General features: G+C 38.1%; 6 protein-coding genes across 7 annotated transcripts; 1 reads left to right on the top strand and 5 right to left on the bottom strand.

The window, feature by feature from the left end:
• Positions 1–17243: 17243 nt before the first annotated feature.
• LOC149812365 (transcription repressor KAN1-like) lies at positions 17244–23847 on the top strand. The gene is made up of 8 exons (XM_089993037.1): positions 17244–18138; positions 18286–18362; positions 18831–18876; positions 19031–19208; positions 21960–22047; positions 22220–22280; positions 22371–22423; positions 23680–23847. The coding sequence occupies exons 1-8, from the start codon at positions 17244–17246 to the stop codon at positions 23845–23847; spliced, it is 1566 nt and encodes a 521-aa protein (XP_089849163.1).
• Positions 23848–48368: 24521 nt separating this feature from the next.
• On the bottom strand, positions 48369–66705 carry LOC149812364 (RNA demethylase ALKBH10B-like). 2 transcript variants are annotated; one of them, XM_089993180.1, is made up of 8 exons: positions 64983–66705; positions 64550–64669; positions 63780–63901; positions 63543–63660; positions 50406–50525; positions 50221–50333; positions 49997–50151; positions 48369–49383 (listed from the first exon to the last, which is right to left on the bottom strand). In XM_089993180.1, the coding sequence occupies exons 1-8, from the start codon at positions 65692–65694 to the stop codon at positions 48633–48635; spliced, it is 2211 nt and encodes a 736-aa protein (XP_089849306.1). In that variant the 5' UTR covers positions 65695–66705; the 3' UTR covers positions 48369–48632. The 2 variants fall into 2 exon arrangements, with proteins under 2 accessions (XP_089849306.1, XP_089849307.1); XM_089993181.1 differs by lacking the exon at positions 64550–64669.
• An 11080-nt stretch (positions 66706–77785) lies between these two features.
• On the bottom strand, positions 77786–84337 carry LOC149812363 (putative xyloglucan endotransglucosylase/hydrolase protein 27). The gene is made up of 5 exons (XM_089993415.1): positions 84264–84337; positions 84080–84180; positions 83754–83962; positions 82505–83051; positions 77786–77992 (listed from the first exon to the last, which is right to left on the bottom strand). The coding sequence occupies exons 1-4, from the start codon at positions 84313–84315 to the stop codon at positions 82547–82549; spliced, it is 867 nt and encodes a 288-aa protein (XP_089849541.1). The 5' UTR covers positions 84316–84337; the 3' UTR covers positions 77786–77992; positions 82505–82546.
• Positions 84338–90196: 5859 nt separating this feature from the next.
• LOC149812362 (UV-B-induced protein At3g17800, chloroplastic-like) lies at positions 90197–93799 on the bottom strand. The gene is made up of 5 exons (XM_089993117.1): positions 93513–93799; positions 93061–93218; positions 92245–92534; positions 91313–92134; positions 90197–90514 (listed from the first exon to the last, which is right to left on the bottom strand). Exons 2-5 carry the CDS (start codon positions 93211–93213, stop codon positions 90439–90441), a joined length of 1341 nt encoding a protein of 446 aa, XP_089849243.1. The 5' UTR covers positions 93214–93218; positions 93513–93799; the 3' UTR covers positions 90197–90438.
• Positions 93800–106670: 12871 nt separating this feature from the next.
• LOC149812361 (protein OBERON 3-like) lies at positions 106671–114318 on the bottom strand. Its single transcript, XM_089993147.1, has 2 exons — positions 112050–114318; positions 106671–107360 (listed from the first exon to the last, which is right to left on the bottom strand). The coding sequence occupies exons 1-2, from the start codon at positions 114097–114099 to the stop codon at positions 106804–106806; spliced, it is 2607 nt and encodes an 868-aa protein (XP_089849273.1). The 5' UTR covers positions 114100–114318; the 3' UTR covers positions 106671–106803.
• Positions 114319–122441: 8123 nt separating this feature from the next.
• LOC149812360 (zinc finger protein 7-like) lies at positions 122442–127937 on the bottom strand. Its single transcript, XM_089993036.1, has 2 exons — positions 127911–127937; positions 122442–123313 (listed from the first exon to the last, which is right to left on the bottom strand). Exon 2 carries the CDS (start codon positions 123255–123257, stop codon positions 122442–122444), a length of 816 nt encoding a protein of 271 aa, XP_089849162.1. The 5' UTR covers positions 123258–123313; positions 127911–127937.
• Between the last annotated feature and the right edge of the window lie 16242 nt (positions 127938–144179).

The following is a 144179-nucleotide window of genomic DNA, read 5'->3' as shown; positions in this document are numbered from 1 at the left end:
AATCCTGTGTTCCATAGCTCACTTTCGAATTGAACTGAGTCTGTCATGAAACAAAACAATATAAGACACTACATTAAGTTTCACAAGAAATGCAAACATCCTCCCAACATTGATTACATACCAAAAGACTTGTAAAACTGAAGCTATCATTTCAGAACAACTGGTCTGGAGGATTGAAGGTTCCAACATTGTAGTGCATGTCTGTAGGGTATTATTGTATGTTGGAAATTACACAAGTTAGATATTGATAAGCTGCACATAATGCAATTTACATGGAAAGCAATATAATGTATTACATACATGTTCATGTGAAGGGCTTGGTTGTTTTTGCTTAGAGATTGGTTGTTTCTTAGACCTTTTCTTGCCAACCAATTCTAGTGCATCATTTGTCCTCCAACGACTACGATCAGAGGTAGGTTTCCTTTTGATACCCTTTGTTAGGTGATTTTTCCATCATAATCTATAATGTTGACTCCTGACTTGTTGAAGATGATGTTTACGCTTCGACATAACTTCTCATGTGGGTCAAGGGAAGCATGATTTTTACCTCTGTTGTTCGCTCCCATTTTCTTAGACTGATCTTCATAAGCTGCAACAGACTGATGGTGAATTAACTGCACATTTTCAAGTAACTCTCTTGACACTTTTCTCATGCATATATAGGCTACACAGTCTTCAAGGTCGTACATCTGAATCATTTCCTCCCAATCAGACATAAAGGTGACCTCATCTACGCTCTCAAGTACATACCTTGTAAACTTTTTGTCAAACCCTGTCTTCTGATTAAATATGCGTCCTATGTTCTTTGCTGTATTTTGAAAGATATGCCAAAAACATATGCGATGATGTGCATCTAGCCATACATGAGACACTGCATCCACAATTGTGTGATCACCATCTGTAAGTATAACTTCAAATTGCTGCCTATTCATTGCTTATATAAATACTTTGAACAACCACTCAAAGCTTTCCTTGGTCTGGTCATACAAAAAAGCGCCGCCTAATATACAACTATGTGAGTGATGGTTCACTCTGACAAGCTGCACAAATGACCATTGTTCAATATTAATCTTCACTGTCGTATAAAAAATAAGCACATCATTGAAGCATTCATAATCTACTATTGACTTTGAATCTTCCCAAAATATATTCACAACATATCCATCTTCATCCAGTTGCATTGCACTAAAGAAACCAGGGTCAATGCTTGATTTCTTCTATAAGTAATCAACCAAAGAACATATTTCTCTATTCTTCATGTTATATGTCATCTTCCTTCTCAAGTGGTTTCTTAGATTCATAGGTGTGAATGACACATTTTTGCGACCACCATCTATGTGCATACACAAATTGTATGTCTTCCTTGATGCAATGCTGGTGCTATAAGCTATTTCAGCAATTGCAGCATGCGCTTCAGTTACTTTATGATGTGACCTTAACATAGGAGTCATAAATAAAACTGTTAATTCATGGTTATGATCACTGATTAAAGTACAAACTACATATTTTTCATTCAAAAGTCTTCTTAACACCATTCTCTCTTGACATCCACATCTTGAATCTAACTTGCTCCTTGTTGAATTTTCACTTGACTTCTTCCAACCTTCCTTAGAATAAACATATGTCTTTCTCACCATGACACCATGTGCATTTTTTGACCAAGAATACCTTTTAACACTGAAGCCAAGTTTTAAGGCATAATCATTATAAAATTTATATGTAGCTTCCTCATTATTAAACTGCATTTCTTCTACAAGAATAGAGTCAAGTGTACTATCATGTATATTCTCAGTGCCTGCACCTTTATCAAGTGTATTGTCATGATCGTTTATCTCATTATCAAATTATATTTCTTATGCTGGAATATTCAAGTCAAGAGTGAATCCAATGCCAGCACCCTTCTTATCATGTACATCATTAGTGCACATGTTCACTTCTTCAGGTGCGTCATTAGTACAAATGTTCACTTCTCCATAACTTTCCAATGATTGAGATAAATCATCTTCACTGCAATCAGATGATAAGCTCACCACTGTCATAAGCAAGATATCAATTTGCGTTAGCCAGAGCATACATTTACTATATATGATTTATTCAAGATGCATATAACAATAGATACTGATAAGGTTATGCAAGTCAAATAAATGATTGAATGAATCACAGTATAAAAGCAATAATGATTTGTTATTTACTTATACTATGTATCGAGTTGTTATTTACCATGCCAATAAAAGAAATATTTTATCGTATATATGTGTTGATGATAGCGATTCACGTGACAACAATTTAATTATATCTACGACACTGTGAAGCGATTTCAATAGAAATCTCTAAATGAGCAGCGATTTGAATACAAAAATTTCCACTACAAGTGCGCAACAATGTATTTTTGCACACACATGTTTTAAAATTCTTTCTACAAATATCTTACAAATTGATACTAGAAAACACATAATATCTTACAAATCGATATACATATCACATAATATATTATAAATCAATAAGGCAATTCAACATAATATCTTACAAATTGACACTACAAAACACATAATATCTTATAAATCGATATACATATCACATAATATATCACAAATCGATACAAAAATTCAGTATAATAACTTACAAATTGATATTAACAAACAAAACAATACCTCACAAATCGATAGTATGTTACTACAACTGCGATTTGCGTTATATTGCATATACTGAGTGAATGGACGATACCAGATGGGGTAAAGGCCCTTCCTCGCATTTGTAAATAAGCATTTTTGTCAATAGGTCCCAGCGTCTTACAAGTATCTTTAATTTTCCAACCGTCGAAAAGACAATATCCACCTGCAATAACAAAACAATGCCTTAATGGAACTCATGATGACATACGTTCTTTAACAATAGCATGATGACATGGAAAGATACTCACAATGCCTTAATGACACTTGTTGGAATGTTTGTGCGTCATTGCTTTTTTTTATACTGCCTAATGAAAATGAAGAAGAAGAGAAGACTATAAAAAGAGATGGCTGACAAATGCCCCTATGACGCCCACCAATGATCAAACTAGTCGATCAATTTATAGTTATCTCTATGAGATAGGAACAAGCCCGAGAATGTTTTGTAACACAAGGCAAAAACGAGAAGGTGGCAATGTGTTATAACACAAGCTAAAAACCAAGGCAAGAACCTAGACTCGAGACGATGACAAAGGGTGTTTCGATGACAACAGACGACGATAAAGGGTGCATCGTCAAAGGGAGCTCCTGTTATAGCAGATGATGCATCGTCAAAGGGTGATCCACTGGTAGCATAGGAGTTTACTACTTAGGGTGAAAACAAAACGTTTGGACTTTTTGAAGAGTTAAGATCATCCTCCCTTTTCTGGATGGAGGACATTTTTATCCTTTTCTCGAACCCTCGTTTCATGGCGAGAATGGCGGGAAAGGGTACTTAAGTCTTTGCAACTGCATTGGACTCCGATACTAAGTGATGCCGACACACACGGGGATATGAGCCCCACGTGCTTATATATGTGGTGCTCATTCAAACCCCCAAACATGCAATGTAGCAAACTCTCCGTCTTCGGGGGAGAACACGCAACACCCTCCCATCAAATGGTGGTGAATTATATGCACGAAAGACACCATGGTAACCAAGTGTCTCAAAGAGAAATATGGTATACAGGGATGACCATGGCAATGGGTCCAAGATTCAAAATGAAAGAATGGATCAAGATTTTGGAAGAACATCTTGTTTTTTTGGAGTTCATCAAGGTAGAGTTGAGTGATGGATGCTTTCCACACTTATTTCTTGTAGCTGGTACTAATTTAGTTGTTTGTGGCTACCATGTGGTAGGATATAGAAGGTTGGTGTTTTGATTTTCATTTATCACCCCAATTGAGGCAATATGTGAACATTATTCCTCTCTCTCTCTCAATCCCCCTTTTAGGGATCAAGAAGATATTCTCTCTTGGTGGCTTTCTTTCAATGGGAGGTTCTCGGTGAGGTCTTGTTATCGAGTTTCATCTCCACCTACAGTTTGTTATTTCTCACAGAGAACCCTTTGGGGTGGGGGCCTTTTAGTGGGAAGGCGCACAATATAAGTGGTTCGACTGGTTGCAGCCTATGTCCACTGAAGAGCTTGACTTACTTTTTGTTATTTTCCTTTTTGAGTACAGGGGGAAATATATAAAGCTTTTACAATAATAGTTGTATCCTTCCTAAACAGAAGGATACATATATGGATAGACAATAGTAAAAGAAAAAGAGGTAAAAAACGTCTTTGGCAACTGATCTTCCCACGATTTATGCACAACGTCTTGTGCTCATCCATATCTGTTAACACTCCCCCTCAAGTTGGAGAACAAATATCAGTTTGTCCCAACTTGTTAGTCATGTGACAATGTCTAACCCGGCTTAGAGCTTTTGTAAATACGTCAGCTAATTGTTCTTTACTTTTGACATATTTGGTCTGGATTTCTTCTGAGTTGATTTTTTCTCGAACAAAATGGCAATCAAACTCAATGTGTTTGGTCCTTTCGTGGAACACTAGATTTGGCCCTATATGAATGGCGGCTTTGTTGTCGCAATTAAGGATCATTGGGCTTCCGACCTGAATTCCTATATCTATCAATAACGCCTTTATCCATATTAATTCACATGTTCCATGTGCCATAGCTCTGTATTTGGCTTCAACACTGGATCTAGTCACCATGTTTTATTTTTTGCTTCGCCAGGTGACTAAATTTCCTCCAACAAATGTACAAAAACCAGTTGTAGTTCTCCTATCATCTAAGTCTCATGCCCAACTAGCATCAGTATATCCCATGACTTCTAGACTGCTGTTTCTTCTCATAATGATGCCCCTTCCTGGAGTGCCTTTGATATAGAGAAGGACTCTATGTGCAGCTCTTAGATATGGCTCATGAGGCTGATGCATGAACTAACTTAGCACATTTACAACGTAGGTAATATTTGGCCTTGTGATAGTTAGATAGATCAATCACCCTACTAGTCTTTGAAAAGCACTAATGTCTATCAGAGGTTGTCCTTCTGTTTTGTTCAGCCGATGGTTAGCTTCAAGAGGGGTGCCTACTGGTTTTTCTCTCAATAAACTTTTCTCCTTTAAAAGATCAAGAGAATACTTTCGCTGACAAATAAAAATTCCTTCTTTAGAATAAGCTACTTTAAGGCCAAGAAAGTACCTTAATTTACCTAGATCCTTTATTTCAAATTTATCATGTAAAATTTGTTTGGTTCGAGCTATGGCCTCCACGTCATTTCCAGTGATGATAATATCATCCACATATATTAGAACCATCACAATTCATGTTTCTTGAATATGGGTGAATAGAGTGTGGTCTGCCTTGCTTTGATTAAATTTTTGAGCTAATAAAACTTCTCGTAATTTGAGAAATCAAGCTCTCGGAGATTGTTTTAATCCGTAGAGAGCCTTTTTTAATTTACACACCATTCCCTTTTTTGGAAGAGTAACTTCTGGCGGGGGTTGCATATAAACTTTCTCATTGAGGTCTCCATAAAAGAAAGCATTCTTAACATCCATTTGATATATTTTTCAATGTAGATTTGCCGCAACAGACAATAGTATCCGAACGGAATTCATCTTTGCTATAGGAGCAAAGGTCTCATTGTAGTCAATACCTTCTACTTGTTTGTAGCCCTTGGCAACGAGTCTTGCCTTATATCTCTCTATACTGCCATTACTCCTGTATTTGATTTTATAAACTTATCTACAACCCACAAATTTTTTTCCTTCAGGAAGATCAATAAGCTCCCATGTGTTGTTTTTTTCCAAGGCCCTTAGTTCCTCATTCATAGCTCCTCTCCATTTGGAATCCTCACTAGCTTTGAGAAAGGTTTTGGGTTTCGAGTGAGTATAAACTTGTGAAACAAAGGCATAATATGAGGGTTTTAGTTTATCAAGCTCCACATAGTTTTCTATCAGATAAGCGGTTCTATCTGACTTAAAAACAAGATAAGTGAAATAATCATGGAGTCTAGCATGGGCTTGTGAGACACATGTCAATTTTCTAAGGTAAACAGGAGCCGAGGTACTTGGGTGAGTAGGAGAGGTGTCTAATATAGGCTGAGTGTTTGATACCTCATCTTGGGTGAGTTGATTGTTTGGTACCACATCTTGGTTGTCATTATTACCAACGACACGAGGGTTAATGTTTTCTTTCACTTGGAGGTTGGGAAAGATGATTTCGGTATCATGACTAAAGTTCTTCCCCTCACATTTATCGTCAAATAACGATGTGATAGGTGTGGAGAAGTATGGTTTTTTTTCAAAGAAATGAACATTTCGTAAGGTGTACCATGTACCAATAGATGGTTCATAACACCTGAAACCCTTTCTCACAGAGTAACCAAGGAAGATGCACTTAACTGCTCTAGGTGATAGTTTGTCCCGGTCTTTGGATTGTATGTGCACAAAACATTTGCAACCAAAAACCCGAACGTGAGCAAGAGATACCTGTTTGTTTTTTCTCTATGGGAAGCCTATGGTTGGCCAGGGAACCATACTAGTACATTAACTAGCAGGAGAATCAAAGATCACTTTAAGATGGAATATATCCTGTGTAGGGGACTTATCTTTCATATTTGATCAAGTGTTAACTGTTTAAGAACAACAACCATATGCTACTACTACATTATATTTGCATTTAACTACTTGTATTTGATTTATAAAATGACAAACAAAATAGCATCCTTCAAACTAAAGGACTAGTCTATCATATGAATTTGGGAATGCTGATTTTTTTTGGATGTAATCAATATCTACATATGAATGTGTTTTTGCATGAAAATCGATCTTAATTTATATTTGGAAGGTTGTAGCTTCACCATAAAAATATCATATAAATAAAATGAGATGTAGGCTCTAATCTTTAGATCTTTTGCTGCCAATAAGAAAAGTAACTTTGCACTTTTCAAGAGAAAGACTATAGAATTTGCTAAATATGTAGCTAAAAATAAACATAAAAATTTCACTTGAATTTGTGGATTTTATTTATTTTGGGCTTTTTATTATAAAAATAGAAAGCTTTCCTTATTAACTTGTGCATTATTGTTCTCTATGGTAGTGAATGAGTCAAGCTATAAATGTTGTAAGCTCATAAGGAAAGGAGAAAGTTTGGCCTTGACTTGCTTCTTTACATTTTTTTCTTAAATTGTGTTTATTGCCTTATTTATTTCTTTTCTAAACTTGCGTTACTTGTTTAAAACATAGAACTTTTACATGCATTTACATGTGGAAGACTTATACGTGAATCATACATCGCAAGAGTCACTACAAGAAAATTGTTAATTAGCGACGGAAATTAGCGACGGATTTTTCCCGTTGCTACTTAGCGACAGATTAGCTAGAGATAGAATCTGTCGCTAATTTGCGACGGATTAGCGAGGAAACGACTTTTATCGCTAATCTGTCGCTACTTAGCGACGGATTAGCGACTGCATGTTTTTGTCGCTACTTTTGATTACAAGAACACCATTTTAGCGACGGATTTAGAGAGGGAACTCTGTCGTCGCTACTCCGTCGCTAATTAGCGACGGAGTAGCGACATAATATATTCCGTCACTTTTTTGGTATTTGGGTTTCGCGACGGCTTCGCGACGGAATTTTTCCGTCGCTAAGCCGTCGCTAAATGTCGCGTAAATCCCTAATCCCATCCCTCTTTCTCTTTTCCCTGTTTCGCTGTATTGCTCCCTCCCGCCGCCCGTCGGCTCTCGCCACCGTCCGGCCACCGCCGCTCGCCAGCCGCCGCTCCCCGTCCACCGCTCGCCAGCCGGCGCTCGCCAGCTGCCGCTCCCCGTCAACCTCCCGCCACCGTCCGGCGAAGCGCAGGTAATATTCTTCTTCTTCTTCTTCTTCTTCTTCTTCTTCTTCTAAACGCAGGGGGTACGCCCCTTCCCTGCCGGAAACGGAGGGGGTTTAACCCCCTGCCGTGCTTTCCGGCAGGGGGGGTCGACCCCCTGCGTTTCCGGCAAGGGGGGTCGACCCCCTGTCGGAAAGGCATGGGGGGTCGACCCCCTGCCGGAAACGCATGGGGGGTCGACCCCCCTGCCGTAAAGGCACGGCAGGGGGTCAACCCCCCATGCCGGAACAGCCTTTCCGGCAGGGGGTTTAACCCCCTTCCCTGTTTTGAAAAGAATTTTTGTCGGCTGGGCCGGCTGGGCCGGCTATGGCCCTGTCATAGGCTCGCCTAGCACCCAGCCGACTGGGTGCTGGGCCTGGCGCACCTGCCAGCATGCTGGCAGTCAGCCGAGTGCTACTCGGCTGGCTGCCAGCCAGCCAACAGCCACCAACGTGAATAAAAAGATTTTTTTTTTGAAATAAAGGGATCATACCCAGCCGATCACTCGGCTGGGCCAACAATGAGGGTTCACGGCTTGACTTCGGCTGGTCTGTCAGCCGACACCCATACCACATCGATCGTGCCATGGATTTCTTTTTGAAAAAAAAAATGAAAAACAAGGAAAAATATCAATATAACATAGTGGATTCGTAGATCCACTGATTCGCCATGGATTTCCATCAAAACATGCATGGAAATCCTACCTCTACCCGATTTCTCAAACGTTTCACATAAGAAAATACCCGTACCTTGAGAGAAAAACGCGAAAAGGGGCTGTGGAAGGGAGCTTGGCTGAGCACAAGGCCTCCAACCTTCTTAGTCTATCTCTTTCTCTTCCACTCGGCTGGGTTTAACAAAAATTTGTTATGAGATACCTACGTTGCCTATGTGATCTGTTTTGAAAAGAATTTTTGTTATGGATACCTATGCTGCCCATGTGATCTCTTTTTTAAAAAAAAAAAAGTTATTATGTGATCCCTATGTTGTCCATGTGATTAGCTTGAAAAAAAAATTGTAATATGTGTATATAAGATGTCCATATGGTTTTAAGTGTAGTTTGCATATATGTTGTCCATATGGATTTTAAGTTGAATTTTTTTTTGTAATGTATATATACAAGTTGTCCATGTTGTTCAATTTGTTAGTTTGTTAATGTCTACTGGTAGTTAGTTTTACTTCAATTTGTTTTCTTGAAATCTGGTTAGTTAGAGTATTTCAATCTATTGGTCTTTTATAATTGTATTTTTCTTAGATAGATTGGTATTTAATGTTCTCACAATCAGTTAGTTAGATTAGGGCTATTTGAATTCTTTATGATAGTGGTGGTTAAACGGAGTTCACATCTTTTCTAGTAAACTAATTGATTGATTTACTATTCCTTTGCTAAGTAGTTCAGATTAGAAATTGTCTATGACTTTATGTTAGTCGACTGGTTCAACATGTTATAGCTGGTTTGTTAAATTAGCATCTTCTAGTTAGATTTGGCTTAACATATATACTATTTTTCTTTTCTCTTCTTTCAATTAGTTAGAGTTGTTTTAATTTGTTTTAATTTTTTTAGTTAGTGTTTCATCTTGTTTCATGATTAGTTAGTTTGTTACTTAATTTGTTTTGTTTTTGTGCAGATTTTTCAACGGAACCAACTCGTGCTCGGCCACCTGTGGTAAGTAAATGACAAAAACAATGCAAATCGGGTAAATACCCGTGGTGAGTAAGTGATGCAAACGTATCACATGTTATTTAATTTATTAAATGCAGCACTTTATTGTTCACACACTCACTTAGTTGTTGATATCTAGGACTGCTTTGTTGGAGTTCGGAGATCATGCTGAGCATGATTTTAATGTAGAAATATGGAAGTGTTCTTATTTTTGGAGTACGGAGTCCATGCTAAGCATGGTAGTAGTTAGTGAGATATTGAAGTGTGTTTGCTGCAGGTACATGTTTGCCATTTATTTGATATGAATGATTATGATGTATTGCAATGTTTGATGTAATTGTATCCATGCTTGCATGTAGTTACTTTCAATTTGATTTTGACTTCCATGTGAAATTTTATAATAAAAGCATGCTTCAAATGATTGTATCATGTCATTAATAGTTTGCACATGAAAATATTAAGTTATCAATGCATGCATCAAAATTCTTGTTATTGTTTGACATAGTATATTGCATGATAAATTTGATATTTTCTTCATCGTCGCATTCTGATTGTTTTTTTCTTAATTCGTTAGGATACTATTCGTAACATCATACGACAGAATGACTGCAAACCGTGAATGGATGTACCGTAGGATAGTGGACAATGAGTTATCGCATGAATATATGGATGGTGTCGATAGTTTTATTGAATTTGCAACGGCGAGTGTCAGTACGGTAGATCCCACAGGTCGGATTAGGTGTCCCTGCAAGATTTGTAAGAATAATCGATTTGTAGAACCTCATGGCGTTAGACATCACCTATACAGGAAGGGTTTTGTGAGTGATTATCAGAATTGGGCGTTTCATGGAGAAGAATTTAGAAACGATTTTGATGCACGGGTGAATGTGGTGCACAATAATCCATATACGAATTTGATATTTGATGCTGCAGGAACAGAACTGGGTTCTGCTATGAGTTCTAGTGATGTAAGAACTGTCGTAGATGAAGAATCACCAAACGATGCAGCTAGTAGATTTTATGATTTACTTAAAGATGCTGATGAGCCACTTTGGAACGGTTGTGAGAGTCACACTATCTTGTCTGCAGTTCTTCAACTAATGAATTTGAAGTCCGAGTATAATTTGAGTCAATCATGTTTTGACCGTTTGTGCATGATTGTAATACTTGATACGAATGATTCGAATGCATTGTAATTTATCTGAATGTATTATAATTTATGCAATTAACGAATGATTTGAATTAGTGCAATACTTGATGTCAATGATTTGAATTATTTGAATGCATTGCAATGCTTGATGTGAATGACTTGAATGCATTGTAATACTTGATGTGAATTATTTGAATGTATTGTATGACATATGTTATTTGTTAGAATATGGTTCGTGGAGGTTATAGTGGTCGCTCATCCAGTAGTAGCCAGGCTCAACCTTCATCTTCACGGGCTCCTGTGATAGGTATATCATATAACTAATTAGATGCTTGATTAGTTCAAATGCACATTCTGAGAACTTGGTGTGTATTTTTTTACAGATGATGTTGCGCCTGTACACGACCCACCTACACCAGTTGATCGCACAAGTCAACAGCCAACACAGGAAACAGGGTCTTCACAGGCTGGCACAAGAAGACTCATTCGAATAGTGTATATCGATAATCGACCGTAAGTATTTTGTTTTCAATTATTGCATATCTTTTAAATATTTTATATTGATATTTACTGTGTAACAATTCATGTGCAGCACGAGGTTTGAGCCACAAGAAGTAGTACGGGAGATTAGGAATTCACTTCTTCAACATCTACCAGGACCAGTTGCTCAATGGAAAGAGTACCCAAAGGAGGTATTAGACAGATTGTGGTCCTCATTCATGGTATACAGTTGTTCCTCATAGTTAATGTGTTTCATATTTAATTTATTTAAGCAATGTCTACTAACTTTCTGAAAATATTTGTAGGCTTCGAATCGCTTTGCAACTACGGTGGAAGAAAATGATGCAAGGAAGGTGTGGCAGAAGGTGGCTGCCAATCGATTTGCAGACATGCTGCACACTATGAAGACTGCAGCAAAAAAAGCATCTGGCGTAGTAGATGATCTATTACTGTGAAAGGGCCATGGTCCTATTACTATCAGGAGAGATTACTGGGATGAAATGTGCGATATGTGGGCGGGAGATGCATTTAAAAATCGCTCTGCGAAGGCTTCACAAAATCGATCGAAGATGCCCGAAGCCCATCTACACACAGGTGGATCTAAGACATTTCGGAGCCACCTAAAGAAAATGGTAACTCATCAATATATAATATTAATTTTATAAGTATAGTTGCAAATTTGTGTACTAAATCTTTTGTCATTTAACTTCGCAGGAAGCAGAAAAAGGAGGCAGTGTACCATATAAGGATGTGTTTGTAGAAACACATAAACGGAAGACCACGGGAGTCTTCGTATCAGATAAGGCGAGAACGACAACGGTATGTATTAATTCTATTAATAATCATTGCAATATATATGCAAGTCATCATAATGTTATCATTAATTATTAATGAATACTTTAAACATTATTTTGTAGGAGGCATATAAGCAACAAATGGTAGAGCGATATGGTGAAGACGCTACTCAGCATCCATCATTTGATCCTACAACATGGGTGACTGCAGCAGGTGAACCCAAAAAAGGTCGCGTGTTCGGGTTTGGGAGTAATATGAACACTTCACCAGTTATTGGTTCTTCCAGTTACGGCTCACCAACTTCTTGCGCCGACATAAGCTCCAAGCAGCCGACTATTCTTTCCGGTGATGATGTACGCGAGATCATTAATGAATCACTGAATAACTACTTCCAATACACCGTCGCCCCCTTTCTCCGAAATGAGATCAAGGCCGCTGTTCAGGATAGGGGATCTTCGATTCCAGGTCCCTCTCAGGTATAATCACATATATAGTTTTTTTGACTATCTTAAAGCACATCTGAGCATGGTAGAATCACATATAGAGTTTTTCTAGATGCCTTAGAACACATATGAACATGCTATAATCACATATTCAATTTTTTTACTGCCTTAGCACACATATGAGCATGATAGAATCACATATATATATATATTTAACTTTTTGTCTGTCTTAGAGCACATATGAGCATGATAGAATCACATATAAAGTTTTTTTGATTGCATTAGAACACATAAGCATGCTATAATCACATATTCAGTTTTTTTACTGCCTAAGAACACATATGAGCATATTATAATCACATATTCTGTTTTTTGACTGCCTTAGCACACATATGAGCATATTATAATCACATATTCTGTTTTTTGACTGCCTTAGCACACATATGAACATGCTATAATAACATATAGAGTTTTTTAACTGCCTTAGAACACATATGAACATGTTATATATCATTTATGATAGAATCACATATAAAATTTTTGGCTTTGCCTGCCTTAGAGCACATATGAGCATGCTATATTCACATATTCAATTTTTTTACTGCCTTAGCACACATACGAGCATGATCGAATCACATATATAGTTTTTTGCCTGCCTTAAAGCACATCTGAGCATGGTAGAATCACATATAGAGTTTTTTTATATGCCTTAGAACACATATGAACATGCTATAATCACATATTCAATTTTTTGACTGCCTTAGCACACATATGAGCATGATAGAATCACATATAGAGTTTTTTTATTGCCTTAGATCACACATGAGCACATGATAGAATCACATATAGTGTGTAATTTATTTCATTATATTTTGTTTATCAATACTGACTGTTCTTTTCTTGTGTAGGCTGCTAGCGATAATCAGGGTAGTGGAGCTGAAGGGACAGATAAAGACAATGAACAAGAAGACGCACAAAATCTTGGCGATGATTAGAGGACTGTGTTGAAGAAGTTCTATTTTTTTTATTTTTCCTAATTGTAATTGTTGAATTGTAAATAATTAAACTTCTTAGTTTTAAGGTGAAACGATTAATTATTATAGATACTTGTTATATGAATTTTTTTGTGTGGTTTGTTTTTTATTTACAGGAAATATAAATTGTACAGGAAATATAAATTGTACAGTTCTCCGTAATTAATTTTTAAATAAAATTTTTTTGATTTTTTTTCGTTTTTGCGACAGATTAGCGACGGATGATTCCGTCGCTATTCATATTAATCTAGCGACGGCTTAGCGACGGAATTAAATCCGTCGCCACGCCGTGGTCGCCGTTTAGTACCGGCGGATTGGCGACGGAATATAGCGCTCGTTATTCCGTCGCAATTAGCGACGGACTTGGCGACAGAATTATTCCGTCGCCAGTTAGCGTCGAAATATTCGCGACGTAAGCATACTGTCGCCGCGTTGTCGCTAATCCGTCGCTAACATGGTTAGCGACGGATTAGCGACGGAAGGTGGTCGTCGCTAATCTACTGCTCTGTTGTAGTGAGTACTCATAAGAAGAATTTTTCATTTTCATAAACAAAGAAGTCACCTAATTTACAATACCATCATACCCACTCTAAAAAAGGCAACTACAACTATGGATGAGCTAAATCTCGAAAAGAGGTATAAAACTCTGCTAATCCATAAATTTGAATAAGATTTCTTTAATAGCCTTGTCAATAGTTTTTGAACGCCCCACCCAGGGTTTTCCTCGCTTCGGCAAGGGTTTCTCATCATAAAAAAAAGATTGAAGCTAATATATATATATATATATATATATATATATATATACACTCACACACTTTTTTTTTCAAATCCAGCAAAGCAGATGTGTTTGGCATAGTGAATTTGCTAGGGATTGGCTGTGGGATAGTGCATTTTCAATAAAAAAATGATTTTTGGATGCTTCAATATTTATAAAGATTTTGAGCCATTTATTTTAAAGCCTTAAAAAGTCATATGCATATATTCAGACGATTCATGAGCTGGTCCCTATAAAACCAAACATTAGTATGGTTAGATTTAAGAGAAAAGAACAAAACCCCATGAAAATCACAGTTCACACTGTAGTTCCAGTATTCTAGTGACCCTCTATGTGTGTGCGCGCATGTGTGATTTCATTTTATGAAAGCAACCATACATAGTTGTGATGCAAAATGGAACACCTCATGTACGGTTTGGAGTAGGTGGTCCATTAGCATCTCTAAGGCTCCAACTCTACTCAAAATCATGCTTTATAATCTAAGGTACATTTCTATTTCTATTGGACCATGTATCTCATTGATGCATCTTACATAAAAAGGTTCCTGTTTGTTTTTACAAGAGTTTATTTTTGCAAGAGATCTTATAGTAAAGCATAAAGTTCCTAGTGACAACGCTTACCCAAAATCTTAATTTTCATAGAACTTATTCTTTGTGTGCCTAAACTAAAATATTCCTAAGAAATCAAAGCATTTTTATTTGCAAAGAAGGTTGTGGATGAGTCGACTCCTGATCATTTGTACAAAAATGCAATTTTGAGTAAAAATAGGTCACATGGATGCAGTGAAATATGTATTCTTATATTTGTGCTTAATGGATTTGAGTTCCAACTTAAATAAAGAGTAACACCACCTTTGAGAATTATTATTATTATTATTATTATTATTATTATTATTATTATTATTGGATAGCCCAAGGAAAACACCCTACCACTGAAATCACCGACCGTACATTGGCTGCCTGTGGTTGGTAAAACCCTTGAGGTCCCCCCTGCCCACCAGGAAGCATACCCAGCTCTGACCTTGCAGCAAGGTATTCCGCCCATGGGTTTTGAACTTGTATTGATTACTAGATTTACCATGTATAGAATTGACTTAACAAATTTCATGTCTAACATGTTCATATTTTGCTTCGTAAAGTTCTAGCCTAGAAATGCATAATTTACATGATATTCTACTATCTTTAGACTGCAATATGTTGGAGTGTTTCCGATATTTGTATTTCCTATGTGTAAATGTAAATATTCTTAGAACCTATATATTTATGATCTCATATTAAAAAGTGCCATTATCATCTCCATTTCACAATAGACCTAAATTTAGTTTTCAAATTCTACAAAATGCCTTTTAAACCAATATCATATTCGATAATAACCTTCACTAATCGTAAACATTAGGCAAACCAAACATCCTTAGATGATTTAAAAGGTTCACCATATCTGTGTCATGTAAAAGCAAGTTGGTCATTTACTTGTGATTCATTAATATTCTAATTGTACATGTGCTAAATACTACGAGCTGAAGTAACTATACTCAGACACAAACTTAAAAATAATATTATTTATTAATCCTCTTTTATTGAAATATGAATTTGAGGTGGTGGACTGCTACAACCAATTAATGCTATGCAGAGAGGACATGTGACAAGAAGTCTTTAAAAAACCAAGAAGTTTCAAAACGCTTTAAGCTTTGAGAAGTGAGCTTGGTTTTGTATTTCTTTGTAGCTAGGCATTAGGGTTTTTCATTTTTTGAGTGATAGTGGCATCGTCAATCATCCAAGGATGTAGCCATCCAAGGGAATCATCGAGTCACCAACTGTATTTATCTATATAGTAATCAAGTCATCGAAGCTAGAGCAGTTTGGATTAAAATACTTGTGTTACTGTAATGTGATCTAACCTAGGAGTTAGAAATATGGATGAGTAGGAGTCAACTCAGTACATTGGGGGTGGATGCTCATGTGGGTATGACATAATCAATCTAATTATATACTAGACAAGCGTGTAGAGTTTATAGAAGGGAATATTTGGGAGGATGAGAAGGAATTAGAAGATGGTAATGTGGACCTAAGTTTTATATTACAAAATACCATATTCAATGTTAGTCAATATGTGGCATAGAGATCTCTCTTTTCATCTCCAACCTTGGTTACCTTTCCCCTCACTTCCCTTTCACAATTTTTTTAAGAAATGATGTCTCTACTGGGGAACCCAGAAATATTAAATCCAGGCATTTCCTTAGAGTTAAAAGGAGCATAGGAAAACCCTTGTAGCTATCAAGGGTGGGGGTGAAAAAAAGAAGCATAGAACCCAAGGGGGATGAAAAGGACTCACCAGACCTTCTTTTCCTTTTTCTTTTTTTCTTTTCCTATTATTTAATTCTTATTTATGTGTCTTTTTTAACCCGAGTTATACGGGAAAGCCACCCGTAGTCTGATGTTGTTGTTTAAGTTTTGACTACTACCACTCCCTTCTACTGCTAAAGGTGTGATGGTCGAGTGTCATTGTCCTTTGATACATTCAGAGAAGGATAGCAGAATTGGCTTCTTTTCCATGTATTTCTCCCTTTGCGTAACAAATCAACCTTTCCTCTCTCTCTCTCTCTCATATTCTTATCTTTTTTTTCTCTCTTCCTCTCTCACACTCCGTGCCGACTAATGCAGCATGTCTGTACAGGGAAGGGAGCCCTTGTTTACATTCCCAATCTCTGGTTATTTTAAACCCCATCTTTGATCTCCTCCTCCTCCTCTCTCTAAGATTCGTGAGCACCCAAATTTCTTCTTTATAGGCAGCCTTCCTCCCTCCTCCTCTTCTTGTTTTCTACCGTAAACAACTCCCACCACCAACGTCACTATCTTCAGCAATCTTGGTCCTTTCCTAAACAAAGAGTGTAGGGACCAAGAGAGAGAGAGAGAGAGAGAGAGAGAGAGAGAGAGAGAGAGAGAGAGAGATCGGTTCTACAGTAGCAAAGGTTTAAGATCTGTGTTTTCCATAACTGCATCTTGTAGGAGAGGATGCCCCATCAAGGGGTTTTCATGGAGACTTCTGCAGTGCCTGATTTATCGCTGCACATCAGCCCACCAGATAGGACTCCGGCGGCAGCTCGTGGCTGCGCCGATCATGACACCGGCTTCGAGCTTTGGCGCCGGACGCTTAAGTCAAACATCGATGGCTCTGTCCCCGGAAAGCCCGGTCACCAGGCCTACAGTGAGCTTTCCTTGGCCAACCCAGGCTGCAGCTTCCTAGTGAGGAGTGAGGATCAAGCTCAGAGCAACGGGTTCCGGAAAAGTGGCCATTATCCTCAGTGCTATCAATACAGCAGCCTCCACCATGATCTGAATGGAGTGAACAGGATAAACCACATCAACGAAGGGGTGTCATTGTTGGATGTATCGAACGGCCTCCGGCCGATCAAAGGGATTCCGGTTTATCAGAACCGTATGTTCCCGTTCATCGCCGGCGACCGTCCAGCAATTCAGGGCAGATGCTTCAGTGAAAAAGACCCTAAGACGGGTCTCTACCATTTTGCCTACCCAACATCCACTGCTGCTGTTTCTTCAGCAACTTGTTCAGCTTCCACTCCTATTCTAGGGGGCGGCCGCCTAGACCAGATAACAAATTTACAGTCTAGCCCCACTTCCAATTCATCACCCGCCGGGGCCGAGGCAGCCGCGTACCAATTTGCGGCCACTGCAAGGTTCAACGGCGCATTTGCTTCATCTGAATTACTGAAATCACATCAGCAGCACTTTGGTGGGTTATCTGATGCTTCTCATGGTGTGATGATGAGATCAAGATTCATGTCAAAGCTTCCCACAAAGAGGAGCATGAGGGCACCAAGAATGCGTTGGACAAGCACCCTTCATGCTCGATTTGTTCATGCTGTAGAACTCCTTGGTGGACATGAAAGTAGGCCAATACTTCCATTCTCCCTTCTCATTTATCTATTATTATTATTATTATTATTATCAATGTTGTTATTATTATTGTAATTATTATTGGATTTTTGGTGGTTTCCAGCTTGCTTTAATCTATGTTTTTGTTTTGTAAATGAAGGGGCTACTCCAAAATCTGTTCTTGAGCTCATGGATGTCAAAGATCTGACCCTTGCTCATGTAAAGAGCCATCTACAGGTAAGCCAACAAAGTTCTTATTTCCACACAAGTCAAAGAAACAAGAAATATATGGGAAAAGATAAAAACTATATACATAATCTTTTCTTTGTTGGGCACGCTTCATTTTCCTCTCTCTGGCACAGTTATCGGTGGATGGGATTGTGATGAATGAATGAATCCATCAGTCTGGTTTTCTGAGACAAGAGACAGCTCCGTGAGAGAGAGAGGGGGGGTTATGATCTAGGGATGATAAAAAAGAAGCCATCATTTCACAATAATACATTCATTACTAATCCTACCAAACATCAACACACAGCTGGTCAATGACAACCCGGCTTCCTCGCGGAACACAAAGGAACCTCCAAACGAGAAAAAAGGATTTGAACTATGCTTTTTTCCCAGTTCTTTCCCTTTTCCTTGGCTCTTTCTCACTCTTTATCACTTACCCTCTAACCCCTCTCTCTCTCTTACCTCTTTCTCTTGCAGATGTATCGAACTGTTAAGACTACTGACAAGCCTGCAGCTTCCTCAGGTATTTCGCATTCCCATCCCCTCAGCCTTTCTGCAGCTTTAAACTCATTTCCATTTTACCCATCTCTCTCTCCCCCCCTAAAAATACGCTTAGCTAGTGTTTGTTAGTGAGAACTGCGCTGAAGCTGAACCAACACGGGTGGTTTCACTTTCAGGCCAGTCAGATGGATTCGACAGTGGGTCGGCCGGAGAAGATGAGCTCCTTCCGGGAAATGATGTGAATTTTCGACGTTTCGCCAATAATCTCAGATCGGACGGGTCAACTCAGAACAACAGATTGCACTCCCAGCAAGAGATTGATTGCTCACCTACATTGTGGACTAACTCTTCAAGGTAAGCAACGCCACACTGAAGCTATAGAAAGAGAAATCAAAACCACCCTTGTTGGCTCTTTTTTTTCTTCCTAAACCACAGCCGCACGTGCCACATTTTTCTTTTTTTTTCTCATCACCACCTTTTTTTCTCTTTTCCTGAATCTGCTTTTATGCATGGGGAAGTTTACATTTAGAGAACCCCAACCACGTCCTCTTTGTCATGCTTTTAGCTTTTGCCTTTTGTTTAGTTAACTATTCGCTTGGCTTTAAGAAGTGATTACTCTTTAGATTAAAAGCATAGACTTGGAAACCATAAACTAATCCCATCAGTGACTTTTTCTTTCAGTTGTTTGTTTGCTACAATAGAAGATTAATATTCAATAGAAAGAGAGGAAATTTTTATTTATTTATTTTTTCAAACTAATCCCATCAGTGACTTTGGCATTGGTTCATTTGTTAATTTCCTTTTGTTTATCTCCAAACTGATTTATTTCTTCTTTTTGATATATGTTTTTATTTCACATTCCACTCGAGAAAAAGAAAGGTATACAGTATCCAAACTAGGGTTGTTTAGTTGCACCAAGAGCCTTAAATACTAGATAACGAGTCCTCTAGAACTAGTTTTTTTTAATAACTTGGTAATTGTTGCATACATTTTGGTTTGCATGCACACTGGTGAAGACTTTCGAACACTTTGCCTTTTCTTGTGCATTGTTACAGTTTGGTCTTGTTGTTTTCTCTCTGCTGGGGGTTTTTGGAGCTATTCTTGAAGGAGTTGCCTGTGCAGGACTACGCTAGTTAGCCTTATACCTGTATGCCATATTAGTTGCACATTGATTGATAGAAGCATCTGCTAAACATTTTGCAAATGAGGATTACTTAATCCTAGAACACTAGAATGCCAGTTATTGACATGGAATTGTTTAAGGCGGGCGTACAGAATATGCTGCAGTCCTTTTGGTCCATTTAAGAAGAATTTTATTGACTTAGATGGTAGGGCACAGATTAGCTAGATGAGTATTGTACAAAGAAAAACTGTTTTTTTTTTTTTACTTTTTAAAATTTTTATTTGGTGCTAACCTTTCTTTCAAAAAACAAAGGTACAAAGGGAACTGTTATAAACGCTTTTCTTTATCTGCCCATGTCTGTATATTGAGAATTGTAGCTGGGACCACAATATAAAGTTCAAATATGGTTAGTGAACAGAGACACTTAGGATAGTTTGAGAGCATGGGATAGGATTTGCAAGGCTAATTTACCATACATTTTCATATGGAAGCATACTATGTTGACAGTATTCTAGATTTCATATCATTTTTCTTGTCCTTTTGAATGACATAAAAATAATAAATGTTTTACCGGAGAATGTATGCCATGTGCACAGAAATTGGAAAGCATGAGGTGAAATTGTACAACTTGGTTCTGGAAGATTCTGATTCGCTGCATAACTGGAGGAGTTAGGATAGAGACTCTAAAATTTACCATTAAAGTGCTTTTATGTGACCTGTAGCGTCGGTGTGTGTCTATACATATATATAGTTATGCGAACATGCTAAATGTGGTTTTCAGGCTTTTTTATTTTTAAATTCTAACAATACACATGTTATCTACATACTTGATTTTATTAGGATCAGCTCTTGAAGCATTAGATTCCAATACATGGGTGGATTTTTATAAGGTTCAAAAAATCAACGGTTCAAAAACTTTATAAATTTTTTAAGCTTCAAATATCTTTTTTTTTTACTGAAAACACATGATTCAGGTGTGTTTCCTAATAAATCGAACATGCCTAACACATCTATGGAGTCAGAACCGCAAAAAAAACAATGAAAACATCGAAAAAGTCCATTTAGCATGTTTGCATCATTGTCTCTCTCTCTCTCTCTCTATATATATATATATCTCACTTTTTCTATCTATCTATCTATCTATCTATCTATCTATATATATATATATATATATATATATATATATATATATATATATATATATATATATATATATATATATATATATATATATATATATATATATATAGAGAGAGAGAGAGAGAGAGAGAGAGAGAGAGAGAGAGAGAGAGGAAAGAAAAACACCATTTCTAACCACCGACCAACCACTGTGTCGACTGATGCCTAAGCCAACATCAACTCACCTGGCCTTCACCATTACAAACCAAGCCACCGAAACATAACTAATCATCCCAAGAGCTTGAGCCTGTGCTAGTTTAAGCCAAAGGGCTGTTGTCTTCTTAGATCCGGCACCACACCGCCCACCAAGGGCGCAAAATAGATCCTTTGGTCAACCAACTTTCTGTGAAAGAGCCAATGCCCAAAGAGGATTGGAAAATCACTGTGGTTGTAAAGCCCCACATGGCATAGAGTGCTGAAGAAAAGACAAAACAAGAAGAATAAGAAGTCTTATAACCGAATTAATAGGTATCAAAGAGAAAAGTAGCAATCAAAAATCAGTTTTAGCAACGAGAGTTTTTGTTTGTATTCAAAATGAATCTCTCTCTCTCTCTCTCTCTCTCTCTCTCTCTCTCTCTCTCTCTCTCTCTCTCTCTCTCTCTCTCTCTCTCTCTTCGCATGCGTGCACACACACACACAAAAACACTTTTTAGTTGAACTTTTACTATTGGAAAAAAAAAACTAGTCTTTTGTTTATACCCTTTTGAGCTGATTTGGCTTCATATGTTTTTCAAGAACATCTAGTGTAAATTTAGGTTTAGATTTCAAACTGACCATTTTGTTTTCATGATCAACCTTTTCAGTGGAGTATCATGGTTACAAAACAATTCAAGGGATGCAGAAGAACCTAATAGTGTGCCATCTCAAGAAGGATCTGGGCACGCACTCGAGGTAACCAAAATTTTCCCTCCATCTTACCTTTATTTATCATATGGTTTTCATTATCCAATGGGCCAAATCATATTGTTAGTGTGATGAATGATTGTCAACCAGCGTGTGTGTGTGTGTGTGTGTGATTATTTAAAGTCATGGTTAATTGACACATTGCATTGGTTTATTTCAGGAAAGCAGTGATATGCAACTAAAAGACTCACCTGCACCACTTTTGAACCTTAAGAACCCAAGTTTGGAGTTTACCCTAGGAAGACCCGGTTGGCAAGGCAACAGTGATGATTGACTTAATTGGTAAATCATATCCCATTGATTTTGAGTAGCTCACCATACACCAGCCATGCCAAACTTCAAAGCAAACATGGGAATTGAGCAGGTAGACATATATACAAAATATGTCATGTTGTATCACGGGGATGTTATGATAAGTTCATTGATGTAACTATTAGGCATTTCCACATGGAGGCTGGGGTACAATGTGGATACAAGCCATGGAACCACAACTATGTAACTGTTGGAAAGTAAATAATGACTTAGGATTTTGGCAGGAGCTGTTTGCATTCATTTGGAAATCATGGGAGAAAGCAGAAAAGTGGAGCCAAAGCCCTCACGAACTTATGCTTATCAGGTCTAGTTTCAAGTTCTGCTCATTGTCGCTTGCCAAACGAATCATGATTATCAGCTGTTTTTTCATCTTTTTCTTCTTTCTACTTTGTAAGCATTCATGAAGTTGGGAAATATATTCATGACTAATTTATGATCTTTGCACCCCCAAAATTATTACATGGCTTCAAATTGTAGGATTATTTGTGAGTTTCAAAAATTGATCATCATGGAGTCAGATACACATGCTAGTCCACACAAATACACAATATGAGAGTTTTTTGGATGGTTGATTCTTCAAGATAAATTCTTAACAGATCATGTTCTCAAAAAGAGAGGGTTCAGCCTACTTAGCCAATGCCTATTATGTAAGAAGGATGAAAAAACCTCTACTCACTTATTGTGGGACAGCGCTTTTACTAAGGAAAGCTTCACTCATGTTTGGCATCAGTCTCATCATCGATTATGGGGATTGGTTGCCGGTCTTCGAGAGGTGTCGATTGCTAAGTTTTTGCCTAGAAAGGACAGGAAAATTATACTCTTGGCGCAGCTTTGTCTTGATTCTTTGGCGTTTATTACGGATGCAGCAAAATGATAGAGGGCACATGGAAAATGACCTGCCCAGTTTGATATTGGCTAACAAGGCATTGCGTGAGCTAAGGCACAAAATCCGTTTCAAGTGGCCGCTTATGTCTGAGCCATTTATTCTTGATTTTAATATCGCAGTGTAATGGTATGATGGAGTGACATCTGGTCATTCCTATTGTACTGTTTTCATCTTACTGGATGCTAATCTAATATATTTTTCTTTCAGAGAGAGAGAGAGAGAGAGAGAGAGATTCAAAAAAAAAAAAAAACTCTACTCACCATTTTTTTTTTGAAAGAGATAAGATTTTATTCATAGCATATATTTGAAATATGGCTACAGCAACAAATGATGAGATATCACCTGCTAATAACGAAAGATGAAAAAAAAAAAAAGATCAGATACCTGTGAATCCAACTTTAGCAGAAGTAAGACATCTGTAGACAAATGGAACATGGAGTATTTTGCATTATGATGAACCCGCTCCACCACCATCCCCCACCTCCGCTCTCCATCTTCCCGGGCCTCTAACTGCTGCAAATTGCGCTACCCACTCCCAATACTACACCACCACCACGGTTCCACCCAAGCCTGTACGCAAGGAGCAATGATGCTGCGTGGAAAAGAAAGAGACAGTGAGAACGGCACGGGGCGAGTACGTGACTGTGCGAGAGAAGGAACAACCAGGGGCAACGAGTCTGAGCTTCCACAACTCAACCGGCGGGTGCGACTCGAACATGGACAAATCACGATTTATCTGTCTGTGGGCACACAGAAGAACCAAGTTTCTGGTGATGGTTCTTATCGAAGCTTCGCCGATGCTACCAAGGAGGGCGTGGGAACAACACTTCCTGCAACTGTGCATGACATCCCTGGGTTAGAAGGCGAAAGCAACGTATGGTGGAACCGATCTGCAGGAAGGAGGGTCCGGTTGTGGCTCTTCAAGCACGAGACCACCGAAGATCTTGAGGGCACAGTGGGGGCACTCCATTGGCGCCAATCAAGGTGCGTCAACCTAGTATCCATCCGCTCCCTCAACGACCGCTTATTGAAGATGGAATCCAAGGCTTTCAAAGAGGCGTGGCTGCCTAAATTGGTACGCTGTGTACAAACCGGGGGACTCCAGTGGCAGGACCCTCCTGGACCTCGACCAAAGCAAGGTTCTCTCATGGAAGTCTGCTGGGCATCGACCTGTTGAAGAATTCCCCACCACGCGGAATGATGCTATTCTAACACTGATGCAGGCTGGCAAGTTACACTCACGCTCGCCGGGCTGGTGGTGCCCGAATTGCGCAACCTCAACGACATCTCCATGCTGCCAAGTGTTGAGATATGGTATTATCTCTATTCATGTAAAGTTTCCATGTTGAAAGGCTAGATGATTGTGCTTATCATGAGATGAATAGATGGTGCTTGGAGTTGTGGTGTATGGCAACTGGTTGCAGCCATTTTTAGAAACTGGTTTAGTGTTTCTTGTTGTGTTATTTGTTTGTAAAGTGTTTGTATTGCTGTGTATTTAAAGGCTTGTCGTGCTATTGAATTAAAATAGAAAAGAACGTTATATATCTCTCTCAGTTTTCTTATGCTATCAAAGCAGGTTACCTAAGATCATCTATTTTTTGCTCGGGAAGTTTTTTTTAATCTCGTTGGGCCAGAGGATTACCCCATATCCTTCATTCTGTCAAAGATCTTCTTGATGCTTGTGAGGATATTTTTATCCTGCAGAAGAGGACGTTGTTGCTCTTCACCCTATGCTCATGAGTGATCCACACTGCTCCATCAAAGAGCGTCTGCTGGTTCTCTTTCTGGACTGCATCGACAAGAGTCATTGTTGCTTTGTTTTGATGCACATGAGAGACCATCATCTGCTTTGTTCGGAGTCACTGTAGGCTCTGCACCTTTTGTCTTGCACCATCGACAGTCACTGATGGCCCTTTTGCAAGTTATGCTTTGCTGAATCATTGTAATTAAGCCATCTACACATCTGCGGGATTTCTTGTTTGCCGACTAATCTTGTCATGGTTGAGAAAGACAACTAGAAAGGGATGTCTGAATCAACCAAGTTAGAGAATGATTGTTCAAATCCTCTGTTTCTATGTCATTCAGACAATCTAGGTGCGGTGCTTATTTCCCAACTCTTAAATAAAGATAATTATTTCATATAGAGTAGAGTCATGACTATGGCTCTAAGTGCAAAAAACAAGCTTGAGTTCATAAACGAAAGTCTCCCCCTTGGCACGCTAGTCCGTTTACCAAATGAAAACTGAATTCAAGGGTCTCATGTAGGATCTATTCATCTAAGTCCTAACCTCCAACTTGATCATGTTTTGTGTATTCCCCAATTTGAATTTAATCTTCTCTCAGTCAATCAATTAACCAAGTCCTTAAACTGCTCAATAACATCCTATCCTAATGATTATGTCTTACAGGATCTTGCATTGTAGACGAGGATTAGAGTGGGTGAAGAGAGAAAGTGATTGTACTACCTCACAGCTACTCAACCCATGGTTTTTGCTGCATGATCGACTTTTGATTTATGGCATAGTAGATTAGGTCATGCTTCAATTTCTCATATAAAACTTTTGAATAAATATGGTTTATACATGAATATTGATGATGATGAATGTCGATGTGATGCATGTCATAGAGCCAAACAAACCCATCTTACCTTTGGTTTAAGTGAAATTTCAACTAAATTTCTCTTTAAGTTAATACATTGTGATATATGGGGACCATACTCACAACAATCTTTAACTGAGGCCCACTATTTTCTTAGCATTGTTGATGATTATTCAAAAAGTATGCAGATTTTTCTCATGAGGCATAAGCATGAAACAAACGATTTTATCAAGAATTTCTTCATAGTTAAAAATTATTTTGATACTAATATCAAAAATATTAGATCCGACAATGGATCTGAGTTTTTCTTTCATGAAATGAATAAATTCTTAGATGAGTTGAGAGTTATTCACCAACATAGTTGTGTAGCTACTTCCCAACGGAATGAGATAGTTGAGCGTAAACACAAACATTTGTTGGAAGTAGCTCGTGTTATTCTCTTTCATGCTAACCTTCCACTTAAGTTTTAGGGAGAGAGTGTTCTAACCGCAACTTATATTATAAACTGGTTACCTTTACCAAAACTTCAAAACAAAACTCTTTTTGAAAGACTTCTGAACAAAAAGCCTTTCTTTGATCATTTGAAAGGGTTTGAGTGCCTTTGTTATGCCACTGTTGTGGAATACAAATCTAAATTTGACTCTAGATCAAAATATTGCATGTTTTTAGGCTATTCGTATGGTCAAAAAGCATATAGGGTCTATGATTTGGATACCAACAACATCATCATTAATAGAGATGTGAGATTCCATGAGAATAAATTTCTGTCCAATATGCCACAATTAGATGACATTAAGCATCAATCCCATTTAAATCCTGTTTCACAAAATCAAGAAACCAACCTACCTCAAGTAACTGAATCCCCAAATAAGCCTTCAACTGAACCCACATCTCATGAGCCCACTTTGGATCCAAACCCAATTGAACATTCTACTGAATGGAACCAAATTGAATCATTGTCACCCATTGAACCATCTCAAATTCTAGTTCGTCGATCCACCAGAACTCCCAAACCATCAACATGGCTAGAGGAGTACTATTGCTCTCTCTCGACTTCACCTAGTCCAAATCTCCATGTGATGCAAGGTAAGGTAACTGGTACAAGGTTTTCAATTACAAATTCAGTTTCTTTTGGTAAGTTCTCTAACTACCATCATGATTATCTTTTATCTATCTCTGCCAATATTGAACCCATTACCTTTTCACAAGCCATTAGAGATGATAAATGGAGAGAAGCAATGGACTAAAAAATGTGTGCTCTAAAGAAAAACAACACTTAGACCATTACTACCTTGTCAAAAGGAGCTAAGCCTATAGGATACAAGTGGGTTTATAAAATTAAGTACAAGTCTGATGGTTCTGTAGAAAGGTATAAGACTCATTTAGTTGCAGAAGGATATTCTCAATGGGAAGTGATTGATTACAATGAAACCTTTGTCCCTGTCACCAAATTGGTTTTAGTTCAATGTTTACTTGCAATTGCCAGTGCAAACAATTGGATTGTTTGTCAGATGGATGTTCACAATATTTTTTTTCATAGAGATCTCCATGAGGAGGTATATATGAGTATGCCACTCGGTTATGAAGTTTAAGGGGGATCACTTGTTTGTAAATTGAATAAATCTTTATATGGGTTGAAACAAGCGCCTTGAAATTGGTTTTCTAAATTCTCGTGCATTAGAAAAATATGGGTTTATTCAATCTATGGTAGATTGCTCCCACTTTACCCTGACTGGAGAGGATGTCTACATTGTAGTTTGGTTTATGTGGATGACCTTATACTTACTAGAAATAGTCCTCTTGCTATATCACAAGTCAAAGATTTTCTAAATCAAAACTTTTATATGAAAGATTTGAGAAAGTTGAAATACTTCTTGGGAATAGAGGTGAGTCGATCCAAAGTTGGAATTGCTTTGTCACAGAAAAAATATACTCTTGAAATTTTGAATGAAATGGTTCTTTAGAGATCTAAGCCTGTCAACTTTCCTATGGAGCAAAGACATGGTCTAGCATCAGAGACAGGAGACCTTATCAAAGATCCAAGTGTGTATCAATGTTTGGTTGGGAGATTGATATATTTAACTATCACAAGACTCGATATTGTCTACTCTGTTCACATTCTTAGCAGGTTCATGCAGGCCCCTCACTTACCACATATGGCAGCTACTGTTCGTGTCTTAAGATACATCAAGCTTAACCCTAGTCAAGGTATTATGCTTTATTCTAACTCTTCACTTACTTTACATGGATATTGTGATTCAGATTGAGCAGCTTACCCTGAATCAAAAGGTCAATTATTGGTTATTGTAAGTTTTTGGTATTGTCTCTCATATCTTAAAAAACTAAGAGACAAAGTGTTGTTTCGATATCTTCGACAGAATCATAATATCGAGCTATGGCAAATGTGGTATGTAAAATAGTTTAGCTTAAGACTCTTCTCCACAATCTTCATGTGCATCAGTATACTCCTGTGGATTTATTCTATGACAATCAAGATACCATGCACATTGCGGCTAATTCTGTATATCATGAGCATACCAAACATATAGATTTGAATTGCCATATTGTGCACGAGAAAGTATCTTAAGGATTGATTAAAACACGTTATGTGCATACTAAAGGTAGCAGACTTATTCACTAAGGCATTGGGCAAGAATGTGTTTAACTATCTATTAACCAAACTGGGAGTATCATATTTATACTCACTAGTTTAAGGAGAAATGTTGAGATATGGTATCATCTCTATTCATGTAAAGTTTTCATGTTGAAATGATAGACGCTTGCACTTATCATGAGATGAATATAAGGTGGTTGGAGTTGCAGTGTAAGGCACCGTGTGTCACTGTTTTTGGTAACTAGTTGCAGCCCTTTTAAAAACTAGTTTAGTGTTTCTTGTTGTGTTATTTGTTTGTAAAGTGTTTGTATTGTTGTGTGTTTAAAAGCTTATCATGCTATTGAATTGAAATAGAAAAAAAACGTTATCAAGCTCTCTCTCTCTCTTTCTCTCTTTTTTTTCTCACTATGCCTTAGGTGTGGTTGTGATCGCAACCATTGCCACCCCTATCTCTTCACTACCATAAGAGCCACCGTCGAGAATGGAGCAACACCAGACATGGAAGGTTGGATTGTGTTCAAGTCCAAGAAGACGTAGCGATTGGAGAAGAAGAAAATGAGTGCTCCTACCGCCAAGCAATCCCGCAGGGACTGGATATGTAGTTCCTGCAAATATTAGAATTTTCGAAGACGTCGGCACTCTCTCCGTTGTGTTGATCGATGCATGGGCGACGCTTCCCATACCATGCCCCTCGCACATGTTGGTTCACCAATTTCAGATCTTCGCTGGACGGGGAGTGTCGAGGCTTTGAGGCAGCCTTATGAAAACGTTGGTTCCAACAGGGATTGTTAGGTGTAAGAAGGGAGGGGAGAGAGAATTCATAAGAAGAAACATAGGTTGTTTTTCCTTTTTGGAAAAAGTTTGGTTTTGATTATGTGGAATAGTCCCATATTGACGGTCTTTGAGTTCGTTGTAGGCTTTATAACCTACATGTAAACTCTTACACTTGTTCCTAAGAACAAGAGGTTGGGATGACTACCACACACACGCACGTGCGGGTGCCCGCCCGTCGTGTCGTGTCGAGCTGAGCCGAGCCGAGCCGAGCTCGGGTTCCGGTAATTGGCCCTTTAGGGCCATATCAAATCAAGACCAAAGTATCCTTTTTCTCAAAGTTTCTGTGAATATTTGGATTCTTTAATAGGTATGATAAATGATAATGGGTCACGACTCCTCGTAGTCCATGTCCATTAAAGAGTCTTGTCTCTTCAGATTCCGTAACAGATCTCGACTTTTCGAAGTTCGTTAACGGGCCTCGACGCCTCAGATTCCGTAACGGGCTCCTTCTACGTTTCATAACCGTTCGTGGGTTATAAAAGCGTGGTTAGGGCTGAGGTTAATCAGATCCTAGACGCACAGAATTCTGAAGAAAGGCTCTGCGTTTTCTCTTTCCTTGTTGCTCTCACACACACTCTCTCTCTCTCTCCTGAGTTTTCCCTGAAGGGGTTATCTGCAACATCGGTTCATAGAGGTTGTTTTCGAAGGACGATCTGTCGGAGTGCACCGGTTTTGATCGTCGAGGCTATTGTATCCTGGGGGAAGAACGTCAGACTCTGTTTGCACTGTATGTGGGGGCGAATCTTCTCTAAGGAGAGTATTTTAGTACGCCTTAGCCTTTTACACAGTATTAACATGCTTTTGTTGTTCTTATTGTGTTCTATGCATCTGGTTGTTCGTGTGTTGTTGTCTGGATTTTGGTGTTATGTGGAAACCGATATGCTTGCTCCCTGTTATTGTTTCGATCATCTGTTAATTCAATACTGTTATATTTCCTGATTTATATCATGTTTTATATCATGATGATGATTGTGAAGTTGCGTGATCTGAAAAACGATCCAACATGGATGTCGTCTTGGTTGGTCAAATCGGCTGCAGCACCAGCCTGGACCCAACCACATCCAACATCTCCACGGCGCAGCCTCAGAACATCTGACACCCCTCCATGGCTGGGCCTCATGGATCTTGCCCAGAACACCCGACTACAGCCACAGCCATGATGGTAGATCTGCGTGTTTCTGGCTCCACCATCGTCCTCCCCTCAACGGCCGGATTCTCAGGTTACTACTGGCCGGATCCTAGCTCCGGCGGTCAGTCCGGCCAGGGAAGGGCCTACACAGGGGACGTCTCAAACGATGCACCATCATGGAGCGGGGCAGCTCTACCCTCCCAACACTCAGCCATTGTCCAAAACCATCTTGAAAGGTGGGGATATCATTATAAACCCTTGGGTTTCTAAGCCCATATCATAAACCGCCCGGGAAGGCCAACCAGTAAACTTCTTTTGAAAGGTCCCACTTGCCAGCTTCTCCACCTCAGAAATGGTCGTGCGTTTAAACGGCTTCAGATCTGATAGCAGGTGGGCCGGAACTGGCTGCTTCGAATCCCACTAACCCGGATCCAGGAACCTCGAAAGCAACTGGTTCGAGACTCTTGGAGCGAATGTGATCCGACCCAGTGTCTTGACCTGGTTAACTGGTGCAGCCCATTCTTACCATCGATGAATGACCTTCATCCGGTTGTGTCAAAATGCTGATGTTGTAACTGGCCCGGAGCATATGGACGTTGATGAAGTTACGCTCTCATACCTATTGACGACCTGGGTGGGATGTTGCGGATGCTGAACAGACACAACTGGGTGTTGTGGACTCTAACTCGGTTCAACGGGCTGCTCATCGGGTCTGGAGGGATGCTGTTGACGTTGTGCCCACCCAACTCGACATTGCAGACCCGGCTCAGTCGTCTTGGCTAGCGGGCCTAGCTAAGCTCAGTGCGGGTCCTGCTGATCTGGTTGAACTGGACGCCCGCCTGGATGCAGTAGATGTGGGACCCCTCGACCTAGAAGATGAATCGGCTGAGCTGGATGTCGATTCTGTCATGACTCTGTCTCAGAGGGGCGCTGACTTCTTTATGGGTCTCTGGGCTGAACATGCTCCTGGTTACCGACTCGACCTAAGCTGCGACAGTGGTCCAGACCAAGCCAGTTGCCACCCTCATCTCGGCATTATGGGTGGATCTGGGCCACCTCGTATGCCTGGATCCGGACCAGATCGCCTTGGACCAGACTGCCAACATCCACGCTGATCCAGATTTGTCTGTCCCGGTCAATAACGCTCCTGTCTTTCTTGCCCCTGACCTAACCCCCCTCCCCCATCCTGCCATGATTTCCCCGGCTGGGACCTCACCCTTCTTGAACCTGTCCGCCGCTCATCAGTCTGCCCTGGAACCTATTGATCCCAAGGTTGATAAATGCGATGAGGCGAAGCGAGGCATTGAGCCTGCGCTTCGCCTCTGAGGCGTATGCCTCTCACAACATGAGATGATTTCAATATTTTTAATATATGTTTATTTTTTACACTTCTTCGTTTTTTTTTTCCTCGTAGGGTATGGGCCGATAAAATATTGAAGCGTACGCCTACCTGATTTCAATATTTTTAATATATGTTTATTTTTTACACAGTACCTGATTTCAATATTTACCTTAGGCACATCACTGCAACGCCTCAGTACCTTCAGCGTGCGCTTCGCCTCTGAAGCGTGCACTTCAGGTACTGAGGCGTACACCTCTCACAACACTGATTGATCCTGTCTAGGCTGCATGACATGCCCGTCCCTGACCAGGTCCACCTCTATCTTCTACTCACAGATCAACCTTTCCTTGTACCGGATCCAACGCCCAAGCTCCCTATGTGTCCGCCTTCGGATGTTGTTGTCCAGGGCACCGACGTGCCCCCGACCATGAACACTAGTCCTCACCCTTCTTCCTTGCGGTCACCAATGACCCTTTAGGCAGGGGGCTGGCTGTATTGGGGCTTCTCGGGGTGCCCATACCTGCTAGGATGTCAACACCAACCGGACCTGTTGCTCTGCTGAGCCTAGGCTGACTCCCATGTCAATTTCTGATTTTGAAAAGGCTTTTGATTCTTTGAAATTGTATGGATTCTTTAGGCTTGGTTGGCAAGTGGCACTAATGGATTGAGGGTCTTCTCGATGCCTCTTCTATTGCGGTGTCTATAGGACCCTTTCTCACCCCTATTATTTGTGTTGGCTTTGTAAGCTCTTTCAGTGTTGATCTTTTCATGGTAGCAAATGAAAAATTTATAGGCTGCATGGTCTTGGAAAGTGTTTTAATTTTTCATGGTAGCAAATGATCTATTGGTGTTTAGTGAAGCTTCCAAATAATTTTTTTGGGTTCTTTGGATTATCCTCTAAAGTTTTGCTCCCATATCCGGTTTGAGGATGAATGATGCCAAAAGTCAAATATTGGTTTTCAATGACTCGTCGATCAAATTGCAAAGGATGGCTACCTCTATCTTTGAGTGTAAATTGAGGCTCTTGCCCATGAAGTATCTTGGCCCCTCTCTCCACCTTGGTGTCTTGAGAGAACTTTATTGGTCACAACTTAAGGACAGAATCTCCAAGAAGGTTCAAAATTGTGCATTCCGTTTGCTTTCTAAGATTGAGCACATTTTCTTGATTAAAATTAATATCACCCCCCCCCCATGCTCCTACACTACATGAAGATTTTTAAAATTTCACGCAAGGTAAAAAAAGTGGTTTATTAGACTTTTCTAAAGATTCATTTTGTCCCAAAAAACTGAGGGCTCTTTTAACTCTTTGGTAAGTTGGCAAATAATCTCAAAACCACTATATCTTGATGGCTTGGAAATTGATAGTTTGCAACAGTTCAACAAAGCACTTTTGGCAAAATGGCTATGGGTGATATGTCTAAAAGAAGGTACACTAGCCATTATTTTCATTGAGAAATATGCTATGAAGGGTTAGCCACCTAGTTGGTCTGAAAATCAAGATTGGAATAAGGGATCCGGAATTTGAAAAGGGTGGTCGCGGGCCTTAATGATTTTTGTTTTGGAATTCAGATTGTGGTTGAGAACGGTAACTCTACTCTCTTTTGGCATGACAATTGGTGACATCTCGAGCAGCTTAGAGACGTATTCCCTTACCTATATGCAGCCTCTAGACGAAAATATGCTCAAGTTGCAAAAGTTTGGTTTACGCCTCAAGCATCATGGGATTTAACCCTTCACCGAAGCCCATCGAAAGCAGGTTTTGCTCAATGGACTATTCTTACCACTCAAGTTACTCACATTAGTTCTTGACAAGGAAGGTGCACCTCTAATGGGCTCTCTCAAGCAATGGATCTTTCACCACAAGCTCTTTCTATACAATCCTTTTTGGTCAGCATGCACCTTGGCTACCTAGAAAGGCACTATGGAGGGGTGGTCTACCACTACAGCCCTCCTTCATGCCTTGCAGCTTGGTAGAGTTAACACTGACTCTAGGCTCCAACACGGTGTGTTTCTTGCTAGCCAGTGTGATCTTTGTAGGAATGAGGTGGAAAGTATACCCCACTTATTTTGGGAATGTGTTTTTTTCAGGACTTGGTTAAATTCAGTTTGGGGGAATTTTAATTTTTGTTGGCACAAGATCAACTTCTCTAGAGACGTTATTTCCCCACAACTTGATGGGCACGGCAACAAATGAAATTACATTTGGAGGATGTGGACATACTATGCTTGGTACCTTATCTGAAATGAGAGGAACCATGGACGATTCTGACAGGTTGCCACTGATCACAGTGCGATCCACGAACAGCTGAGATGGGAGGTCTACTCAAGGACCCGTCAGAAGTGGCCTGAGAAGGAGTTGGACTGGATAGGGGAAAATAGAACAATGCTGTAACTCGTGCTTTGTTTCCATTTTTTCGGTAGCTGCCCTATCTGTTTTTGCCAAGTCTTTTACTGTTGTTGTTTTTCTTCCTGCTACTGTTAAATGTATTCCCTGTTGGGTGTTCTTGCATTGTGTGGCCCTCCAATCAATATCTCATCGTATGGTCTGCAACTGTTATGGCTCCTTCTAATTAATTAATGAATTCCTTCTTTCAAAAAGAGATGTCTGCAGACAATTGGATGCACAAACACCTTCCTGCAGGGAAGAGGAAAAATTCCTGCTGTCATGAGATACCGTAGCCTGGAATGCGGATCTTGACAGAGATGAAACGAACATAATCAGATCTGCTGATGAGAAGACCGAAGAAAACCAAAGAGAGGGTGCGATGAAGGTATCTGAGGGACGGGAACCGAGCTGCCAAAACCTTAGGACCTCTGGAAATGAAAGGGCTCATTCCCTTCCTCGGGATGCAACTGCGAGCTGCAAACCATTAATCAGGTGCCTAATTCTTCCTACAATAACAATCTTCCATCACTCATGATGAGTCCATAGACAGGAATGAATAGGAATCTATTCGCCAAACCATTAACGTGAAACAAAGATTATGAGGGCATTCTGTTCATATATATTTGCAATATCATATTGTACATGTTAGCCAAGAAGAAAGGACGTTTGATCACACAAACATAAACAGACTGCAATATACAGCCATTACAAAACTCACCCATAAATGCAATTAATTTAGAGGATTATCCAAAAAAAAAAAAGTTAATTTATTGAGTAGACAAAAAAAGCTTTCACTAGTGAATAGATTTGTGTGTGTATGCATGCTTGCATCCTCTGATATATATTGTAAAGTAGGCCTCTTAAGTTCATAACTACTTCAATAAGTACTGTCATTGCCACAAAACTATTTATTAATCACGAAGCTTTTTAGTTGATTCAAAGAGACGAATCCACAACATGCATAGAGTTCAACACTAAGGTGAAGAAGCATGAATGCATCACCCTCACACGTACGTTCAAATGTCAATGAGGAGGGAGGTCAAAACCTAGCCTCTGGACACCTGATTTAGGCAAGGTTTTAGTGGGCTCACAAGTGAAATTTTCCTGCAACATAAAACAATCTAAAGAACATTGCCCTCAAGGTTGGATTCTTATGGGCGTCGCCCCTCTGCGCAAGCCAATGCTTAGCATAGGCCCCAGGGCAGGAGAGGTCCTAGCCTCAGAATTTTATGCAGCCAGCACGATGACCCCAGGTATAGCAGGCTGAGCCCGTATGACCAGGTCTTCGTAGTGGGTGCAGTTTCTTCAGGTTATAAATTCAAAAAACAAAACAAAACTAAAGAACATAACGGTAAGCTGAACCTTCAAGGGCAATAATAAATTTTGTTCACAAGTTAGCTAGTCTAGGCTTGTGTGGCCGGGAAAAGTAGGAGCCATATTACTGTAATTTCTGTTAATGACTACCTTTCTTATCTTGTGTGTCATAAATGAGTTAAGAGGGCTATATGGGTAACCCTAATTTTAACCAAGCAAAAAAGAAACTTTTAGGTCCTATTGGAATTTACTGGAGACTCTTTTAATAGTGTGTATAAAGATGAGAAAACAATGCATGACTCTCCTATACTGGTTAATTAGAGTTACGGGTGTAACTTGATCGGGTATATCCAATCTGAACCCATGTTCAGAATCGATCAGATCCAACCTGACCCGATCTTGATAAAGCTGCGAGTTCGATTCGGATCTGAAATCTAGACTTTGTTTTAGAAACCAGACGGTTTTTGTGTAAGAAAAATATAAACTCAAACCCCTATGTAACCAATTGAACTTGTTATACTGTGACCCGAACCATTCTATGCAATTTGTATCCAAACCGACCTGATCACTTGAACCCGATTTATACCCAAACCCATTTTATACCCGACCCGAACCTAAACCAACCCAACCCCAAACTGACTCATCACCTGATTAATTCAAATAAAGTTCTTTTTTATCTCTAAACTTTGGTATATATAAAAATAGTGAATTTTATAGGCTTTTCAATTTACATTTATAGTAGAATTTGTTAATATATAATCCTTTTAAAGAATAATATTCAACCCGATTTTAAAATAAGTTTATTTAAGTCCCCATTTATACTTATGCCCAAACTCATTAACCCACATGGTCAGAAATTTCACTCAAACTTGGACCAGAATCCAAATAAAATTGCTTCAAGTTGAATCCAATTTTCAGACCCGCTTAAAACTGGGTCTATTTAGGAACTGACCCCTTGATAACGAACGAGGATCAGGTGCATTGCAATTGCACACTTTAGTGTGCTACTGAACCTAATCACCCACCATCTTTGAGATACGGCCTGTCAACATCAGATGGTGGGTGATCAGGTGTAGCAGCACATCAAAAGTGTGCAATCACATTGCACGTGATCCTTCCTCTTTACAACTGATCGACCTGATTTACACCCAAACCAGTAACCCGATAATTTAAGCCAAACCTGAACCAATTTGGGCAGTACTGGGTCTAATTTTTAGACCCGTTTTAAAAACGAGTCTAAAAAAATTTCATGTTTTTAAGAGCCTTTTTTTTAACTAAATTTCATATATCTGTTGCTTAAAGTCTATCAGATATTCGTCTCTCAGCTCTGAGAGGAATTCATCTTATGCAAAATGAAATAGTAACCCAAAAGATTTATGTGATTATTGAAAATCTGATGGCTTTAAACCTATTGCAAAAACAGATGCTTGAGGGTCTTGATGAAACAAGTAGCACAAAATATTAAAAAAAAATAAAAAGAAACAAAAGAAACCTAAGAGCGTGTTCTAATAACAGAACATGGCGTCCACGAGAAGGATCAGGTGCAATGTGATTGCACACTTAGAGTGTGCTAATGCACCTGATTATAGTGACAAAAGTTTAAAACGACAATTTTTTGGTTGTGGATTTCTCATAAATGTTTCAACTTGCTGAATATTTCTTGAGCTTTTTGGCAAAAACTCAGAAAAAATATAAAAAAAAACTTGAAAAATCTAAATAAATAAAATAAAATAAAATTAATTACACAATTAATTTTACATGAAAAAATATATAAAATCTATTTTCGATTTCAATAACTATATCTAAAAAGTATCAAACATCAAATAATAATCATCACATCAAATATATAACAAATATCAACTAAACCAACAAACATTATATATGTAAGTATCAACTAAACCAACAAACATTATATATCCAAGTATCAACTAAAGCATAAAAAATTAAACACGTAAGAAGTATCAACTAAAGCATCAAAAATTAAATATGTAAGAAGTATCAACTAAACCATCAAACATTAAATATGTAAGAAGCATCAACTAAACCATCAAATATTATATATAAATAATCAAATATGAAAAACAAAAAGAAGATGATGACAAGTTCATAAAAAAACAAACATTATAAAGTTTCAAATTTTTACAAAAAAACCATTCACTTGGTACTAGCTAAGAAATCAAAAGTGTCTTCATCAATTCCTTGGCCTTCAATATTTTTATTATCCTCCTGATCTTCTATTTCTTTTTTTTTATTCCTTTCTTCAATTGAGCTATATGCAAATGCTTCAATGTCTTCATACACAATAGGGCAAGAATCTTTTGCCTTTTTTCAACTGAAGTCATTGGCATATGCATGTTCATACACATACACTAAATCAGTAAGAGTTGTTGGCTCAAGACAATTCCTTTTTCTGATATGTGCTGCTTTAAATGCACTCCAATTTCTTTTACATGACTAAATATTTTGATTGCTAAATTTTTCAAAATGGGGACTTTTGCTCCACTCATTTTCCACCATATCTCTAATGAAAAAAAAAGCAAATAATGATAAATTGAGAATACAAAGGAGAGAAGGCAGTTACAACCTCTAAGAGGTGGCAGTCACCGGTTCCAGTTTTCAGTGAAAACACAAAGGAGAGACTCACCTCCTTTCTCATTTCCATAAACTACCTTCTCAGCATCATTCTCCTAAACCACCACCACCACCACCACCACCACCATAGTAGCTTGACCAAGTTTAAAGCCAAATCATCTAACTCCCATCTCACCCACCAGCTCCTGAACAGGGTGTCTGAACAGAGCCTAAACACATCAGTAGTAACAATCAAAACTGTAACTTTACAGTAACTTGAACAGTGTCTGAACTACAATGTAACAATCAAAACTGTAGCAGTGCAGCCAGCATTATAATGGAAAAGTTCATGAACTCGAATACAATAACTTTACATACTCGGTCAAGTTTCAGTGCATGCATAAAGAAGAGAACAGATTTACCTAGCTACTTCTCTGGCATTCAAGGGGCAGAGGCCAGCAAGCTTCTGCTATTTGTAGGTCGTCTGCTCTTGTTGTTAGCAATTACAGCTGGGATTTTCGCTCTTGGTTTGTCATCTCATCATGTTCATGTCTTAGGCGAGGAAGACAGCCTCTTCTCACCCTTGCATCCTTCTCCATTCGCAGGTGAAGCGCCATGTATGGCCCTGCTTCCACATTCTTTCTGCAAGCCTGTTTCCCAGCTCCCATATTGGTGTCGAGAACCTCAAAGCAGGAAAGGCCGCCTTCAAAACAGACATTCAAAATTAAGCAAAACTTATGGTCTTCGTAGATTAAGTTTTGTGCTCATCAGAGAAATAACATGAAGATATATGGTCATTGATGCAACAGGACCTCTACATATATGTCAAATGCAAAACAAAGATAATTTGCTCAAGACAGGATTCTCTGAATGAGAACAATGCAGAGAAAGCAACACTAAAGCAAAATGCTATTTAACATACAGAGATCTCATGGATTGATTTGAGCACATTCAACATGCTTTAGCAGCTTTTGCTTGACAAATACATGGAATATCATTGGGTAATCAAATATGGATACAAACTATGACCAAGTTATCACCAGAACTGCTGTAAACAAAAAGCTGTAAGTCCCGGTTATAGATATCTAGCCATACCTTATAAATCTCCTATATAAGAGTTCAGATATCATGTAAACTCATTATTTCCTATCTATAGAAGCTAAAACCTGTCTCGACTCAAAATCCTGCATATGTTTAATCACAACCTTAACTTCTTCATTAAACTACCTTGCTTTCTAATTCTTGCAGCCCTTATCGCCTCAATTTCTTCCAAATCAGTGCCAAGATAGGCCTCCATGTTATGTTCAAAGTATTTTAATTGACAGTTTTTTTTTCTATTGGCCATATTCTTAAATGTCTTCCAATGCATTCAACCATAAACTTGGTAGGTTATATGACCTAACTGATCTGTGATCGTCCTTAGGTTGATGGTTTGAAATTGCCAAGCCAAACTGTCTTCAAACATAAAAATTCAACTTCGGTATTTATCACTTCTTTTGCTTTACAGACATTTTAGAAAAAAAATCATATGTAAAAAGAACTGATCACAAATTCAATAAAAAAAAAGGAATATGTTTGTCATCCACAAACCTGCAAAACCACTTTTCCGACACTTGGACAAATAATCCTTATCCTTATTTTGAGCACTTGCCTGCAAAAGAGAATTACATATTTTACATAACACCAATCAATTAGAAAACAAGGTGCCATTAAAAGCAATTACTTTCTCTAAACTTGGAAAAACAGTTTCCCCTCCGACTTTCACATCAAATAAATACATGAGAACTGTAGCCATTCGATGACCTCCACGAGCTACATTGTGCTTCTCGTTGAAATAGTCAAAGTGGGATTCATACTTTTGACCAGGACCATAGTGTAGAACATGTATGGACTCACCATTTTCTGATTTAACATAAAGATTCAGGTTTTTTCTATGTATGGGTTGCTTGACATGTGACGTGGGCTTTTTCCTCCACTCTCATGGAAGCAGTTGGACTCCTTGATTGCCCTGCATGAGACCAAAACAGTCACACATATATGGTGTCAGTGATGCTTTCATTAGCAAGAGGTAAAAAAAACAAAAAAAGTATTGACTAGGGGTAATAAAATAAACATAAAACTGAAATAAAGGTGAGAAGAAAGAGATTGAAGGAAAAGAAAAAGAACAGATGGTGCAAGGTTGCTTTTCATAGTTGTCTACCTGTTATGCAGAGGATTAGAACCAGAGGGCACAGTCCTCTTCTCATCACCCAGAAGACCATCTCCATCATTTCCTCTATCTGATCCATCACCACTAACAGCTGAAGCTGGACCAAAGAAGAATCACAGGGCATTGCAAGCATGAGAACATTTCCAGGATAATGCAATCTCTTGAATTAACAGTTAAGAATCTAACATTGTAGTCAATGTGTCAAAAACAAGATTCTAAAATTTCCAGGATTTCAAGTACACATTATCAATAGTATCCAAGAGACAGATTGTTTTCAAATTCAAAGATGATCATGATAAGTGTGTCCCGCTTCCTGACTAAGATGTCATCCCTCTTATTTCTTTAGGCACAACAAATGAGTGAACCATGATGCAGAATGAGGCCATACTTAACATTGAATGCAATGAAAAATACAAACCAGCATTTTCTACCCAAAAAAAGGACCTTATTCCAAAAGAAAAAAAGGTTCTTCGTACATATTTGTCAAAATAATGGTACATTTATGCACTTTACATCAATTATCATCTAACAGTGAACTTCATGCCAAAAAAATGACATATTCAAAGAATATTTTAGCAAAATTTTCCCCATAATGATGTATTCCACCTATATTCCTTCCCAAAATAAAGCTCACTGTGCGCCTAAATCCAATGCACGACCAGAAAATCAACATGCAAACACTTATATAGCAAGATGTGAAGATGAAAACCACCTCAAAGCTAACAGATACAAACAGGATTCAGTCGACCACGAATCAAGACAACATTAAGCCCTAATCCTGAGGAAGCTACGGAGTTCAGGAGACGGAGCACCTGGAAGAGATTCGCGATCGTCTCGATCGTGGCCGTCTTGTTGACGCCGACCTCGTAGCAGCAGACAATGAAGCTCTCCTTGTAAGAGAGGTCGTCCTCAGCCAAGCTCCCGAGGCGGAGCCTATCGGCAAGGCTCTCGGAGGCACGAAGGGGCACTAACCGCTCAGAAACTGCCAGATCTATGTCTCCTGGAGAGAGGGACGATGACGCCCGGAGATTCCGCCGGATTAGGGGACGCAGGGCGATCTTCTGCTGTTGAAGCGAGGGTTGGAGGATCGTTGTCCGGGAGAAATCGGAGACGGTGCATCTCCGCAGCATTTGTGATGCAGAGAAGAAGCAAAAAAAGAGGAAGATGATGAAGAAGATATCCAGCGGGATCACCGACGACCCCCGCACTGCTCCTACGCCGATCACCCTTCTGATCGTCCTCATCGTTCCTATCGATCAGGAGGACAGAGTTGGGGTTGGAGTTTGGGGGAAAAAATAAAAAATGAAAAACCGAGAGGGAGAAAAACTATTTTGGGATTTAATGGCGCACTCAAACGGTGCGAGAGAAACTCTATTTTTACTGGCGGAGGATAAAGCTGCGCCAGAAAAAAACATGTTTTTACTAGTAAAATTTTAGTTTGCGCCAGCGAAAACTATTTTCACTGGCTAGCTTTGTAATTTCTGCGCCAAACAAAACTTTTTCTATGGCACAATTCTGCACTGCACCGGTAAAAGCAGCTTTACTCTGGTGCTATCGCTCGAATGTGCTAGGAAAATAAAGATTTCTTGTAGCCTAAATTTAAAAAAAAAATTACAAAATGCAAATCAAAATTGAAACTTAGATGAACATGCTGTACAGGGAAAAAATATTGTGATTTAATTAAAGATTTTTGAATCTTTTAAATGATAACAAGTTCGTTGCAAAATTATTTTTTTTCTCAAGTATCTTTTTCATCGTTATCTTCAATTCTTTAATGATTTAGTTGTTCATGAAAAAATTATGAATTTAAATATCTAACAACATATAAGTCACTTTTCAAGTTGATCTTCCATCTACAATCAATGATGTCTCATAATCATGAATATTTATCTACTTACCTTTATAAAAACTTTTGATTATTTTTTATCACGAATTATACCTTCGTAAAGTAACTGATTGTAGAACCATCACCATCTATCATCCTTATAAGTTTTACAAGAAATTCTAATATTGCTATTATTTTTTTTCAATTTTCTAAAAACTCATATCGTTGTATAATATTAGTCACATCTTTTTCTTCTCCTTAACCTTTTCTAAATTTCTCCATTATGAAAAAGCAATAAAAAACCTCAACTAGTTTTTCATTTTCAATACATATTGTAAATATAAAAATTAGTAGAAAAATGAGTAACCGTAGGCATTTATATCTCTCTATCCTTTGTATATTTTTTCATAAACTGCAAATTTGATTGTGATTTGTACATAACATTTGTAATTTTTTTTGCATCCAATAATATACGAGAGAAATTATATAATTTATCACAATCTTCAAGCATTAGATCAATATAATATGCAATACAAGATATATAAAAACATGATAGTATCTTACTTCAACTACAGTTTTTGCTTTCACATAATTTGACCTATTATTTATCACAAACTGAACTACTTTGTCTGATCTAATTTCTTCAATAATACATGATATATAATCTTAAGTATATCCAGTAGTTTTTTTAGGCATGCGACTAAAATATTTATGTGTAAATAAATTTTTTTGTCGGTTCATATATCAGACATTAAAATGCATTCTGATATAGACCAAGACTTTTTCACTTTATCAACAAATTTTATAATTTATCCTTTTAAGTTATGAAGTCATTTTGTTCTAATTGTTTCACTACTAAGAGATATATAACCAAGTTCATAATTTTCAATGATATTAATCATTTCTTTAAATGCAGCATCTCTAATTAACCTAAAAGATAAATTATTTATGATAATACATTTTTTCTCTCTTTTATTAAAGCATTTATAGTATGTTATTAATCTAATGAATTGAAACTTGACAGATGTACCATACCTAGATTTGAAGAAGTAAAAGTCTTTATAAAAGTAGAATCTAAGCCACTTCTAATAGGAAACAAATAACTTGTAAGTTTTGATTTCTTTCTTAATGGCTTGGACTCCAATTCATGAGTTGAAGCTAATGTTAGATGCTTCACATTTGACTTTACGTGCTCTACATGCAACATCTTTATTTGGTATGCTCGCAAGATGATACTTAAATCATGTTATTCTACCTTAAAATTCAGTGTTACAATAGTGGCAACTTAATCAACCATATGATAGTAGTGTGCATGGCTTCATAATACATCTTTAGGTTTCTCCATCTTTTTTTTTTTTTACATAAAATGGCATATGAATAAATATCAAAAAAGAAATAAAGAAAACTTTCAATACTAATAAATCATAGACAAAAACCATAATAACACAATAACATAGACAAAACAGGTATGAAGAAAGAATTCAAATATCCATCGCAGGTACAAAGAAAGAATATCAGAAAAAAGAAATTAAAAACATCTATGATAGGTATCGTAAGAAAAAACTAATTCAAAGGAAAAATAAAACTAATTCCTAAATCCAGCTCCATTGACCACAAAATTATAGAAATGCCAAGTTTAGAAACCACAATCAGCTATATATGTCAATTCCACGTAATTCAAATGTCCTTCAGGGTCTCATTGTCAATACCACATGAGTGAAAAAATAATAATAAGTCTCTATGTCAATTTCTTGTATTTATTTACTCAATTCCAAACCATATATACCAAAATCGTGTCAGCAAAAGAACACCGGAAGTAGCCAAGAACAAAAATTGAATATTATGTTCCCATAATCGACAAGCTAACTTGACCAATCTAGAAGTCCCATAACCTGTCAATGTTTTAGAGAAATACCAATCACACAATCAATCGAGCCTACTTCTTATATACCAAACTTCATCTGTCTCTCTACCAAATCCACAAATTTATTTATTCAATGGCAAACCATATAAATCCCAGAATAATGTCCGCATACTACACCAAAACACAAGAAAAAAATGGGATTTTTTGAACACAACATAAGATGAAAATCTTCATCACCTTAAAAAACTCACTCACCATCCATCATCATGGTTTCAATCTGACCATGAGGATGCAGAACTCCAGCCAACATGAGGCCCTTTTCTGCTGGATGCAGAAAAATAATCGGAAAAGGGCTTTAATGTGGACCTTTCCCGGCCAAACCAAATAGATAACCGAAAAGGGCCCTAGCACAGCTAGTCGACCAAAAAAAAGGGCACAGCCTGAGGCCCTTTTCCTGCTGATGCACAAAACAGGATACAGCAGAAGCATAAGAAACCTCTAGTCAGCAGTCACTGATTGGGTTGGTTAAAAAACCCTTTTAGTTCCACCCTGCCCACTGGGAAGTACACTTAGCTTCCACCTTGTGACGGACGCGCTATGGTTTGGAACTCGCTGACATCCCATGCTGTGGTTTGGCCCTCTATGGTTTGGAACAGGCGACATCCCATCAACTTGGTAACATTCAAAAGTCATCCCTACCAGATAAGTGGAGCGCTTGTGAGCTAATAGAACCCCATCTTATGATCTTGACATTCTACTGATGGCACCAACATCATGATGAAATGCCTGTATACCTGATCTTAACAGGTCAACATCCTAGCCATCATATACACAAATAAATGACAAAAAGGTATGATATCTATGGTATATCATAAAATATGCCCCATGTGGATCGTGAAAAGCCTGTCAGCTGTGTTAGAGTTTTTGTTTTTGCATGGTTGTAATGGGGTCGTCGGCATCATACTCTTGTATAAATAGTATAGTTGGCACCATGCTTTGCAAGCTAAAACTTAATATTCAATGCACCCCTTCCTACCTTAAGCATGCAAGACTATCTATTGGGTTCCCCTTTCTTTGTTAGAACTTCCACTCACCTCCATTTTCCTTATCATAACTCTTCTCTCTCTATATATATATAGATTTTGACAAACTGTGTCAAACAATAGTTATTTAACTAGTCATCACAATTGGGATACAAAAACAGCCCACGTCCCTACATGACTAATTCCAATGAGAGTCCCCACCTCCATTCCCATGCCCTAGTCCTTTCCATCGTTTCTGCCTGGGCCTGTCAGTTGGGGTGTGCTATCCCCATAAGGCCCACATCCGGGCATAAGCGCCCTCTTGCTACCCATATGCGAGGCACCGACTTAGCTTGCTTTCCCTGACCAGGATCGCTCCCACAACTGTAGTGTTTGTGATCGGCCTCCTCAACTATGTATCGATCGAAAGGATGTCAAGTGTGGCTTTCGGAACGTCGAATCCACATGACAATGTTGTAGGCGAGTTCTTCCTCACCTCTCCTGTCAAGGGCCAGTCGAACGCTAGAAAAAAAAAAAAAGATGTTTTGTCTAAGAATATGAACCTTCTGTTTATTATCATCCTCCACCGAAAGCAGATCAGGTCATGCTGAACATGAGTTTTTTTGCTCATGCCTATATCGTGGCCATCCGATTTGCATTTTAAAAAGCTCAAAAGTCAACAAAATTCATCCAAAATGCAAACAGACGGCCACGATGTGGGCATGAGCAAAAACGCTCATGTTCAGCATGACCTGATCTGCTTCCTCCACCTGCTAACAAAACCCTGTCAACCAGATAGATGATAAGTCCATACGGATACGGATAGGTTCGGTCAGCCCAATTAGGCCCCGTGGGCTCCATTAGTCTCTGTAAGGTAAATACCTAAATCATTACACTTGGATTTTCAGAATTAGGCCTAGAGCCTAGGTCATGTTTAACTTGATGGCTCTATTAATTAGATTGGTTTTGGTGCGGTGGACCCTCTTAATTATTTCAATGTTCATGCAGATGTACTTGGACTAAAGGTAGACCTACGGCTGCATATTAAATCTCTATGACAAAGAAGTGACCTTTGATGAGGAATCCTCCCAGTCAGAGTTCTGGTGTAGATGCTAGATAGGTATTTGATTGATTTGCACTATTCAGTATCCCAACTTATACCTGTTATAGATAAAATAGCAGGTTTTCACTGCCTTTGCTAAGCAGCCAATTATCAAATGTCCTATTTAACCCAATCACGTTTCACCACGCACTTTTTCCCCAAAAAAGAGTACCGTTGCACCTTTTCCCACTTGCATCAATTAAGGAACTTGGGAACATAACTCACAGGAATCATCCTGTTGTTCTACAACAAGTTCACCAACGGGAGCTCAGCTTGTCTGGTAGGAGCAGTTAGTGCACGTCACTTTTGGGACGTTGCAGGTTCAAAACCCAATGGTATAGTTGTATAACTGGTAGGGGTCTACCCAACTTGCCTTTCAAAAAAAGTTCACCAACTGGGGCTCCACTTGTCTGGTAGGAGCAGCTAGTTTACGGCACTTTGTGTTGGGACATTGCAGGTTCAAAACCCAATGGTATACTTGTATAACTGGTAGGGGTCTGCCTAACCCCAGCTTGCCTTTAAAAAAAAAAAGTTCACCTACTGGGGCTCCGCTTGTTTGGTAGGAGCTGTTAGTTTATGGCACTTTGTGTTGGGACATTGCAGGTTCAAAACCCAATGGTATAGTTGTATAACTGGTAGGGGTCTACCCAGCTTGCCTTTAAAAAAAGTTTACCAACGGGGGCTCCACTTGTCTGGTAGGAGCCGCTAGTGTACGTCACCTTGTGTTGGAACGTTGCAGGTTCAAAACCCAATGGTATACTTGTATAACTGGTAGGGGTCTGCCAAACCCCAGTTTGCCTTTAAAAAAAAAAGTTCACCAACTGGGCTCCGCTTGTTTGGTAGGAGCTGTTAGTTTATGGCACTTTGTGTTGGGATATTGCAAGTTCAAATCTTAATGGTATGATGTATAACTGGTGGGGGTCTGCCTAACCCCAGCTTGCCTATAAAAAAAAGAAAGAAAGTATCACAGGGTGAAAGAAAAAAAAAATATCAAGACTAGGCTGCCAATCTTCATAAGGGCGACATTTTACTTAAAAACTCCTATATTTCACTTTGTTTAGATTGTCCAACGTAGCAAGCATAGCTGGAAACAAGCGGAGCTGCTCGTGGCTCAGCTTATAAAGAGCTTGTTCAAACTTGTAAAATAGGCTCGACAATCTGAATATAAACAGTAGGTATTGGTGGGAGCAACCAACCCGTGCTGCAGGAATCCGAGGATGGAGTGGAAGTGAAGTGGGAGTAAGGGAAGTGCAGGCTGGCCCTGTGCTTGTTGCAACTGCAAGATACGGCCAGGTCACCAGAATCTCCACCATTTTTCTTTAACCTATCTTTTCCAGCTCTAAAACAATGTTTTTTATTAACAAGTCAATTCAAACTCAGCTTGATTAACTTGGGCTGACTATAAGCTCAAATTTAGCTTGGCTTGCCACAAGAATGGGTCAAGCTTGAACACTTCAAGCCCGACTCGTTCAGCTCGTTTTACCAGCCCTAATCGCATCAATGACCAGTCAAGAAGTCTTTCACTTATTGATTAGAGTTCAGGAAATCTAGAGTGGTGTTGAACGTTACAAAATGTAAAGTGCAAACATTATAGAATAATAAATGCATCAAGGCTCATGAAAGCTCTGGTCATCTAATAGGAGCAACTCTTGAATGTCACCAAGTTGACCAGACATCACGAGTTCAAAACCCATGAACGTGCTCCTTTTTTGCAAGGCCAAAGATGGGTGGTATTCTCGGTAGGCAAGGGGGACTTGGGGTTTATTATACCAATGAACTGACGTGGTTTTCCCTCAATTATCCAGGAAAAAAAAACCTCTACTTAAGGCCCAAACTCTGGTCCACCGGTCCGGTCCACTCACTGGATCATGTCTCACATCTCTGGCTAAAGGGTAACAATGGACGGAGAAATAGTGATCAGGAAGTAGAGTAGCAGGGTGCTGAACTTTTTTTTTGAAAGGCAAGCTGGGGTTAGGCAGACCCCTACCAGTTGTACAACCATACCATTGGGATTTCAACTTGCAACGTCCCAACACAAGGTGACGTGCACTACCTGCTCCTATCAGACGAGGAGCCCCCGATGGTGGGCGATGAACTTTCTTATTTAAAGGAAGCATAAGCCCCAGAGGCAGGGGTCCTAGCCTTGAAGTTTTACGCTCCCGGTACGATGATGATAGGTATGGCAGGCTGAGGCAGAGTCACCAGGTCATCATGCCTGTGCGGTTTCTTCAGGTTATAAATTCAAAAAAAGGAAAAAGAAACCATATAATTATACTCCAAAGAGCAGCCCAAAAGGAAGAAAAAGTCAAAATTGGAAGCTTCATTCATCCTCTAAATAAAACTAAAAGTTAGGAGTCCTAGTTCCCTCCCTCCGTGTAGGAAAATGAATATCAAAACAGAGGCAAGAGTCGCATAATTGAGAAAGAGAGAGAGAGACGAAACCTCAAGCATATCATCCACTCCGCCGCTCTTTACATCTTTTTTCCTCCGCCAACTCAGCAGATTGCAGTGTTCTGCAAGCACTTGTTAGAAAGCAAAAGAATGTTTTATGAACGTGTTGCCACTCTACTTAGCTGCCCCACTTATCTTGCTACTCTGCTTCTTCTTACCAACATTCATCTCCTCTTTACCCTCTGCCTTGTTAGCACCATTCGCAGTTTCATCACTCTCCTGCTTCATCCCTTTCCCCCAAGTCGATCCCTCACTTTTAGGCTCCATATTATCGCCAATGTTTGGGTACAGTTTGCCATCTTTTTGTGATGTTTGCCCGTCTGTCGGTGAGTTCTCTGGGAGACCTACAGACTCTACCAGAGAGCTTGTTTCGCCTGAAACTACACCACCTTGCTGTTGAGATGGTGGGTGGCCAGTGCCAGCAGGAGGAAGGAAAACTCCAGTTCCAGGAACTAGCATTCGAGGTGGTGTGGGCCTTGTGACCGAGGACCACCCGCCTGTGGCCACAGGTACTGGCACTGGAGGTGGTGGATAAGGCACTGCTGGTGCCACAGGCGCACCTAGGAAGATTGGCTGGATGTCATTTGCAGGCAGATGCTGTGGACGGGCCTGTGGCACAGGAAGGACACCAGTCGATTGGACAGGAGTATAGTGCTTGGGACCTGGATGACGAACCATGTTGGGGAGCCGCGGAGGCGGTAGCCATGGCACAGGTGGTGCAGGTGACTGAATGCGCATCCCATCAGTAAAGTGCAGTTTCTTTGTCTGAGACTTCGTGAAAGTGATAATTATACGCTGCTTCCGAATAGAAGGGATCGCATGCTTGGCAAAGTCTGCACTCTTCCCTTTCATAACTAGTAGAGACCTGCAAAAGGGGATCTTAATGTTAGCATGGCAGAAGTTCCCATTGGACACACACACACACACAGGACATTGTCTGTTCTCCATCCACCTGAATTATGAAAACTAAGCCTGCGCAGTATTCTCTATCCAGCTTAATTGAAAACTGAAATTTTCTCAGGATAATCAAGGTTTCACGAACAAGGGATGCAAGATCAGGCAGAAGATTTGACATGATCCGGTTTTAATCAAAGGAGCGTTACACAACTCAATCAAGCCACTGTCAAATTTGGTTTCAGAGATTAATGGACTTTCACGGGCTCTAATACAGAGAGTAGGTTCCAGCATCTGAGCTCTTTTCTAGAATATCTCATGGACCTTTGAATAGTGGACAAGTTTGTTTCTGGAGCAATGAAGGCTTCAAGCTTAAAATGCAGAACTTCAGGAGTATTTGTGATTTTTCTTCTTTTTCTTTTGAAGTTGCGACTTTGATATTTCAGTGTTGGAAGTTGGATTGGAACTAATATCTAATAAGAAGGCCCTCTTTCAAATTTCTTTTATTGTCACTCAAACACACCAGCAAGGTACACAAAATCAAATAGTAACACTTACAAAAAGTAGCAATGACAACTACTTACCCTGCTGCTAGAGTAAGCTTAAGAGGACCCCTGTAATCACCAGGATGATCTAAAGTTATCACCCTGCCAAAAACCATGCTGCATTTTGTGAGGAACAGAGTGCAGAATGGTCTTCCAAACCAAGGTGGGCACATGTGCGGCTGGGAATGGTCCCCCTACACATCAATTATCTAGGGTTATAAAACTTTCATATATATTCATTAACGGGCAGTAAGAAGTAATACCTCATTGAAGAAGTCGATGATGCAAGAGTCTGGTTTTATACTCAACACTTGCAATTGGACTAACCGATCAATAATGCCTTGCAGTGTGCTAGGGATGGGCTCTACCTTACGATCTGCAATAGCCAACTAGATTCAGAAAGAAAATTTATTTTACAAGAATTAATTTATGATGAAAAAGAGCTTGCCTCTAGATGCCCCAGTTCCGTTATTATCTTCTGGAGGTCCATCGATAATGGGAATACCCCACTGCAGGATTTCTCTTCCCCGACCTTTCATGGGCCTCTTCGAAGGCACAAATGTCTGCCCTGCTTATTGCCATACCCCAGCTTTTGTTATTAAGCATATACTGCCAAAACTTACTTTAAGATGGAAGTTTACAGAGAGAGAGAGAGAGAGAGAGAGAGAGAGAGAGAGAGAGAGAGAGAGAGAGAGAGAGAGAGAGAGAGAGAGAGAGAGAGAGATTCACTATAGCAAGTTTGAAGTTGAAGAAAAATGCAAAGAGAAAATAAAGAATATTTTCTTGATGCCATATTTATAGAATCTAAAATAAACTTACTACAGAAACCGAAGTCTCTATTAGGAAGTGGTCAACAAGTACATATTAAACTTATGATGGATGGCAACAGGATGAGTGAAAGCTTCTAAAAAGGCACTCGGTAGTTGGTTCTACTGATTGTTGTAGCCAATACTTGGTTCTATTAATTGTTGAAGCAAAGACGATCAACGTTCTATGTTTTCCTTATTTAATACAGGCATTATTACTTGTAAGCTTCATAAAAGTGTGATTTCAGCTGCCACATACAATAGTTCAACACAGGGAATCAAGATTCAAGATAAGGTCAAGAAACTAACTTCAAACATCACAAATCATTTGCTTGCAAGAAAAATTGAACATCAGGAACACTAAAGAAATCAGCCTTATCCACCTGACAAAAACCAGGAGAAATAGACTAATTATATTGTTAACTTGACAAAAAAAATCATCCTCATCAACATCTCCAATATTATGACATACAAAAAGAAGGTAATCATTTTCCTCAAAAGATTACCATATCAAAGCATCTTGTCAACATACAAAACAAAATGAAACTAAAGATACAATGGAACAAATCAGAGTACCTGACCAGCAATCCAAGACAACACTTTACCTCTGCCTGGAAATACTGCAAGGTCAACTCATGTATCCTAATTAATGTAAGCCAAATGCTCTGCATTCCTGAGACTGAAGGTGAAGAATTGTTGGTAAACTTTTGGCATCTGTGTTGAGGGTCTCCAGTTCAAACCCCAAAACAGCCATTTTCCCATCTTGAAGAAACAAAAAGCTAAAAGGTCCTCCAAATTTTCATAAAAGCATCATTATAAAGAAGATGACAATGAAGAAAAGAGTGAAATAAACTCATTTTCATTGAATGAATGAATTATATATAAATCCAGTACCATGACACTAACATGACCAAAACCCCCCAATAAATGACATCAACAAACACAGAGTATATATGCATCATAGTCATAGATGTAGTCGATGTTTTGAAAATATTGTGATAATCTAGCTGTAAATTCATAAAACGATAGTAAAGGCAAAATCTTGAGATATTTTGAAAATATCAGAAATTTATGTGTCGTGATAATATCACAATATCATCAGTTACTTTTACTTTTTTAATACTTCTTTTCTATATCTTAAATATGTTTTTCGCTTTTCTTTTCTTTTTTTACTTATTTCTTTATTATATCTGAATTTTATTATCTAAACATAATATTTTCTTACTTATTTCTGATATTTTTATATTTTAAATTTTTTTAAGTGCTGAATTTTTTTCTGAGATTTTCCCATGATTTATAAACTAATATCATTGCAAGAAATTGCCTTGCCAAGATATAGTCGAAACCAATATTTGTGACTATGATATACATAAATATCACATGGCATTATATTGGAAAACACAATTAATAAATCATCCATTATTCCTCAAACAAGTTCATGAGTGTTAAGAAAAAATAATTGAGATTTTAGACAGGCAGTCTCAAAACCAGCAATTGTCCAAGATTTGTCAGGCAATTGACAACCTTGCCATGATAAGTTTGTTAAGAGAAAAGCCAAAACCCTAGAAGTTCAACAACATTTAAAAACTTCAATAGTTAAATGTGTCATGTCAGGATAAGAGAGAATCACCAAAAAACGCATGGAAACCAATAGTAATCACATTGGCAGCATAAGCCATTGGCCTCCTTGTAAGTTATGCTATATTTGGGAATATGATTTTGCCTCCATAATGGGATTTTCCTTGACCAACAGAACATTCAAGGAGCACATGTTCAAGGCAGAGAACCCCTAATGATGGACCACTTCTAGCAAGGATAAGAGGTGGCAACTTCATCTCATGATCAGAGTAGTCATAAATAAGATTTTGTGCTAAGAAACAAACAAGTTCAGAGGAATAAAAAGGCAAGAGGGATAGGACTATATTAGCAACATAAAGTATTATATTAATCTGGCATAGGAAGAGGTGAATCATGAAACTGGACACTGACTGCAGAATACCTGCCTAGAGCAGTCACAGCCACAATGTCACAAATACAGGAGGAGAACAGCCAAACTAGAATAGCTTGCAAAGGGATAGATCAAACAAAGAAGAATTGTCGAAAAGGCACAGGATATAGAATCCAAAAAGAAAGACGTAGAAATTAAGAAGTTATGAGTAGCAACGGTTCGGGTACTCGACATGTCAGGGTATACCTGAACCCGCCCAAATAACAAATTGCTGGGTTTGGGTTTTATCAGCTCACGAAAATGGGATCCCGAACTCAGACTCGATAATTTTAGAAATTTCTTTTTATTAAAAATAAATATAAAATACCTGGGTCGGGTTGGGTACCAGGCAAAAAAAACAGGTCGGGTCAGATGCCTGGAAAAATCATGACCTAATCCCAGCCCGCATATTGCTCAGGTTGGGTTCGGGTCAACCTGAATGATATTCAGGTCGGCACTTTACATGCCATACCTGGGAATTTGGGTTCAGGTTGGGTCGGGTACCCGATACAAACCAGACCCACTGACAGCACTAATTATGAGTCACAAGCAATAAGGTCTAAAAGGAAAAAATAGAAACACAAAATGTACAAAACACATGTTTGCATAAACTCCAGCATTTTCTGGCATTATTCCAAGCAATAGATAACCCATTTTTAATGAAAAGCAATGAAAATAAGACATCTTAGATAAAACTTGAAGTATTTGTGTAAAAAAATCTATAGCCAAAATGTGACTGATTTAATTGATATACAATAAAGAATAATTTTGGTTTTGTAGTCAATAAAAATCCCTTCTTTGATTGGCTGAGTAGAATGCTTGAACAAAATCAAGTGAAGTTGGAGATTAGTACAAAGGAAGGAACTTTGGCTATTTTCCAGATTTTTTTACTTTTGGGAAAGAAAAGCAAACATAGATAATAGATAATGTCTTAGAAAAGATATTGAAACCAAGGAGAGAACCAAATGGGAGGATACCACCTCACTAAATAAACACATTTAGAATGGTTCAGCTAAGTGAAGCAGGAAAAAAAGAGTGAACACTAGATTTAACCAAGAAAAAATTAGGGTTATTTACGAAAACATACCTAGTTTTCTTCGGTAATTCAGATTCATACCCCAAAAAATTAGTAATTCAAATACATGCTTTATTTATTTGATGGTTAACCTGTTAAAATGTAAAACTGTACATATATATATAATAATATTATATTATTATATATATATATAAATACATTTTTCATTTCTTTCTTTTCTGTAAATTTTTTCCTTTATTTTTATTTTGTCTTTATGTCATCTAGTTCAGTTTGAACTAGAATGACTGTTGCTAGTCAAGTCCTGTACAGACTTGACTAGCAATAGAGCTGTTGGACTGTGTCCAACAGCTCTATTGAGTCATCTTTCAGAAGTGTATATAAAGGGGTGCAGCCCCTCTTGTATTTAATTTCAATGCTTCTTAAGCAATTGGTTTTTCATATCAATAAAGAATACATTTTTATTTTTATTTTGTTTTCAGCTATACCCTTTTTAAGGGTTATGCTTTAGTGTCATTCTTGACACTTGCCCTTGTGAATCTAAGCTCGTGTTTCGAAGATCCCCATTTCATTTCATTGTATCAGAGCCGCGAAAGTACTAAATCTTGAAGAAAAGCTGCCTCGGTTTCCGTGCCATTTGCAAAAGTGTTCGTCACTTGAAGAGAAGTGTTTTATCACTTCATTGGGGAAGATTTCACATCTTGTTGTATTGTTTTTTCTTCTTTCTTTTTCATTTTCCTTCTTGTTTCTCTTCTATCCCTATTCTTTCTCTCCTTGTAATCGATGGATGACAATGATAAAGTCATCATCATGCCTATGAAACTAAGTGATACGAACTATGTAACATGGGCTTCAATCATGAAGCACCATATATGGGAAAAAAGCCTATGGGGGATTGTGGATGGTTCCGATTCGGAACCTAAGCTATCTCTTACTAAAAAGGAGGGAGATAAAGAGGTCCTTCAATCAGAAGAAGAGAAAATCAAGGCTATTGCCTCATACGAGAAGAAATTGAAAGAATGAAGAATATCTCATGCGAAGATAATGTCATGGATTATCAATAGCGTTGAAATTAAAAAATGCTCAAGTCTTGCCAAATTTGATCATGCCGATAAGGCATGGGAATACCTTAAGAATATGTATTCTCTTAAAGATATTGCACACGTATGCAACCTCCAAGAAAAAGTTTGAATGATGACACAAGGAGACAAAACTATTCGTGAATATTACAATGGGTTGTCCGAACTTTGGGAAGAACTTTCCCTTTTAGAACCAAAGTGGCATTGTGCCGAAGACATCGAGCTTCGTCAGAAACAACTCGATGCTGAACATTTTTACCAGTTTATCACTGGATTAAGGCCGGAATTTGAAACCACTAAATCGACCCTACTTCACAGGAGAAAAATTACTTCTATTGTTGAAACTATTAAAGAGTTAACAATGGAAGAAAATCGTCTCCGGAAAGGTTCTTTAAAGATTGAAGATGATTTCATTTTAGCCGTGTCTAGACCAGGGAATCATGTTCGATCATATAAGTCTCCTCACTTTAACCGACAAAATGATGACTATGATAAGAAGAAAGTTATTTGTCATCACTGTCATGAACCGGGACACTACAAGCCACAATGTCCCAAACTTAAGGAGCTGAGAGAAAAAAGAGCTGCAATTGCTGGATCAAAGCCTAAAGATCAGGATGCACCAGTTTCCCTGGCCCAACTAATGGAGATTTTTCAGCCTTTCATCAAAGGTGCCTCTTCCTCATCTGAAGCTTCAACTGGCGCAACAACCTCAACTTTTTCTGATCTAGGTAAAATTTCTTGGCTCCTTGACTATGGTGCATCTTTTCATATGACCCCAAATAATTAAAGTCTATCCAAATGTGTTAAAAATAAAACAAGTGTGTCAAAGGTCTTTACTGCTGATGGGACTTCTCTTGAAATAGAAGGAATAGGAAATTTTGAAAAAATTTATAAAACAAAGAAATTTTCTATTCCAGAAATTAGACATGTTCCCAAATTAAATTTAAATCCTTTATTTGTATCTCAAATTTCTGATTATGGGTGTAATAATTCTTTTTCTTCTCATGGTTGTTGGGTACAGGATCGCCAGTCAGGCAAGCTGATTGGGAAGGCCATAGAGAAGGAGGACTCTATTACATGGATTTTTTGGAAATGCCGAAGAAAGCTTTTTGTTATAATATTCAAAAAATAGAGTTGGAACTGTGGCATAAGAGACTTGGTCACCCACATATAGCCAAAATCCAACATTTTCCAAATCTAGGAAAATTTTGTAACTCTGAATCATTTGATTATAAAGATTGTATTCTCGGCAAAATTAAAAGATTACCATTTCAGAACAGAACCTTTTTCTCTTCAAGACAACTTGAATTAATACACTCGGATGTTTGGGGTCCTGCACCAGTAATTTCTAAAGGAGGATTTGTTTACTATGTTATTTTTGTCGATGATTTCTCCCGACATACGTGGATGTACTTTCTTAAACATAAGTCTGAAACATTTTCATACTTTCAAACTTTTCATAATATTGTTAAAAACAAGTTTCAAAATGATATTACTATTTTTCGCATAGATTCATGGGGAGAGTTTTTATCCACAGATTTTCAAAATTATCTTAAATTGCATGGCATTACACATCAAAGATCTTGTCCTTATACACCTCAACAAAATGGACTGACAGAACGAAAACATCGCGATATTATAGAAACTACTAGGACTTTATTAATAGCAAATCAAGTCCCGAAAGACTTTTGGGCAGAAGCTGCCTTAACTGCCACCTATCTCATTAATAGGATGCCATCTTCTTCGTTACAAAATATCACTCCCATTGAAAAACTTATGAACATTTCTCCAGACTACTTTAGACTAAGAATATTTGGGTGCAAATGTTTCATATTTACTGAAAAAAATGATAAACTTTCCCCTCGTGCGATTCCCTGTGCCTTTTTAGGATATGCTGAAAACCAGAAAAGTTATAGATGTTTTGACTTCAAAAGTAATAAACTATATGTGTCTAGAAATGTTTCCTTTCTTGAAAATGAGAGCTTCTTTGATTTTAGAAAATTAAAAGACGTCACTGAGTACTCCTTTTTACTAGATCTAACATCAACATCTGATGAATATGACCTTGACTGTAACTTTGATGATGATCAAAGAATTATTGATCTTAATGTTGAAAATGAAGAAGTTCATAGAGATACTAGTATTCAATATTCCAGGCGACAAGAGTCTAATCCTCCATGTGCACTTGAAAAATATTCTAACATTCCAACTAGACAATCATCCCGAGTCTCGAGGCCTCCAGGAAAGTTTGTATCATACGAGTCTTTCTCACCCACATATAGGGCAGTTATTGCATTAATTCACTCATATGAAGAACCATCCACATATTTTTAAGCAAAAAATGATATCAAATGGATAGAAGCCATGAAAGCTGAATTAGATGCACTTGAAAAGGCTTCTACATGGAATATTCAAGATCTTCCTACAGGGAAGAAAACTATAGGATGTCGATGGGTTTATAAAATTAAAACCAAGAGTGATGGTACTCTTGAAAGATATAAAGCTTGTTTAGTAGCCAAAGGTTATGTCCAAGAATATGGGATTGATTATGAAGAAACCTTTGCTCCGGTGGCTCGTATGACAATTGTCCGAACCTTAATTGTCTTAGCTTCTATAAAAAATGGTTTATTTTTCAAATGAATGTCAAAAATGCCTTTTTAAATGAAAAGCTAGTTGAAGAAGTATACATGGAACCCCCTCCTAGTCTAAGTATTTCTAAGGGTAAAGTCTTTCGCTTAGAAAAAACTCTTTATGGACTTAAACAAGCACCAAAAGCTTGATATGATAGGTTTAGTCGTGTTATGATTGATATTGGTTTTCAATTCTGTTTAACTGACATTGCTTTGTTTATTAAGAATTCTAATGCAGGGATCATTGTGCTTCTTCTCTATGTGGATGATATGATCATCACCGGAAGCGATAAACAGGGAGTTGAAACAATCAAAACACTTCTTAAATCTCATTTTGAAATGACTGATTTGGGCTTGTTGAGATATTTTTTAGGCATTGAAGTTGCTTATTCTCCTAAAGGATATTTATTATCTCAGACTAAATTTGCTTTTGATATTGTTTTCAGGTCTGGTATTACTGATGATAAGACAATTGACACTCCAGAAGTTGTTAATGTTAAAATGAAGATTGGTGATGGAGAACTTCTTGCAGACCCTACTCCTTACAGACAGCTTGTCGGGGCACTTTCCTATCTATCCATTACCAGACCATATATAGCATATGTTGTTCACGCAGCAAGTCAATTTCAACATGCTCTTACTTTTGTTTATATGGGAGCAGTCATGCGTATTATCAGACACATCAAGTCCTCTCTTTCACGAGGACTTTTCTTATCTTCCTCCTCTTCTCTTGATTTAATTGCATATATTAATGCTGATTGTGGAGGTGATTCCAATAACACACACTCAACCACTGGCTTTTGTATTTTTTTAGGGGAATCATTGATCTCGTGGAGGTGTAAAAAGCAGCAGAAGGTATCGCTCTCATCCACCGAAGCTGAATACAGAGCCATGGCAACCACGACCATGGAAGTAATTTGGCTCCGACGACGGCTTGCTGACATGGGAGCTGAAGCAACAAATGCTTCACAAATGTGTTGTGACAACAAAAGTGCGATCTACATTGCCAGTAACAGAACATTCAACGAACGCACCAAACACATCGAAATGGACACTACGTCAGAGAGGAATATCTACACGGGATAATTGATCTGCCATATGTCACTTCAGAATATCAGTTAGCAGACTTCTTTACAAAGCCTCTCGCTGCTCCCCGATTTTACTTTCTCTTAGACAAACTTTTGCTCATTGTACCGTAAGTTTGAGGGAAAGTGTTAAAATGTAAAACTGTATATATATATAATAATATAATAATATTATATTAGTATATATATATATAAATACATTTTTCATTTCTTTCTTTTCTGTAAATTTTTTCCTTTATTTTTATTTTTTGTCTTTATGTCATCTAGTTCAGTTTGAACTAGAATGACTATTGGACTTGACTAGCAATAGAGTTGTTGGACTGACACATTCCAACAACTCTCAATAGAGCTGTTGGACTTTGTCCAACAACTCTATTGAGTCCTCTTTCAGCTGTGTATATAAAGGGGTGCAACCCCTCTTGTATTTAATTTCAATGCTTCTTAAGCAATTGGTTTTTCATATCAATAAAGAATACATTTTTATTTTTATTTTGTTTCCAGTTATACCCTTTTTAAGGGTTATGCTTTAGTGTCATTCTTGACACTTGCCCTTGTGAATCTAAGCTCGTGTTTCGAAGATCCCCATTTCATTTCATAACCAAACCCATACCTAGTGAAATACCATGTTGCCCTATCATCTCCATTTCCGTGTACATGAGTCTCCATCTTACACAACCAAGCTCAGAAGCTCATGGAAGGCGGTACCCATGTTTGAGTGGGTCTCTTCGAACCTCCATGTCGCTTCTTGAATCAGGTGTTCTGATGGTTTTATGTTGCAAAGGGGCTTCAAATCTAGTTGAAAGTGGGTGAAAAAGAGGGAAAATAGAGGAAAAGCTGTAATTTTCTGCAGGTTGAGCAATTATCCACTTGAAAATTGTGCTTGGGTTGAAACTAGGGGTGTCAATGGGTCGGGTTTACCCAGATCCGACCCGTACCAAACCCTATAGGGTTTGGGCATGGTGATAAATAAGAAGACCCGGGTCTGGACCGGAAGGTCTGATTAATACATGGACCCGGGTATAGTTTGTGAAATTTTATACCAAACCAGGGCCCGACCCGAGTTGCGATTAAGACCAACAAATTTTCAATGTAAAAATGGTAAAAAATACTGTTTTATCGGGTATGGTTTCTCTTATGGCAGGTCCGATTAGACTCAGGTTCAGACCTGATACCATACCCAATATTTGGGGTCAGGTCTGGTTCCACATGGGTCTGAATCAAACCCGACCCATTGACATCCCTAGTTGAAACCCACAATTGAGAACCCATCCAGAATGGTGATTTTGATCGATCAAGGCTACAGATAGGTGGAAGTCTTTGAAGCAAAGAGAGGTCATAGGATAGTGTGGGGAAGAGAGATAGGCGTAGGATGGTGTGGGTTGTAGAGAGAGAGTAATGACATTAACATTGGTAAAGTAAAAATACTTATTAAGGGTAAAATTGGTATTTATTAAAATTTACTGATTATTAACTATGGTTAAGAGGAGGGTAGTTACTCTAGGTATGTATTCGAACAACTAAACATAAACTCAAGTATGCATTTGAAATATAACTATTTTTAAGTATGAATTTGAATCATAAAAATAAACTGGGTATGTTTTTGTAAATAACCCACAAAATTAGTACAAGGATTCTAAGTAGCATGGTAAACATGTCCAAAGTACCTAATGATCAGAAAAAAAAAGGAAAAATTTATACATGAAATTCTAGACCCATAGAGTATACACTACGTGCACATTTGGAAGCAAGAAAAACTCTCATAGGAAAAGAAATTTTTGCCTACGAAAAGTTTTGATATATAACTTTTCTAAATGAAAAGTTTTTGCTCGTTTGTGTAGCAAGAGAAAAACAGAAGGTAAATGTGAAAAAATGAGAGGATCGATCAGCCCCCTCTCAGAGAGAGGTGGTTCGACCAGATAGAGAGAGAGAGGCGGTTGACCATGCCCAAGAGAGAGAGAGAGAGAGAAAGACCTGAAAATGGTGGTGGGCAGCTCTTAAAGAGAGGTGGTTCGACCAAATAGAGAGAGAGGGGTGGTCGTCCACACCCAAGAGAGAGAGAGAGAGAGAGAGAGAGAGAGAGAGAGAGAGATCTGAAAATGGTGGTGGGCAGGAGGAAGATGAAGATGGAGGAAGCTCTTCTTGTGGCAACCCCATGGAATGAGTTGTGTGTTGTGGGTGAACGGTTACCTTAATGCAAAAAGAATTTTTGAGAGAAATTTTTCTTATCAAAAATCAAACTTTTTAGAAAAACTTTTCTTTCAAAAATTTTCTCTCGTTTGGAATGGTTGGAAAAGTTGCCATTTTTTCTTTCCTACTTGCATTTTTTCTACAATTTTCTTTATTCCAAACATGCCCTGCATCTAACATTGAATCCTACCTTCAATGAAAACTTGCATGAATGATGAGCAATCACAATGTAAGTGTGTGATTCTCTTAAAGTTCACTACATAACTGACTAGAGTTAGAAACAGCAAGATCTCATACATAAGGTTGCTTGAGGCCAGCATTAAGCTACAAGCAAGCTGGCATCCAACAGCAATATGTTAAAAGAACATATTGATGATGAAGAAGACATCAACTACAGATATCCGATATGGTGGGAAACTGTAGCAGTTTATGAGAAGGACCACTAGCATCAATCATCAGCCTTTTATTTCCTCCTAGAATTCAAAAACATGTTTCTTGCAAAGAAATGAAATAGCATGGCATAATGCAAGAAAGAGCAAAGCAAATGAAGCATGCCTTCCTAGAACATCTGATTCAGTTTCAATAAATATTAGTAGATGATACATAGCGAAGAAGTTCCAAATCAACTTCTTTTGTTGGAAACCACCTTGCAGTAACCAGCAGCACAAGCACCACTACTATCAAGAGAATGCTCTAGATAGAAAATGTAGAACTAGTCTGCAGTATCTAATTGGAAGTGCTTCCTGCCCCTAAATCTCATCATATCTTTGGGAATAGATCCCACTCCCAACTTAGATAGAAGTACACTCTCAAGCTAGACAAAAGCATGACCAAACCTCAAAACTACTCTTTCCATGTTTGGGTGTTCATGTATGTGTGTGTATGAGAGAGAGAGAGAGAGAGATTTGATCATGAGATGCTCTTATGTCCACATAAGGTACTTCACTTCATCATGTTAACACAGAGACAATACATCACCTTTTGTTCAGTATAGAGGTACATAAAACACATTCTGCAAGGTGAAGGAAACTCAAATCAGTGAAAAACCAACAAAGGCATAATATGAGGAAATAATTTATGTCAATGATGGGACAGTCTTGGGACCATAACATGATAAATGAGCAGCAACTTTTGGTAAAAACTGAAGTTTCACTCTTCATACGAAAAACCTTCTTAAAATTGACAGTTTGATTCAGATGGCGAGTTTCAAACTTTAAGCTCATGTTGTCTATGTCATATGGATACGGCTGCAGATACGAGGATAAGACCATTATGAAGTTTTCAATATTACTAGTATATAGGAGGGACACGATACAGGTGCCAAAATGGAGTATCCATGTGACATAGCATGTTGTATGCAGCAAAAAAATGTTGGCTTTTTCGAAGGTGACGTTGACTTGAAAAAAAATCAGCTTAAGTTGATGACCTACATGGACATATCATTTAAGTTAATGGAAGAATTCTAAAATCATTAGGCATGCTCAGACATGATTTTTGGCTTCACCCCATTATGGTCAATGCGTTCTCTTTTTGTTTACACCATTTTTGCGAGCAACGATGTCTCAATACCTTCTTATGCATATAATACAGCAGGTAGAAATGAACCAAGAAATAGAAGACCTGTGCATACGAACAAGAAAGAAGCTGCCTGTTGTCAGTTGTCCACTGATTACCAGGTCAGCGCCATTATTTAATTTGCAGTTATCTTAATAGTTTCAAAAATCTCAACATCAGACAGTTTTAGTGATATAGAATGTCAATCCTATATCTTTTAGCCAGTTTGCATTATCTAGGACTAGGATCACTAACAGATCCATTTATTGCTGGCTCAGAGAATGATTCTGCTTATACCTTCAATTATATAAGTTTACAGTTATATAAATAAACGCATTTGCAGATTGTTGTACAGCTTAGGAAAATAATGATTGCCATTTCTTTTCTTGCTATTGCAATATTGAGGATACTACCAAGTGATGATGCATTGTTGTCTTATGTGTATGCTTCTTGTTGATAGGACTGGTTTGCACTACTTTTATCTTCGGCTATTTAGTACATCAGTATTGTAGTGTTTTGACGCATTTCACCATATCGCATCACGCTATTCTGATCTTTTCCTGTCTTCATTCTATTCAGTTTATTAAAAACACACCTTGTTTGGGCAAAAATAAGTTAACCACTTTGACTTATGTTTCTTTAGGTTATTCCTTTTTTTCCGGCAATCATAAGATAGAAGCTGTGGGTTTTGAACCCAACGTTGATTTCCCATATCATAGACTATAACTATAACATAAGATTTCCACAGTAGAGGAAGTTTCATAGGCTGTCTGCACTCTCCATCTGCTAGAACACTTTCCTACTAAAATTACAGAAAAATATTTCAAGATATGATATACCAGCCAAGCTATGTTTCTTGCCCCAGATTGAATTCTGTCTTGTTTATCCTTGCACTAGTTTTTCTGACAACAATTCAAATGAGTCAAGCATGATCTTTTTTGGTCCAAGGTTAACATGGAAGCTGTTATGCTTCAAAAAATGAGATCACCTACCAGATTATGCACCTTTATAACTAAATGATGGCTCATCTTATCAGATTTCGTTTTTACATATATTAACTTGCTATCTTTCTTTCAAAACTATAACTTGCCATCATAGTGTAATAACATGAAAATTTTCACAATGATTCATTCAGCAGCTCGTCAAAGAGCAAATGAAGAACAGTGGAAAAAGGGAGAACCTAAAAAATGAAAGAAAGATTAATAAACAAAGGAGTTAGCTCACCTTGAAACTCTCCTCTTCGACCAGCAGCTCTAAGATCATTTGCCAATGAGAAAAGCTGAGAGATTTCAGAGCTATCAAAAAGGTCTTCATAGAGTTCAAGTCCTTCAACAACATTGACCTATACACAGAAAAGACATGTCTATAAGCCTTAATTAAAGCCACATAGCCCAGAAAATATATATATATATATAGTACCCAGGAGTTCTTCACAGTTGTCATAGTTGACCAGGATCTTACCGTCTTCCCATCCAAGATTTCAGCACCCATAAAAGTTTTAGGGACAGGAACACTGTTTTGCTTCTCATTTTGTTCCTTTTTAGCATCAGTATCATCCTTTTGAACAGTATTCTTACAATGTCCTGAACGAAAAAGAAGCTAATATGAGAATATATCTTACCAACCGATAGACAGTAGTCTAAATATAAGCAAATATATTTCCAACCAATAGGCGGTGATGTAAATATAAGCATCCAATAGATGCGGAAAACAGTGAACAAATGAAGTTGCAAAGAGAAAAACTGTATATAGAGATAAGTAGATGCTAAACAGTCTTATCTCATAAACTGCCTTAAACAGCTTCAAAAGGAAAAGTTTTTGGAATTTGCTTAATCTGAACTTACAGATATATTCTCTATATCTTACTTAGCAGGAAACATGTATTAGATTAGGCATTTTTCATGAATATTATGTATTTATAGCTGCTGTCACCTGCCATATTTGGGAGATCATGTTACCAGGAGATAAACATATAAATATTACAAGAAGAAGCATGTGTTTGTGGCAGCTCAGGTAGGAAAATTGTATTTAGCCTTGCAATCCCAGGTCGTGTTGGATATATGTTACAGACAGACCTCAACCAAATAAAAATGATGCAAACTCCTACTACACCATACTGTCTTAGTCTTTGCTGGAAAAGACATTGGCAAATACAAATCTCCACAATATAGTAGCACTGTATCATGTTAACTACTTGGATGTTGTTTCTATATATATTACAGCAACGATACCTTTCACGAAAGGGGTTGCCCCATCATTCAGAACCTTTTCATAGCTACTACACTCATTTCCCATAAAGTTAGCACCAGTTTGTATGTTGCAGAGTGTACGAGTATTTAATGCATCTATCCCTGCATAGCAGGCATTCATTTTATCAACATAATTCTATCACTAAAACTAGAGCGAATTCCATCACTTCTTGACGGTGGACAATCAGAAAACCCACTAGATTGAATTGGGTGAAAACCAAGCCGTAGGCTAATTTGGGAAGGGTTTCTAGTGACGACCTGTGCTGACATATAAGAAGCAATCAACAACGGACCCAAGAACTCCAAATCACCTTATAAAAATTTCTTAATTTAGATTAGTGCAATCATAATAATGATAATAAGCTGCACAAACGAAAAGAACCAAGGCCTGAACCTTAAGCGATCAGCCCGTTACCTTCTTTCTCATCCCCAGATTTTGTTCCGTTGGCTTCTAATACCACGCCGTTCGTTCCTTTCTGATCAGGCTCTGCTCGTTCATTGTTCTCAGACGAGATAACACTCAACCCAGAGGATGCATCATCAGTCTTACTGATTTCAGCTCCAGAGGTATCATTCCCCATGCTCTTCTTGATACTAACTGATAATGAAGATGCTTCCTGATTAAGGCAATGCGAGTCTACATCCGCACCATGACTCTCCCTCGCATTTTCTGCACCCATGCCCTTGTTCCCGTGCCTGCCACCCACAATCTGCAGAGCTGGCTTTTTTGCCTCTGGCTTTGGATGGGGAAAAGAGCCGGTTGCCGAGGCCGGATCAGGATGCCTGGGCTGCCTCCTCCAAGCGACCTGCTGAAGAGAGTGCATTACGTCCGCCACTGAGAAGTACTGCTGCATATGGAGGACAGGAGTCCAGGGAGACCTCCTCTGCTGAATGCACCCGATCGCAACCTCATACTCCCCAGGCTCTCCGATGCACCTCAGATGATAGCAGAGGGAGTCGATCATTGCATTCGCCGCTGCAAATTCAGCCCGCAGCCATGAGATGAACGCGTCCCGCTCGTCCGGGAACCACTGCCGCAGGTGAACATCGTTGCCGCTCTGAAACTGCATTCTATCCGGGAGGCCTACACGAGGGCCACTCTTGATCGCCGCATCTCCCGATGGCATGATCGACACGAAACCAGAGCTATCCCTATCGCATTTCACACAGATCCCTCACTTATAGTTGCAGATCCAATCATCTAACGCTCTAACGGCTGAATTCCTTCGTTTACAGAGCGAACTTCACCGCGCCGAGCACTCTAAATCAATCTCAGATCTCTCATTCCACCAAAAAGATCGATCTTTCCCCTCAGATCTACTAACTTCCTCCAAAGAAACAACTAATGAACTAACTCAACTAGAATTCCCCGAAAATAATGGAAAAAAATAGCCCGAATTCCAGAGGTCGGTCGAATCAAACTAAATTCATCAACGAACCTTCAAAAGCTAATAACCGCGATCCGGATCCAACTATCCAAATGCAAATTAACGTTTCAACGCAACAAGCAATCGAATCGGACTAGAAAAAAAAAGGAAATTTACTCAAAATCCGTGCAATTCTTCGTGGATCCCTCCCGGGCATCCGATCCGCCGCTAATCTATATCATCCGACTGCTCCCGATGCCTACTTCTCGATCAGACACGCCGATTTGCCCGCAATTCGGCAGATAAGATACAACAAATAAGATAATAAACAAACCGTCCGCCTGGGTTCCGAATTCTCGACTCGAGAGCCGAAATGCAGAGCGAAATGAAGCGAAATCGCCTTTCTGGAACGCCTAGATCTGCACACCACCCCCTAGTCGTAAAGTCGACGATTGGAAATCCCGGAGATCCGCCCTCGGGCCTAGCAGAGCACAGAGAGAGAGGAGAAAAAAGTACAGGCAGGAAGGAGAAGAGAGGAATTGCTCCACACACACACACACACACACACACACACACACAGAAGGGTTACCGAAGGAGCGAGATCAGTAGAGAGTTGCAGCGTAGCGATGACGATGACGATGACGACGACGACGACGACGATAGGGAAAGGGAGAGGAGAGAGAGAGAGGGCGAGGGAAGAGAGAGAGATTGGCCCCCTGAGCACGCAATGGGAAGACGACGACTGCTTTTCGCAGAGCTCCCAGAGAGAGAGAGAGACTCGTGGCTGCTTAGAAGCTCCAGTAAAACTGCCCGGGGTCCACGGGGTGACTGGAATCAGCCGGTGAGAGCCGATTGATGCGGTCGAATGGTGGGTGAGAGTGACCGGCTAGCTCCGTCCTTTAGCCGGTGGCCTCTTTGAACACGGAAGCGGAAAGCCGCTCCGCCCGTGATGATTAACTTTAACTTAATTTGATTACTTTTCTAATCACGTAACTCCGGATCCCGATCTGATGACGTTCGCGACTTCGGTCATGCCAAACGCGATTATGCTCGCGTGATCATTCCGTACATCGTGAACTTGGTGCCATAATGTGTGGGCCAAACGTATCCTTCGGTGCAGCGTGAAACGTGACCAAGTTCATGAACTCGTTGGGTTTCACTGCTGTAGTGAATGGGTATGCACTGTTTGCTAATCAACAACATAGCATACTTGTGATAGCTTATATTGACATGATGAATTTTTAATGTGCTTGGGTTTCTTCAACGGCAAATATTTTTTAAATGTTTGTCTCACGTGAAAGGGGTAGGCTCGGACCAATTCCATTGCCTTATGATGTCACCAACAATGTTGTCAGTATCGGTGCGTATCGGCCTGTATCGGCCAAAATCCATAGCATCATCACCCCCCCTGAATCGGCTATTTTTTAATAAATGTAAAAAATAGTAAAAAAATAAATTTTAATATAGTTTTAACATGTGTCACGTTCTAATTGATACATAATGTTTATTATTATTTTTTGTCTGATACATAACGATTCACTTGAGTATTGGTATCAGCAGATACAGCTGAATCGTTGGTCAAACGATTCAGAGCCGATACCGATACTGACAACATTGGTCACCAATTCTTCTTTTTCGAATCAAGATAACCAACGGGCTCAACATGACACTGAAAAGGGTGATGTATGATCTAGCACATGAAGAAGTGCTTTGACTTTTTAAAATATATTTTTTAATTTCATAAGCTTTGAGATTATAAAAATGAATTGCCCATAATTTAATCAATAGGGCTGCTACTTAGGGGTGTGGGTCAGGTTTGGTTCGGACCCAGGTGGAACCAGGCTTGGACCAGATTTTTGGGTATGGTATCGGGTCCAGACCTGAGTCTACTATAAGAGAAACCATACCCGGACCTGATAAAAACTATATGAACCATACCCAGATCATACCTGGTAAAATAATAATTTTTATCATTTTTACATTGAAAATTTGTGGGTCTTAATTGGAACTCGGGTCAGGCCCGGGTCTCGTATAAAATTTCACAAACCATACCCGGGTCTATGTTTTAATTGGACTTTTGGGTCCGGACCCGGGACTTAATCAGGTCTTCTTATTTATCACCATACTCGGACCCTATAAGGTTTGGTTCAGGTAAAACCGACCCGTTGACACCCCTAGCTGCTAGTCTAGGGTTGAGGCTTGGTTGATTATTCTTTTATTTTTCAGGGACAACTATCATTGTCATTTGGCAACTCAATGCATTAAAATATATTATGTAGATTAGGTCGTTGAAGGGGTAGTCCCACAGTGATGAACTGATCAATAAATAAAATAGCACCACCATTCCACTAAGGTTTTAATGTTCATACTATAGTATGATATTCAAAACTGAAGCATGTTTGGGACTTTTTTATTTACAATGGCATTAAAATTTTCGGATGTATCAGATTCCAGGTGTCAAAAGATTGGGTATGACCCAATTTATACCCATACCGCATCTAGTAGGGTCAGGATTTGGTAACAAAGAATGGAGTCCGATTAGCTATTTGGGCCAGACCCATAAGGTTCGATTATTAAATGGGTTGGGTATGGTTTATGAAATTTTATACTAAATGCAGGTCCGACCCGAGTTTCGATTAAGATCCATAAATTTTCAATGAGAAAACTTTAAAAATATTATTTTAATGGGTATGGACTGGGTCTGGTTTATGTAATTCTTATCGGATCTGGATAATGGTTTCTTATGAAAAAATCCAGTTTGACCTGAGTCTAGATCTGATACCCGCACCACTTAGTCGGATCCGGGTCTGAAACCCACCCATTTTACCCGTTGACAGCAGTATATCTGATAAGAATCTCTCTCTCTCTCTCTCTCTCTCTCTCTCTCTCTCTCTCTCTCTCTCTCTCTCTCTCTCTCTCTCTCGTTGGATCCGTGTTAGATATTGGCTTGTGAAGAATCTTAAATTGTTTTTTAATTAAAGATCCCATGCACTAGAACACACCCTTAATTACTTGTAAGGGTGTAGACCGATTGGGTCTTATCAGACCTGATTCTAAATCGGGTCTAAGAGTTAGACCCAAACCCAACTCAGTCTAATCTGTGTTAGGGTACAGCTGAAAATTTTGGACTCATATTGGTAAACGGGTTCAGGTATATATCGGATTGAGTCTTCAATAGACCCATTTTTTTTAATTGGCTGTAAGACTTAGAATCAGACTTGACCCATTTTGATTAGAGTCCAGGTTCAGGTCTGGGTATAGCATGAAAAATGTTGATCCATATGGGTTAACGGGTTTGGGTTTCAGCTCGAGTCTTGATATGATTGGTATTTTAGATCTAATTGCCCATGAATAAAAAAATATGTAAATTAATGGAATCAGCTCTTCATTAAAAAGATTATATGCTAACAAATGAGAAGATTATTAACTATATTTAATAGTGCCAAAAATCTAAATATAAAAAGAATAGCTCGATACCAACCAATCATTTTAACTTGAAAAAAAATATCAATTATATATCATATTAAAAAATGGGTTCGGGTTCTAATAGTGGGCGAAGTTTCAACCAGTTTGGTTGGGGTCGGTTAACATATAAAACGGGTTCAGGCAGATAATCAGGTCAAGTTGGTTCAGTATTACATTATGTAGAACCATTTTGGGTCAGGATCAAGTAGGTTTGGATTTTTCATTTACAATACCGAAGACTAGGGGTGGGCAACAGGCCGGCCCGGCCTGGTCAAAGCCCGGACAGTCAATTGGCGGGCTGGGCCAAAAGCCTGGTTCGGACCGGCCCATTGGCAAGTGAGCCTATTGGGCTGGCTGGGCCGGGTCGGGTCGGGCTGGACTTGCTTTGTTTTTTCAAAAAAAAAAAAAATTGGCATAATCACCCCACGCCCTACGAACTAACCAGTCCAACAGAGAAAAATTGAACACTGCATCATTCTGCCATAAACTATTTCCCTCATTAGCTATTTTACCAGCTGGAAGATAAATAGATAATCTCCTTATCTTGCAGCAAATGTGCCTATGTTTTTTAACAACTGTTGTTACTGTCATAGGCTAACTCAAGTTATAATTACCAATAAAATTAGATGTTGAAGATAACAAACTAGCCTATAATCCTCAAAAATCAAAATACAAGTGTTATTTTTTATGAAAACAATATAAATAAAGTGCTTCTCAGTATAAAAGACAATTTAGCTTTGCACTCATCCATTGTAAAAGAACTTGGATTACAAGTTGCTAAGTCCTTAAAAGGTTGCTTAGGTGGGCTGCAGGAAATTTAAAGATAAAAGAGTGCAGTGTAGTTGGGCTGCTACGTTTCCCATTGTCATATGGCAAATATGGCAACAGCAGTATACTTGGGAGTAAAGGTAAATCCCAGGAACAGTTTTTATATGAAATGATCAGAACAGCTAGAGAGCAGGTTGTCGTAATTCTGGGGGCCTCTGTTTCAGAGGTAGCATGTAATGGAGACACCTGAGAGACTGGTCAGTCCCACCCCAAGGATGGTACAGGCAGAATATAAGTAGCATATATAAGGCAGGCTGGTGTGTTGGGCATCTGCTGCAGTCTCATGAAGGCAAGGTGTTAAGTGCATGTTGCATCAGAAAAAGAGTGGCATAATCAAAGAATCCCGAATAGATCAGAAAGTTATCATTGAAAAGAGCAGGGCAGATATTGCAACTGTTCTAAATCGCAGATTGGAAGGCAGAGATAGCTCGGTCCACATAACTTCAGTTTTGATTGATTATCTGTATAGTTTTGACAGATTAAAAATTTGATACCATTCTTATATAGCTAACAGTCTGAGTAGAAATTTAGCTTTTCTTGCCCGAGGGGGTTTGATCCAATCTTGGAAAGATCAGACCCCTGACTGGCACTCATTTTTGTGTAAATGATTGTAATAATTTTCATGTTTTTTCAATGAATTGGTAGGGGTCTGCCTAACCCCAGCTTGACTATCCAAAAAAAATTCTTAAAAGGTTCATCCTGATATCATAATTTAAGTGTGCTTCAAAGTTCAAACTAAATATTGATCCAACTGTGATTATGCAAAAAGATATGAATGTGCCAACTGCTCCAAATATAAATATTGTCAAAAATTACTTTTCTTGACAAAAAAAACAGAAAAACTGAGCTGCTAGTACCACCTGGAGTCAAAAGCTAAAGATGTTTGAGCCATAGCAATTATGCAAGCCATAAACAACGAGCAAGAGTAATGACTTTTAGTGAATTCTTGCATGCAACAATGAACCTACAAAAGTCTGAAGAAATAGAAGCCAAAATCAAAATCACAACTCAAGATAACCTACATATTCTAGTTTAACCTTTCTTGATTTGGGGTGATATTAAAACACAATGGATTCCAAAATGACTATTTCATGAAGACTAACATTTATAGCCACGATTACAAACATATCCTACCCCTTCACTTGCCATTGACAAGCTTTAGGTCTTTTCAACCTGCTCAAAACTCAAAAGATTTGAAGATACAAGAAAAAAGAATATGCAAATTACATTTTTTAAGAACTCGTGAAGAAGCACGCCGCACCAACTTAACTGCAATTATGTTAGTTACATGCAAGATCATGAAAACAAAAAATGTAGTCGAAGCACCACCTATAATAGACATTCATTCAAACCACCACAATACATTAGAAACATCCATAAATACTAAAGTTCCAATGAAATACAAAAAAAAAACTAGTCAAGCGGCCAAAGCTTCATACCACCAAACTTAAAGTTTCAAAAAAAATATATAAAAAACTAGTCAAACCGCCAAGCCACCGTACCACAAAAACTACTAAAAGTTTCAAATAAAAAATACAAAAAAATAAGTCAATCTTAGGCTCTTAGCATGTCCATCACTAAAGATAAGCATGCATGCTTGGTAGAGTCATCATTCTTCTCCAAATTGTCTTGCTCTTTATAAAATGTCGACAAATCTGAAAGCAAACAAGAGGATAAATCATAAATGTTCTAACAAGTAGAGAGCTTTTAACAAAATAAATTATATTAACAAAATTATTGAAAAATGATACTATACACAGTAAAAGTCCAAAACGCCACGCTCACTCCCATTGTCATTGTCATTTTACTTAAAATATCAACATTGGTTTAACCAAAAAACAAAAGTAGATAATAATCATACAAAGATAAGCATTGATAAATATGAGTAGCAAATTCTTTAATCTCACCTAGCAATCTAAGTTTGAACCATCATTCTCCAATGAGTGTGCCATCAAACTATATATAATTAAAATAAAATAAAAAAAATGTTAATGTTTCAATAATATTAAAGACTATGTTATAAAAAAATTAATATATCATACAACCACATGATCAATTTTGAATAAATGCATTACCTTGCACTTGAAGTTTCAGATGTCTAAGCTTTTAACCAACTTTAAGTGCATATCAATTCTTGAACCACTTTTGGGTTCAATGAACATCTAGCATTACTAAGCACCCTCCTGCTAGTGCTAAATGTGGATTTAGATGGCATTGATGAAATAGAAAAAATGTCCTGTGCTATTTTTGAGAGAATGGGGGTATTTGTTTAAATTCATCTTCTACCCCTTCAAAAAGTTGAATTGCTCAATTCTTTTTTGTTCTTTGGCACCAATGGATCTTCTAAATACAATACTACTTCTAACTTCATGGGTTGACTACTCTCGTTTTGCTTATAATATTCAACAAGACTAATTACATGACCATCATCATCATCATCATCAATCACTACATCAGCATTGCTACTAGCTGATTCCAGAAGTAGTAGCATCAGTTGTTTCATACTTCATATATAGGTAATCTAATGCACCTTTCACATTCTGAGCATGTTCTTTACCTTCCTTTTCATGTATTATTTGTGTATTTCAAAGACAAGATCTTGAAGGGAGGATCCAACATCACAACAAATGCCAAAAAATTATTTATTTTATTCTAATACATATAAAAAATTGCCTTCATTGTACAAGCTATATTTTTAAAATTTCAACATTTGAAGTACTAAACATTCAAGTTTCAAAAGGATGTGCAACTTGCATATTTCATGAAAAAAAAATGAGTTGTCACATGCTTAATCCCAAAATAGCAAGTGTAATATGATAAAATACTTCTAAAATTTTGCAAAGTTTTTCAACTACATCCCATGCATATAAAGATGAAAAATTCTTAAATTCAGAAGAATCTTTATATTTCAACCATATAAATACTTTTTTATATTGTATAACACGTTCTAACATAAAAAAAAGTGAAATTCCATCTAGTCTCAACATCATAACATAATTTTCTTGTTATGAGAATCTTTACCTTCTCTTTAGCTTCTTTAAATGAAATCTATAGTTTTTCTAACCCCTTATCATGCTTAACAACAATACAAAATTCTTCAACTATGTGTTTTACTTCTTTCAAACCATCTTTAACAATGAGATTAATAATGTGAGCAGTACAGTGAATATGAAACCATTTTTTATTGAAAGAAATCAAATATTTACCTAATATTATTTCTCTCAAATCTGATGCAATACAATCATTTGCATTTACATTGTCTACATAAGCTCATTAACTTTGATTCAATGCTCCAATCCATAAAAGATTTTTTCAAACATAATGTCATGTTAACAACATTATAGGGTGATGAAATTTGAGAAAAACTTAACATTTTACTTTACATCATTCAATTGTTATCAATAAAATGTGCAGCTAAAAATAAATAATTCATAGTTTGACCATATGTCTAAGTGTCACGAGTGACACTATTTGAGCATTTAATTGGATGAATCCTTTCAACTTTTCCTTTTGAAAGTCACACATTTTCATTATTTTCCTTGTAATGGCTATTTGAATCTTAGGCACTTAGCATGTCCATCACTAAAGATAAGCATGCATCCTTGGTAGAGTCATCATTCTTCTCCAACTTGTCTTGTTCTTTCTTTATAAAATGTCGATAAATCTAAAAGCAAAGAAGAAGATAAATCATAAATATTCTAACAAGTAGCGAGCCTTTAACAAAATAAATTATATTAACAAAATTATCGAAGAATGATACTATACACAGTAAAAGTCCAAAAAGCCATCCTCACTCCCATTGTCATTGTCATTTTACCTAAAATATCAACAATTGGTTTAACCAAAAAATAAAAGTAGATAATAAGCATACAAAGATAAACATTGGTAAATATGAGTAGCAAATTCTTTAATCTCACCTAGCAATCTAAATTTGAACCATCATTCTCCAATGAGTGTGCCATCAAACTATATATAATTAAAAAAAATTTGTTAATGTTTCAATATTATTAAAGACTATGTTATAAAAAACAACAATATATCATACAACCACATGATCAATTTTGAATAAATGCATTACCTTGCACTTGAAATTTCAGATGTCTAAGCTTTTAACCAACTTTGATTGCATATCAATGCTTAAACCACTTTTGGGTTCAATGAACATCTAGCATCACTAAGCACCATTCTGCCAGTGCTAAATGTGGATTCAAATGGCACTGATGAAATAGAAATAGAAATAGAAAAAATGCCGTGCTATTTTTGGGAGGATGGGGTATTTGTCTAAATTCATCTTCTACCACTTCAAAAAAATGAATTGCTCATTTTTTTTTCTTTGGTACCAATGGATCTTCTAAATGCAATACTACTCCCGACTTCATGGGTTGACTACTCTCGTTTTGCTTATAATATTCAACAAGACTAGCTACATGACCATCATCATCATCAATCACCACGTCAACAATGTTACTAGCTGATTCCATATGTGATACAGAAGTAGTAGCATCAGTTGTTTCATACTCCGTGTACAAGTAATCTAATGTACCTTTCACAGTCTTAGCATGTTCTTTACCTTCCTTTCCATGCATTATTTGATATGTGTATTCCATAGACAAGATCTTGAAGAAAGGATCCAACATCACAACAAATGCCAAAAAATCATTTATTCTATTCCAATACTTATCAAAAATTGTGTTCATTGTACAAGCTATATTCTTTAAAATTTCAACATTTGAAGTACTAGATCATTCACGTTCCAAAAGGATGTGCAACTTGCATATTTCATGAAAAAAAAGAGTTGTCACATGCTTGAATCCCAAAATAGATGTAATATGATAAAATGCTTCTAAAATTTTGTAAAGTTTTTCAACTACATCCCATGCATATAAAGATGAAAAATCCTTGAATTCAGAATAATCTTTATATTTCAATCACATCAATACTTCTTTATATTGTATAACACGTTCTAACATAAAAAAGTGAAATTTCATCTAGTCTCAACATCATAACATAATTTTCTTGTTATGAGAATCTTTACCTTATGCAACTTCTTTAAATGAAATCCATAATTTTTATAACCCCTTATAATGCTTAACAACAATACGAAATTCTTCAACTATGTGTTTTACTTCTTTCAAACTATCTTTAACAACGAGATTAATAATATGAGCATTACAACGAATATGAAACCATTTTTCCTTGAAAGAAATCAAATACTTACATCTTTATTTCTCTCGAATCTAGTGCAATACAATCATTTGCACTTGCATTGTCTACAGTTAAACCCATTAACTTTGATTCTTTCAAACATAATGTCATGTTAGCTATGGTGATAGAATTTGAGAAAAACTTAACATTTTACTTTGCAACATTCAATTGTTATCAATAAAATATGCAGCCAAAAATAAATAATTCATAGTCTAACCATATGTCCAAGTGTCACAAGTGAGTGACACTTCGAACATTTAATTGGATGAATCCTTTCAACTTCTTTTCAAAGTCATACATTTTTATTATTTTTCTTGTAATAGTTATCTGAGAAATACCTTATTTATACAATCATATTTTACAACACTTAAATGAAACTCATGCATAATAATAATAGCAGTAGCATATAATTTTCTAGTATGCTCTATGCTACATAGGTGCGGGTGCGGGTACGAGTGCGGCGATGCAGCACTTTAAAAAACTTGGGTGTGGGGTGCGAGAGGGTGTGTGTGTGTGTATATATATATATATATATAATTTTTAACCGTTTAGGACTTGGAATCAGATATGAGCTCAAATCTGAATTAGTTGAAATCAGATTTGGACCCAAATTCAGAACTGATTTAATTGAATCAGACCTGAACCCAAACCCAGATCATTGAATGAGACCTGGGTCGCAGACCAGATCTGATTCATATCAGTTTAGGACTTGGAATCAGATCTGAATTAGTTGAAATCAGATCTGGACCCAGATTCATATCTGATTTAATCGAATCAGACCTGAACCCAAACCCATATCATTGAATGAGACCTGGGTCCAAACTCAGGCCTCGTTTCATTCAGCCAAAGATATGAATCAGACCAGACCTGATTTATGCCAAACCAAACTGATACCTGGCCCTACAGAGCCTGGTGTTTATATTAAGTCAAACCAAAGAGACACCTGACCCTGCAAGGCCAGGCTTTATGCTAAATTTAGAAGTTACTGATAGAGTGCTACCTTTAGAAAGTGAAAGTTTTTGTTGACTTGCTTCTTGTTGTTTAGCTAATTTCTTCTCGCAAGATTCTAAATGCCTTCTTATATGGCTGGTCTCATCTTACTAAGATTTTTCTTACAAATAACACACTTAGCTATTACATTAAAGTCCTCTGCACAATTTTCTCATACTTTCAAAGTTCAAGCTGGCTGCAGAAGTCACTGCAAAATTGGCTGGGGAAGCTGTCTAGATGACAACAGAGAAGGTGAAGAGGAGAATCTCATGTACTAGCAGGGATGGTGAAGATGAGTTGTGAGGGTGTGCTTCCGGGCAAGAACTTGTATATTATATAGACATGATCAATTGTTTCATTGTTTTTCTGTTCTTTATTGGCCCAACTGATTTGCCAACAGATTTTTCCCTTCTTTTTAAACTTTTATTTGATTTTCACTGAATTGAAAGTGACTGGTAAAGGGTTCACATGGATGTGCTTGTACTCTTATATGCCCATTGATTTGCAGTGGTGTGGCCTACAGTACTAATGTGGCTGGCATATATCAACCCATTTAGAGATTTATTTTGTTTGTTCGAGATAAATTGGGGAATTCACGAGATTGTGGGTGTCTCTTGGTTTTCCCTTTTTTAATGTCATATTCCTGTCATTGGATCCAAGTCAGACCATGTAATATGAGATATTAGCCAAATATGTCTGATTGGATACTTACATGATTACTAATAGCACTAAATTCTAGCATGGACATGCAATACTTACAGTTCATGTACATTCTATGACTTTTTGGAACGCCTGATATAAGATATACCACATTGCTTTGCACCTTACCTCTGTTACTTATTCGGCCTTTGTGTACCATATTGGAAAAAAAAACTTGTGTGCCCTATCAATGAGTCATTTCAAGCACTTAAATAGATCAATATTGCTGACAAGTAATGTTTCTGCTTGATCACATGATTCTCATGTTTGTTAACTTTCTAATATATTGGCTGCCCAATCTTGAAATTTGGAGAGTGTGTTTCTTTGGAGACAGTCATGCCTATGGCTATGCCAGAGGCCAAGTCCATTTTCTATCAAAATTTGTCTTTTTCCAATCATGAATGCCCCCAAGATTGCATGCTTTGATTCTCCCCCAAGGAAAATACAACATATAGTTAGAGGAGAGACAAATTATTAACCAAAATGACGGCTTCGTGAGATGCATAGTGGCTAAAGGTTAAAAAACATAATTGTTTTGATTTTTCTTGGCTTATGAACAAGGCGAATAGGCTACAGTAAAAAAAATCTCATTAAGAGGCTATACATCATACAAATAATCTGGTTGAAAATTTATTATGAAAGCATGTATTATAGCTGTACAAAGCTACACATCATACAAATAAGCAAGGACAAAACCACACTCCCCTTGTGGGGTCTGATCAGTGAGGTCGCTTCTCATCAGAAATGCAGGATCCATGGTTGTAATCATCTGAAAAATAACTCTCCTCTTGGCTCCTGGACTTAGATATACAGATGACAGGTCTGATGAAATTACAAACTTGGGAGTTCTCCATGTTCCAATTTCAAGCCCCTGCATAATATTATAGCAGGAAAACACACCCTCCTGCTGGATGGATAATAGACAGAAAAAGAACACTCATCAAATTTCTTCTTATTCTTATGCAATTGTAAGCTCTAATCAGGAAAAAAAGTAATCCTTCTCACTGTCTACGAAACAAGTTGAGACTGATCCCATCTTGAACTCCATTGATTTTCTGCTAAACTTTGGACCTGATGCAGCTAGAACAGCAGCAACAGAAATGTAGATGGTCTATGTTTGGTAGTATTCATCACTATGAAAAAGAAAAAAAAGAAAAACTAAAAGTAAAAGAAAGCAGACAAGTCCAGAAAAGAAAATCCCCCAAAGATAAAACCATAAAACCTTGCCAAGAATATGTAATTATGATTGAAACAAAAAAAATGGGTTTTGAAGATTTACCTTCAACAATGCCCAAAATTAGGTCTATGATTCTGGACACTGAGGCTTCATGCCTTGCTTTAACACACATGCACACACCCCGCCCCCTCACCCCCCACACCAAAAAAAAATATTCATTGGTTATAAACGCCTAACAATCCTAACCAAGACAAACTCAAGCAGAACTCAAACAGCCAGAGTTCAGCTTGATAAAGCCCTACACCTACTTCAACAGGTTCCCCTAAACCAATTACCTTTACAACATGCACCTTGTTTAAGAGAATAATACCTAATATGATGCACAGACCTTCATTTGGCTTTTTCAAATTTACTGACAAGTTAATACAAGAGATGGATTGCTTAAAAATCCACTTTGAATTTCTTAAAAGACCATCAAACTTGTATGATTCGAGATTAAGCACAAAGAGCAGAACTATGCAACTCTTTAGGATGCATCCAAGTTTACTATGCAGAATTTCAAATCCCAATTTCAAAAATTATTATACAAAAACAGCAATCTTCCACATTCATCGTGAAATTCTTATAATCAATGCCTTCACCTACCAGAGTTCAGGAAATTCAGTCATCATACTCCATGGTATCCACCATCAACCGGCCTAATTTAAGCACTTCTCAACATCAAGATTCACATTCCAATGAACGAAGCCAGACGATAACACACACAATCCGAAGACTAACGGTGAGCTGGGTCTGGCGAGCTGTCATCAAACAAACCTGCTTCTAATCAGACAAAACAGTGAAGAAATTGCCATCAACAGCCTAACCACCAAATGGCAAACTCCATATAGAGTTCACAATAGAAACAAAAAAAAAACGTCACATCATTAAATTTCGCAAAACAATATCTTTGAAATCACAGAACTCTGCTAAACTACCACTGAGACACTCACAATAAGAAAACAGATCCAAACTCCAAAATGAGACCAGTCAAATAATCACCACCATGGTTTATAGTGAAACGATCACAAAATCTCTGGACTTCACAGTTATGGTTCCAATGGTTTTCACAAATAACCAGAAAAAGAAAACGTATAAAAAAGCACATAATTTCCCAAAATCCACAGTTTCTCATCAAATCAAACCCTAAAACCGGGAAAAAACGAAGACTAACATAAGGAATCACGATTAAAAAGCAAAGAAAACGAAACCCCAAGTAGAGAAAAGAGGCAAGAAGGAAAAGTTGGCGTTCAGAGCGATGGAAAATAGTACCATCTCTGTTCCATCACAAGGGCCGAGGGGAGACCAAAGATTGCAGAGGAGGAGAAAAGAGAATATTTTGAATCATTGAGTTTTAGAATCTTATAAAAACTCACCCATGTGTCAGAATCGAACACTTCAAGAGCTAAGCCTTACAAAATCAAGTCCATAAATAACATCTGTATGATTAAAATTTTTAAATAAAACAAAAAAACTTAAAAACTCATTTAACATGTATCATTTAGCACCTACTCATTACTCTCTCTCTCTATCTATATGGTAGACAACGTTGAAAAAATAATTATTATTTTTCTCTAATCTAAGCCAAAGCAAGCTGGCAAGTGGCAAGCGGCTGATAGTATGAGAGACATCTCTTTCTTATCTCATTCAATATGAAAATGAAGAGGGATCAGGTGCAACCACATTGCACACTTTACTGTGCCCTAATGTACATAGTACATAATTTGTGTATATGTTCGCTAAGGCTTTTGATTCATGAGACAATTCCTGCGCAGGGGCATAGCCCCCCGTGCGGCATTTTTCTCGCATTCGAAACGCTTTGTGCCTTCCCTTGTAATTTACAAAGGGGGCGATGAGACTTATGAGTCGCACCCCAGTTCTGAACAGACACTGCCTGGTGTGTTCAGCAATTCAAGCGGCCCCTAACAAGTCCGGATCAGGTGTCATCACATGATACATTTTTGTGCCTTAGGCACCTGATCAGGTCACGGGCGCATCTGCTTCAGCCCAAAATAAGGGAAAGAGGCTTATTTTCATATGAAACAGGCCTCATTCTTAACAAGGGCTGAAACAAACACAGTGCCCTTGCGCATGGGGCCTGTGGAGGCTCACCTGCCTTTAGCATCAAAGGCGTGCTCAAAGCAGTGCTGTCCACCATTCAAAAAGTGCAGCGCTGCTGCATGTAATGTGAACACTTAGCCGAAATCATTGCTGTTTTCAGCGGAAACGATGGGCTGACTGTTTTCCCATCCACCATGTTATGTGGAAAAAAATAAACCATTGTTTCATATGACAATGACCCTTTTTCCAGCAAAATTAATGAGGGGGCTTTAGGAGGCGTTTGTTTCATACTCTTTCCTATGAAAGAGGCACTCTTTTTATAAGAAACAAAGCCTTTCGTACAAAAGGTGAAACAAACATGTCTACGAGGAATAGAGGGTGAGACCTACATAATAAATGCAAAAAACAACTTTTCTTCAAAGTGACCCTATAGCCCTGGAAAAGGGCTTTCACTCCCCAGTGTCTCTTTCAAAGGAACGATTGAAAGATGAAAGAGGCATCCCTTGAGTGAAAGTGTAACAAAAGCATTGCAAGCATTAATTCTATAGTAGGCAATCAACCTATTAAAACCGGAAATGGAGTCCTGACCATATCTAAAATGCTTGTTTTGAAGGGTATTTCCATCTAGAATATATGCTTCTGCCACATCCTGGCCATATTTTTGAGACCAAGAATACGATTTAACATTATGGAAGTCTCTCGTTTGTAGGACCATTCATCATTGCCACTTGCTCCCTATCTCATTGTCAAGATTATTCCTCCCTATCAACTTTTGTTCCAACTGTGCTGACCATGATTGTTCTGTATATATGTGCCTACCACTTGTCCATTTCCATCTCAAAAACATCAGCACTAGTGACTGAAAAACAATCAATACCCAATTTCCTCAAAACTTTGGAGAGGAGTGCTCATAGTGAGAAATTCGAAATTCCTGGTGGAGAGGAAATGATGGTCCTGTTTTTGTTGTTTTTTGTTTGTAAAGGTCTCGTTTTTGTTATAAGCATGAAATGATGGTCTTGATTTTAAAGAGAAGATACCATCCTGGTTGTCACAGTATCAAGATGATAATGTCCAAGAGGCATGAAAAATATAATGTATGATGCAAGTCTTCTTTGATTCCTCGGAAAAAAAATTTATGTGATCTAATAAAGTAGCATAGCAGATCATGCAAGAAATACTCGATTATCTTTTTCCTTTGTTTTTTTTCTTTTTGATTTCGTTGGTATCTTGTGTATGCAAAAAGGCAGGTTCATATGGACTGCATGGAAAGCAACGATCTATGTTTCCCTCAGAAAACCAAAAGTAAAAAAATCCATTTAAAGTTGACCCTGGATATGTGGTCCTCTGCTTAAGAAATGCATGGGTTGGTGGGAAAGGTATGCTGGAGACAACTATACCATTGGGTTTTGAACCTGCAACGTCACAACACAAGGTAACGTGCACCAGCTGCTCCTACCAGTCAAGCGGAGCCCCCGTTGGTTTATATGGGCATGTTGATTCAGCTAATAACTTGAAAGAAAACGGGGCCACTGAGCCAGTTATCAACGCACCTATTGGTTCATTCAAAGACAGTGACTACCATTTTGGCGTTTGATTTCCTATAACTTGAAAAGCACCCTTTTAACAAGTATTCCCCTTGTTATTTGCAAAGGAATACATGGTTATTGCCTGTTTGCCTCACTTCTGCCCCCTTTAATGAGAAAATTTTAGATCCCCTTATTTTATCATGTCATCTCTTTTATAATCAACAGGCCCCTGAGTTTGGTAGTCCTCCTGTCTCCTGTTTTCAGTAACATTCATCTCTACAGTGACTTATATCCCTGTCTTCTTCCTCTGCTGTCCCCACTCCCCATCAATGAGAATCGATAATAGAACTCATGATATTACACTGCCACATGCATCTCCATCTCAGAATAAACACACTCCAACTTACAAGAACTCCATCATACTACTATGTGTGTGTGTGTGGAGGGGGGGGAGGGATGGCAACCCACCAACCACCCCCAATAAATTTTTATGTACACACAGGAGCAAAGTAAACACAAAAACAAAGGCCAATATGCGTAACCAATCTGTAAAAGAAGAAACCAACAGAAGAATTCCAACCTCTTCACAAATAATCACGTACAGGAAGATTGCTAAGCTCCATTAATGGCTTCTGATGGTGGTGTACACATCACGGGCAGCTGCAGCCCGGTACCGTCTCCGGCCGTGGCGGCGGCGCCTGCTGAATTTCGTCGTGCCGGCCTCGTCGAGCCTGCTGGCAACCTCCGGCTCGACGATGCACTCCGGCAGCGGTGCTGGGTACCGGACGCGATCGTAGCAGTAGGAGTAGGTTATGTGCTTCTTCCTGAAGGCGTCCATGGCCGACATCTCCTCCGGAGAGCCGGCGAATTTCGCGACGGGGTCGGCGGCGTTGCAAGAAGGGTGCTGCTGCTCGATGGGGTCGACGGCACAGCCGTGGAGGACGAGATCGGTGAAATGGGCGACGTAGGGCGCGAGCTTGTAATTGACCTTGTAGCGCCCACCGGAGGTCGCCCACTCGGACCCGTCCCAGATCGTGGTGTACAGAGACATGGGCTTGGTTGGATAGTCGCCACCCATCGAGTCCGTCCGCTTCACCTCCCGAATCGGCACGTCGTCGACGTAGAATCTGAAGAACAACGTGAAACATCACGCCATCAAACCAGAGATACCGTAGAAAAGAGAAGTTTTTTTAGAGACAGAAGAAGAAGATTGACGTGGGGAAGGGAAAGAAAAGAAAAAAAAAAGTTTTTGTTTTAAAGAATGAGTAAAGAAGATTCGTTCTGCGTCGAAAAAAAATGAGAGAAAAGTTTTTGAGGGTCTCAACCAAAGATTGCTATCTGAAAAAGACGTGAAGCTTTTTAATGGAAGAATTGACAAGAGATTGCTTTCTACACAGGAAGGGAAAAAAGAGGGTGAAATTTTAAAGTATAAAAGGGAAGTTGAAGAGATTGTTCTCTTATGTGAGAAGGAAAAAAAAGTGGATTTTTTCTAGAAAAAAAAAAGAACGGAGAAGGTCGCTCTCTACATGGATGGGAAGGAAAAGAAACTTTCATAAGACAAAATGAAGAACAGACCGCCCGTTACATAAGAAGGAAAATGAGTGAAAGCTTTCAAAACAAGAACACATTGCTCCGTTACATGATAAGGAAAAATGAGCGAAAAGTTTCAAATGAAAGAATGAACAACGGAATGCTCTGTTTTACACGAGAAGGAAACAAGTGAAGTTTCAAAACGAAAGAACGAACAACAGAGTGCTATGTTAAAATGAGAACAAAAAACAAGGCCTCTTGAAAGAGAAAAAGCAAAAAATGAAGAAAAGGATGATTACACGATGTGGGTGTTGGCCCAAAGGATGCTGTACTTATGGAACTCTTCAGAAGGGTCGAACCAGAGGCCGTAACGTTCTTCCCTCCCCCTAGTGGTGCTCCCGTTGCCGTAAACGTTCGTCTGCACCCTCCATTCCCTGCCTCGAATATTTCCCAAGAACTCGAAGTCTATCTCGTCGTGGTTGCTCTCGAATATGTCTCCATTGGACAACTAACAAAAAACCCACCTCACAAAATCCATATCAACACAACACCCGCAAAAGAAAATTCAAGAACGGAAAGAAAGAGGAGAAAAATGAAGGCAAAACAAAAAACCAGCAGTAATTACATAGAAGGCGACGACCACCCCTGCTGTATAATCGTCAGGCAATCTTATTGATGCGCTAAAGAAACCATAGTGGTACAAATCATGAGAGACGAACCCGGCACCTGGGAATTGTGGGAAAAAAGGGAATGAATACCAAAAGAAGAAAGAACACAAGAGAAGAAACTAGAGAGAGAGAGATATAGACCTGAGGTTTTGTCCAATGAGATGTGAACGGTCTTCCCATCTCTGTGAACCATGAGATTATCGTTTCCAAAGAGGTGTGTGTATCCCTCATCGAAGTATAAACTCGGCAACTTTTGAAGCAGAGTAGCCGTTACAGTGGAGACACAGAGCATCACCAAGAAGAAGAGGAGGAGATGGAGCAGAGGAAGAGGATGTTTCTCCATTTCGTTATAGAGTCTCTGCAGGAATAGAGTAGCTTTTAGAGAGAGAGAGAGAGAGAGAGAGAGTCTTTTTTCCATCGTGTTTTGATTTTTCTTCTTTTTTAAATAAATGAAGATTAATTAGCATTAATCTCGATTAGTTTGTCTGACTAAGGCAGATTAACTAAAGTTCGCGTCATAAAGGTGGAAAAGACCATCCCTACCCTTGTAAAACGTAGTCTCACGGATGCTCAACTTTCTCTTCTTATTTACATAACTATCACCATACCATTCCCTGGGGATTCCGGTGTTCACCAGGGGCATATTCATCATTTCAATCAATCATGTGTATCCAGAAAGAAGGACAAGAAGCATGGAAGTGAAGGGCATGAACGTGACTACTCCATAAGAATAAGGCTATTATCGTCATATTAAGTACGGGAAGCCGTTGGTGCACACGTGTAACGAGAGCTGTCGTTTTCTGGTTGGGTCTGATCGCGTGCATCCCGATACCCACGCGGGCGCTGACGTGTCAGGTTTAGGCCACGTCATGGGGAAGGTAGCCGTTGACTGTGTGGCCCGGCGGTCGTGATTCAAGGGAAGGGTGCGGATTGGGCTGACGGCGTTAATTCCGGGGGTTCAATGCCGTCAGTAGGGGGCCCTTCCTTAACGGCAAGCCAGACGCCGTCAATCTCGCGTCAGGGCCCCACTCGCCCTCGTGGGTCCCACACCAGACATGTTTGGCTCGTCAACTGTCATGCTTTTCTTTTGTCTCGGAATGCCTGACGTGTCCCTTTTGAAATATCCATAAGGCTAATTTCGTCTTTTCGGTGCCGTTTTTTCTTGCACCGGCTGTATGACGTGGCAAATGACAATTGGACGATAACGGTTATAGAGTTGCCGTAGCGACCGAGTCTCCAGAGGAGAAGCAGCATGGAGGTATAGCGGGACCCACATTCGAGCCACCTGTATTTTTTGATACCGAAACTGCCCCTTCACGTCAGCCTCGACCCGCCGTGCACTAAATGCTAGACGGCGACTGCGCGTCTCCAGAAAGCTGTTGGATAGATCACGGGGCTGCTTCCGTTTCTCCTCGGACTCCGGGCAAGGGGTATTTTGGTTATTTGAAAAGCCTACCTCGCAAGTTGCCAAAGAGTCCGATGCCATTTGTCCGGCCGGCTTATTGGAGGGTAGGATCGTCATTTTAATAAAAAGATACAGGTGCTCGCCAGCTCAGCTCTGTGCTTAGTCAGTGGGGCGTTGACACGTGAGTGGCTCACGCGTGGTCGAGTGGAAGATTCGTGTGGGGGGGCCCACACGGTGGCCCCAACAGTTACACAGCATACCATTGGGTTACATGGTGACGTGCACTAAAAGCTCTTATCCCAAACAAGCAGAGCCCCCATTGGGTTGATGGCACTTGGCCATAGGGGAGGTGTGAAGACACTCGAGATGAAGGGTGCTCATTCATCATCGGAGATGGACAGCCCTGGTGGGCAGGCTGCTGTACCCTCTTCTCTCTAATGAAATCTATAGGTCTCCCAATCAAACATATATAGAGACTTTCCGATACGGTAAAATGGGTCCAGAATCCAGATACCAGCCGGGTTGAATATCCATCTATTGAGAGCATGCTTATGTTTGTTAAGAGGATGAGGCTGTGAGGCTGTGAGCTATATTAGACCCAGTAATGAACCAAGCCTAGTCAACGATGAATATAAATGTCTAGACGAGAAGAATAATTTTACGAATAATTGCATTTGATGAATGGTGCTAATAATTAGAAATGGAAACCGTAATTGATCATAGACTCCAAAAGATGTAAAAAAAGGGAAGTTTTTTTTTTTGAAAAAATTTCAAATACCCCCAAATATTTCGGCCTAATTCATCCTCACACCAAACTTTTTGAAGTTTGCAAATGCCCACCAAAGTTTTTACTTTGGTTAATCAAATGACTCTAATAATAAATTAATGTTGGGTTGTTCTTGAGTAAACCGTAATTCATGTTTAGAAGTTATCATTTTATCTCTTTTTATTTTTCACTCACCATAATTGAAGAGTCCCAATCTCTCTCTTTCTCTTTCTCTTTCTTCTCTTTTTCCTGCTATTTACGTGTCTTTCTCGATTCCCTGCATAATCATGGTAATCTCTCTCTGCATAATCATGGTAATCTCTCTCTCTTTCTGCAACCATTGATGTACACTCATAGACTCTCTCTCTCTCTCTTTAAAGCCAAATTTTCTTGTGATTGTAGAATCTCCAAGGACCTTAAGTGAACATGAACTAGCAAAGGCAAAAGCATGCTAAGAAATAGAGGAAAAAAAAAAAACAGTTCATTGCAAATCTACCTGAAACTAAATCTTGAAATATTTCTGTAACAATTGGTTTGAAAATTGTGGTGAAGGTATGAAGACATAATTTGTGGTTCGGTTTAAATTTTTCTCTCAAAACATTAACCTCATTAATCTTTTTTTAAGGGGTATTATGTATTTATATACATATTTTCTTTGTTCACTTAAAAACACACCGATGTTGAAGAGGCAAACCAATTGGAGGATGTCTTTGTCAAATGTCTACTATCCACCACTTAATGAGGAGTGTAAGCTTGCTAAGTGATACATTCAGATGCTAGGCCTCTTCTTAGCCTTTGGGATTAATCATTACAATCACTGATTGGATCAAGTGTATCTTGAAAATTAGACCTTTATCCGTAAAATGTTGCAATCTAGACTAGTCAGTGTCTTCCATTAGTGCATTATGTGAAGATCTTAACATAGTTAAGGCCATGAAGATCTTAACATAGTTAGGCCAAGCAGAAAGGTGATATGTGATGATTCATAAAAAATTCAATATTACACTGATAATACTATAGAAAGAGTAAAAATTGACTTTTGTCCTCTAGTTTCAAGTAGTAATGTGGTCAAACAGTCGGTGCAATGAGGTGAAGATTATGCTTGTTTTATTCTTTCTGCTTTAGAAATATATATTATTAGATGGGTTTAAATTGCATTCATTATCAGTTTTTCAAGGAAGAAGCACAAATAAATAAATTGTCAAGATATGTTAAAAGCCAAATTTCTTAGTATGTATCAAGTCAGAGGGAGTAACTTTTTCTTTGAAGCGTAATCGGGAAAGAATCGGTGGGTTCACATCAATGGTGAGAGAGAGAGAGACGTTGGGACTTCAATTATGGTGAGTGAAAAATAAAAAAGGGGTAAAGAAACTTCTAAACATGAGTTACATTTAACCCAAAAACAACCCAACATTAATTTATGATTGTGGTCATTTGATTAACCAAAAGTAAAAACTTTCATGGGCATTTGCAAACTCTGAAAAGTTTGGTGTATGGATGAATTAGGCCGAAACGTTTGGGGGTATTTAAAAAAATTTCTTCTTTTTTTCACAAGTGGAGGAGAATATCACAGAGAAATGAGTAAAAAGGTGAAGGTATGATGGGTTTGCTCATGTCTGCATGAGAAAGATAGACTTTTAGTAAAAAGATTGAAATTGCAACGTCATATGAAATGTTGTCAAACCCTGTTTTTCGATGAGAAGCAAGATCACATGACCTGAAACATTGGAGGAGCTTGGGCTCTCCGGAAGGAGTGACCGACCAGCCCTTAAGGATCTGATCCTCACTTGGATCAGAGGTAGATTAGTGAGAGAAGAGGGAGAAGAGAGGAGAGAGAAGAGAAGAAGATGCCAAGAGAGAGAGAGAGAGAGAGAGAGAGAGAGAGAGAAGGAATCCAATTCAGTAAACTTGCATAATCTAAAAAAGGGACCCAAAACCTCTATTTATATTGATTGGTCTGAGTATGGGTCCAACTTCAATCTAAAATAGAAAATCTGATAAAAAATCTTTATACACCCTTTTTATTGTCAAAACATGGTCCTAACTAGTAATTTAAACTAGACTAGAGAGGGAGTCAGTTAGCCTGGCCGAGGTCTCTCCTTAACCAAGTCCTAGTTACCTTAACCAAGTTATTATAAACATAATTAAAATAAAATAGAAACATACTTTGTTGGACCTATGTGACAAAATAGAAAATAGAAAATAAAAGAAAGAGGGAGAGACATCTCCTCACCCAATTTAGAAAGTAGGGGTGCCGCCTCTTTCCTTTTATTTCTCCTTTACAAGGTGACCCCTACTTGTTGACTTTGTGGATCATCTAGTTTAGCTAATTTTCTTTTCTTTTCTTTCTCTTTTATGTATCAAGTGTCCTCATGTGTAAGAAAAGATTTTTCTCTTGTAGAGAGTTATCTTTATGTGCAATATGTCTTCCGTGTGAAACCCATATTTTCCTTCCTTGCTTGAATAAAAAGATGACAAGTGTTTTTTGACTTTTTCACCCTACCATCAGCTACATAGGCTTCTATATCAGCAGATTGGACTCCACACAACCTGAAGTGTCCCCCATGAGCATGAGGCAACATCTTTGATGCAGGCATCTTTCATGATACGAGTCATATAACAAGTATTGATGATGATACTTGGGGCTTCACTATGCTATGCTAAATTGATCACAAACTAATATCAAAACCCAATGTCCTGCTATACCCATTTCATTGGAGCAAAAAATTGAGATATCAAATTCTATTAAAATCAAAAAACAATAAAATAAATTGAGACTGATTTTGAACTATAACACACCCAATGAGATTTGAACCTAGACCGCCTGCATAGCGGCCTAGGCCCCCATCCCTCTATTATTAAGATAGGCCTTTCGAAAGCATTAAATAGCCTAAGAAGCCCGAAGGTTACCATTCTTGCCCTAACCCAAATCTAATCTGCTTCACCGACCCCATTTACAGCTTTGAGATCACATGATAAGTGTTGGAAACAAGAATGTGGAATGGGTTATGTTTGGGAGCAGGTGGCTGAGATGGGAGTTGAGGAGTTGGGTTTAAATTTGGTACTTTTTATGGTGGTGGTTGTTTGGAAGAGTGACCTTGAGAAGGCAGTCTATGGAAATGAGAAAGGAAGTTTTGCAGTCTCTCCTTTGTACTCACATTGAAAAATAAAATTGGCAATTCTACAAATGTATGGCTTTCACTTTTACAAATCCACAAACTCCATCCAACTTGCCATGTGGGTATAAACCAGGGTTACCGGAAGCGCCTAGCTAAAAGGGGAAGCGCGCTTCCCCAAAGCGCAAAACGTCGCGCTTCTGAAGCGTCCCCCTTTTTTGGGAAGCATGTTTCCCTTTAATGGGGGATGCGTTTCCCTTTAATGGGAAGCGCGCTTCCCATCACGCTTCCCCTGTTTTTTCCATTTTTTTTGTATTTTTTATTTTTTATTTTTATTTTTTTCGCTTCCCCTCGCTTCCGAGACACTTCCTAGGTCGCTTCCGAGACACTTCCCGAATCGGTCCTTAGTGGTCCCACGCTTCCCCGCTTCCTAAAATTTTGAAAGTGCCTCGCTTCCCGTATCGCTTCCCGCTCCCGCTTCCTCAACTGGCAACCATGGTATAAACCTCTATGGAAGCTTATTGTTGCATAGGAAAACTCTTAACTTCTCTGAAAGGAGGAAAAACTTTAAAAAACCTGTTTCCTAAACATGAGAAACTCGATTTCCTTAACATTTTTCTCGCTTATTCTCAATTTCCATTTGCTACTCCTTCACTTCCTACATTTTTCATATTAAAAAATTATAAATTTTTATAACAAACTTACACATTGGATTTATATCGTTTTATATTTGTGTTCACATCATTTTTTTATTAGATTCCACCTGCACTTCATATTGCTTCTCTGTGTTTTTTATTTATCATGTACTTGCATAATCGCTTAGAAATACTGGTATCAATTTTGTTTCTTGGTAACTATTGTATAAGCACTGTCACTTCTCTTATTATAACAAACCGGCCATTTTAAGATGACCAGAGAGAGAGAGAGAGAAAGTAGTAGTAGTGTACCAAACATGCACCACAGACATATGATGTGCTCTTCTTATGATGGATTTCTAATGTTGCTGAAAGGAATGCAAATTGGTGGGCCCTAGAGCACCGGCACAAATGGATCAAGAGCCAGAAACCAATTGTGGTGGAACACCAGGCAGCACTTCATATATAATCTGAAATTTCACCAAATGATTGCAATTTTATTTAGTTTACCTCCAACCTCGAAAACAACTTTCATATAATAGAATGCAGGCGCACTGGTGTGTCCATAGCTTTTAGAGGTGGGCCACGTAAGGCAGGATGGTCATGGGGCCCCACCCGGGGATTTCCTTGCTTCTGCAAGGGTTCCTCGTCATAAAAAAAAACTACTGTAACTAATCTCCTAATCAAGATGAGATGAGTGCTATGAGTTTGTTGCCACTGTTGCACAATATATCACAATTATTTATGTTCACAGAGATTGCATAAAGAAACAGAGTACAAGGAAATAAAGAAATCTCGAATGGTAGAAGGCGAGGAAACCAAAAATTGAATAAAGAAATACATGTCTTCATTTCACAAGTAAAAGTCTGTAGCTTATAGATGGGCAAATTTATCAAAAACTAAGAAACACATAATCACTGTTCTTAAGATAGAATCACCATTTCTTAATATACAAGGTACAAGGAAATACTCAAAGCTGTATTTCAGGATCAAAATATAACGGCCTAAGATGTACATTATGTTGAATATAGAAGCCACTTCAAAATTACAGCTAGCAAGACCATTGCCAATTCTACAAGCTACATGCACAATTAGTCATATTATATACAATTTGGATCATCAATAACAGCCTCATGCTGCTTCTGCAAACAAAAATGGGTATAGTTTTTCAGAAAGACCATTCTCACCCCAGTGAAGCTCGCAGATGCGATCTAAATTTCGTATCATACAGAAAGTGCTGTTCAGTTCAGTTTGTGACAAAATGGTACCTCGGATCAACATAGCTCTCCACGTCCCAAAGGAAGGATCCAAAGGTTACAGCCTCAAGTACAAGAGTGGTTAAGCCAGCAAAGCTGATCCTGATAACTTCCTCTTTGGAAGGATCGCCGCTCCCAGAGAACTCTGGCTTTCCAAACAATGCCTCTGTGTGTTTCTCGATTATAGATACAGCTTCTTTGGATCTTATGGTAGCATACCTCTGAAGGGTTTCAGCATCAAATGACATCACGTAGGATCGCAACCTATATGATTTCATTCCATAACCAAAACCATTAGAATTAAAGCGGGTATTTGCAGCTTGTGTACCACTCTCTGCAATGGAAGGGCCTGGAGAGAATCGTGAATTCCTGCTCTGACTTTGAGCCCAGTAACTGGCTCTTGATTCATCGGTCATTTCTTGTTGAACTGAGCTGCTTTCTTCGCCCATATCAAAAGGAAGAGTCTTCATCGTTTTCTCAAGCTGGAATCTCTGATCCACCCTTTTCAGAAAGTAACCATACATAATAGATGCCATGTAGACTTGTCCCACTCTAAGCTTGCTTACTTGAGCAATGGAACTTGAATTGCCCAAACGGTTTCCCAGTATAAGAGCCAGATGGTTCTTGACCATCTCGTACGCTTCAGGAGAATGAACCTTTTGAAGCTTCTCATCCTGAGGTGGCCATGTATCCACCTTACCAGTAGGATCTGATGACTTCGATAAAGACAATATCAATGAAACATCTGCATCCATGAATTTCTGCACAACCAATGCATACAGAATCTCCTCCAACGTCCTCCTTATTTCATTAGCTTTTACCTCAGCAATTCTCCTAAAGTTAGCAACATACAGAAAAAATGAGAACAGGACAACACCATGGTGAAAAACAAAAAGATACTCTAGTTTAATTGGATCTAATTGAAGTATACAACAGATGATAACCTGTACAAGACAAGGTCTGTGCCAGAAGTGCCAGGATATTCCTTTTGTGAAGCTGCGTCTCGGTCTGTTTGTAGCATTTCGAGCTGCTGATCAACAGCTGCAGGGAGAAGGTGAGGATGGCTTCTCAGTATCTGCGCCAGAAACTGCCCAATTGGTGATTCCAATTGAAGGGGAGCGATCGGGACCGATGACCCAGATGGATCCATTGATGCCCTTGCAGCCATGCTCCTCCTACCTTTGTAAGCTGACAGCCACTGCCAGTTCCCAAGTGCAAAAGTAGATGGGCAATGCTGTATCATCCAAAAGCAAAGCAAAAGAGCCGCTGTGAGTTCGGATTTCCTAGCCAAAACACCCATAAACTCAAGGGTGAATAACATTGCCCACATTTGCAACTTGCAAGATGCATAAAACAATCAAATGACTTTTTTACAGCTAGAAGCTTCTCCATCAAACCAATTTAAATTTAACAGATAACGGATTTCCAAAGAACATATGCATTTTCCTAGGCGATTATACTATCATCAATACTGAGTCTGATGCAAGTAAGATAAAACAATAAGAAACAGAGTTTTCCTTATATATTCCATAGAGCAAATTTGTCCAACTGCTTGAATTTTTCAAGAAAAGGAAGATGGAAACGAAAGACATCAAAGAAGAGGTTCAGAGCCAACATAGCCGAGCATCAACTCGATAAAACGTAGAAACGAAGATCAGCAACTGATCATAACCACAGAGTTCCTTACTAGCGATGCAAAAGTTTCAGATAAACAGAATTTTAGCCTTTCAATCAACAAACAAAAGCAGGGGTTCCCCTACCTTGAGAAACTCATTGGGTACGCCCAATTTCGCCGGGAAAACCACCATTTTTGCCCCGAAATCGCTCGATTTAGCCACGAATTTAGGTTTTCTAGCAACACCAGAACCAGATCCAAAAGCCCCATGTCCGCCAAGAATGGCAACCGCGTCCATCCTCCCTACACCCAAATTCATCCATCAAATCCACACCATTAAAAAAACAAAAGTAGGAGGATAACATCCATAAACCAATAAAAATGCCCTCCAAAACCCTAACCCCACAACCCCTGTCCCTGAACCACAAACTCCACACTACTGATCAATATCTCCCATCCCCAAAACCCAAGCATACTTACGCTCTAAAGGGGAAAGAAAAGAACACCCCAAGACTAAACTACCAAGACAAGAAACACCTAAACCCCAACCATAACCCTTGAACGCGAATATTCAATGCTTTATTCAACAACCATTACCTGGTTCCGATGACTACGATCGACCTTATGAAACAAAAAAAGGAAAAGAGAGAGAGACGTCGGTGGCTTCTGAAACCGGAAAACTTCGAAATCGAGATGCAGACGAGAACGAGACGGAGAATAAAAATCGTCGACTGAAAAGAAGAGAGGGAAGCGAGGGTTGTGGTTAGGGCAAGGGGAGCGTGGCGAACTGGGAAAGAGACCGAGACGCGTAGGGACAAATGGGGAGTCGCTAGAACACTCTTATCTCTGATATTTGCTTGCCTAGTGGTTTGATTGGGGTCCAATTTCTCTTTTCCAGTGACAAATGCGGAGTCACCAGAACGCTCTTATTTCTTTGACATTTGCTTCTCTCTCTCTCTCTCTCTCTCTCTCTCTCTCTCTCTCGTGGTGCTATTGGGGTCCCAATTTCTCTTTTCTAGGAATTCAGAAAAGTACCGGAGAGAATAGGGATGGTTAAGAAAATCAAGGCTTCCAAAAGTCTAAAACTTGTTTGGGACGAAGGCCTTGGCAGATTTGTGAAAATTAAGAGAAACTTCACATCCGTTAATTTCTTTCAAAACCTTCAGCCATGCATTGCCAAACAAAAGGGTTCTTCTCAGCTCCTTCTATATCTATGTTTTTCTGAAATTCCTCAAGGTCATTTCCATCAATTGCTAAATAAAATCACTTTCCAAATAGACAAAGTTGGGTGGATTTTAGATTTCAGTTCGACCCAATTTCTCAATGCAAACTGTGCATGTGGATTCATGGCATTGGGTTTCTATATGTCCACCCCCGTGCTTAACACAAACCCAATCTGCTTAGCTACCCCGATCAGCGAAGATCTTTAGTAGGACCAAGAAGAGAAAACTGTGGTCCTAAATCCATGTCTCTTTGGTGGACCAAAGAGCACGATAGAACATTGAAAAATTGATGCCATGAAATGTTTGATAGATAGGTCTTATCTCTGACTTCGTGAGTAGGTGATAGCTCAGTTCTGTCCTGAAAGCAAAGTTTCATGAATACTCATTGAAAAATTATCGCTTTAAAGATGTTGCATCCAATGTGTGTTTTATGCTCAATTGTCATACCCATCAAAATTTTCAATAAATTTAAAGACATAATTTTGCAAAATGATGACTACAATGAAGATTACCAGTCAGGAGCGGCTCAAGTTATTTTTGTTCAATGACACTAATTTCAAAAGGTGCCAACACAAGATTCACATGTTTCTCATAATTGTGAACATGGTGTATGCGCTTACGAAGGCATATTTAGAAGAACAAGAGAATGAAACCATTGTTGAGAATCAAAAAAGAAGAAAGTGAAAGGAGGATGGCTTTGTGTGTCTCGAACACTTCCTGAATACACTCCCAGACATCTTGTTCAATCTATACTCGAAAGTTAGATCTGCCAAAAAATTGTGGGAGGTACTCAAAAGCAAGTACAAAACTGAGGATGAAAGAAATTGTTAGTTTTGTGTTAATAAGTTTATGGATTTCAGGTTATTTAATGATAAGTTATTACTGCATCAAATCCATGATATGCAGATTCTAGCTTATCGAAAAATTATTTCTATCTTAAAAAGATTATAGAAATAAGTTAAAACATTAAAAATGAGAAGTTTACCTTAAAACAACTTCTTTGACATCTTAAAATCAAGAAAAAAGTATAATCTTGAGATAAGAGAAATGAAGTGAAAGAAGTTTGTGTTAAGGTGAACATACTTGAGCATAAACCAGGAACAAGAATAAGAAATCCAAGACTATTTTTAAGAAGAGAGATTATATTTTCTATAAAAAGGATCACTATGCTAGAGAATGTTGATACAAAAAGAAATTCTAAGGCACTAAGGCTAGTAAACTCAATAACAACTTAGTCATTGCAGTAAGTGAGCTATTCATAATCAATTCAGAAAAATCTGGATTGAGAGTCCACACTCTCCGCAAAACAAAATATGCAATTCAATTCAATAGAGTGTGTAAGTACTTTATGCAACAATTAACAAAATAATGAATATAAAAATTAAAATAAAAAGAATAAACAAACAAACAAATCTGAAAATTACCTTTTTTGAACTCAAGGTCCATTTATCTTTTGGGCTCCAAATGAGATTATGTCCATAGAGGTAGGAGCAATTACACGTAGACGTTGTGGACACTAAAGAACCACCATGTAACGATAAACTTGACCTCAAAATATTAGGTGCTCCTTTATCTAATCCTGTCTGCACCCTACAATCTGAGTTCAAGCTAGAGAGCCTATTCAGCTACAAAACCAGCAAGAAAACATGAATAAATGTCCTTTTGACAAGATGGTAAAAATCAGAGCAGAAACAACTTTTAATGTCTCCAAACTAAGAAAAACTAATGTCATCTCTGCGACATCCCCAGAATTTTCAATTAAAGATCAAAAGGAAAAAAAAAGACAGCATAGAAAGAAAAAGAAAGAGACTCACTTGAGGGTATTTTATTCAACTTCTCTATCAACTCTTTATGAATTTGTAAAGCCTTCTTGACTTTAGCTAAAGCATCAAGAGACAGGCTTCCCATTTTTCCAGCTACTGAAGCTGCCCCGCTTTTCCAGGAACCTCATGAGATCTGGTAATACTAACTCCCATAGTTTCATGGGTTGTAGAAATGGGAAATACCTTTGAGGTGGATGGATGGTTAAAGGCAGTAGAGAATTCAGGCTTATCACTTGATGTCACTGACTGTGTTTATAGAACATCCTGCAAGAGTTAAAAAACATGTGCCCATGTCAAAGAACTTAAAAATGAAAGATTATATATCTTGATATCATGAACTTTGTTACAAGGGAATAAAAAATATTGCATCCTTGTAGACAGGAAAAATTGTATAAAAAAAACAGAAGAAAAATTAACTTGATGGTGCCATGTGGTGGTATGGATTTTATGTACAACAAAAATATGTTGTGATCCTTAAAAACCCATTTTATGTACAACAAAAATCTGTTATGATCCTTGAAAACATCTGAGTGCAAATAATGTGTGTATGTTGTTGAACCACCGCAGGAACGGATTGTTGTTGTTCTAAAATGTACTTTTTAATTTTTCAAACTAGTGATACTAAACAGGAGAAAACCCAAGCCATCCAACACATATAGTTTGACCCACCTAGTGACTCAAGTCGCAACCCAACGGTTAAGTTCTTGGGTTGGCCTACCATGACAACAGCAAGAACCAAATCTAAAGATGAGTATATCCCTTCTAGCTAGTAGCTACAAGCTCCAATTGACAATATAACAAGAAGCAATGCCACCACCGCAGGGTGGCCCGCATGGCCAGCAGGGTAGTTATGAGGGTGCTGATATGAAGGCACTGGATCAAACTTCACTGGCGCACGGGTGTGTCCATAGCTTTTAAAGGCAGGGTTTCCCTCACTTCGGTGATGGTTACTCATCATAAAAATAAAAATAAAACAAGAAGCAATGCCAAAGCTTACAATCTTCAACCCTAGCCACCATCACCTTAACACACTTCATATTGTTTCTTGCAAGCATTGAATGACCAATTACTCCACAGTACCTAGTCAGGACAATAAAACCAAGAGGTCCCATTTCAACCACAAAAAAAAAGGTATGTGTTCTTTTTTAACAAGTTTTGGGTTTCAAAAAATGCCATTCCTTCAGTTGGTAGCATGAGAACATATACATCATGACTAAAAGGGCATGCCTCATCAGTAGAAAACTCTTTCTTAGAATCCCTTACAAACGCCAGCGAAAAAATGTGCCTAAGCAGACACAATTGTTGCCATGGAAAGCAGAGCCCTTATGGGATGCTTTAGCATGCTTGCTAAATCATCAAAGGATTGAAGCTTTAAGTGGATTTCTTACCGAGCTTGAAATTATTAACTAAAAAATCAGCATTTCACCCATTTTGAGGGCCACCAATGGGTTTAGTATCTTTTTTTTTAAATGGGTTTAGTATCTGAATTCTAATTTCTTATCATACTATCGTATTCACCAATAAACTTAGAACCAATGAGATATCACAATCAGAATGGATATCAAAGAGTAGGTTGAGTAGGATGTTTCTTTTCTTTATTTTTTTTTTACTTTGGGACAAAAAGCTAGTAGTTATTTGCAAACTAAACCAGAATTCAACTTTTAACAAGCATAATTCTGTTATGATAAATTGGTGTAGCATAGAAAGGATTAGGGTTTTTTTTTATCTTTTTCTATGTTAACATTCGTTTCATCTTATATATCTCCTGAGTTGTTTCACTGGGTACTATAAGTATTGTATCATATTGCACGATACGATACGGAGTATCAACAAATAAATTGGGATGATATAACATGGATATCATAAATGTTATGATTATCGTTCTGATACAGGAGTGTATCATATTGTATCGCATGAGTCAACTTTTTTTTAACTTTTTCAGCCCCAGAAAAGTGGCAACTTATAACGCCCTGATATTTTAAACCCATAAAACACATGAAAATTAAAACTTTTCTCTTCTTATTAAAGATGTCAGTAGAAACCTTTTTAAACTTGGGTTCAAAACCCCAAGTGAGTTACATTTCACATATGATTATATTGAATTTAATGGGGATAACTTTTTGCATTCAAAATATTACAACCCAATAAACAATAATGTTTTTAATAACATGTATTCATAATTCAATGTCTAAGAAAGAAAAATCATTAGCTCTTGATGCCGCCTTAGCATCCACATTCACTCTGCAGTTATACATTATTTGAAATCTAATAAAAAGGGTCAGACTCATGGAAGCCTAGTAGGTTTACTCCAGAACAAGGAGTCCGTGCACAAAGCTAATACATATAACACATTAATAATAACATAATTTATCTAATCAAATATCCATGAAATACATCAATATATTTCAATTAAAAAATATAATACATTTATTTGCAAAGTTACTAAGTAGGCATGATGTGTCATTCACTTACATATTTAACATGTTCAATCATAATCTCATGTCAGGGTCCATAGTTTATAAGGATATGAAACATCAAAAATACATGTAGTATAGCATATTGAATATTCTATCAAAATCAGCATGAGTAAACATATATCCTTAATATGGTATATCAAATTCACTTTTAGTATTGTATCTTGAAATTAAGTTTCTCTTTGAATTACCTGGTTTTAGATATGGATATTTTCATAGGGATTATCCTAGCTGAATTTACCTAGTTTTGGACATGTACACCCTCACAGGGATCGTCCTCACAGGACTATCTAGTTTTAGACCTATACATCCTCACATAGATCGTCTTAGTCGGATTGATCTAGTCTTGGACTCGTACATCTTCATAAAGATTGTCGTCTTGAGAAAAAATCCTCAACAAATTATTTATTCAGTGAATTGCCATACATACATAAATACAATTGACCACTCACAAGGTCGATGACCACCAATCTGTGCAGAGGCATGTATACATTAAACATGCATCTCATCATAGATTACAATTATATGACAATTCAACACAACTACGTGTTAGCATATCGGTAGGGTTTTGAGACCCAATAGCTCCATCATTGAGCTAAACCTTTATCACATGCATTCATAACCTCACCTCATGTGGTATTTCAACATCATATAAAAGCACATCATCATATGCATTAACATCATAACATAGTTACATGTAATAAAGCATTTTATTTAAAATCCATACATTCGTAAATTGAACCTTGAAGCATGCATATTTAATTCATTGAATCAATTATATCTCATAATTTAAAATATGTGTTTTCCATAATACGAACACTAATCTGTGTGACACGTTTATTTTGTCATACATACGTAATTCAAAAAATAGAATTGAAACGAATTCAGAATGTGCCTGACAAGTTTCAAAGGCAAAATAGTTATTACAAAAAAGCTACGGGGACAATTATGACCTAAGGGACATAGTTGTCCAAACCTATGTTGACTGACTTAGGGACATACATGTCATTAACTTTTGACTTGATAACAATTGATAAATTTTTATTTTGGTAGGCATTTAATTAGAAATTCAAATAAACATAAAAGGCAAATTAGACTTAGTTACACTAACTAGGTTGGGATCTAGTTAATGAAACTAGGACCCTAACAAAACTAGCTCTGGTTTGGATCTGAATTGGATTACACAGGATCCAAACCAGATCCAAAACTCATTTTCTTTAAACATTACACATTTTGCTTTGCTTACTTCCATTTGTTTTAATAAAGGCATCATTTGTCTTAATAAACCCTACCATGTGTTATTTCTGATCACTCTTCATTTGTCAAACACCATTACTAGGTGTAACACCCCCACCATCCTTATAAATACCCCCTTCCCTCATGTGTTTTTCCTAATTCACACTCACGAGCTCCCTCATACCTCTAGTTCTTTCTCTCTCCCTCACTTGGTGAGGGTGTTTTCTCACTACCCAACCACCATCTTGTGCCACCATGCCCCTTTGATGCCACCAATAACCCATCATGCTATTGGTCCTGCTGTCATTACTTATCCATGCAACCAAGTTCCAACACTCATCACCACCTTACGTCGTGATTCGCTTCATTTTTGTAGAACTACTTTGACTTTTGAAGTAGGTATTCTTATGTGAATTGCTTGGTACTATGTGAGATTGAAATATATGTATTTGTTCGTAATGCATATATATTTATATATATCATGGAAAATTATCTCAGTAAAATTTGGTAAAAATTCTTGATTTTGAAGGAGAAACCCAAGGTTGTGAAGAAAAGGAATCAACTCCAGCAAGCCAAGGTTCAACCCCTTTTTGCTTCACAGAGTGGCTAGTCAGGCCCAAGGGTCAACCCTAGCTTTTGATGGGTTGACACTCGGGGTGGCCGTGTGAGCTTGGACTAGTAAGGTTCAACCCTGCTTTGTTATACTTGGAAAAGATAACCCATAAGGGTCGACTCTTGTAGGGTATTAATTATACCCCTTGTATTTTGTAAACCCATAATGTTTGAGTTGACTCTTTTAAAGAAAGACTCGACCCTTTTATTTTGTAAAATCAACTCTTCTACATATAAATCGACCCCTACTACGTTTTATTTCTTGAGACCACGTCGGTCGACCTCCGGGGTCGACTCTTATTGGGTTTTGCTGGGTATTGACTCTGGACACATGAGGGTCAACCCCTGTTTCCTGGGAGTTAATTCTTGTTGAGTCTAGAGTTGATCCTTGTGTGTTCTTCAATGTTTTACTAGATTTTTTGATGATCAATGTTACGTGAATACTCAAGTTAAACATTCTTGAATCAAGAGTTGACTTTTTGAACAAGAGCTGACCTCTTGAGTTCAAGAGCCAACCCTTGGCCCTGTGTGAATCGACTCTTCTGATCAAGCGCTAACCCATGATATAAAAAGAGTCGACCCTTCTGAAGAGAGAGTCGACCCTTGTACTTTGAACTAACTCTTTGTGAGTCGACTCCTAAGAGGAGAGTCGATGTATCTTGTAAATCAACTCTTCTAAATAAGAGTCAACACCAGGATCGTGTGGGTCAACTCCTAAGATAGTGGGTCAACTTACTAAGTTGCAATGACCACTTTCGTGACCCTAGTTGCGAGCTTATGATAGTTTAAACTCGGATAAAGGTTGTTTAACTTGAGATATGGATATTATTTATGATGAATGACAATCTCGACTGTACTTCCTAAAATACTTTGTTGGTTCTCGTTCCACGAACCATTGTACTGCTGGTGATACGAACTATCACCATCTGTCGCAACAAGCTCTGCCACTTGCATGCATTTCTGTTATCTTGATGTAGAACCCAAGGCGCATGCACTAGTCTTCACCGCATTTGGATCATCCGTAAATATGCTCTAAATCAGGATTGTTGCACTAACCTCACACATTTTGAAGTAGGAAAAAATTTATACTAACTTTGGTTTTTGTGCAATTTTAATGCATGCATAATTTTTATGAGCTTCTACATGTGTTTACAAGCTTTTTAATAATACAAGTATGAATTACGTATGTATGACTTGAATGCATAGAAAATACATATGCTCAAGGTTTAGATTCTTTGTATTATGAAATACACATGTTTTGAGTTATAAGATATAGTTGATTCAATGAATTGAACATAATGCTTCAAGATTCAATTTACTAACGTATAAATTTTAAATAAAATGCTTTGTTGCATGTGACTATGTTATGATGTCAATGCATGTGATGATATGCTTTTATATGATGTTGAAATACCATATAAGGTGAGGTTATGGATGCATGTGATAAAGGTTTGACTCAATGATGGAGTTATTGGGTCTCATAACCCTACTGATATGCTATGATACATGTTGAATATATACATACATGTGCCTAATTTGTTGGCCATCGACCCTGTGAGTAGTCAATTGTGTTTATGTATGTATGAAAAATCATTGAATAAATAATTCATTGAAGAACTGTTCTCAAAAGGACAATATCTGTAAGGATGTGCGAGTCTAAGACCAGGTCAATCCGGCTTGGATGATTCCTGTTATGATGTATAGGTTCAAGACCAGGTAATGCCATGATGACGATTCCTGTGAGGATGTATAGGTCCAAAATGAGGTAGTCCTATGAGGACGATCCCTGTGAGGGTGTATATGTCTAAAACCAGGTCAATCTAGTTATGATGATTCCTATGAGGATGTAAATGTCCAAGACCAGATAATCCAATGAGAAACTTATTTTCAAGATATAATGAATCTTTGAGGATAAATACTAAAAGTAAATTCTAATATACCAGATTAAGGATGTATGTTTGTGATTACTCATGTTGATTATAAAGTGAAAGTGAAATCAAGTTAAGCTCATTTCTTTTGATGTTACTTTAATATATTTTTTTATTTTTACCTTTAACCTAGTTTATAATACTAAATGTGTTGTTGATCTTAGTTTTCATTTTTTTTTAAATCACTTATTTGATGTTACTTCAATATATTTTTTATTTTTACCTTTAACCTAGTTTATAAAACTAAATGTGTTGTTGATCTTAGTTTTCATTTTTTTTTTAAATCACTTATTTTTGTCTTCTTAAATCTCAAAATCATTGTTCTAAAGATATGGATGGTTAAGGATATGATTCAACTGATCCATCTTGAAAATATTGTAAACAAATGGATTTGAGGAGACCTTTGAAAGAGATAATAAAGTAACTTTTGTGGTTTTATAAGGCATAGTGGATTGTATAGAAATGCCACGTTGTGGGGGGCATAGCAAATCTACTCTATGATTATGTACTCATCATATTTTCTATGATATTAATGTCAAGCTTCTTATGAGCTTCATAGAAGATGATTAATAGGTTTAGCTTTGAGCATTAAGCTTGGATCCTTCTTACGGCGAGCCAAGCCACTTCAAATTTGTGCTTAGAATGAGCCTGCTGTAAATGAGTCGTGGTCAAGCTAGCTTGTTTATATAAAGCGATACATTGTTTTAGGGCCGGGGGTAATAGGACAAAAACAAAATACAGTTGGAAGTAATAAGATTTTATATCTAAACTTATTGATTGCAAACCAAATACTTTTAATAATTTGTTCTGCCCTATATTGTATGATGTAAAATATAAATAAAATATATTTATTATTACTTAACAAGTATATACGAGCTTAGCCAAATTGAACACCCATTGTTTGTGTTTGTCTTGCAGAATCTATTTTACAAGTTTGAACGAGCTCTTTATGAGCTGAGCAAATGAGCCATGATCAGTGGCTCGACTTATTTTTTAGCATGACCTATTTACTATCATAAATAAAGGGTATTTGACTAGATTTAGTTGAGATTTAACATGAATTACTATTAGTGGAAACATTGGTTCATATCCAAATCTTGATTTGGATCTTATCCAAAGACCTCAGGATAGAGATGACTTAATTAAAAAAGGTCAAGATCAAGATGTGATCAAGACCCAAGAGAATAAGAAGCTCAGTGGGAGTCGACATCCTCAAGAGAAGCCCAGTGAGAATCGATATCTTCAGGAGAGTCTCAGTCAGAATAAAACAGACTCTATGGTTAAATGAAGCCTTATGTTGCAATAGAACTTCTTTAAGGAGTCGGTATTTGTATAGAATCAATCCTATGGTGATAATCAAGATGTAAACACTCTAGGAAAAACATGTAATCTTTTCTATATAAAGAGATCCTCTCAGCTCTCTCAAACAACACATCAAGAGAGAGTTTAGAGAGAATAAAATTCTATTTGTTCGCAAATGTAGACCACTAGTTGAACCACATTAAACATGCGTTCTTGTTTTTATTCTTTAGCAATTAATGGTAAAATAGCATAGCCATTGAAAACGCATATATAAGGCAAGAAGAGCACTTTGAAAATGGAAAATTCTATGTTTCCCTCGAAGAGAGGGGAGCTTCCTTCCCTTTGATGGGAAACACATTTCCCACTCGCTTTACAATTTTTTTCTTTCGCGACCCTTAAACATACTTGTCCCTTGTTTTCTATATTTTACATTGATATATATTATATTTTATTACAAAAAGTTTTATACTTGTTTTATTGTTAATTCAACATCGGTTGGCAATGGTTTCTTATTCGTTTTCACTTTCGCTTTTTACCACTTTTTCTATCCATGCATCAAGAATCAAATGTTCTAAGAAGTGATTCTTATAAAAACAAGCATATAAATCACATTTGTATGGTCAGAATTTCAAGAAAACGCCATAGATTCATGAAAATCCACTATCATGTTTTATTTAGTAGGTTTTGTATTTTGTAGGTTTTCATTTTCCCCTTTTTCATTATTCATACATTTCCACCAAACACTTTACAAACATATCTTACTTCCCGCTTCATACTATTTTTTAATGCTCAATTTTTTGCTTCCGCTTCTTGGATCACTTCTTGCATCCATTTGCATCTTGGTAATTACAATGAATAGTAAGAGGAGGTTTCTATTTGTCCATTTTTAAGAAAAACAAAAGCCTCGTATAAAAAAGAATAGAACTGTGAGTTTGTTTTTTGAGATTAGAGGCAAAAGATTGGCCTCTAAATGAAATTTTCTCTAAGAACCTTGATCATAATTATATCATTTTTGTCAACTGCCTCATTGGATCATGTGCAAAATAGTCAGTCAAGAAAGATAACATATTAAAGAAGACCGAACTCTGATTGTCCGATCGAAAAAATAAAATCATCATAATCTGGTCATGCTACGATAAGTTATCGGAGATAAATAATAGATATAGAAACGTGGAGTTACTAGAATATGAGAACTAGAAATATGAGCATTTTCATTACTTTTTTTGCAAATTCAACCATGTGCTTGGCATGATGAATTTGCGAGGAATCAAGCATTGGATTGTGTATTTTCGATAAAAAAAAATGTGATTTGTACGGTAAGAATCAAGAGAAAAGAACAAAAAAATCCATTAAAATCGTGGTTCACACATTAGTTCTCATATTCTAGTGACTCTAGAAATGTGAATTCTCAACTTAAAGTTTGGGATAAATCATAGATATATAATGTGCATTTGCCTAAGTGATGGAGTCTGATTTTGTTCAGTTTTATGATCGATAATAAGAACAACAAGAAATGTGAATGAGAAATGAAGGACGAAAAACATACCCAAAATGCCCATAGTCCAGGTTCTTCTTCGTCATCATCAATATTTAAGTTTTCAATGTCATCATACTAGAAATCTGATAGTCCATATAAACAAGTTTTCTTTCATCTTCATTCTCTATTTCATCATCTGCACCTTCTTCCTCCTCACCAATAGTTTTTTTCTTTTTTTAGTAAAAATCATGTATTAAATGCTTATTCAATATAATTAAAAAAAAAACATATTCTATAAAAAAATTTCAGTCCCAATTGAGAGGTAAAGTATCCAACCATGGTGTTTGGGTAGCCGTTCATCACATCCAAGGCACCTCTGACAGTAATCCTGTCTCCAGTGATTGGACGATCTGCCCTCAGAAATCCCCATCCCTAACAACTTCGAATCTGACCCAACTTTGGAATCAACTCCACTGAAAAAAGAAAGGAAAACATGGTGGACGTTTTCTAATGTAAAGGCGACAAGCAGAGAGATTGCATTTTTGAGTTGATGCACTCTCTCGTGAAGGTTGCGTGCAGGACGATGGATGAAAGTGGTCTAGGCCCGCCAAATGAATCGGATTCTGTTTGACACTGGAGCAAATCCGATACACTAATTTCGAATACCTAATTGTGTTTTTGGATTAGATTTGGACTCATCTGGCCGAGAATTTTTCAGATTCAGATAGATTTGGATCATTGAATCTGCATTCTTATCTGCCACACGAGGGGTCAATACAGACAAGAATGCAGATGTGTCACAAACTACAATTTTTTTAATTGATAAATAATGTTCTCTCTCTCTCTCTCTCTCTCTCTCTCTCTCTGGGATAACCCTTGACATATTCAAACCCTATACTCCTTGATTAAGATAGTCGACTACCAAGGAACCTATGATAGTCAATGGTTTTCTCTTTTTTTGTTGTCTTCCATCAAAATTTTCATGAGTGGTTTGGAAGAATTAAATAATTAAGAATCACGACAAATTTAAAACATCTTAGTATAACTTTCCTGCAGCAACAAAAAATAAAAGATCTACAAGATTCTAAATATGTTTTCATTTTTTCAGAATACTGCCATGCATGAAAATATCCTACTATTTGAATTACCAGAAAATTTAAGAATCCCAACCTGCATAAAAGAGCATCGAAGGGATGTCACCAGCTTCGAGTTTGATGAAAAGGTTATTCAAGATCTAACACACGCCAACTAGAAATTTTTCGGTTAGAAACTTACAATCAGACTTTTTTACTTTCTCAGCTTTTTCTTGATGGAAACTAGGGGGAATTGTTAAAGAAAAAAATCAAGATAGAATGAAAGAAAACAAAAAAAACGTTCAAGCTCTCATGATATTTTTCGAGGAATATATGCAATAAAATAATGAGATTTTTAAAGTTTTTCATCTTGCAAATATTTAGAAATCACAAGGAAAAAAACATGTACCCAAATGCGCATGAGAGAGAGAGAGCACAAACACCAACTCAAAACGGCTTTGGATCAAAGTTTCTTGCAGCCTTCAACCATTTCACTTGCCATATATCTTTTCTTGATGACGAGGAACCCTTGCCGAAGCGAGGAAAACCCCGGGTGGGGCCCCACAATCACCGTGCCTTACGTGGCCCACCTCTGAAAGATATGGACTTGCCACTTATCTTATATTTAATAAATTAAGCATCGGCTACAATAGAGTAAGCTACATAACAACATTACCATCATCCACAGAATGCTGAACTATTGGACAGGAATGAGAAAAGAAAGAAAAAATAAAGCCGACTCACATCCACTGTTGCTTCGTCGCTTCCATCCTCTTGAGTAAACCTTCAATTTCAGCTTCCATTCTCCTTTTCATATTAAAGTAATCACAGTGAGAATTCTCCAAGAATTTCAGCTCCTCCAACTTCCTCCGCCGCCTTTCCTCTGTTTCCTGCAAGCATAGCTTGGCAAGCTTGGATGCATATTCTTCCTCCAATTCTGCACTTTTAACTCGTGCTATTTTACGAAGGCTCTCTGCCTCTCTACGAGCATCATCTGCTCGGTTCTGGAACATCCTTGCCTCTGCTTCTTTGATCCTAACAACGCTTTCCAAACTATCAAACTCATCTTTCTTTGACATAATGAACTGTGCATCTTTTTCATCCCTTGTTTCATTATGCAGAACTCTGTCCATGTTACAGGCGCTTCGTGGTGCATTAATCCTAAAATCGGAATTGCTATTATAAGTGGGAACTTGAGTAGCTGTGGGTGCTGACAGAACAGAAGCATCTCCTCCTTGGCATGGTTGAGCTAAGTCTCTTGCTGAGTTGTTGGGTAAACACAACTTGGAAACACCATCTGTATTTAAGAACGAGGATCATGTCAGCTCGCAAGAAACTAGAGTACAAAAGATGAGTTAAACAAATGTAGAAGTATGTATAGGCAGTCCAAAGTGGCATTCGCTCCATGAAGGTCTTCTATCATAAGGGTATAATCTTCAAGAATGGATTACATGTTATCAAGTCTAAAAACACTAAATTCAAATTTTGCAATTAAGTTTGATATGCTGAACAGAGCCTCATTAGAAGTCAGAGAAAAAACTAATGCAACCAGGTAGAAAATGCACATCAACAGAGTCAACCATCAAAACAGTCAGCCTCAAGCCCTCAACCAAACAGCATGGCACAGGCATACTCATTCTTGATCTAAATCTTCTCAACAGAATATATCAGTCCGCTATGCCATAGACAGAAAACCCCAGACAAGAAGGTAATTCCTACCTCTGATTATGTCACATAGAGAATAATGGATTACATGTTATCAAGTCTAAAACACTAAATTTAAATTTTGCAATCAAGTTTGATATGCTGAACAGAGCCTCACTAGAAGTCACAGAAAAACTAATGCAACCAGGTAGAAAATGCACATCAACAGCGTCAACCATCAAAACAGTCAACCTCAAGCCCTCAACCAAACAGCATGGCACAGACATACTCATTCTTGATAATCTTCTCAACAGAATATATCAGTCTGCTATGCCACAGACAGAAAACCCTAGACAAGAAGATAATTACTACCTCTGATTGTCTGTCACATAGAGAGATTAAAGTTTTATGAGCTTCATCTAACATATCAGTGGGAGGGTCTTTCTCACGATGTAACACTTTGTAATCAACCTAGCTCACATGGTACAGAGGGTGCTAGCTTTTGTTTGATCATTAAGGATAATCAGTAAGGTAGGGAAGTGAACCCTTTTAGGATGTCACAAATTCCAATTTCAACCACTAATTACTCTTATATAAGCACACTTCAACATGCAGACAACACCACTGGAATACTGTCAACACAACCAACATATGCTCTATATGAGTATTCACAAATCCAAAGGGAACCAAATGATTTCGTCCAGCTTGCTATTGACTAGCATCAACATTCTTGTTCACCTCAATAATAAGTGACTTAAGGCATTGTATTTATCATATTTTTTCTTTTTTTCTAATCAAAAGAAGTTATATGTATTGATTATCATCAACAAGAAACACTTAAGTATGCTCTCTTCTCAAATCATAAAAGCAGGATACATGTTACCCAAGTGGATCCAAATCAAAATTACAATGCTTGATACTGAATTCAGATCTAGATTCAATAAGATTCTAATTTTAAATATAGATCTGAATCGTAACCAATTGTATTAATATGATTTGGATCTGTACAAACATGGTTAAAACATAGCCAAAACCTTCCCCACTTGCTTGGAAACTCACTTCCTGTGAAGCTCAATACCAGGTGGATACCCACGTTGTGTAATGCTTGCTTCCTAAGCATCAGCACTTCGTCCTTTTTATGAAGCTTCCTTCAGAGTTCATATTTGCAGTAGTTTTAATATTTTCTCATTCCCTTCTGATGAGTGTAAACTATTTATGCTTCCCACCCTAACCCTTCTCAAGGAGCCAACCTTCCACCTTTTACTTCCCATATTAATTTCTGAATGCCGGTCAATCAGTATCTGATCTAGTAACAGGCCTGGTTGATCAATCATTTGGATATAAGTGATCTAATTCTTCTCTTGCTACCTTCTTTTGACAAAGAGATAGCCTGCCTGAAATTTTATGGCTTTCATGAGAGGACTACATAGGTGGTAAGGGGTTGGGGTTGCCGCATTTGCTCAAACAAAGCTATTGGAATAAAGATCGACAGTTTACTTAGCTTTTTCATGTTAAACAAACTATGCAATGACATCATCATGCAGAATAACATTAAGAGATATTCAGACAATTTGCACATCAAAATTATCCGAAATCACCAAGAGAGTGGAAACTTATAATTTTTCAGGCTTCAAAAGTAAAAAATGATAAAAAAGAAAGCACCTCATATACATAAAATACCATATATGGGCATAAATATTCTGATTCAGTTAGGATGTAGGCATTACCAAATCTGATCTAACCACATATTTTAATCAGAAATTTGATAAGGAGAATTATAGAAACCCGACCTTAAGGAGGGATGGTTTCTACAAATCCGGCCTCGGAAAGGCTCTAGCGCAGGGAAAAGCCGAGAAAGAAATATATATGTTCTCGATCTAGCTAGGCTCTGCGTCAGATAGGGCCAACAGCAAGGCAAAAGGAGAATATTGATCCCTTTGAGTGGTCTACAACTGAGCAAAACGTGAAACAGGAGAGGGACAAAAGGTGTTTCCTCTAGAGCTATGGCACAAGAACTAGAAGAACGAAAAAAAATCAATCTACTATTTGTGTTCATAATTAATCAAGAGTAACAACACTTATTTATAGAGTCTACCAAATAATCCTAAAAAAAGTAAAAGGCTAAAAATAAGAATTCAAATAGGAAAGGGCGTTCTCCAGTCCCTGTTAGACTGGGTCTCTTGGGCGGATCTGGATCCAGAATGGCTTATCGGGGTCAGATCTAAGACGGATCATAATAATCCACCCCTCTCAAACTCGCCTTATCCTCAAAGCGAGAGCTCTCTGGAAACTCTTGCCGCACCCGATCCTTGTCACCTCCAAGGTCAAACACTAGGCATGTGGTTTTCCCCCGTACCCTGATAATCTCATATGAGAGCATCTCCTTAACTAGCCATTCAATCTCTGACTTATGTGTGTGTGCATATCTAGGCAGGAGTGAGAAAGGTGTGGGCCCTTACTGCGTCGACCGGGGCAGTTTGTTGGTCGGTGTGGCTCGCAGGATTGAACTACTCTGATACCACTAATAGAAACCTAACCATAGGAATGAACGATTCCTAAAAATCTGGTCTCGAGAAGGCTCTAGCACAGGGAAAAGCCGAGAAAGAGAAATTCATTCTCGATCTGGCTAGACTCTACGTCAGACAGGGCCAACAACAAGGCAGGGGGGGAATATTGATCCCTTTGGATGGGTTGTTGCTAAGCAAAATGTGAAAGAGGAGAGGGATAAAAGGTGTTCCCCTCCAGGACTATGGCACAAGAACAAAAAGAATGAAAAAGGAATCAATCTACTATTTTCATTCATAATTAATCAAGAATAATAATGCTTATTTATAGAGTCTACCAAAGAGTCCTAAAAGAAGTAAAAAACCAAAAATAAGAATTCAAATAGGAAAGGGGGTCCTCCGGTCCCTGTTAGACTGGGTCGCTTGGGCGGATCTATATCCAAAACAACTTCTTGGGGTCGAATCTAGGACGGTTCGTAACAGAGAGCCAATAAGATTGAATGTGACTGGATAATTTAATACCTGTTTTTACTGCAGCAGTCTTCTAATCTCCATCAATGTCACAATGAGGTAAATAAAAGGCAAAAAGCTATAGAATGAGCTAGCAGAGATCAAATATAGAGTTATGGCTAAAGAAGTGCTCCCCATGGACATTGACTGCATCTCTCTTCCAATCTCCTAGTGGACATTTGTGAAATTACATTTATCACTGAATCCATTTGAATAAGATATTATGGCTTTCCAAACTTTTTTTTTTATCAATAAGATAGAAAACTCTCAACAAAGTTCTCAAAGTATATGTTCTGGCATTTGCATCAGATTCATGTATCAATTCATAGTGAAATCATAGAGGCAAGCATGGATCAGTTTCTGTATGATTCCTTGAATTGCTTTTCATATTTAGACAAGTTCAAGGTTTCCATTTCAGGAAGGAGGAAATCTTTATGCTAGAACTCAACAGACGTCACACAAATACAATCAACCTCAAAAACGGAAAATCCATCTTTCTTAAGCCTTTACAACATACAAAAGCCACCTATTTCTCCTCTTTACTTATTGATAATATGTAATCCAGTTTATGTAACAGAGGAGGATGTGGAGGTTTACACTAAATATTAGGCAAATCAAGGCCCATGAAAAGCCATGCATTTTAATGTAATTGGGTTATAGGTGGAAAGCACAAGCAAGAAAATTTTCACTGTTTCTGAAATTAATAAGATTAATGAACCTTGGCATCGCTTTTTCCTTTTTCTTTCTCTTTTTTCATTTTCATCTTCACTTTGAATCTTGAAATATCATGTTATCAATCAAAATCTGTTTTTCAGATGACTAAGCAGGAAACATAAATTTATAAATCAAAGAAATCATTTCAATATTTCCTGGGCCTACAATGCGCATAGTAGAACATTCCTTTCAGGGTTAACTGGTAGATAATAGTAAACAAAAGGAATAGCCTATTCCATGAGTTCATTGCAGGGAAAACAGTATTCCGTTCATGTACTTATTGTTCAATAGGTCAGCTCTTCATACAAATAAGAAATGCTTCCAACTTTCTTCATGGTATTTATTTCCTTCAAGTAATGACAATGCAAAACAATGACCATGAGGGAGTTTTACCATAATTTCTACAGAAATAACAAAACCAAAATATCATAAAATATGGCACTGTATACTAGCCTTAGAAAATGTTCATCCATAGCTGAAAATCAATTAGCAAGAGTAAAACAAAATATTACAAAAACTAGGGGGAGATCAAATTCATCGATTTGCAGTGCATTAATGATAACAAAATGGAATTCTCACAAAGGCATGATTGATCTTAGAAAGAAACGATTTACCCTTTAGAAACAATAGCATGATGTTGCACACATCTGAAGCAGAAGCGAGTTTCTTATCAAGCTTCATTATCAACTCCTCCGCCTTGCTGTGAAGTGCCTTACCCTTTAGATCAGTACTAGCCTGGAAGATCCTTCTAACACAGTCCAGCTCTTTTGCTAAAGTTTCAGGACCCCAATTCATCGCACAGCACGTAAAGACCTCTTTAACGAAGCCAAACATCTCCGAGGCATGCCCACATCCAAGACAATGAAATTGCATTTCGGTCGTCCCGGCTGATCCTTTCAGGCTCTGCCCAGGCTTTATATACTGAAATCGAACGCCACAATCAGCATGACACCAGTGGGAGCAGACATCACACCCCACCCAGCTGCAAGTATTCAAGGCACAGTCGAAATTTAGACAAATCTGGCACATACAAGCACTACAGAATCCCTTCTTTGTGGAACATATCTTACAGTCACAATCATCCACTGGCAGCAAGTTCTTGCAATTCAGATTCCTACAGCGAGTGAGCATGAACACTTCGATCAATTCTTCACTAGGAAGACGATTATTTCCCGATAAGTAGGCTGCTACACCGGTCTTTACAGTGACCAAGATATCCAACTGAACCTTGTTAGATTTTGATAGTGTCTCAGGTGTTAGATCGGACCTCCGGTCGAGCCGCCTCTGAAGGCTAGCAAACTCTTCCCTTTTCTCAGGCAATGCCACTAGATTCTTCAGACAGATCCTTGCAGCTTCCAGTGATTCCTCCTGAAGCTCCTGAATTACTTGAGCCGTGACCGGAATCGACTCCGAGACTATCTCATTCAGAAGCCTCTCCGGCCTGGTGAGAGTCCTGGATGAAGTCTGGCCACCCCCAACATGATGCTGGCTCCTCTGAAACAGCGGAGTCCTGCCTCCCTCCGACTTAACCAACCTGCTACCAGCAACCTTGTGCATCTCTGAAGGCCTCTCCCTCGAATCCGTCGACTGGTTATCCTTCATCGGTATCGCAGGCAATTCCAACGGAAAGAACGAATGCCTTTCGGCGCTGTTGTTACTGCACAGGCTGTTAAATTCATCCTTGATGCGATGCCCTGGCATCAAGGGGTAACCATGATTCGAGAAGTTGGCGCTCTCTACATTCTTGTGCATAACCGAATCATTCTCCGATTTAATGCCAGCAACCAAAGCTTGATTCGGCTTATCTCCATGAACGCTACCATTCTGGTGAAACGTTGCTTCACCAACGGGCTTAAATCTGCTATGAACAGATCCGTTCGTCCCTTCACCGCAGTGCCAAATCTGATCGCTCCCACCACCGAACGTCCTACCATTAGACACAGTGAGCTCGAAATTGTCGATCGAGTTCCGCAGCGAGCAACTAGGATTGTGGGAGAAGGGGTGTGAGTACGAATACGAAGCCGACGCCGTGAAATCGTCGGAGCTCGCCCGGGAAGGCGGCAGCGACTGGACGCTGCGCTGAACGGGGGCCGGGGGATCGCAATTCCGGGAGGGGACGAAGGAGGAGAGGGACAAGGAGACGTTGGGGAGGCCGAGCGAGAGATCGAGAGGGTTCGCATCCAACTTGGGCTTCTTCTCACCCTTCTTCTCGGCCTCCCCACCTCCGCCCTCCCTCTTGAACCCGCGACCCTCGCGTTCTCCGCCCAATTCCAGGAAATCCCTCTCCACCCACCTCCCGGATCCCTCGTCCACCGCCGATTTCACTCCGGCGACGGCCTCCTTCCCCTTGTACCTCCCCTTCCCCAACCCAATCTGCAACTCTTCACCGGAATTCATCCCAGAATCCTTCACCACCTTCGAGCTATCGCACATATAGCTGAGGGTCAGCTCTTGGCAACCCATCCCACCCATCTTCTTCGACGTCCCCTCGCCGCTAAACCTGATCTCGAACGATTTCAGCTCGGACCCACAACCGTTGCGGCCGTTCTTCCCCTCTCTCGAGATCAACCCATTCTCAGAATCCCGGAATCCATCCGGTTCTGCACCTTCCTTCCCGCTACCATCCACCGAATTCTTTTTTGGAAAACCATTCTCTGTACCCATGGTCGGTCGATCGATCGATCGATCGATCGATGGAGAGAGAGAGAGGTGGGTATCGTTCGGAAGAGGGACTTATTGGGTATTTTCCAATTTGTTCTGCAAATTATTCTCTCTCCTCCTCTTCCGTCGTCATCTTCCCTCCTTCACTCCATCTCGGCCATGGCTTCCCTTCTAGTGCGGGAACGTTAGGCTATTTAAATGACTAAAATACCCCTCACGATTAGGCTATTTCAAGCTGTCCGGAGCTAAGTACCCGTTACCACCACTAAATGACCAAACAACCCCCGGTACGAGGACATCAGTCACGCATGGATAAAGTTTTCCGAGAATCACTGGCGGTTATTTTCGTCATCCCATGGGATAAAACAAAATCCTACGGCTTTGCATCTCGTCACCGTAAGGATTAGGGGCAATCTTGTCATTTATCTCTCCCTCGTCGCGCTCCTCTGCCATTCTTCACGCACCTCAGCCGTCTCTCCTTCTCCTCCCTCCACGCCGTTTGAGTAGTTTATTCCGAAAACACCCTTATCTTTAGATAGATTTGCCTGCCTACTCCACTTTTGCTGTATTTGGGCTCAATAGGGCTAGGGATGGCAATGGACCGGGGCGGGGGACAAGGTCTCCACCCCCCCGCCCGGTCTCAAAATTCGAACCTCCATCCCCGCACCGGGATGGATTTTAACCTCCACCCCTGCCTCCATACCCTTTTCATGTCCTCCATCCCCGGTCCAAACGCCGATGAGGCGGGGCGGGTGCGGTTTCCCCTCGGTCTATTGCCATCCTTTAGAAGGATTGGGGATGAGATGGGATGGGGCGGGGCAAGGCAGGTATCATGACGGGGACGGGGCAGGGCAGGGCGGGGGAAAGCGTAAGTCCATCCTCCGCACGGGAATGGATTTTAACCTTCATCCCTGCCTTCATCCTCGTATAATGCCCTCCATCCCCAGTCCAAACGGGGCAAGGCGGGGTGGGGTCCCGCTTTCCCTGGTCCACTGCCATCCCTAAACAGGGCACGTTTTTTTTTTCTTTTTTCTTTTTATTTTTTGTACCCAACTAAAAGTCTTATAAGAAAACCCAAAGGATGGAAGGTGTGAAGTTGGAGGTTGAGAGAGTCAACTTGGGATCATGTTTTCAGAGCAGTGGAAAGTTTTTGGAAGCTTCAAGGAAAGATCTTAAACAAATGTTAGCCTCACAAATTCAAATCAAACCATTAATTTTGGTGACATATTGGGCCCATAAGATGGTTGGTGATTGAATGTGGCGATACTTTTTTTTTTCTTTAGGTTTATTCATAGGCTTTTATATAAAAAAAATATTTTTATTCGAAGAAACCCGTCTAGATGCAGAAACGGGTTCAGACGCGAAAACCTAGCCACGCCGTACTTACGGTCTCAGTCCATGTCAACGTAAAACTCTGAAGGCTTACTTTTTATAAACATCCCTGCAAACGCAAAACCATAACATTTAGAACACAAAAGGAGAAGCAAAGGTGTGAACAAAGATGAAGAAAAGAAAGAAAGCAGAAATGATGCATTATGTATAACGTGGTTAAGGTGATCTCTTTTTCTCTGTTAACAAAACAAACTGCTGCTCTTGTTTGGACGTTCCATTACACAGGTTGAGAGGTGTCACGTTGGTCTCCTGTGAAAGTGAGATTTTCTCAAGATTTTGTGATCACCGATTACAATCACATAAGTTTCTCACGACAACACAAGCTTGTGAATGTTGAACTTGTGATTACGGATCTGGCTTGGGATTCTATACACCTTTTACATGTTAAAGTTGATCACAAGTGTGAACTTATGCTATAGAATCAACAGGTGACAATCAAAGGTTGTTTCTCCTTGGCCCATTTAATGATAAGTTTTCTTGGGCTGACTGTTTTTTTTTTTTATATTTTGAACCTAACTGCGATGACTCTGCCTATCGTACTTACGATCGTTGTCCTGACAGCAAGAATCTCTATGGGCTTATCTCTCATCCTCGCAAGAATCTCTATAAGCTTATCTCTCATCCTCAGGTTGGCTTTGACCTTGAGTAAGATAAGAGCCCCCATGGGTATTCAACTTGAACACTTTAAGTGAGCCACCCAATATTGTCAGTGTTGGTATTGGCCCTGAATCTATTTTCAAAACATTTCAAGGAATTAGCCGATTCTGATTTTGACTTGATTTCATCTGAATCGGCAAGTCTTCAACCAAGGGATAACATATTTAAAAACTAATTTTAACTAATTTTAAATATTTTTTTAAAAATTAAACCAAATCAGCCATGTTTTTGGTATCGGTTTTGAGATGACACGGATTAGAGACCATACTTACAAATTGAACCCGCCTAACTAGGTCTGTAAAACCCTTGTGGGACCATACTTGCAAATGAATTGATAATTTTGAAAAGTGCATATAGTAATTTATACCATAGTGACAAATATCACGAGATTTATGAAAAATCTCGCGATAATATCGTGAGAAATTGCCTGAAAGTTTAAAACAACAAATTCTAGTGAGATTTTCAAAATATCGAAAGTTTTATGAAAAAAATATAAATACTGTGATTTAAATGTGATATTTACATTTTAAATTGCTATTTATCATAAAAAAAACCATGTGTTTTTATTTTTAAATAATTGTTATTAATATTTTCTTATAAAAATATTTTATTTATTTATTTATTACCGGGATTTTCCATTTTTAACGTTTGTCACTATGGAACTTTTGATAAAAGAGACTTTCTATTGATTATGAAAAGATTGATTGGTAATTATGAAAATAAAAATGTGGGAGCTTGAAGAAAAGTAGGATTTGTAGGGGATCGAGGAAAAACAGGGAAATGGATGAAAAGTAAGGCACCCCGACGTTGCTTTCTTCAAAGCATCCCAATCATGTGAGAAGACGGTCCACTTTCCTATTTAATAAAATTTCCCTTTTCCTTCTTTTCCACAAATCTCCAAAATGTCCAACTTTTTAACTTAATTACCGGGAACCACCAAAATATTTCGTACAAACTACAAATGCTTTTTCCTAACCGTGACAAAAGTTAAAAAACGTCAAGATAACGGTACTTGTATTCTCGTTTCAAATTGAAGGCTTCTTTATGGCACAAGATGTTTGGTAAAAAGGGAATAAATTAAAAATTAGAAAATTTATAGAAAAATAAAAATAAAATAAAGTTTTTAAAAGTAGAATTAATATAAACAATTTGTTTATCATTATACGAAGAAAAAAAAATCAAGTTGAGTTGAAAGACTAACCGACGTGCTAGGTTCTTGGCTTCTCGCCGAGCTAAGATCGCCCATCCGACAATGTAAAACCCAAAAGCCACCCCCTCACCTTGAGTAGGGGCGTCAATAGGTCAGCTTTAATTGACCCAGATCCGACCCGTAACAAACTCTATAGGGTTAGGGTTTGGTGATAAATAAGAAGGTCCATCATTTGAGTCTCCAACAATTAATCCAATAATAACGTATCCTATTTGACCTATGGATGAATATGCAAGCATACTTTTTATGTTTGTTTGTGTAAAACAATGAAAATCCTCAATATCATGCTAAGAATAGCCAGGATTTTAAGAAGACGATACCATTTGTTCGATGAAAAATAGAAAGGAATGTCGAAAATTCTGATTAATACATTAAGCCAGGTATGGTTTGTGAAACTTTATGTCAACCTCAGGCCCGACCTGAGTTCCAATTAAGATCCATAATTTTTTAGCATAAAAATAATAAAAATTATATATTGTTTTACCAGGTAAGGTCTGGTCTATATATGTAATCCTTATAGAATCCAGGTATTGTTTCTCTTATGGTAGATCCGATTTGACCCTAGTCAAGACCTGGTACCATCGTCTCAAATCAGGTTTGAGTTTGGTTCTACATAGGTTTGAACCAAACCCAACCCATTGATACCCTTAACCTTGAGGTAGGGATGCAAACGGTTCATATCTGAAAGAGCTAAATACTTTTGAGAGTCAGATCCGAAACAACCAAAATTTATCAAACCTCCTTCCTGGATACGACCCATTTGCATCCTTACCTTGAGGGAGACGTTGTTTTGGTGTCTACACAAGAGATGCTTCGGGGATTTGAACATGAGACACGAGGTACAGCAGTCCCTCGTGCCCATCACCCTAACCACTTGTGTGCCCCCCTCGGCGTTAATATCATGATATTTTTGTGATATTTTTGCTGAAATGATAATGTTTCTCTTAGTATTGACCATTTTGAATGGCGATGGACGTATCATGATTTTTTACGATATTTTTAAAATATCGCCTGTATTTTGAAGCTGTAGTCTTCATACTGTTTTATCTTTCTGTAAAAGTAGTGGTCGACGCACCAATGTCAAGAAAGGCTTTATTTTCTGCGTTTGAAATATTATTGTAATAAGGTTTTGATTTGATTATATTCCAACGATCAGAGGGAATCTAATTTCCAAGGAAAAGCAACTGTTTCTCTATTTTTGGGAAGCTCAAATAGTATAAGGCCTTTATCAAGTCCTAGGGGTGGCAATCGGGTCGGGTTGGCGGGTTGGCGTGTCAGCATACCTCAACCCGAACCCGACCCGTTTATTAAACGGGTTGGCTTAAGCCCAACCCGAACCCGCCTAAGAGGCGGGTTGGCGGGTCGGGTCAGAAATTGCCACCCCTATCAAGTCCCACCATTCAAGTTGGATGAGTGGACAATTATGGTGCAATGGAATCAAGAAGGTTGTGACAGAACCATAATAATATCTTAATCAGTAGCACCATAAGCATGACCTTAATAATGAATGATGCGCAATATTCCTATATCATTGTCTTATAAATGTTAAGCACAACAACCACAATTCTGCACATGCATGAGAAGAATGTCGTTAGAATAAAAAATAAAATCAAGCACATTAAACTCTCTCTCTCTCTCTCTCTCTCTCAGCATAGGCAATTAATTGAAGGTGAATAGTAAAAAAGAAAGAGACATGACAAAGGTAAAAGCATCAAAGTATTCATGGACAAAAAAGGGGTTGCCTTGAAGGATTATGGTTTAGGGTGCCTCTCTTAGGGTCTTGTTTTAGACTGCCCTGGATCTCATTTTATCCAGTTTAGACTGCCCTGGATCTCATTTTATCCAGTTTAGATCAATCAAATTCATTTCTTCCCATTTGAACTTGTGTGTATTCGGGTTAGGTATTTGGTTGAGTTTTGGACTTGTTACTTTGGTTTGGTTTGTTTGATATCAGATCCATTTTTGATTGATCCGTATTTGCTTTGATTTGTACTTGATCATATTTACACTGGACCTAACCCACCCATGTTGTTGGTACAAATGGTAGCCAAAAATAGGATTTAGGAAAATTGAGATCCCAAACTTAGAGGCATGTTTTTAAGATCGCTATCTTTAGAACTTCAATCTCCCCACTTCAGGATTTTCGAAGATGCGAACATGGTTTTTATGCAACTGAGCTCCCAGAATACAATTAGGCTTGGATCTCAAGAGCGTCACTGCTTTGCAAGATCAGGTGACCTCTCCCACACGTTGATTTTTGCAAGTCAAACAAGAGCAAAGAATAAAAAGAGAGAAAGCTTTATAATAAGAATATCTGATGAGCCAAAAGATGAAAATGAAGATATTTATAGACATTAGGAAGGTCAATACGTTTTGTGATAGATAATATTAAAGGTCACAAATCCAATGGTTTAAAAATTAGACAAAAATAACTCTGAATGGTCACATGCCTTTGACCAACAATCAAGGACCTTCAAAACTGTCCAACAGTCACAATGCCCCATAAACACCATACAAATGCCTTTTAAAGTCTTTCATATAGCCTAACCAATCAAGAAACAAAACTCAAAGACGACTTGGTAAAAAGGTCAAGGTATGATTAAAACAAACTTTGGCGCCTTTTGCCGCTGCAAGCATGTGTATGCATAAACGTCACATCCATTCATGCGAGAAGCATAACAACATTTGCAAGTCATCCTAAGACACAAGGGTTTTCAAAGTATAGGATAAAAAACAAAGACTATTTAATCCACCGAAAATATCTCCCTCTTAAATATGGGGCTAAACACATTTCAAAGCATTTTTTGTGAGAAGCAATCAAAATACAAAAACTTTACAAAGAATGTGAACTTTCTCATCATCAAAAGAAAAGAAAGAACATTTTTGAAACTTTTCTTAACAGTACTATGTAAGGGGGGACTTAGCCCCAAAATGGAGGATCTTGGACGTTTTTGGAGAAGTCCTCTTTTTGAGATCATGTTTTCTCTTTTCTTCTTCTTTCACATTTTTTTATAGTACAATCATTGAGATTGAAGATTGTCATTTGGTTGAACCCATCGCCTCCGGTCGTAGGGAACGTATTTCTCCCTTCGATCGTGAAATCTGCGGTTTCTCGAGATTCATGAGCTTATCAATGAGAGCCCAAGTCCTTCATGATTTCTGAGAAACCAATTGGGGCATTGATCCCAAGATGACTCAGGCCCAATTCAGCTATACACGAATTTTGAATCCAACTGCTGTACTTATGTGCAAGGGTGCTAATAAATTGTACCTTGGGCGCCCATTTTTCTCTCGAGCACCATTTGTACAATTTTGAAGAATTTTATAGAAATAGTAGAATAAATTAGGCAGGAAATGGTATACAAAAAAGAAAAAAGAAAAACAAGTGAGTAGCGTTATTAGTGATTAAAAAAGGTAAAATCACTTTTTAAGTCCATTAACATATAAACGGTTCCCAGTTATCCAATTGCCTTAGAGGATATAACCTTGACAATATGCTCAAGCACATGACATTCATCTAATGAGCTAATCCTACACATACCATCATAATGTACATAAGAATGTCCAAATGAAACAATGTGCAACGATCATGCATGTCTAAAACAACACACAATGGATTCTTTATGATAGTTTTCATCTGAATGATCCAAATTGCGATATTATGACCGATCATATAAAGGTGGGATAATATTTGCTACAAATGCTTGTACCCACGTCTTTTTTTTTTCTATTTTTGTTGTTTTTTTAAAACTAATCTTACAAATGTGATCTACATGATTTGCTTAGGAAGAATCGACTCTTGAATCATCTAATTACGCCATATAGGCAGGGTTTTATAAGGCTTGAAAAATTAATAGCTGCAATTATCTTACAAACACCTAAAATTACAATCCAACTGTTGATTCTTAGTATTTTGATGATGTTAAATCCATTTTGATTGGATTAAAATAACCTAAGTTATGATGATCTACAGGCGTTCATACCTACAAACATTTGTAATAAGTGAAGAAGCAAGTGTTAAAAAGTAGTGTGAAGCGGAAAGGGAAATTCATTTTAGAAGTGATTGTGGAAAAGAGTGGGAAGCAAAAATAATAAATATTAACATAAAAATCACAAAGCAAGGGGAAACGAGTAGAAAACAAGGGAAAACCAAAGGGAAGCAAGAGGAAAGCAAATTGAGAAGCGAGTGGGAAACCGGATTTCCAAAAATAGGAAGCGAGTTTCCCCTTAGGGGAAGCATGGTACTTCCTGCTTAGGAAGTGTGAGGCGCTTCCAGTAACTATGGTCCTGGTACAAACTTATGCTGGTTTTGAGCTATCTCAGGATTGAATTCTGATGTTTGACCCCATATGAAACGTAAAGGAGCTGTCTAAAAAGATTTCTAATGTGTAAAGCGCAAAGCACAAAACGTTTAAGAAGCATGAGAGGAGGAAAGTAAGAAGCCGCAATAAAAGTGAGCAGAAAGTAACAAAAAAATGCAGATACAACCTGTTGTTACTAAAATACATCTAAGCCATTTGCCCAAAAATATCTATTATATGTAGGCTTTACAATAAAATAAATACTAAAAAAACAAATTTTCTAGCATAAGTGCGTTTCATACTTCATATTTGGAAGAAGTGAGCTTCCCATGAAGTTTCAAGTGCGAAAGAAGTGTGGTTTGTGCTTTTGAAGCGAGTTTATGAGGTTGGTAACTATGGTTTGACAACCAGTGCCTAAAGTAGAGAGAGAGAGAGAGAGAGAGAGAGAGAGAGAGAGAGAGAGAGAGAGTTCAGCTCATTTTGGAACGAGGTATTGAGATGGCAATATACACAAGCTTTCTCCTTTTACATAATATCATCATCTCTCTCGCTTTGCAAACAACAAACATGCAAACAATCATCCTCCTACATGGAGGTTGGGAGGTGAACTAAAAAGAGAAAACCTCCATGGTCCACTTGAAAAACAAAGAACATAACCAACAAACTCTCTCTCTCTCTCTCTCTCTCTCTCTCTCTCTCTCTCTCTCTCTCTCTCTCTCTACGGTAAGTCCCAATAACGCACAACCAGATACTGAAAGAACAGTATCCGCACCAGCCACCAAAGATCACAGACGAAGTGTAAGATCTGGCTTTGAAGAATCATCAAGCAGTTGCATGGCGCTCATATCCGGGTTCCTTGGTGGTCCCTGAATCTGAAAACCAACCTCCCTCTCTCTGTTGCTCACATTCACCGTCTGTTGAAAACTTCCCGGCCAGTATAGCTCCACTCCGTCGCCGTCCATGAAAACCGGCAACCCGACATACCCACCACCTTCAAATCTTGCACCACCTCTACTAGCAGCCTTGTCAAGAACAGAACTGTGCATCAGAGAGTGAGCCTTGATCCCAAGAGACCCGTATACGGTTCCGTGTAGAGGCAGTGATGCTAAGCTTGCATATCTCTCTGAGAACAAACCCATTCTATGGGCTCTTTTTGCAAATGTCCTCTCCCTCTTATGAGCATTCTGGTGACCACCCAAAGCCTGAGAACTAAAGAATTTGCGATCACAGTAGTTGCAAGAAAAGATCCTGGGCTCAGATGGTGGGGAAGCATGTGCAGGTCTGGAATGATTGATGCCACTGCTGCTCTCACTTGTGCTTGACATTGAAACACCTGCTGGAACCATCGGACCCACGTTTTTCTCCTTGGAAGCATTGGCATTGGTGACATCATTGTTACAGTTGAGTGACAGGTCCAGGGAGACTGATTCAGATTTTAATTGGAAATTGAAGAGGGGGAGAGCTGGGGAGGAAGTAGCACCCCTTGAAATTTCTTGGGAGGTTTCTTGATTGGATTTGTTGGAGGCAACCTGGCTGCTAACAACTGATTCTTCTTCAGAGGAATTTTCAGCTTCAAGCTCTACTCCGGTACTGTTCATCATTTTCTTACTGAACAGAGAGCTTTCAGGTGTTTCTTTTTTGTTTTGGCCACTCTTCACTGCATTTGGAATGAGAAAGAATCTTCAATTGCTTTACTGGAGGTGAAAAGACAATTCAACCATGAATACAACATATTCCACTTCAGAAATAGCAAGCAGACCAAAAGTCCAAAAGGAAAACCACATACTATTTATCTCTGTTCAGCGTCTAGTACATGGTCTTCACCTTTGGAATAAACATACATCAATAGTATACTGTACAGTAAAGTTTATCCAATCAATGGTGAACTACTATTTATTCCTATTTATCAATTTTGATGTATGGAGAACGGTTTTGACTGCTTATTCACTCAAATATTGATAATACTAATTTATGATTATGATAATTGCAACACTTTCGGTATATGTTTCAAATGTTCTTTTTAGAGACAAGATACCATGACACATCATGGATATAGTCAAACCATATCCTCATGATAATTTCCTCTTTGCTTGACAGGCGTTTTCCAATAAAATTCTTCTTTTTTTCACAACCAACCACCCTGAAAGCTGAAAACCAAGTACTTTCTCACATCCCAAGTTCATCATTTTCTTCCCCATCACATAAAGGTATCCGGCAAGCACCCAAGAGAAACCTTGCCAACTTCTACCAGCAGAAGCAGATTCCTGACATTGATGGAATCTAGAATTGATTTCTTAAACTTACATAAAAGAATCAATTGTCATTGCCTCTGTTCTTCATATTCTAGTCTGTTTTTGAGAAACAACCATTCTCTGGACAAGATGCTGCACAAATTTAACTGAGAAATTTTGAGGGCACTGTTTAAACAAAACTGATGGGCCAAAGGACAACCATCACAAGACTTGAGCATCACCATCTCTATAACATTAAATCAATGGATCATGAATCAATCATCAGGCCAAGATCACATAATGGATCTCTTCTATGTTGATAATAAATGAGATGAAGAGTAGCCATTCTTTTGAGGCACAAACAACCATGTTGCTAAAATTTTGAGGCAACCGTTACAAGATAATCTAGTCCAGCGGGTAAGTTGTACTCTTTTGTTACAAGCACCAAGTATTATTCTGGACTTCTGGACAAATCACTAAAGGAACTACAAAACTATTTTTTGGGTAACTGAGAAGAATAAAGTCATTAAAAGTGATGTGCAGCATCAATTTGCATGGAAAATCATACTTGAACACATTGTCAAGGATATCGGTTAAAATTCATAAATAACATCTTATTACTCTCACATATATTTCAACAAAGTTCTTATTCACATTTCAAAAAGAATAAGACAAAACATAAGGGCATCGCCTGAATAAAATGTTTAAAGTACAACATAAGGACCCAATGCAAGGAAAGCAGTAAAGATTATGGAATTGATTGCTTTCAATTTTCTGATGGATATCTGAAAGTCCATTCCCAAGTTCAACCTAAGGAGAAAACTTTTTGTTTAATAGATATTTTCTAGCCATCTAGATAAGAATTATTACCATAAAAGTTTGGAAATATAATGAAGGTTATCTCTTTACCAAAATCTACAAGTTTGAGCGAGTTAGACAGCCTATGACAAGTGTCACAAGATTTCATATGGAGTTTTAGTGTTTTGAAAGTTATCACAAACTCCATTTCTTTTTCAATAAAAAAGAATATAGTCTCTACTCTTCATCCTTTAAGATTGACAACAAAAATATCCTGGGCAATTCAGAAATTTATGAAGAGCAAGTAAAACACAACAAAGTCATTCGAAAAAAAAAATACAGATGAAGACAATGGAGAACTGAAGGATATCATAAGGATGTAAGTGGACAGAATTTTTATTTCGCAGCATATATCGGAGGTCTTCCAGAAAAGACCCAGATGATAAATCTGTGGTAAAACATCTCTTATATGAATTGCAGCCATTAACAAGGGAAGGCTTTCGTATAAACATAAAAATATACATACATAATAGATACATGCAACCTATTATTATGTACGCACATGTACGTAAGAGAGAAATTCTATATAAATGTAGAAAAATAAGTACAGATACCAACAAATTCCGTAGATTTTCCTGTGAACTTATCATTTTATCCAGGCGGTAACAATAGTATCTTGTACCCGGACCGGTGGCTTACTTAGATTACAAGAATCACATTTATATTCATCAGACTTTCTCACTTATACTCATAAATATGGGAACATTTTCAAACATTCATAAAATTCTTTTTGACATAGCTTTCCAAGATTGTTTGGATATCTTCTAAGAACTCTGAAAATATCCACACCACAGGCTTTGCTACCATTATTCAAACCCTGACTGACTAGGCATAATTGCACATGATCACAATAGGATACCTCCAACATATCATGCTCACATGACATTGGCATTATCAAGCACAAAACCTCTCTGCAGTCTCTGCTAAAGCCTCTTGGGCATGAAATTCTCTAATAACTTCAAAAGTCACACCAATCATGTTTTACAGTAGTCAATGAAGATTAGGATATATATTAGTCTCAGATACTAACTTAGAATATATGGTTTGCTTTTTATTCTATTGACATTTTTTATAATAAATTAACCCACATGTAACATTTATGACAACCCTATAACTCTGCCCTGTAATGGGGTTGATTCACATACTATAGGAATTTATTTTTCACTAAGCAATTTGATTTATCAAGATTCAAAAGTATTGATTCAATAAATTTCTAACTCTCGATTAGCAAAAGGCAATCCATTTTAGAAGGCTGTATACTTTATATCTATTCCTGCTTATTATGTCATACTTGGAGCCATGGTCTCAACTTTTTCAATGAGGGTTCACTATTTTCTTTTCACTCGTTCAAGCTGTCCAAACAATTTCTGTATAGGTTTTTGCTTTTTCTTTCTTTTCAATTCTTTTTTTTCAACAATTGCTTGCATGATTTCCACAATTCCAGCTACTCAGGCACTTAACACTAAGCACCTGTTGCTGATTGAGGGGAATCTCTGTTGTTCTAACCTATCTTGTAGAAGATTTTGGAATTTGACAAAAACTTTTGAGAACTTTTATAGCATATCTTGTTTAAGACATTCCAGAGAGCAACAATTTTAATGGACTTACAAGACAGAAGTGAAGAATAGGAAAAAGAAAGAAGTTACTTCAATGACTTATGTCTAAGCATCAAGAACACATGTCGATCTCACAATACTAGATGCTACCACATTTTCCTTTTTCCACATATAGTGATACTAGTCAAAAGTTCAGCAATCATTGTCACTAATGGCCAAATATCAGAACATTGTTTTGGAGGGGCCAATGTTCTAAACAACTTAAGATGGTGTAGCATCTCAAATTTTCAGAAGAGACATGAAAGAAAGCTTCTGCTCTAATGGTCAATAATTTTTCAGTCTCTGTGCTAAACATATATAGGACATTTGACAAGTAAGAAAGCTATTATCATGCTTTGACAAAAAACCCGCCCTGAACCAGATAACTAGATGTTTTTCTATACAACACTAAACCAAGCATACAAAACATATCCAATGGAAGAATAACTTTGAAAGCGATCTTCAAGAACAAGAGCTTATACACTAGTGGCTTCGAGTAATCAAACCACATCCAGTTATTAGTGCACATTTAATAGCACCAAGAAGTGTGTCAACAGCCTGTCCCGATGAAACCAAAGTACATCTAGTGACCCTGCATTGTCATTGGCAATAATCACCAAGTTAATGCACTAGTCAGAAGGAAATTCTAGTCCATTGATATGACAAAATTAAGCAACGACCTGAACATCAAAGAAATGATTTAAACCATCATGGTAGCATAAAGATAATGGTTTAGAAACCAATATAACAAGGAAAAAAAACTATAATGTTACCAGGAAAAAAATACTATCACTAAAAGCATGATATAATTGCTGGTACAACACAAGGTATATGGGAACTAAGAAGCAGAATGTCCAAAAACTAGCTTAAAAGCGCACACAAGAAACAGCAGACTACATATTTATTTTTGTAATTTCACAGCCAATAATCCACCTCATCTCCCAACAGCTACAACCATCTCATAACAAGTGATGACAAGCTAAGGCATGTGATGGATAAAAAACAAGGTCTTCATCATCAAAGGACGGCTCCGAGTAATCTTCTTCTCACCCACCATCAGATGCCTAGCAATTCTTCAACAGATGACCAACACAACCACAAAAAGGGATTTGCCTTCAGAACATCAAAGAGGGCCAGAGATTAGAATATTTTAGGAACAACCTCGTCCACTCCTCCGAACGCAACAGAGGGAACCAACTGCAGCTCAAAGCAATTGAATTTCAACCAGTGGCGTCACTCCACAAGAAACCATGGTGGCCTAGAAATGCATCGGCTAACATATCACAAGACAGACGAACATGCTACCTCCATCAAAAGAACACAACCAAGTCAACAAGCCAGCATGGTCTATACAATTACAAGGTTCTATAAATCCAAACAAACCCAGAAGAAACTTCTCCTTCAGTCTCCACTGAGAAACACCACACTGCATTAGCACACTTCCAATATCACGAAAACCCAATAATCAATCAGAAAAGATGAAAACCAACACCTAAAAACAATTGACAAAGAAAATCTAGAAGTACAAAAACACAACTCATGATCCAAATCAAACCACACAATCATGTACCTATAATTCAACAAGACCAACCCTTATAAATCATAACCAACAGCATCCCTAAAAAAAAAAAAGAAATTTCCATAATTTAATAAAGAAAAAGAGCACATAAAACATCCAAATACAAATCCAACTTGCTAGGAGAGGAAGGATGAACCTCGCATACTTTAGCCCAAGTAGCTCCCCACATCCATAAAACCAGCAATTTCCCTGCTTCCTACTTCTGATCACATGAAAGTGCTTGCTTTTGGAGAGAGAGAGAGAGAGAGAGAGAGAGAGAGAGAGAGAGAGAGAGAGAGAGAGAGATGTATCTGTGTGGGCAGTGATGACCACCTTATGTTTGTGGTATGTTTGTGAGCAGTAATGGTTAATTATGGCAAGCAAGCCATGAAACTACACTGGTGGAGGAGGCTGGCTCTTGGTGTGGCCAGAGACTCAGGGTGAGGTCAGGCAAGGAAGGAGGGCAACAGCAGCAGCACAAATAAGGCAAAGGGAGATGACACTTATAAATTTTGGGTAGCCTTTCTTTTCAATTCAAGTGGTCCATTTCTTTCTCTCTGATTCCACACTGCTCCCTTTAATACAGTTGCCAGTCCTCATACCCTTATCTACGTACACACACACTCTGACATTGTACTATTTGCCTTGCTTCTTTTCCCCACATTTTTGTTGGTATTGTTTAACAGTACCCACAATCCTATAAACACAAATTCGACAGATACCAATCAAGTAAAAAGAAATTATATTTTTTCCATTTTTTCAAGCTATCTGAGAAGTGTGGTTGAAGTGAGCAGCCTCAACTTGATGAAGCAACAGGATTGTACGTGCTTAGGTGTACCTTGTGCGATGGTGGCATCTCAGTGTGGATGCACAGACCCACTCTGGCTGATGGGTACCACGTTGGACATATTCTGTTGCACTTTTCCTAACGGAAATCGAACAGAAACCAAGCAGAGGACGCCTACCATCCATTGCCTTCAGGCTCAACCCAGTGGTTTTGATATACTAACGACTATGATATGCCCAAAATCATACATACACAAATCTCTCTCTCTCTCTCTCCATATATATATATATATATATATATATATATATATATATATATATATATATAAAGGGAGAGAGAGAATATGAACCACAATATATGAATACAAAAAGTGATGGTATTTTTGAAACTTTGTTACTTTTTAACAAGTCAAACCCTCCAGGATCATAGACCTAACAGAATTGGGGCTTACCCCTTACCCCCAAGGCATCGCCACACTACAAAAGACCTTATTTATCTTAAAAGTAACTATTTCAAAAAATATCGTTTCATTCAGAGTGGTTTCGTCATACGTTAGACTCTAAAGTTGGTCGTCTCTCTCACCGGACATAATGTAACGCTCTCAAAATCTTGAACTTGTAATTTTTTTTTTAAAAGCTTTGTAATTGTTCATTTTTAAGAGTTTAAAATAGCAGTTCAACAAAAAATGATTTTTGAAATGACAAGTCAATGGACTTTGAATGCATTATAGGTGAACTTCCTTTACACAACGGATTTGTAACTCTGTGCATTCATTCAAACCAAATAGATTCAAAATGAGGTTTTAAAGTTTATACGAAAAGTAGAATTTTAAAGAAACCCTTATACCAAATTACAAAAATATTATCAAGAGCAAAACGTTAGAGAAAAAATCTCATCTTGATATTATCACGTCATCGTGTCATCACTTGTCGTACCATCTTAATCATTACATGTACCCATGAAACAGGTCAGACTTATAAAAATATGAAGGTACATAAAAATTAAAAATTCAAAACAAAACTAACATATATGTTGTTCCTTTCGTGATGTATAGTTCAGAATAAGCAAAATGAGCATGATAACCTTGTTTTGATATTAATTGTTTTGAGAGTACGCACAGGAGAAATATACAAACAACTGAGACTGCTCAGAAGTTTATTATTCTATGTATTTTGATACTCCGGATAACTAGTTGAGTCCGCTTCTAAGAAGACGGTCAATAACCGAGAGAGAATTTCTCATAGACCACTTGTTCAAGGGGATGCATTCATACTTCTGCAGAAGTCATTGAGACCTATCACCTAGGATAATTTTTGGTAGCCCAGTCCCCTAACTCTGATGATCGGAGACACCGAGTTCAATTGTTATTCAAGAAGCGTAGTTGTTAATAACCTATCCATCGAAGTTTTTGTACCTTCACATCATCTCTCTTGATGGAACCAAATAGATGAATGAGTATGTAAGGTTTTATTTTAACTGACAACCCATTATACATGCTTTGGTCTTTCAAACCAACTCGAGCATCTTGCTTGTGAAGACGATTATCACTATTTATGTAATTTTTTTTTATCATTGTGCATTTACATGCTACAAGGTTATCATAAACCTCTCATCTAATCATCGTACTACTAACATGTCGTGCATGTCTGATAGTATCGTTACGATGAGAGGAGTATCAGTTTCTCAGAAAGAAACTCTATCATTCTTTAAAAATCTCAAAGTCCTGTATTTCAGGTCGGGGATATCTGAGTCATTTCAGATACTAAAACAAAGGATCGTACGTACCACTTAGGGCTACACAGTCGAAGACTTTTCGTTATGTAGGGTTGAGTGAAAGACTTAGTTGTGAATATGCAAACGCTAAATATTTGTTTTTGCTTTTCGAAACAATGAATATTATGGGCTTTATATCTAAGTCATTTCAGATACTAAAACAAAGGATCGTACGTACCACTTAGGGCTACACAGTCGAAGACTTTTTGTTATGTAGGGTTGAGTGAAAGACTTAGTTGTGAATATGCAAACGCTAAATATTTGTTTTTGCTTTTCGAAACAATGAATATTATGGGCTTTAAAATTTTGCATGTAAAATTCCCTTTTTCTTTAAAGACTTGGCGAGTATGCATAAATCTACGTCTTTAAATGCAAGCATAATGCAAAGTAGGCAAGAGTATGTAAAATTGTGTACCTTACAAAGTTATATATATGTATACATGATACATATATATCAAAGCATAAGCATGTACACATTACAACGCGGCGACAATGTAAATGACATAAAGCTAGACTCGATGTATGAAACCACACATCAAGCCAAATAAATTACTTAAGATGTGCATTATGTATGAAACCATAAATCGGTTAAGTAAATTATGTAAGCAGTAGCCTGTGCACGTAACAGCGCGGCGGCAAAGTAAATGACATAAAGCCAGACTCAATGTGTAAAACCACACATCGAGCTAATAAACTATGTAAGCGATGCACGATGTACGAAATCATACATTGGCTAAATAAATTACGTAAGCAGCAGCCTGTGCACGTAACAACACGACGACAAAGTAAATGATATAAATTTTAAATAGATAAGAATACACAAAATTGCATCCTTGAGTTTAAAAGCATATATATATACATATAAATTAGAAATATTCTGTCATTTGTCCTCATATGCAACTTTTTTCTACCTCAAAGATGGTCGAACTTGCTGAAGATTTTGAGTGTAGATTTTCAAGGGCTTGTGCCTTGATGCGCGTCTGTTGCACCAATGGGGTATGCTAAAAGATATTTTATTGTATTGCGAAAGAAACGATATAACCATTTTAATTTAACGAGTAAGCAATGTTTGCATTGCAAGGGTCAAACCCGAACCTAGTCAGGCTTAGTACCAAAAAGATGGATTGTGCCAAACTCAACTCGACTAAGCCAAGTAAGAGGCTACCAAAAGTTGTCCCTTGATTGAGTCAGCCTCAGTTTAAGAAGATTGAGTCGGGCTCATGCCAAGGGTGAACCAAGCTGGGCTTGGTGCTAGCTGGGCTCAGCTTGGCTGTGCTTGACTTGCAGAAGGTGAGGATCGAGCTAAGCTTGATAATGACCAAGCTCAACTTGGTCGGGCCTACCCAGTATGGTTGGGCTATTGTCATAGGCAGTGGTCAGCCCACGGTTGGGCAGGCCACAACCGAGCCAGGCTCGGTTCCTACGCAAGAGGGGAAACAAAGGGGAGGGGGTGGGCTCGACGGTCAGGCCGAGCCTGACCTGGCCACTTTCGGGTTGCTAGAAAAACGCAAAGACAAGAGAGGGAGTAGAGGGCTCAGCCTGGTAGCTGAGCCAGGATTGGCCCCTAACCTAGATGAGAGAGAAGAGCAAGAGGGGTGGCGCCCCCTCCTCTGCCTTGGGTTAACAGGGAGATGAGAGAGGGCAGGAGTGTTGGGGCTCCTTCCTGAGTTAACAAAGAGACAAGAGTGAGGGAAGGAGCGCCAATGCTTTTGCCTGAGCTAACAGAGAGACGAGAGAGAAGGCAGGAGGGGCGACACCCTCCTGCCGTGGGGTTAACAGAGGGAAGAGAGAGGTTTGGAGGGGAAGCACTCTCTTGCCAGAGGTTACACCACAATAAAGCAGTGGATTAGCGACGACCACATTCCGTCGCTATTCCGTCGCTAATCCATCGCTAACTGGTTTAGCGACGGATTAGCGATGACGAGGCGATGGTATGCTTACGTCGCAAATTTTTTGACGCTAACTGGCGACAAAATAAATTTGTCGCCAGGTCCGTCGCTAATTGCGATGGAATAACGAGCGATGTATTCTGTCGTCAATCCGTCGGTACTAAACAACGACCTCGGCTTGGCGACGGATTTACGTCTGTCGCTAAGCCGTCGCTAGATTTATATGCATAGCGACGGATGTTTCCGTCGCTAATCCATCGCAAACACGAAAAAAAATAAAAAAATTATTTGAAAATTAAATATCGAGAACATTACAATTTATATTTCCTGTACAATTTATATTTCCTGTAAATAAAAAGCAAACTACATAAAAAATTCCATATAAAATGAATCTACAACAATTAATCGTTCCACCTTAAAATTAACAAGTTTAATTATTTACAATTCAACAATTACAATTAGGGAACAAAAAAATATAACTTCTTCAACACAGTTCTCTAATCATCGCCAAGATTTTGTGTGTCTTCTTGTTCATTGCATTTATATGTCCCTTCAGCTCCGCTACGCTGATTATCGCTAGCAGCCTACACAAGAAAAGAACAGTCAGTATTGATAAACAAAATATAATGAAATAAATTACACACTATATGTGATTCTATCATGTGCTCATATGTGTTCTAAGGCAATAAAAAAACTTTATATGTGATTCTATCATGCTCATATGTGCTCTAAGGTAGGCAAAGCAAAAAACTTTATATATGATTCTATCATGAATGATATATGTTTTAAGGCAATAAAAAAAACTCTATATGTGATTTTTGGCATGCTCATATGTGTTTTAAGGTAGTCAAAAAACTGAATATGTGATTATAACATGCTCATATGTGTTCTCAGGCAGTCAAAAAACTGAATATGTGATTATAGCATGCTCATATGTGCTCTAAGGCAGTAAAAAAAACTTTATATGTGATTCTATCATGCTCATATGTGCTCTAAGGCAGGCAAAAAACTTTATATGTGATTATAGCATGCTCATATGTGTTCTAAGGCAGGCAAAAAACTCTATATGTGATTCTATCATGCTCATATATGCTCTAAGGCAGGCAAAAAGTTATATATGTGATTTGATTATGCTCATATGTGTTCTAAGGCAGACAAAAAACTGAATATATGATTATACCTGAGAGGGACCTGCAATCGAAGATCCTCTGTTCAGCACAAGATTGTTGATCTCATCTTGGAGAAAGGGGGCGACGGTGTCATGGAAGTAGTCATCCAGTGTGTCCTTAATGATCTGACGTACATCATCACCGGAAAGAATAGGCTGCTGCTTGGAGCTTATGTCAGCGCAAGAAGTCTGTGAGCCGTAACTGGAAGAAGCAATAACTAGTGAAGTGTTCATATTACTCCCAAAGCCGAATACGTGACCTTTTTTGGGTTCACCTGCTGCAGTCACCCATGCTGCAGGATCAAATGATGGATGCTGAGTAGCGTCATCGCCATATCGCTCTACCATCTGTTGCTCATATGCCTCATACAAAATAATATTTGAAGTATGCATTAATAATTAATGATAACATTATGATAACTTGCATATTGCAATGATTATTAATAGAATAAATGCATACCGTTGTCGTTCTCGCCTTCTCTGATACAAAGACTCCCGTGGTCTTCCGTTTATGTGTTTCAACAAACACATTCTTATATGGTACAATGCCTCCTTTTTCTGCTTCCTGTGAAGTTAAAGGACAAAAGATTTAGTTCATAAGTTTGCAACAATACTTATAAAATTAATATTATATATTGATGAGTTACCATTTTCTTCAGGTGGCTCCCAAATGTCTTAGATCCACCTGTGTGTAGATGGGCTTCGGGCATTTTCGCTCGATTTTGTGCAGCCTTCGCAGAGCGATTTCGAAATGCATTTTTCGCTCACTTATCGCACATTTCACCCCAATAATCTCTTCTGATAGTAATAGGCCCATGGCCCTTCCACTGTAGTGGATCATCTATTACGCCAGATACTTTTTTTGCTGCAGTCTTCATATTGTGCAGCATGTCTGCAAATCGATTGACAGTCACCTTCTGTCACACCTTCCTTGCATCATTTTCTTCCACCGTAGTTGCGAAGCGATTCGAAGCCTATAAATATTTTCAGAAAGTTAGTAGACATTACTTAAAAAAAATAAATATGAAACACATTAACTATGAGGAACAGCTGTATACCGTGAATGAGGACCACAATCTGTCTAACACCTCCTTTGGGTACTCTTTCCATTAAGCAACCGGTCCTGGTAGATGTTGAAGAAGTGAATTCTTAATCTCCCGTACTACTTCTTGTGGTTCAAACCTCGTGCTGCACATGAATTTGTACACAGTAAATATCAATATAAAATATTTATAAGATATGCAATAATTGAAAATGAAATACTTACGGTCGATTATCGATATACACTATTCGAATGAGTCTTCTTGTGCCAGACTGAGAAGACCATATTTTCTGTCTTGGCTCATGACTTGTGTGATCAACTGGTGTAGGTGGGTCGTGTACAGGCGAAACATTATCTGTAAAAAAATACGTTAGAAATTCTCAGAATGCGCATTTGAACTAATCAAGCATCCAATTAGTTAAATAATATACCTATCACAGGAGCCCGTGAAGATAAAGGCTGGGCCTGACTACTACTGGATGAGCGACCACTATAACCTCCATGAACCATATTCTAACAAATAACATATGTCATACAATACATTCAAATAATTCACATCAAGTATTACAATACATTCAAGTCATTCGCATCAAGTATTATAATAATTCAAATCATTCGCATCAAGTATTGCAATACATTCAAATGATTCGCAACAAGTATTACAATACATTCAAATCATTCATATCAGGTACTGAAATGCATTCAAGTCATTCACATCAAACATTGCAATGCATTCAAATCATTCGCATCAAGTATTACAATGCATTCAAATAATTCAAATCATTCACATCAAGTATTGCAATAATTCAAATCATTCGTATCAAGTATTATAATACATTCAAATAATTCAAATCGTTCACATCAAGTATTACAATGCATTCGAATCATTCGTATCAAGTATTACAATACATTCAAATAATTCAAATCATTTACATCAAGTATTGCAATACAACTCATCCATTCGCATCAAATATTACAATACATTCAAATAATTCAAATCATTCACATCAAGTATTACAATGCATTCAAATAATTTGTATCAAGTATTACAATACATTCAAATAAAATTTTTAATCATTCACATCAAGTATTGCAATACAACTCATTCATTAGCATCAATTATTACAATACATTCAAATAATTCAAATCATTCACATCAAATATTGAAATGTATTTAAATAGAGGTTTGTATTACAAGATTTTGCTCACTAGCTTGAGAATTCTTCCTCATCACTTGTTTGACTTTCTTCTTTTTCTTCTTCTTCTTCTTCTTCTTCGTCTTCTTCATTGTTTACCCATCCACTTGGTACATCATTTGAATCACATTCCTCTATGAATGTTTCATCGGCCAATGAAGATATGACATGCATATCATGCGCAACATCGTGACCATAAGCGAAGTCATAGACATCGTCTGATTGATAGTAATCGCTGTCTTCAGCTAACTCATCTTCCTGTAACTGATCATACTCAGGGTATAGTTTAGACTTCACCTTGCAAACTGCCCACCATTCATTTCTATCTGACATTTTTATACTCGAATATGAAGTATAATAAACTTATTGAGCTTGCGAGGCTAATATGAATGGTTCATATGTTCCAAATCTGAATTTATGATTCACTTCCACAATGCCTGAAGCTTTGTCGAGTCTTGTTGCAGTTGGATCAAACCAATGACACTTGAATAAAGTTACCCTGTTATTTATGCCTAAGTAAGTCAACTCCATTATTTCCTATATAACACTGTAGTAATCATGTTCATTTTCACCGTAGCTGCCACCCTTGACACACACGCTACTATTCATCGTTGATTTGTTTATATTGTAATCTTTTGTATGGAATCGATAACCATTTACGATGTACCCGTTGTAGCATTGCACAACTTTGGTCGGACCATTTTCTAAATCACATATTCATTAATCTTTAACATCACCATGGTAAACCTACGCACAAACATAAACAATGATTGTGATCACGATCAATTAAGTAACTTAGTGTTGTTTATAAGTACAACATACTCTTCACAATCATGCACAAATGGTCAAGACATGATTGACTCAAATTATACTCGGACTTCAAATTCATTAGTTGAAGAACTGCAGACAAGATAGTGTGACTCTCGCAACCGTTCCAAAGTGGCTCATCAGCATCTCTAAGTAAATCATAAAATCTACTAGCTGCATCGTTTGGTGATTCTTCATCTACGTCAGTTCTTACATCACTAGAACTCATAGCAGAACCCAGTTCTGTTCCTGCGATATCAAATATCAAATCCGTATATGGATTATCGTGCACCACATTCGCCCGTGCATCAAAATCGTTTCTAAATTCTTTTCCATGAAACATCTAGTTCTGATAATCACTCACAAAACCCTTCCTGTATAGGTGATGTCTAACGCTATGAGGTTCTACAAATCGATTATTCTTACAAATCTTGCAGGGACACCTAATCTGACCTATGGGATCCACTATACTGACACTTACCGTTGTAAATTCAATAAAACTATCAACACCATCCATATATTCATATGATAACTCATTGTTCACTATCCTACGGTACATCCATTCACGGTTTGCAGTCATTTTCTTATGATGTTACGAATAATAGCCTAACAAATTAAAAGAAAACAATGAGAATGCTACGATGAAGAAAATATCAAATTTATCATGCAATATATGATGTCATACAATAACAAGAATTTTGATGCATACATTGATAACTTAATATTTTCATGTGCAAATTGTTAATGACATGATACAATCATTTAAAGCATGTTTTCATTATATAATTTCACATGGAAGTCATAATCAAATTGAAAGTAACTATATGCAAGCATAGATACAATTACATCAAATATTGCAATATATTGTAATCATTCATATCAAACAAATGACAAACATGTACCTGCAGCAAACACACTTCAATATCTCACTAACTACTACCATGCCTAGCATGGACTCCGTACTCCAAAAATAAGAACACTTCCATATTCATACATTAAAATCATGCTCAGCATGATCTCCGAACTCCAACAAAGCAACCCTAAATATCAACAACTAAGTGAGTGTGTGAACAATAAAGTGTTACATCTAATAAATTAAATAACACGTGATACGCTTGCATCACTTACTCACCACGGGTATTTACCCAATTTGCATTGTTTTTGTCACTTACTTACCACAGGTGGCTGAGCACGAGCTGGTTCCGTTGAAAAATATGCACAAAAAAACATTGTTTTAAAATGAAGTCACAAAAAAAAAGAAGTTGTTCCGGTAAGGGGTCGACTCCCCTGCTGTTCCGGCAGGGGGTCGACCCCCTTACAGAACATAGGGGGTTAACCTCCTTATGGAACATAGGGGGTTAATTGACCCCCTGTTCGGGCAGGGGGTCGACCCCCTGCCGGAACAGCAGGGGATCGTCTGCCTGCCTGAGCAGGCAGAGGGTCGACCCCCTGCTGTTCCGGCAAGGGGTTAAGCCCCTGTCGGGGTCGACTCCCTGCGGGAACAGGCAGGGGGTTAACCCTTTGCGTTTCCGGCAGGGGGACGACCCCCTGCCGGAAAACGCAGGGGGTCGACCCCCTGCCGGGTCGACGTTTACCTGCCTGCGGATGGCGGGGCCTGCGGACGGTGGGACCGGCGAACAACGGGAGTGGGACCGGCAAACGACGGGAGTGGGCGAACGGCGGGAGCGGCGAACGGCAGGAGCGGCGAACGACAGGAGCGGCGAACGACAGGAGCGGCGAACGACAGGAGCGGCGAACGGCGGGAGCAACGAAAGAAGAAAAGGAAAAGCTGTCTGGGATTAGGGTTATTCGAAAATTAGCGACGGATTAATTCCGTCGCTAAGCCAACGTAAATCAAATTTACGAAACGAGCGACGGACTATATTCCGTCGCCAAGTCCGTCGCTAATTAGAGACGGAACAGATTTTGTCGCAAACGTCGTCGCCAAATGGTGCGGCCGTAACGACAAAACAATATGTCACAAAAGTCGTTGCTAATTAGCGACAGACTTGGCGACGGAATATAGTCCGTCGCTATGTTCGTAAGTTTCGTTCATTATAGCGACGAATGTTTTTCGCTCGTTAATTCGCCGCTAACAACGTATTTTCTTGTAGTGTTAACAGAGAGGGTAGGAGGGGCGACACCCTTCTGCCTGAGGTTAACAGGAAGAAGAGAAAAGGGGGGGGGGAGCAGCGTACCTGGTGGGAGGTGGCGCTGGTTCCTGTCGCACCGGCGTGATGAGGGCTCTGGCGAGCGGGAGGGGGAGCTGGGAAGTGTAGGGTAGCGTCGATGAGAGGAAGAGGGAGAGTTTAGGAGGTTAGGTTTGCGCAGGAGAGGAGTTGGGGCTGCACAAGGGAGCTCAGGGAAGAACAGACCCCCCTTGGGTGGTTTAAATAGCATAGGGGGGGTTAGCTGTGTAGACCCAGATCTGGGTTGGATTCAGTTGGATCCAACCTAGATCCGAAATAACAATTTTTTTTTTTGAAAAGTGTGAGTCTTACACATAAATAGGCTAGAAGGTATACATTTCTCTCTAGAGAGTATAGAAAGATATACTCTCTCTAGAGAGAAATGTGTAGCTTTAAATCTATTTATGTCCTGTACCACTGTAAAAAAACATACTCGTATTTTTTTGCTTAATCCAAACATGTACATGTGTTTATTCACTACAACCCATGCTTTGAATTAAATCAATTTAACAAGAATTCATAATTTTTAGTTAATCAAGTTTTTGGTGCAATATGTTGATCTTTTATTGCATTAAAAATACATCTAAACATAAAAATTGTTTCAAGTAATATATGTTTTCTACTAATTAAAGGATAAGTATCATATTTATATGTTTAGATTAAGCAAAAGATATATGCAAGTATGTTTTCTAAAAGGGTGTGAGGCTTTGTGTGAAATAAATGGTACAAAAGTTTTATGTACATATATATAGTTATGCAAAACACAATGAAAATAAAACAAATCACAAGATAAAGAGAAGAAAAAAACAAAAAAAAAGAAACTCAAAATTTACATGCTACAACATTTAGGCTACGTCCAAGGGTGAATGGGGAGCAAGAAATCCACTAGCAAATGCAAAGAAATACAAAGGTGAGATACATAGCTCTCAAAACCCTAATCCCCAATACACCATAAACTCTCGTACCCATCTTTGAAAAGGATGCGACTATATATATGATGAAGGGTATAAAACCGTCATCAGTTTAAAAGAAAAAAATTACAAAAATGAATAGGGCCTGATCCCTTTGCTACTACCACAAACCCCCATTGAAAGTCCTTATTGTAGGGTCACTAAAATCTTTTAAACCGGGTCATGGTCGGAGCGGGTCCAAAATTCAAGACACCACAATACACACACACACACACACACACACACATATATATATATATATATATATATATATATATATATATATATATATATATATATATATATATATATACACACACTCGCACGTGTGTCTAAGTATTTATATTCGCTATAGTTGATTGTATCTATAATCTAGTTGGAATCTCACGATGCAAGTTGTTTTGACTCAATCTAACCTCATAGATGTGTCGAACATAGTCGATTAATTGAGAAACAACTCGCAGATCATGTTTTTCATATCTTTTGAGTTGAGAAAAATCGATATATTTATAGTTGTCGATTTTTAGATCACAAAGAAAACTTGTATATAGGTCGAATTTCAGCAATAGAAAAGTCAATTTTCATTAAATAAAACATATAAATCACATCTATGCTTTTAGATGTGATAATAACACACAAAAGAAAATGATGTTTTTTAAGTTAATTGTATAACAAACTTTAAGTGTGTATATATATATATATATATATATATATATATATATATAAAAGTAGGTGGTAGTTGCTTACCATTTCTTTTTTAAATCTGTCTATACAAATATGTTTTATATGCTTGATTTTATAAGAATTAAATCTTGGATCATCAAATTTAGACATGTAGTTAGGTTTTTATAAGCTTTAAAAATAGATGGTCTAAGTTTTTTCATAAATATTTAATGCTTAAAAATCATATTTTTTATAAAAAAAACATGATCAAAGGATCATTTCATAGCAAATCAGCCATGTTGAACACATTTGCAAGGTTAGATTTGTGAAAAACAACCTATAAACAATTGTTTGCTCATGGTAAACTCTCAGTAGGCTAGAAAAGTGGCAGGCAACTCCAAGAAGTGATTCTGAATTTCAACAAAAAAACCAAAAACCCATTAGCATGTTTCAGCTCATTTTGTAGGTTTTCATTTTCTTTTATATATATATATATATATATATATATATATATATATATATAGAGAGAGAGAGAGAGAGAGAGAGAGAGAGAGAGAGAGAGAGAGAGAGAGAGAGATCCACACCGCCATCACTTTCCTTGCAGCCGGAATAACATCCACAAAGATCTTCACCCTTCCCAACGATGCAACTTGTAGAATAAATAAAGAATCTCATGAACCGCCTGTTTCAAGTACCAATGCTTATCCGAAGCCCAATTTCAATTTAGCACACCAGCGAAACCAAAGTCAAAAAATTGGTTGAGAGAGAGAAAAAACAGAAAAGGAAAAGCGACCGTTGGAGACATCAAAAGACATTAGAACTACTGTAATAATTGTTGGGGGGGGGGGGGGTGTTCATTCATACACAGCATGTAAATAAATAAGTATTAATAATTAATAAAGTGCATGCAAGTTGGTGTACGTACGTGCATGGTCTATTCCCCCACAGAGAAATTGGAACAAGAATAAGAACAAACAAATAGCAGGCGAGAGTAAACTAATACACGAGTGCTCTGTTTTTCAACGCTTGTATTGGGGGTTTTCTTGGATCTCGGAATTCAACAGACTTTACTTCTTTTTGCTTTTCTTTCCTTTTTTTTTTCCATTCTGCAGATTTTTTATCATCCAACAAGAGCAATAATATTAATAAGAAGAGGTGTCAACGGGTCGGGTTTACCTGGACCCGACCCAGAACAAACCCTATAGGGTCTGGGTATAGTGACAAATAAGAAGACCCGATTAACGATTAAGACTCAGGCCCAGACCCGAAGGTCAGATTAATACATGGACCCGGGTATAGTTTGTGAAATTTTATACCAGATCGAGGTCGGACAAGAGTTTCAATTAAGACCCGCAATTTTTCAATGTAAAAATGATAAAAAATATTTTTTACCGGGTATGGTCTGGCTCAGGTTTATGTAGTTTTTATCGGATCCGGGTATGGTTTCTCTTATAGTAGCTAGACCCGAGTCTGGACCTATTACCATGCCTGAAAATATGGTCTGAGTTTGGTTCTTCTAGGTCCGAACCAAATCCGACACGTTAACACCCCTACTAATAAGAAGCATACACCTTTACATGCACGCCGGCGCCCATGATGCTTTTTGTCTCCTCACTCAAACACAATTAAAAAAAGAAATGCAAATGGATCAGAAATAGGCCGGATCTGTTAGATCCAAAGTCCAAATCTGAATTTTGTGCACGAAGTCACAATCTGAGTCCTGATCGAATAGGATGCAATGATGTAGAGCTGAATCTGGATATGAAATATACATGAAAATACTAGATATTATAAAAAAGAGGGCATTTTTTATGCAGTGGTGCTGACTGATCATGCAGCGCCCGCTGCATATAATGTGAACACTTATAAAAAAAAAATGATAATCATAATGAAGTCAAAGGTTCTAACCAATGTTGTCAGTATCGGTGTGTATTGCGCATGGGCAGAAAAACGATACGATTCACCCCTGAATAAGCTATTTTTAATAAATAAAAAATATATACTTAAATTTATTTATTTATTATTATTTAATGAATTTAACATGTGTCACATTTTGATTGATGCATAATATTTTTTCTATTCACCTGAATCGTCAGCCAAACGATACAGGTCCAATTGAAAACATTGGTCCAAAATAATACAAATATAATCTATACACACTTCCAACAAAAGCACAACACATGTTAATTAAACCCCCCCTTCTCTCTCTCTCTCTCTCTCTCTCTCTCTATATATATATATATATATATAGTGATAAAAACATGCTAATTGAGTTTTTTTTTTTAGATTTTGACCATACAGATGTGATCTATATGCTTGATTTTATAACGATCAGTTCTCCGAGAATTCGATTCTAGCACATGAGTAGATATTTATAAAGTCGAAAAATTAACAGCTCCCAATTATCTTTTTTTTTTTCATTGAAAAAGCATTCTGACTCGGTTTGCCTCAGCAATGTTAAGGAACTTAGCTTTCTAAAAAACTCTAGCGTGCAGTACTAGTAAATAAAGTATTTACTGTCTCCTGAAATGAACTAGTATATACACGATTCATATTTATTAATTGATAAATAGAATATGACAAACCTATAGCAATAATTGGTTCACATAAAAATAACCATATAAGAGAGACAGATTCATGTTCAAGCAACTTATAATACTCTTGATGACATGTGCAGGATGGTGGGATCAGGTGGTGGACAATTTGTTGAAAACATCAACGTCTAAACCCACCTAACTTATCATGTTTCATTTGGCTTTAATAATACAGAAACCTATGGAATATACAGGTTTACCAGCCACCCCCAAGCCCAAGGGATTGGTTTAATGGGGTGGGACCTTGGCTGCTAGACGTGCAGTCAAAGTTCGGACCCCGGTGGAACTAGACTTAGATTATATTTTTGGGTATGGTATCAGGTTCAGACCTAGGTCTAATCAGGTCTACTATAAGAGAAACCATACTCGAACCCGATAACAGACCCGGATCATACCCAATAAAATAATATTTTTTTTATCATTTTTACATTGAAAAATTGCAAGTCTTAATCAGAACTCCGGTAGGCCTGGGTCTGGTATAAAATTTCACGAACTATACCCAGGTTCATGTACTAATCAGAACTTCGAATCCGGACCCCGAGTCTTAATCGGGTCTTCTTATCTGTCACGGTAGACGGACCCTATAGGGTTTGGTCCGGGTAAAACTGACCTGTTGACACCCCTAGTTGTCAGTATAGGTGCGTATCAGCATGAATCGGCCAATATGTATCGTATCATCATAAAATCGACATGATATTGACCTGAATAGGCTATTTTTTAATAAATATAAAATAGCCTAAAATTGTTTTTTAATATTATTTAAATTTTATTTTAATAGCTTTAACACGTGTCACGTTTCTAATTGACACATGATAATTTTTTGTTATTTGTTGGCCGATTCAGAACGATTCACTTGAGAATCGGTATCGGGGCCGATTCACCTGAATCGTTGGCCAAACGATACAGGTCCGATTCCATACTAACAACATTGCCCCCACGGTACACCCTCTGTGAAGCAATCGTAGCTGGCTCCTAATCTAGATAGGGATGCAAACAATTTGGATTCGAGTCAGATATCCAAATCGAATTGGTATGGGAATATGTCTTCGTCTTAATCCCAATCCAAACTCAAACACGACTTTTTTTTAGGGAGATCAAACCCAAGTACGACTTAAAATACAACAAAGTCCAACCTGATTATATATATATATATATATATATATATATATATATATATATATATATATATATATATATATATTCCGATTTAGGTATATAAGCTT

The sequence above is a fragment of the Nuphar pumila genome, chromosome 17 (assembly GCF_984573655.1).
Source record: "Nuphar pumila chromosome 17, dmNupPumi1.hap1.1, whole genome shotgun sequence".
NCBI lineage: Eukaryota > Viridiplantae > Streptophyta > Magnoliopsida > Nymphaeales > Nymphaeaceae > Nuphar > Nuphar pumila.
The sequence above is the reverse complement of the archived record's forward strand: the minus strand, read 5'-3'. Positions and strand labels throughout refer to the sequence as shown.

Coding starts and splice junctions, on each gene's coding strand:
- LOC149812364 (XM_089993180.1), bottom strand. CDS start 65,694: ATGCCATCGGGAGATGCGGCGATCAAGAGTGGCCCTCGTGTAGGCCTC. Junction 64,670..64,982: donor ATCTGGGGATGAGAAAGAAG/GTAACGGGCTGA, acceptor CCTGCTATGCAG/GGATAGATGCATTAAATACT. Junction 50,526..63,542: donor TCGAAGAGGAGAGTTTCAAG/GTGAGCTAACTC, acceptor GGCAATAAGCAG/GGCAGACATTTGTGCCTTCG.
- LOC149812363 (XM_089993415.1), bottom strand. CDS start 84,315: ATGGTTCACAGAGATGGGAAGACCGTTCACATCTCATTGGACAAAACC. Junction 83,963..84,079: donor GGGTGGTCGTCGCCTTCTAT/GTAATTACTGCT, acceptor GTTTTTTGTTAG/TTGTCCAATGGAGACATATT. Junction 83,052..83,753: donor TGGGCCAACACCCACATCGT/GTAATCATCCTT, acceptor GTTGTTCTTCAG/ATTCTACGTCGACGACGTGC.
- LOC149812361 (XM_089993147.1), bottom strand. CDS start 114,099: ATGGGTACAGAGAATGGTTTTCCAAAAAAGAATTCGGTGGATGGTAGC. Junction 107,361..112,049: donor CATGCTATTGTTTCTAAAGG/GTAAATCGTTTC, acceptor TCTTAAATACAG/ATGGTGTTTCCAAGTTGTGT.
- LOC149812365 (XM_089993037.1), top strand. CDS start 17,244: ATGCCCCATCAAGGGGTTTTCATGGAGACTTCTGCAGTGCCTGATTTA. Junction 18,363..18,830: donor ATGTAAAGAGCCATCTACAG/GTAAGCCAACAA, acceptor TTTCTCTTGCAG/ATGTATCGAACTGTTAAGAC. Junction 18,877..19,030: donor CAAGCCTGCAGCTTCCTCAG/GTATTTCGCATT, acceptor TTTCACTTTCAG/GCCAGTCAGATGGATTCGAC.
- LOC149812360 (XM_089993036.1), bottom strand. CDS start 123,257: ATGATGAACAGTACCGGAGTAGAGCTTGAAGCTGAAAATTCCTCTGAA.
- LOC149812362 (XM_089993117.1), bottom strand. CDS start 93,213: ATGGACGCGGTTGCCATTCTTGGCGGACATGGGGCTTTTGGATCTGGT. Junction 92,535..93,060: donor TACCCAATGAGTTTCTCAAG/GTAGGGGAACCC, acceptor TGGATGATACAG/CATTGCCCATCTACTTTTGC. Junction 90,515..91,312: donor GAGAGCTATGTTGATCCGAG/GTACCATTTTGT, acceptor GTGAAATTTCAG/ATTATATATGAAGTGCTGCC.